Source organism: Felis catus, chromosome E2 (assembly GCF_018350175.1).
Source record: "Felis catus isolate Fca126 chromosome E2, F.catus_Fca126_mat1.0, whole genome shotgun sequence".
Classification (NCBI taxonomy): Eukaryota; Metazoa; Chordata; class Mammalia; order Carnivora; family Felidae; genus Felis; species Felis catus.
The window spans coordinates 5,739,703-5,861,618 of NC_058382.1; the positions used below are offsets into that span (position 1 = coordinate 5,739,703).

The 121,916-nt window shown below is 40.1% G+C and overlaps 3 protein-coding genes and 6 pseudogenes across 3 annotated transcripts; 5 read left to right on the forward strand and 4 right to left on the reverse strand.

Moving 5' to 3' along the window:
• FELCATV1R-PS48 (vomeronasal 1 receptor felCatV1R-ps48 pseudogene) lies at positions 2,414-3,316 on the reverse strand (annotated as a pseudogene).
• FELCATV1R-PS32 (vomeronasal 1 receptor felCatV1R-ps32 pseudogene) lies at positions 7,596-8,218 on the forward strand (annotated as a pseudogene).
• On the forward strand, positions 10,227-32,776 carry LOC109494583 (zinc finger protein 677-like). Its single transcript, XM_045046205.1, has 4 exons — positions 10,227-10,292; positions 12,742-12,806; positions 22,799-22,952; positions 28,192-32,776. Exons 2-4 carry the CDS (start codon positions 12,792-12,794, stop codon positions 30,243-30,245), a joined length of 2,223 nt encoding a protein of 740 aa, XP_044902140.1. The 5' UTR covers positions 10,227-10,292; positions 12,742-12,791; the 3' UTR covers positions 30,246-32,776.
• LOC102900382 (zinc finger protein 677-like) lies at positions 22,824-68,933 on the forward strand. The gene is made up of 5 exons (XM_045046190.1): positions 22,824-22,952; positions 50,760-50,824; positions 60,321-60,447; positions 64,483-64,551; positions 65,415-68,933. Exons 2-5 carry the CDS (start codon positions 50,810-50,812, stop codon positions 67,709-67,711), a joined length of 2,508 nt encoding a protein of 835 aa, XP_044902125.1. The 5' UTR covers positions 22,824-22,952; positions 50,760-50,809; the 3' UTR covers positions 67,712-68,933.
• On the reverse strand, positions 40,813-41,479 carry FELCATV1R-PS35 (vomeronasal 1 receptor felCatV1R-ps35 pseudogene; annotated as a pseudogene).
• An 8,654-nt stretch (positions 68,934-77,587) lies between the features above and the next one.
• LOC101089973 lies at positions 77,588-87,133 on the reverse strand (annotated as a pseudogene).
• On the forward strand, positions 85,681-86,041 carry FELCATV1R-PS3 (vomeronasal 1 receptor felCatV1R-ps3 pseudogene; annotated as a pseudogene).
• LOC105261231 (zinc finger protein 677-like) lies at positions 87,115-107,646 on the forward strand. Its single transcript, XM_045046221.1, has 5 exons — positions 87,115-87,563; positions 90,068-90,173; positions 94,908-94,972; positions 101,100-101,253; positions 105,745-107,646. The coding sequence occupies exons 3-5, from the start codon at positions 94,958-94,960 to the stop codon at positions 107,436-107,438; spliced, it is 1,863 nt and encodes a 620-aa protein (XP_044902156.1). The 5' UTR covers positions 87,115-87,563; positions 90,068-90,173; positions 94,908-94,957; the 3' UTR covers positions 107,439-107,646.
• Positions 119,133-120,048, reverse strand: FELCATV1R-PS64 (vomeronasal 1 receptor felCatV1R-ps64 pseudogene; annotated as a pseudogene).

Here is a 121,916-nt window from a genome sequence, read left to right on the forward strand (position 1 = left end):
AAAATGGGGACATATCAAAGGGCCATAATAGCCAAACCTGAAAGAGCTCCTGCCTCCTGTTGCCAAATCTCTGATACCAACTGGGTGTCCTGCGATTCAGTGTAATTCTGACTTTATCTGGTGTTAGTAGAGACCCCATAAGTTAAGGGCAAAGTCCTTTCCAGGACTGCCCCCACTTCAGACACCAGTTACAAGTCAGGCATTCCCAAACCTCCTGTGCATCTCCAGCCAACTACAAATTTAAGGCTTCCTCTGAGCCCTGGTCTTCAATATTTGCTGGAAAGACTCACAGAACTCGGAAATTGCTATATGTATGATAATCCTTGATAAAGTTAACTCATATTGGGACCCACAAAAATGGAGGCCAACCCAGTGGCCCCACTCACATCACAAATCTAAACCTAAGTCAGCCTGCTCTTATGTGACACATCCAGCAAGGGAGCCAATCACAGTCCTCCAACTCAGTTTCAGGTAGCTGACTATGCCCTAGAAAACACCTGCTAGTCTTCCTTCTAAGGAAATCCCTGACCTCCCAGCCAGTCATGCACTGTTTCTGCACTGCCTCTTCTAAAACTCAATCTTGCCCCAAATCCCTCAGGAAGAGCACTCCACTCACTGCATGTGAAGCTCTGTCCTCCCCTCAATCAAGGGTTGTCTTCCCTGGAATAAAAGACAGCAAACTCATTACTAAATTGTTTTAGTTTTGTCATTTCTCATTTTATTGTAAAGGATAGCAGTAAAGATCCAGATGAAGGCATCCATAGAGCACGGTTTGGGAGGATTCCCCATACAGTAGCTTTTGTCCCCCACCAATAAACTCCCAGCATCTTCTCCAGGTGTTTAATCCAAGCGTCACTACCTAGGCATGAATGATTAAATCATTGGCCATGTGACTGAACTCAATCTCCAGACTCCTAACTCTCCCCAGAGGCTGTGCTGCTGAGTGATTCCATCTGATCATGTAGGTGGCTTTCACAGGTGTCCAGTCCCCTTTTTGAAGTTCTGTGGGAGAACTCACGAATGGTGAGTTCATGACCCATGCCAAAGTCAGATCCCCAATGGACTGAGCCACCTAGGTACCCCTAAAATATTTCATTTAAGAAATGTTCTATTTTTAAGTAATGTCTACACCCAATATGGAGCTCAAAGTCACAATCCAGAGATTAAGGGATGCATGCTATACTGACTGAGCCAGTCAGGCCCTCCTTAAATAGTTCTAGGTTGCAGTTTTCTCTTCTTTTTCCCCTTTCAATGGTGTCTACATTGCCTTGGTGGTGTTTTTTTTTTAATTCTTTTTTTTTTTTCAACGTTTATTTATTTTTGGGACAGAGAGAGACAGAGCATGAACGGGGGAGGGGCAGAGAGAGAGGGAGACACAGAATCGGAAACAGGCTCCAGGCTCTGAGCCATCAGCCCAGAGCCTGACGCGGGGCTCGAACTCACGGCCCGCGAGATCGTGACCTGGCTGAAGTCGAACGCTTAACCGACTGCGCCACCCAGGCGCCCCGCCTTGGTGGTGTTTTGAAAAGCAATACTACCCTTGTTAAACAAAATACGTTCATATACTCCACCTTCAAATTGCTACTCGTCTCCTGCACCAAGCTTGATGAAATGGTCCTCTGTAACATCTTGTATCGTCAGGTTGGAAAAGCAGAAGTCCATCTTGAAATCTCTTCCTAGCCAACACATCCAACTGCCATCAAGATTTAACACAGAACAGTCTACCTTCTAAACATCTCAACAGTCCATTCAGTCTTTTCCCACATACCCAATCTGTTTACTGGCTGCCTCACACCTGCACTTCTTGGAAAATTTAGCTGACAACTCTTCCTATGTTCTTCTTTGTCCACTGCAGTTTACTCTTCAAATGTTGAGCAGAAAATATTTTCATACCCTCATCTTGCTCCATAAACATTATCATATTGAAACATCTCCAATTTCTCTTAGATATGAGGCATATTATTCACAACATAGCCTCCAAAGCCAACAATAAGTAAAACCTAGTTTTCCCTCCACCTTCACCCCAGGCCATTTGCATCACAAATCAGGATTTACAATTCCTGGATAATTGGAATTTAATGTCTTGGAAAATTTAATATCTTAATTTGAAAGTTACACATTCAAACATATTTACAGTATGTTCACAGTATTTCAGGACTCTTATGGAATCTTAACTTAGGCACTATTACCAATAATAAAATACAATTATAAAAGTACACACATATTGATTACAGAAGATTTCACGTACCATACTCTTTACTACTTCATATTAGGCTAGTGTCAATGTGTTCTGTTCACCCCTCTCTCTGCAATGAAGATGGCACATGTTTGTTTTTAACATTCTTTGAGGTCTCAATGCATCCACGACTGAACAGGTGGAAGAAGATTCATAATTCCCTGATGAGATAGGGAATTAAGTATTTCCTCCACAGAAGACAAGATACAGCCTGAATATAGTGGGGTCATGGTTCATGAGAACAAAGAGCTAGTATTGAAAAACACGCAGTGATTAGTACAGCGATATTCACCAGCCACCAACTAGAATTATCCAAGAGAGCCAAGTAAACAAATGATGGACAAAACAGCATAAAACCGTACAAAGGTGGTCACCAAAACAAGGATGCTTTGGGTAGCTCTGGTCTCACGGTATCGCTGGAGGGTCTCGGGGAGAGATTATTCCTAATCATACCCTGGACCCTCTGTTTGTGCCTGTGAAGGAGAAAAACCATGGAGTTTCTGGGCAGGGTCATGTGTCCCAAACACAAAATGTCATGGAAAGATGTCATTGCTGCATCTAATGAGCCTGTGATCTTGTCTCTACGCTGTGAAGCAGAATATACCAAACCACTTCTTTTGGTAATAGTTTTGTTGTTCCATTTACCAGTCATATAAATAGAAAAAAACATGTTTATGAACATGCGGAACACCCTACACAGGATAGTGGAGGGGCCAATGTATTTTGGAGCTTTCACTTTAAGCTCTGTCTGCCTTGAGTTCCCAGGGCTGATCATGATGGCCTGAAAGACACAAATGGACATACCTCTGGCCACTCTGTGAACACATAAGAGAACATAGCATCCATAATGATTGGTGAAATGTTTCAGCCCTAGAGGTGCCATGGTCTCTGGGATTCCTCTAGAGAGAATGTGCAAGGAGTTGGCTACAGTCAAGTGCCTGAGAATCATATTCATGGGTTTGCCTTGCATCCTCTGAAGCAAAGGGACATCTAATGATAGAAGAAGGAGAAATTGCCCAGGATTCTAATGACAATGTGGGATAGGAATATCACTGCTATATACAAATGCACTGAGGCCATTCTATCATTATTTAGAACACAGTATTCAAATTCACAGGCAGCTAGTTCTGCCTGAAAAGGTGTTTCAGACTTCATGGAAAATAAAATGTCCACTTACCTTTCCTTCCCCTTCAGAATGAACATCTAAACTATATTATCTTTCGTTAAGAGATGTCCAAAGTTACATGTGTGTCTTTTTATAGCACTTACAATGTGTGGGTCACTGTTATTATTGCTTTCCCTATTGTAACTTATATAATATTCACAACCCTATGAGTTAGGAACTAACATTACTCTCATTCTATAGACAAGGAGAATTTAACCATGGGAAGTTAAGTGACTCATGTAACTACCAGTAGAATCAGGATTTGAACCTGGGTAGCCTAGTTGCAATTACACGAATGCTTCCTACTGTACTATAGTCTGCCAGGAACCTCGTTATGGGCATAAACACACATACAGATGCCTTCTCATATTTTAAATTTATTTTACTTAATAAACCTGGTTTGATCATTTCCCACTTTTGTTTAAGTATCCTTTATAACGAATATAACTAAGGAGTGAAGATTCAAAGGTCTTAATAAATTATACTTGCACTGAATAGTTTTATATGAGCCAGTCAGATTTCTTTAATGTAGACAACTGTTAGGACAGTAGCTGAACTCATTTCATTTTTTTCCTGGACCAAAAGGACAATGGCATCCATAACAAATTATTGTGCTGAACTGCACTGTGTGCTAACATATAGGACATGAAATACCACATAGTGATAAAGCATGTTAGGGCATAAAATAAGTTAATCCTATTTAAAGATCACATCCCTGTATGTTTCTTGTTTTAGAGTAAACAAATGGAAACTCAAGTCGATATTTGATTTGGAAAAGCTATTAAAATAAGTAAATAAAACAAATCTGCAATATGGAATTTGAAGACTTGGACTCATGGGGATCTAATGAATTGAAAAGCAAGATAGGTGAGTGGTGAGCTGGGAATACTATTGAAGTGATTTTCACCAGAAGAAACATGGCTTAAAATTGCTTTTTTTTTCTTGATGAGATTATATTTTTAATTAATTTATTATTTTAAAATGAAATTAAAATGTAAAAATAAAGTACTTAATACTTTGCTCTTTAAAACCCTCTATAGTGATGTTATCTTTTTCTTAAAGGATCTTTCCTAATTTTAGGAAAGAAGATTCTCTCACATATCAAGAGTCCACAGAGATTTTCAGTAGAGACACATTTACTGTCTCCATTAAGCACATGAAACTCAAGTTACAGAAGAGTAAATTTCAGCAATTCGCATTGAGTCACGCTGTTTCTGCTGTGAATCAGGTATTTCAGTTAGTTCCATCATATTTATTGTAACATGCACATGCCTTCCCAGGGCTCCCAGTATTGCTCCTGAAATGTCTCTGTGACTCTTGCTCATGGCATTGAATAGCAGACAAATTCTGAAAGTATGATTTTTTTTTTTTAAGTAGACTGTCCCTGCCCAGTGAGGGGTTGGAACTCATGACCCTGAGATCAAGAACTGAGCTGAGGTCGAGAGTTGGATGTGTAAATGACTGAGCCACCCCAGTGCTCCCTGAAATTATAATCTTGAAGCAGCATAAAATTCAGCCTCTGACAGCACTTGGATCAAACACAAAGCACCCCTTCAATGAGGATTTTGGTGAATTACATCATCAGCAGTCATGCACTGATTGAGCAGTCTCTCTCAAGCTCAGCCTGTGCCGGAAGATTCTTTCCCAGACATGCTCATCTACCCAGATTCCTGCCGCATCTCCCAAACTTAGAGACTGTGCTCTCACACTAAACTAGAAGATTTTCACAGACTCCTTCCTGCTGCCAGGACTGGAAGCTGGGTGTAAAGTGGCAGGCAAAGCATGTGTGGGAGGGAGGGAGCCAAACCCTGAGATAGAGGTTAGTGATTCTGTGACCTCACCTCCCCAAAGAATTGCTGTCATCATGTCAGCTGTAGTGACAATGATAGTTCAACACTTGGGGAACTGAGAACGGTTCTGAAAAACTCTTTACTTACCACGATCTATTAGAAGTTTCTAGTGAACATATCCAAAGTGACTGTTGGAGTGTTTGAGAGAGACTCTTCCTTTTCCGTTATTTCTGGAAGCAGACAGGGTCTCACATGGAAGAGGAAATGCTGAGGTCTGAGCCATTAAAGACCAGCCTCATTGGATTCTGTGCCTCCCTGAGAATTTCTTTTACTCCTGTCTAATTCTTTGTTAGTCTTCAGACCCAAGTACCACCACCATTTAACTTATGGGTAGAGAGAAAGAATCCTCCAAATGACTCAAGAAGGATTTTCTATGCTTAAAATTTTCAATATCTGCAATTCATTTTAAATTTTCAATAAATGGAAATAAAGGACATGAGGTCAGTAAGTGAGATTAAAAATAACTTGTTCCACTTCCCCAACCCAAAACAAATTAACTAGAAAGCGTACATAAAATGGACATTTACTAGGAAAATACATTTTGCCAAAATTGACTTCAGTAGGAGGGAATTTAAACAGATCAAAATCCATAGAGAAGAGGAAGACGTTTATCAGAGTCCCTTATGAATAAAAGCACCTGGATCAGATTAGCTGCCAGATTCTTCCATTCTTTTAAATACCAGGTAAGCTAATGCTACTTACTCAATTCAAGAACATCAAAGAGGAAGTAACATTTCCAAATTATCTTTATACATCACATAAAATTCTGAAACTAAAGCATCCTAAAGTTTGTACCAAAAAGAATACCACAGAAAGATGTCACCTTTTCCTACAGATGGTACCATGTAAAATAATGTAGCCCCAAACCCCTGAGAAATACAACAAAAATATGATGAGCAAAGAAATTTGTGTCTCCAATTCAAGAATGATTCACTATTAGGAAGTTCATTAGTATGCTTCATCATATTTATGAAGAGAAATCAAGAAATCTTACAGTTACAAAAACATTTTTTGGAAGAATTCATCATGTAAGAATGTTAAAACACTAGGAAATTCTTTAGAATCTTTCCAAACTTGAGAAAACAAAGTCTTCATCCTGCTCATAGGAAATCACTAGAGATATTCCACTAAGGCCAGAAAACCACAGTAAAAAAAAAGTACGTGATCACCCGTTCTATTTATTTATCACTGTGTTGCAGGGTTAGCCAGGGCCATTTAAAATGGCAGAGGAATTCGAAAGAAAGACCTAGAATTATGTTTTCATATGATACAAGTATACCTCTGGAAACATAAAGGAACATATAGAAAATCCACTTGGAAAAACAATTCAGTATGGTAATGGGTTATACTGCTGATATACAAAAACAATAGGCTTTTGTACATAGGGTATTATTTTAAAGATTATATTTTTAAGTAATCACTACAACCAAGATGGGTCATGATCCTGAGGTCAAGAGTGGCAGGCCCTACCAAGTAAGCCACCCAGGTTCCCCTGTACATAGCATATGTTTCTACAATAGCCTATGTACAACAAAGAATCATTTATGAGTTTTAGCAGGAGTGTCTCCAATTACAAAAGTGTAATATAAAATGAAAGAGGGGAATAGGGGACTCGGTCAGTTAAGAATATGACTTTTAGGGGCGCCTGGGTGGCTCAGTCGGTTAAGTGGCCGACTTCGGCCCAGGTCATGATCTCGCGGTCCGTGAGTTCGAGCCCCGCGTCGGGCTCTGTGCTGACAGCTCAGAGCCTGGAGCCTGTTTCAGATTCTGTGCCTCCCTCTCTCTGACCCTCCCCCGTTCATGCTTTGTCTCTCTCTGTCTCAAAAATAAATAAACGCTAAAAACAAAAAAAATTAAAAAAAAAAAAAGAATATGACTTTTAATTTCAGCTCAGGTTGTGATCCCAGGGTCATGGGATTGAGCCCTGTGTCTTGTGCTGAGCATCGAGCTTGCTTGGGATTCTCTCTCTCCCCCCTTTCTCTCTCTCTGTCTCTCAAATAAATGAACAAACATACAAACAAATATTGTTGTAACAAAATAAAATGAAATAAAGTAACCAGGAATGAATCTAACAAAAATGTGTAAAGCCTATATGGGGAAAAAAATTCCTGAAATATAGGAAAGGAGAAATAAATGAATGGAAATTTACATCATGTTCTTGGGTGGAAACACTCAATATTATAGAAAGGTCAATTCTCCTTTAGCTAATTTATAAATTTAGTTTGATCCTGATATAGGTACGATCGGTTTCTTCAAACTATCAATGTGACTGTAAAAATCTTACAGAATACTGAAGAATAGGCACAAAAACATCCTCATTGAGTTTTGCTGCAACTTGTTTTGTATGTTCCGAGTGGCCAGTGGTGTATCCATTGGCAGCACCTGCTTCTTGAGTGTCTTGCAGGACATCACGATTGGCCCCAGGAACTCCAAGATGATAGAACTTAAAATAGAGGCTCTGCGTGCCTCTCTAACAGCTGCCCAATCGTAACTTGGTGGTAAATACCACTTTCAATCTTCCTGTGACTGACTGAACCGTGAAAACATCACATAGAAACATAACTGGAGGTGCTGAATACCAAGATCACACAATCACCACTTTTAACCTTCCCTCCTGTCAGACGTTTGGGATTCATGCCCTGGGGCAGTATCTCCCTAGTTTTCAAGCTTTTAAGATACAAGCAGTGGGTCCAGCACATTTACAGGAACAACATCTCCAGAATTTCCCCAGAGGTGAGGTCTACCCAAGGCATCCTTGTCTTGGTAAGCACCTTTGTGTCTTTTTAAGCTCCCTCTTCCACCTTTTCATGTCATTTGGCTCTTTCTGAAAATCCCAGTTGGTGGGAGCTGAACCCCTGTGCTCTAATCACTCCATGTTTTGTTTTGTTTTGTTTTTTCTTAACAGTCAGCCCTTTTGTTCTCTGGAGCCCTGACCTTATTGTGTCTAGGATCGTCTCTGCACGCTGCAGAATGAATACACAACAGGAATACACAACTGTCTAAAATGACAAGATACCTATAAACTATTGTAAACTGTTAGACAACGTGTAGTTACTTTTTAATTCACTCCTCGCAGAGATTTAAGCCCTGGAAGGGGCAGTCACATAATAGAGAGGATGTGAAAAGCAAATGCAGCCAGCACCACCTTCAGAATTTCCACAGGAAACAGAAGAGGAGCTATTAACTGGCACATTTCCTATTAAAAATTATTAAGAGTGTATATGACGCTGCTGAAAACGTGAAACACTAGTGGTAGAGTTTGCTTGCACCATTTACGTACAGAACAGAAATCCTTATCACATGTTTGTGGAAATACTTCAAAACCAGAATTTCATCAGTACTAGGAAAAGTTAATCTCTCTGAAGGAGTACACCTTTTATTTTTTTTTAATTTTTTTTAACGTTTATTTATTTTTGAGACAGAGACAGAGCTTGAACGGGGCAGGGGCAGAGAGAGAGGGAGACACAGAATCTGAAACAGGTTCCAGGCTCTGAGCCATCAGCCCAGAGCCCGATGCGGGGCTCGAACTCACGGAGTGTGAGATTGTGACCTGAGCTGAAGTCGGACGCTTAACCGACTGAACCACCCAGGCGCCCCAGGAGTCCACCTTTTAGAAGCTTCCTTATCTGCCCTTGACACCAAGCAATCAGAAACAGGAAACAAAAGGATCAGTTAAAATATCTAATTTTCTGGGTACCTGGGTGTCTCAGTTGGCTGAGCCAGGGACTTCTTCCTTTCGGCTGAGGTCATATCTCAGGGTTTGCGATATCCAGTCCAGACATGGGTGAGGGGCGGCGTACAGAGGGCTCTGCTCAGAGCCTGCTGGGGATTCTAGATCTAGCTCTCTGCCCCTTCCCGCTTGCATTCCCTCCCGTGCTCTCTCTCAAAATAAATAAAATTTTAAAACTCTAATTTTCAAGAAAAAAATAGACTTCTAAAATACCTGAGAACAAACACTTTGTTTAATTAAAATTGCAATGACATTTGGCAGTTAAGGGCTTAAGCACATACAGGTCCCACTGGTAGGTCTCAAAGACATTTGGATATGTAATTCATCTGGAGAGGTGTGGAGTTGAATATCAAATTTAAGAGAGAGACCTTAATCAACACCCATTGACGCAGAAACTTTTATTCCTTTAAAGCAACGTGCCAGCGCTCCGTCCCACAGCCCAAGGCCCGGCGGGGAAAGCCTGGAGTGCAGTCCAAGGGATGGCAACAAGTGACAGTTGAGTGAAAAGTCTGATGACGAGTTAATACCGAACAGCACAATTCCCACAGGACAGTGTTTATTTCTTTTAATGTTTATTTTAGTTTTGAAAGAGAGAGAGTGCGAGCGAGGTAGGGGCAGAGACAGGAGACAGAATCCAAAGCAGGCTCCAAGCTCTGAGGTGTCAGCACAGAGCCCGATGGGAGGCTCCAACCCACCATAGGGAGATCAGGACCAGAACCAAAGTCAGGCTTAACCTACTGAGCCACACAGGCGCCCCCCGCCCCCCAGAACAGTTGTGCGTGTCGCATTCTAGCGTCCATCACCGACACTGACCACCCCGGCTTTTACTTCATTAAACAAGGAGCTGTCACTATCCGGGTCTCAGTCGAACCACGAGGACCCCCGGGCGCCAGGTCCCCACACTGCTCCGCCTCCCCCCTAGAGCGCATGTCCACCGCTCTCTAAAGACTTTTCTTTCACCCCCCCCCACCCCAACCCGCCCCCCACCCCCCAAAAATTGCTTCCCCTGGCACCGGGCTCAACTTGTGAAATACCGCCGCTCCCAATAGAAGCGGCCCACCCTTCCCTGAGGTTGCACCCAGCCTGGCTCGAAACGACACCAGCGGGATCGGACGGAATCCAAAAGCGGAACCCGAAACCGCGCGGCCGGAAGAGAAAACAGACCCGCAGACGCCAGGAGGAGAGTGGTGCGCTGGACCCGCCCCACCGGATGTGTCCTGGACACGCCCCGGCACCGCCCCGCGACGCACGCGCGTGCGCCATTTTCTGCAGCCCCGGAAGCTGATCCAGCAGGGCAACGTGCGCTGTGGGGTGAGTGAGTCTCCATTTTTCTGGTTCGCACCAGCGGTTGCGCGCTCAGTGCCTGGGGCTCCACCCCAGGTTCCGGGGTCGCCTGGTAAGGTAAAATTCTTGAACCGTCTTCTCCCTTTCATCTCTCGCGGCCTGGCTCTAAGACGTTCCGAGTCCTCTCTCTCGGGGCGGGTCCCGGGGGTCTGTGGTCGTTTTCGGTTAAAATCGCTCCGAGGCAGGTTCGGGCCAAGCCGTTCTGCCTGTGGCCCTTGCAGACCCCGATATCCTTGCCGGTCACTTTCCTGCTCAGAACCTTTCTCTGACTGCCGAGTGTCCCCCGTGCCCCCGACCCCATACTGCGTCGGGCACAGTCGTCACTAGGGAGGTGGGTGCAGGCCGTTGGCCGCAGGGTGGCCGTCCGTCAGGGTGTGGACGGAGCTGGCGGGGAAGGACGCGGAAATCTGCGGAGTTAGAGGGTCATCAGAAAGTGTGGGGAGAAAAACCGGCGGGGATTGAAACAGGCTGCCGCAGAATAGGGTGAAACTGTCTGTTGGAGGAGGAATAGCGACGGAGGGAGACGGAAATGGACAAAAGCACTGAAGAGAAACAAGGACACAGACTTATACAGAGAAGAAAACGCGTAGGGGTCACAGACAAGGCACAGGACCCAAACCCTGGTGAAGAACCGAGGATATTAAGTTGTGAAGTACCGACTTGAAGTTTTATGACCTCGTTAATCCAACATTTGGTGAATTGTTTCAGTTGTGGAGAAGAGATCGAGAGTTGTGAAACCTGGTGTTGGAAGCATTTGCACTTTCTAAGCATTGCATCGGAAGATAATGCCATTGGCAACCCCTACTCATCCAGGGGGATTAGAACTGTCAGTTAAAGGGGACTTTCTGTAACCACATGGTGCTTTTACGATGGCCATTATTAACAATACTGTTTGTCTCTCCCCCTTTTTTCGTGGCTCATGGCATTCTTTTCTGAATTTGATGTATCCTCACACTTGTTGTGACTTTAATCTCAGATTCCACTGGAGAGCTTTTCAATTTCCAAATTATTTTCTCTTGTAATTTTATTGTTGAGAGTATGAGTTTTCTATGCTTTCTACTCTACCTTATGTTGCAAGGATTCTTTGATGTCTCTTAAAGAACTTTATGGTATTTCATTACACATCCGTTAAGGATGTTGGTAACCTTTTAACACTCAAAACCTAGTTTAGTGTGCTAATTTAATAATTCAACAGTTCTCTTCTTGCGTTAAGGCAGTTTATAAATTATCAAGCTTTGAGGTGAGTTCTCCAGCTAACTAGGTGATCGCCTCAGGTCCCCTCTGTCTTCTCTGTACAGATGTTGAAGGGTGGTCTTGATTGATGTGGAACTTGGTTCCAGCAGAGCTCATCCATTCATAATACAGAGAGTGTTCAGACCTCGTGCCCACAGGTGACCCTTTTTCATGTTTTCCAGGACCAGTAACTATTTGTAATTTCATATAGCTTTTCTGGAAAAGAGGAATTAAATGCTTGGGCTTGCTTAAACCCATAAAAGAGAAGCTTCTCTCCTTCAGCAACATGAAAGGTAATCTGGAATTAGGACAAGCCCTTTCTACTTCATCCTGTCCAGGCCACCTTTTCAGAGATTTCTTACACCCAGTTCTGCTCATTCAACTGAGACTTCTTCAGGGTAACTTGGCAAATTCACTCCCCCTGTAACCCCCGATGGACCCACCTATAACAGGAGACAATAGACCAAGAATTCTGAACCTGAGTTAATAAGATGCGTGAAATGATTTTCAAAACTAGGTGCGTCTTTGGTGATGTTCTGGGAGAGAGTGTGCAGTTACAATGGGAGTTCACAATGTGACCCAGTTCCAAAACTATCGAAAGCCACTGGGAAAGAAGCAGGAGCATAGCTCAGAGACAGGGACGTGCCTCTGTCACCTCCACCCTCTCTGTGTATCCTGGCTAAATCTTAAAAATTTGATTGTGTCATCTTTTGACATTAAACCCTCTTACAGGCTTCCCGTCAGCATCAGGACAAAGATCTAAACTTTTCAGTACAGCTTCCAGGGAGCTCTGGAGCTGGGTGGCCCTTAAGAGTTGGTCCATATTGATGGCATGGACAGGTTTCTGTGTCCCGCATCATCCATTCCTTGGATACGGGCTACCTAGGGAGGAGCCAAGAACTTGAAGGAGCCCATTCCCTTTGGCCAAGTGCCAGGTAGACAAGACAATGCAGTTGCAGTGGAGTGTGTAAGTTTGAGCGGTAGGGGAGGCCTTCGTGAAGAAGTGGGTAAAAAATGCACTTGTGGGCCTCCACATAGGACCTTACTGTCTCTGCATCCCTCCTGTTGCAGTGGGCAGCAAAGGTCTTTTTCCCATGGCAAGTTTCTCCCCATATGTATATTGTGGCAGAGGATGGGGTTATGTTGATTCTGAAAATTAAACAACATCCTTTTTGTCACACAGTATAACCTTACTTGAGAAAGAAGACCAGAAGAAGGGGGAAAAAAGAAGGAATGGCTCTTTTCCAGGTAAAATCCCATTTTTTGTTGATTTTTCTTCCTAAAATGTCACTTTGGACTTGTTAATCTTGTCTGTGAGGTGTCCTGCCTGAGTTGTTTACTCACACCCAGGGCTTTCTCCCAATCTCCCCTCCTCTCCGTGCATATTTCATCTTAACTGTGACCAAGTGACGGGGAACTTAGGAAGAGGCACCTGTTAGGTGGTCATCCTGGGAATGTTGTTCTACACAGGCTAGGACTGGAGATAGGGAGTTAGCTCTTTGTCTCTTCAGGAAGGATTCTTCAGAGATCCTTCCTGGATCCTTTTTCAGCTCATATAAACCAGGATTAAAGAGATTATGTATGTAAGTCATGTATTAACGTGCAAAAGTACCTGAGGAACCCTGGAAAATAAGAGTGATGGAAATTTACTTCATCCGGTTTTACAAATGCATTTTGATGTTAAACCAGGGACTCATTGTGCTTCTGACTCCACGATATTAATACTTTGGGATAGAATAGAAAGGTGAAAGTAGGAATGAGAAGTAGAGAGGGTGTCTTGGTTTATTAACACAATTGGTTTTCAAATGTAGAACCAACTTACATGTCATACAGTGTCACAGACAATGAGACTGGAGTTCTCTCTTGTCCAGAGGAAAGCAGATGCAGAATGGAATACGAGAAAGGGTGACGCATGCGATGAGACAGGGGCCCCCAACAGGGGTTTTGTCTCAGTGTTTATTGAGCTCATGAGATATTACACATGTGGTACACATGAAGAAAACAAGATCTTACACACATGAAAGTGGAGAAACCATCAGACAGGAATCATTAACTTGTGTGTGTAGGAAGCAGAGGGTCTGGAGGCAAGTGGAGTGTGTGACCAAAGTACATTAGTAGATTGGCGTCAGATGGAAAGGAATTTCCTGCAGGTGCTGTAAGAAGTTACTCGTGATCCCATTACAATATCTTGCTAGCTAACTTCGGGCACGTTTGCCCCATGGTGGGAGATTTTCGCCCTAAGCTTTTCTCTAGCTAATGACTTTACCTTGGGTGCTTTTGTCCCGTGGTGGCAGCTTTCTGCCCTAAGCTTTCTAACCTGTTTGTGGAAGTCTAAGGGATTCTTGAACCTATTTCCCCCTGGCTCCCCATTTTGGTTTTTTTTTCATCTTAAGTTTGTGTATGAGGACTGTCATAATGGCTACCTGATCCATATTGTGCTGTTGGAGGTTTGAAGAGTGATTCTGCAATGGCATAAAAGGAGACATCGTACAAGTATTCCGCTTCACAGAGTTATAGTGGAGGTTTAGCACCTATTGTCTTTTTCCTATAAGTTGGATGGCAGCCATAAGGGCTTTTAGGCGTGCCATTATTTGTTTGTAGAAGTTTGGCTTATTAGCTCTTTGATAGTGTTGACCATAACTGGGTAAGTACATGTGCAGTTTCATAGTGCGCTGAAGACTAATTCAAGCAATGGTAGCAGAGGCTATAACGCTTACTGTGGCTTGGATCCCCATGATTAAGAGGCCTATGAAACGCCTTTGCCTGCTTAATACCAGTGGTGGAGATCATTGCCATCAGATGCAGATCAGGTGTGTAGGCAATACCACTGCGTTGTAAGAGGAAGTGGGCCTGGTTTGACAGGCGTTTAGGCTTCCCTCATGTTATATGAGGAGCTAGGAATTGCATTTGTGGAGCGACTTCAGGATGAGGAACAGTGAAGTGGTTTCTTCCATCCTGAAAATGGAGCGGTGGTCGTTCATTCTGAGTCATTCTCTGGAAGTCCCGGTTGATGGGAAGGTGTTCTGGGGGGTCTCCCCCATGCTATAATATGGCTTCACCAACCAAGAGGGAATCCCCAGAGGTCCAGAATCTGAAAGAATACAAGCATATTCTCAGACCCAAGTGAGAAGTTTGAACTGGCACCATAGGTGAGAGGGTTTATGGAATTTAGGAAAATGGAGCTTAGCTGCGTTAGTCCTTGAGGGTCAAGATTTGAAAACGTAAGAGTGATCCTAGTGTGATCGAGGAGAAAGTTGAGCTTGTAATGTAGATAACCATGGGTAATTCTGCCTTTTTGTTGTTTTTAACATTTTTTTTTTAATTTTTTCAACGTTTTTTATTTATTTTTGGGACAGAGAGAGACAGAGCATGAACGGGGGAGGGGCAGAGAGAGTGGGAGACACAGAATCGGAAACAGGCTCCAGGCTCTGAGCCATCAGCCCAGAGCCTGATGCGGGGCTCGAACTCACGGACCGCAAGATCGTGACCTGGCTGAAGTCGGATGCTTAACCGACTGCGCCACCCAGGCGCCCCTATTTTTAGCATATTTTTTAATGTGCTCATTCTACAACTGCTTGTCCTTGTGGATTGTAGGGAATTTTAATTTTATCTGCCATTTCCTTCTTCCTTTGTTCCACATTGTTCCCTGTGAAAGTTTTGACTCTTAAAATCTTGAAGGTTGCTGAGGGTGGATGGTCTTCTCCTGTGTAACTTCTTCTTGTTGAATAGGGCCATAGAGAGTCCATCCCCAGGGGCAACATTGGTAAGTTGTGGTAGGTATAGCAGAGTTAGGAAAAGGAAAGACAGTGCAGGGGAAACAGCCTCCTTGAGTATAAAGGATCATCTGTCTACTGGGAGTGATAGCGGTGAAGAAGTCTTCCAACAGGAGTCGCAAAACTATGACAAAAAAGACACAAAAATGGACATGATTAAAAGATCTAATGCAGGTGAGAAGGAAATTCAGTTACTTCTGTGGCACATAACACTTCAATTATCAGAATATCAAGTGATGACCTTATGCCAAAAAATATTAAAGCTAGGAATTGCATATAATCTCTGTAATAGGTGTAGCATTACTCAAATGTAACCTAAGGATTATTATTTGTTTCACGTTTCCAGAGTAACTTAACATACTAAAGAAGTCTAATTGGTCAAAAAGACTTCATTTACAATTTAAATTTTGGAAAATTTGTTAGAAAAAAACTCAAAGTTGTATACCACCAAGTGTGTTTACCATTAGACCCCGATATCCTCACTTTCCCTGCAATAAGAGGCTGAAAGCAGATGAGCCTTACTTAGTAATCAGTGATTTAGCATGCCATCCTATTTAGAAAAGGCCTAGATGTCCCAACAAATTCAATCCCAATTTATCATGCACGGAAAACTTTTCGAGTTACTAAAGCCTTTGAAAGCTAGTGTAGCAATGACTCATGAAACCTGTGAGACCAAGTTTCCAATTACTTTAAGTTGTAACATGAGCTTATTTGACCTTTGATTAACAGGTCTATTTCAAACCAACAAACTTACATTCGGGTCCCCCTAAGACAGTTTGTTCCCCATGGTTAATTTTTACCTGAAACACTGCTGAGGAAGTCTGAAGTGGATGATCTTGGCTCGTTGACATCTCAGACAATTTTAAGGTTGGGAAAAGGTTTCTATAGGTCATGATATGGCTTGCAGTTATGAATATTAGGTAGACCCTGGTTCAGTTTATGATATGTGTTCCCATTTTTTTCCAATTTTCCAAAGGCATGAAGTCTTGTGAGTTTTCTTGAGGTGTCTGTAAACACCATAAGGGCATTCTTAGTAGGTTGTTGCATCGGAGTGAGGATGTCTTCTGAAGGAATCTTTTGTTCCTTTAACAGGTTAGATTTTTCCCATTGACAAAGCGGGGAGTTGGCATTCTCAGGGTGTAGGGTTGCTGAAGGGGCTGGCTGACAATAAGGAGGTTTAGGTTCCGTGGCAAAAGTTTTTATTTACTCTCAGCGGGTCTAATCTTCATAAACATCTTCTGCGCTCAGGGGGAAAATGGCCATAGGGACAGTAGACTCTATAAGAATAACTCAGGCAGAACATTGGCGCCTTCCATATGTCATTCCTTTAGTGTGTCTTACCTGTTCGTTCCCAAATGTCTAAGTCGAAGGTTCCTTGCTCAGGAGACCAAGGACAGTGTTGCTGGATAACCATTAGTAATTTAAGAAGTGCTGTATGAATTTGTTGTTTTTTGCTCTAGGGATAGGGAGTCTCCCATAATAATTCTCTCAAAAGTTCCACGGCAGTGAATCCTAATACAGTTTTGCTTTTCTCTTACCTCATCAGGAGAGATTGTAGACCCATGCACTTTTTCTGTTTGTAGAGTTCTAGTCGTTCTGTGGCTTTCTGCAGTCCCTGAGTTACATTCGCTTCTTAGCCACGTTGGCCTCTAGCTACATTGTGTTCTACCACATTGTCTTCTTAGACACGTCCCCTGCTTCACGTCGACTTCTTAGTCACGATGGCTTTTCTTCTAATCATGTTGACTTCACGTCACCTTCTATCACATGGACTTTGGTCACCTCGGTTTTTATCATGTCAATTTCTATCCCATCGGGATCACCATCTGGCAAAGATTATGAGCCTTGAGTTCTCTCTTGCCCAGGAAGAGAACAGACCTAGAATGGAATACGAGAGAGGCTAATGTCCGGGAGGAGACAGGAGGCCCCAACAGGGGTTCATCTCTGTATTTATTGAGCTCCCAAGATACTACACACATGGTGAATGTGAAGAAAATAAGATCTTACACGTGTTAATGTGGACAAAACTATCAGACAGGAATCATTAAATTGTGTGGGTAAGAAGCAAAGGGTCTGGGGTGTAAGTGCAGTTTGTGATTAAAGTACATTAGTAGATTGGTGTCAGATGGAAAGTAATTTTCTGCAGATCATATACAAAGTTGCTCAGTATCCCATTACAATATCTAGCTAACTAACCTCGGGTGATTTTGCTCAATTGTGGCTTCTTTCTGTCCTAAGCATTTCTCTATTTAATGACTTAACCCTGGGCGCTTTAGCTCTGTGATGGCATCTTTCTGCCCTAAGCTTTCTTAACCCATTTAGGTAAGTATAAGTGATTCTAGAACCTATTTCTCCACATAATAGTAAATGTATAAATTATTGATAGCACATCCATCTCTTAAAGACCATGGTTTCTTTTAGGAACTCTTATACGTTGTACATTTTTTAGAGAAAAATGTGTATAATTTAGCCAGACATAGCAGAACTTTCTGTCATCACAGAGGATGGTGCTCAATTTTAATTTTACATATTATTATTAAATTTCATTATTATTTTTGTATGTATGTATTAAACTTCAGTTGTATAGATTTTTGCAGTTCATTTTCACACACTAATGCATTTTTGAAACTAAGAAGTAAAACATCCTCTTCCCTGTCATGTCTTCCACCATCACAGATTTTCTTCATCAAGAACTGATGTTCTCTTTCGTGCATATTTTCCAAACGTGCATTTTTGTATTGTAGTATGATTTTAGAATATATTTTACTGTAAATATTTAATCCTGTTTTATTCTGCAAATTGGTATCTTTACATGCCATATGACTTGAAGTCGTTTTCATGAAAGTCAACAAGAAATAACTGCTTTTTTAGATCCTCATGGGAGCATTCTCTAAATGAAGATACATGAGTCTTTTACAACTCCTTACTGTTTCAAAGAATGCCACGGTGGTGCTTCTGAGCAGGCCAACTTCACTACAGACTTCTAAGGATGTTTTAAGATTGTACATCTTTTAAGCATGATTACCAGGTTGATGATGGTCTTTCTGAGGAGGCACAGACATTCCACTTAGTAAATAAAGATTTTAAATCAACCATCTTGACCATCCTCAGCTAAAGGAAAACGTGGAAGAGAACTAAGAAGTAGAACAATGTTTCGACAAATAGAAAATATCAATAAAGAGATAGAAATTATAGCAAAAGGATGGAATAGAAATGCTGGAGTTAAAGTATACACACCAGAATTGAAAATTCACTAGAGGGTTCATCAGCAGATGGACAAAAAGAGTAAAGAATCAGTGAACTTAAACAGAGGTTAACTGAAATTGTCAAGTGTGAGGAGGAGAGAGGGGAATAAAGCTGAATAAAAGGGAATAAAAGAAGAAAAATGGCCAGAGGCCAAGAAACCTTTGGGACACTATAACTAATACTCCTATAAACGTAATAGGAGTTCTAGAAGGAAGGGCAGAAAGAATATTTGAAGAAAGAAGAGCTGAAAACTTCTCAAATTTATCAAAGAGAACCTACACGCCCAAAAAACTCAATGAACTTCAACTAAGTCCAATGCATGGAGATCCCTGGCAGTCACATAATCAGTCAAGTTTTATAAAACAAAGAATGTGGAATGTAGCAAGACAGAAACGACTTGTACAGGGATTCTGAATAAAATTAATGGTCTTTCTCATTAGAAACTGTTGGGGCGCCTGGGTGGCGCAGTCGGTTAAGCGTCCGACTTCAGCCAGGTCACGATCTCGCGGTCCGTGAGTTCGAGCTCCGCGTCAGGCTCTGGGCTGATGGCTCAGAGCCTGGAGCCTGTTTCCGATTCTGTGTCTCCCTCTCTCTCTGCCCCTCCCCCATTCATGCTCTGTCTCTCTCTGTCCCAAAAATAAATAAATGTTGGAAAAAAAAAAAAAAACTGTGGAGGTCAGGAATCTGTCTCCTTTGGTATTAAAAGATTGAAAAATTAAAAAAAAAAAGAAAAAGCCATATCAGGAATTCCTTACGAGGCAAACTATACTTCAAAATTGATAGTGGAGTTGAGATTCCTAGATGAACAAATGCTGAGGGGGTTCACACTTACAGACTTAGACTATAGGCAATGCCACGTGGAGTTCTTCAGGCTGAAATGGATAGAAACTAGCAGTACCTCAAAGCCATAGGAACAAGTAAACAACGCTAGTAAAGGTAATTACATAAGTAAATATAAAAGCTAATTATTGTCTTTTTGTTTTGTAACTCATTTTGTCCTACATGTCTTAAGAGACAGTAAAACAATCAGAAAAATCTGCTCTTGAGTGTGTGCAACATCTGTTCATATCTTTTATGAAGTAGTTTTTGACAACAACGTAAAGGGAGAATGTATAACAGCACTTGTTTGTATGGCATTAAAGCTAAGTTAGCATCAACTGAAATTCAAATATTAGTGGTTTAATATGTAAGCTATAACCCCCAGGATAACCACTCAGAAAATAACTTGAAAACGTACAGAAAAATAAATAGACCATCAAAATGGTATGCACGCACAGACACCCGAAGAAGGAAGGAATTATGTAACAAAATGTTAGCCATACAAACAGCAGATGTTACAATAATTCTTACCAGTAGCAATTTAAAATGTACCTAAATTAAACTCTTCAATAAAAGAGAAAGAAATTTTACAAATCGTTCCACTGTATGTCTGCATATGGCTCACTTTATTTTTTCAAAGCATTTTTTGATTGTGAGAGAGTGTGAGTGGAGGAAGGGCAGAGAGAGCGAGGGAGAGAGAAATTCTCTCAAGCAAGCTCTGCACTGTCAGCCCAGAGACCAGTGTTGGGTTGGAACCCACAAACTGTGAGATCATGACCTGAGCTGAAACGGAGAGTAAGACGCTTAAGTGACTAAGCCACCCAGGTGCTCCAAGGCTCACTTTAGATACACAAATAGGTTGACAGCAGGATGGAAAAAGATATTCCATGCAGATAGTAATGAAACCTAGTTGGGGAGCTGTATAGAAATCAGACCAAATAGAGTTTAAGTTGTAAAATAGTCATCAAAGATATTGAAGAACATATATTGAAAAAAGGGCCAATCCATTAGGAAGATAAAACAAGTATAAACAATACTACACAGAAACAAAGCCCCCAAGTTTCTGAAGCAAACACTGAGAAGCTTGTTCTACTATAGTGGTTGGAGATCACAATGCTCCGTATTTAATAATGGATAGAACAACCAGATATCAATTACAAAGCAGTGAGCAGCACTGTAAACCAGCTAGGCTCCACAGACACATACAAAACACTGCGTCCAACAAAAAGTCAAAAATTAGGAGTAGAAGGGAACTGGCTCAGTCTGAAAAAGCGTTATTAAAATCCCGTGGCTAACCATATACTCAATGGTGAACTCCTGAAAACTTCCCCCTAATACCAGGAAGAAAACAAGCATGCTCCATGTTGCCTCCACTAGTCAACACTCTCCTGGTAGTTCTAACCAGAGAAATTACAGAAGAAAAATAAATAAAATATGTCAAAATGAGATAAGAAACTATCTCCATTCATAGATTACATGATCACCTATTTAGAAATAAAGAATCCTCAGACTTAGAATGAATTCATTGAAGTTACAAAATACAATATCAACACTCAAAATTCAGTTACATATCTGTAAAGTAGCAATCAACAAATGGAAAGTAAACAATTCCATTTACAAAAACAAGAAAGTAAATGGGAATAATATTAATCGGGGAAATGGAAGATTCATACAGAGTGAAAACTACAAATGTTGCTGAGGAAAATGAAAGAAAACCTAAGTAAATGTCAAGATATCTTGTGATTCTGGCTTGGAAGACCATAAAACAGAGGGATCCCCAGAGCGATATAAAGAGTAATGCAGTCCTCAGCAAAATCCCAACATGTTTTGCCCAAATGGGAATCGTGATTCTAAAACTCATTGAATTGGTAAGGATGCCACATAACCAAAATAAACATGAGAAAGAACAAAATTGGAGGACCTATAATTCCCGACATCAAACCTTCTACAATAACTTGGAATAATCAAAAGTATAATTGCATCAGAGGCTAGAAATATTGATCAAAGATACAGAACTAAGCATCCACAAATAAACCCGTACATCTATAATCCATTCCTTTTTTCCAAGTGTGCGGAAAACAATGGAAAAAAAAAGTTTCTTAAATAGTACTGACATATCTAGATATCTGTGAGAATGAAATTGAAACTACCTTGTACCATATAAGGAAATCAGTTCAGAATTAATCAAAGACTAAATGTAAGAGCCTAAACTATAAAAGTCTTAACTGAAAACATAGGGGTAAATTTTCATGACCTTAGGGTTGACAGTGGATTTTTATACATGATCCTAAAAGCAAAAGTGAAAAAGACAAAGTAGATAAATTGGTCATCATCTCAATTATTCACGTCTGTGCGGTGAAGGACATTATCACCTAAGTGGAACAATCTAGCAAATGGGAGGAAATAATTTGCCAACACATATCTACTAAGCATCTAGAACCTAAAATATATGAAGAACTTACACAAGTGACAACCAACATACCAAGAACCCAATTTGAACAACGGTCAAAGGATTTTAATAGACACTTCTCCATAGCAGATACACAAATGAACCCAGCACATGAAGAGATGTTCAATGAAAGTAGTCATTATTAAAATGTAAAATCAAAACCACACTGAGCTATCGTTTCACATCCACTAGGATGATTATTATGAAACCACAAAAATAAAGAGGTTGAGAAATTCAAATCATGACATGTTGCTTTAAAAACGTAGATACTGTGGAAAAGAGTGTGACAGAGTCTGAAAAAATTAAACCATGTGACCCAGTAATTCCACTCCTAGGTATATAACCAAAAGAATTGAAAACAGGCATCCGAACACTTAACTTCTACTGGAACTTAGTAATATTAGCCAAAGGTAGTAACAAACAAATGCTTTACAGTAGTTGAATGAATATGGTCTACTCCTGCAATGGAATATTCTGCAGCCAGAAGAAAGGAAATGGACCACTGATACATACTATATCGTGGATGAACCCCAAAGATGATTCTCTGTGAAAGAAGGCAGATGCAAAAGGCCACATATTTGATCCTTTTCCTTATATATGAAACGATCCAAGATCGGTGAATCCACAGAGACAAAGCATTAGTGGTTGCCAGGGACTGGGCAATAGGAAGCACCTATTGCTTTACTATGGGTAAAGTCTTTCCTATGGGGCTGATAAAAAAGTTTTGGATCTAGACAGAGGTGATGTTTGTGCAATATTTGAGTGCAATAATTGCCCCCTAATGGTATTTTAAAGTAGCTAATTTTATGTTCACTGTAACTCAAAATTATGTTACACGGATCAGAGAACACTCACTGTAGTCAAATCAGTCTTTACACATCTGTGCTTCTCTTGTCTTTGGTCAAATAAGAACACATTCCCTGTGCACTTGGTGAAATGTGTTTTCCTTTCAGGGACGGTTGACCTTCAGGGATGTGGCCATAGAGTTCTCTCAGGAGGAGTGGGAGTGCCTGGACCCCGCTCAGAGGGCTTTGTACAAGGATGTGATGTTGGAGAACTACAGGAACCTGGTCTCCGTGGGTGAGGATAACTTGCCTCCAGAAGTCGGTAATTACTTTTTATCTGTGTGCTGTGCATTTTCTATTGAGAGCCCCTGTTTTGATCATAAGAGTTCCAATTCCTTGTTCTTAAGGGAGTGATTGCAGCTGTTTTGATTGAGAGTGGAAAGGGTTCATAATGTGGCAAATGGACTCTAACTTCCCTTTCCTTCAGAAGTTCTGCATTCCTGCTTGTTGATGTGGTTGCAGAACTTAGCAGTCAGAAAAGTCTAAGGGAGGGAACTGGTGATGAGGAGCCCTGGTCGTTGTATGTATGTAACTGATGAATCACTAAATTCTACTCCTGAAACCAGTATTACACTCTGTTAAGTAACTAGAATTTAAATAACAATCTGGGAGTCTGGGGAATAGGATATAAAAACGCTTATATTCTTAGCAAAGTCTAATTTTGCTGAAATCTTTAAAGATAAAGCTCAGAGACAATAACGTTATTTAAAGTTGGGGGGAAAAGGAAACCTCGTGGTGAATTTATTTAAATCTCTGATTCTGTGGTCTTACCCTCGTAAGGGTTTTGGTTGAGTAGTTCTTAGAAAAAACCCAGATGTCTGCACACTTAAAATAATCCTTAAGCCCTCAGGCACTCATTTGAGTAATTTTTGAAATACGTGGTTTCTACACCAAACAAAATGAATGTTCTTTCTTGTTTGGTGAACCAAGAGCTGGAAACGTGTTCTGGAAGAGCAGAGATCATGTTCTGTTTTTCTTTATGAATGGAAATCTTTTCTTGAGCTGAATATCATCTCGGTTTTGGAAGAAGAGAAAGAGCCCTGGACTGTGGAACATGAAGTGAGGATAGGGAAACATCCAGACAGGAGATGTGAATGTATTGGAATGTGAGCTCAAGTCCGCTCAGAAGGGCAAAGAGTGAATTGCTCCAGTAAATACTGTTTGGGAAGGATCTATGGGAAAATACAAGTTTATTTCTTAGGAGCTTTCAAAGGAAATCCTCCCCCACCCCACACACACTTCTCATTCTGTTATTCAAACGAGTAAATCAGATGTGTAGAAGTTTAAACTTCCAGTGATAATACCTACAACACTGTTACCTAGCCCCTCCGACCATACTGGTGCTGTGGCTTGAGAGGGACTGAGATGGCTGTCCCTAAGGAGTCTTTTCCCTGATCCCTCTTGGTTCTCATTCCATACAGGTCAGAGGTGAGGCCTCTGTAGTGCAAACCCCAGGACCTATTCACTTTCCATTTCCATTTTGTATTCTGGGGAGAACTTCTTAGGAGACACAAAAATTGTAGCATCTGCCTAATAAAGTGAATAAAAGTCTATGTCTTTCCTCGGCCATCCTGGCTTCTGAAGGTTGCTCCCTTGTGCATTAATTAAGAGAAAGTCATGATGTGGATAATTCCAAAAAGTGAAAATCCAAAAGTAGATGTAGTGTAAATACAGCTCAGCTTGGTGATACCTAGTTAGCTTTTCTGTAGGAAAAACATGTATCATTCCACAGATGGTTATTGCATTCCTGGTATACCAAAAGCACCATATTGATATTTTTTGGTTTTGTTTGTTTGTTTGTTTGTTTGTTTGTTTGTTTTAAGAACTCAAGAGGCAGCAGCAACTTTTGATTTTAAGTAATCTCTGCAACCAGAGTGGGGTTTGAACTCAACTGCAAAGTCAAGGGTTGCATGGTGTACTGACTGAGCCAGCCAGGCAGCCCTCTTTTTTGTTTATTAACCTTTTGATCACCTTCACCCTTTTCTGCTCAGCTACCTGCGTGTAGCAACCACCAATATGTTCTCTGTATCTAATGGGTTTTTGTTTCTTTAAGATTGCACACATAGGAGCAATCATACTGTAGTGGTCTTTGACTCATTCCACATAGCATATTGTCCTCAGGGTCCATCTCTGTTGTCACAAATGGCAAGATAGTATTCTGCTTAGTGGCTAGATAATATTGTGTTGTACATACACATCTTTATCCATTCACCCATCAACGGACACTTAGATTGTGTTCGTATCTCCGCTATTATACATAGTGCTGCAGTGAACATCAGAGCGCTTCTGTCTTTTCGAGTTAGTATTTTTGTTGTCTTCAGATAAATACCCAGTAGAATTGGTGGATCACACAGTAGTTCTCTTGGCTATACCTGATTCTCCACCCTGTTGACAACACGTGTTGTTTCTTGTCTTTTTACTAACTGCCATTCTAATATTAGGTGTGAAGCGATATTGTGGTTTTGATTTGCATTTCCCTGATGATGAATGACGTTGAGCACCTTTTCATGGTCCTGTTGGCCATCTCTAAGTCTTTGGAAAATGTCTATTCAGATCTTGTGCCCATTTCTTAAATCGGGTTATTTGAGCATGTTTTGGCAATGTTTTAGATTACCAGTCCATTATCAGATGCATGATTTGCTAACAGTTTCTCCCATTCAGTAGGATGCCTTTTCATTTTGTTCAAAAACTGTTTCCTTTGCTGTGTAAACACGTTTCAGTTTGATATAACCCCACCTTTTTTACTTTTGTTGTTTTTCCTTTTTGGTGTGGAGAGTTAAAAATAAAATCATTGCCCACACATGTGTCAAGGAGCTCATTACCCCCTAACTTTTCTTTCTTTTTTTTTTTTTTCAATTTTTTTTAATGTTCATTTTTGAGAGACAGAGAGAGGCAGAGTGTTGAGTGGGGAAGGGGCAGAGGGAGAAAGACACAGGATCTGAAGAGGCTCCAGGCTCTGAGCTGTCCGCACAGAGCCCAACATGGGGCTCGAACTCACAAGCCATGATATAATGACCTCATCCAACGTCAGAAGCTTATCCAGCTGAGCCACCCCGGCCCTCCACCCCTAACTTTTCTTAATAGGAGTTTTATGGTTTCAGGTCTTAGGTTTAAGTCTTTAATCCATTCTGAGTTAATTTTTGTGTATGGTGTCAGATAGTGGTCCAGTTTCATGCTTTTGGCTCTGGCTGTCCCGTTTTCCCAAACCATTGATTGAAGAGATTATACTTTCCCCCATTTTATAGTCATGTCTCCTTTGTTGTAAATTAAGTGAGCATGTGTGTGGGTTTATTTCTGGTCTCTATTCTGTTCTGTTGATCTCTGTGTGTATTTTTATGCTAATTCCATACTGTTTTAATGACTATAGCTTTGTAGTCCGGGAGTTTGAAATCAGGGAACATGATGCCTCCAACGTGTACTTCTTTGTCAAGATGCTTTGGCGATTTGGGAATTTAGCAGCTCCATAGAAATTTTAGGATTTTCCCTTTTGCGGATATGTTTTCATGTGGACAGAAATATTCCACTTTTTTTAATGAATACCAAGGAGTGGGAATGCTAGGTCATATTTAAGAGTACATTTAGTTTTGTAAGAAAGTGCAAACTTCTCCAAAGGGGAGTACCGTTTTGCATTTCCACCAGCAATGAATGAGAGTTCTTATAGTTGCACATTCTCACTAGGATTTGGTGTTGGTTTTGTGGGTTTTGGCCATTCTCATAAATGTGCAGTGATATCTAATTGTTACAACACATATTTTCCTTGATTAAAGTTACCACTTTTCTTTAATGTTTATTTATTTTGAGAGAGAGAAAGAGAGGCAGCAAGGGAGCGAGCATGAGCAGTATAGAGGCGGAGAGAGAGACACACAGAATCCAAAGCAGGCTCCAGGCTCTGAGCTTTCAGCACAGAGCGTGTCACAGGCTTTGAAGTCCTAACTCTGTGTTCATGACCTGAGTTGATGACAGACACTTAACCAACTTAGCCCCACAGCTGATCCTATGGCATTCTTTAAATTAAGAATTTGTGATATCTTAGAAACATATTTTTAAAGTTCCTGCTTTAGTCCCGGCAGTATCATTAACCTGATTTGCCATAGCTTTTTCTATAATGATATATTATTTTGGGGCTTGGGTGGCTCAGTCGGTTAAGCATCTGACTCTTTTTTTTGGCCTAGGTCATGAAGTTACAGTTAGTTCAAGTCCCACATTGGGCAGTGCGCTTACAGTGTGGAGACTTCTGGGGAATCTCTCTCTCTCCCTGCCTCTCCCCCATTCACAAGCTTGTTCTCAGTATCTCTCTCTATAAGTAACAACCTTAAAAACATGTCTCCTGGAACATGTATACATTATATAATTGTCTTGAGTATATACCTAGAAGCGAAGTCTTGGTATATTTAGTTTGATAATTTTTAGAGCAAATATTGAATTAGATATAACTGTACAGTTTTCCTATAACCCCCTACTGTTTCCCTGTTGAATGTTTTCCACCTTTGCTTCATGCCCATAGTATGAGTTCTTACAGAATGCATCAGTATTATGCCTTTTGCTGAATGTGTTTTCTTTTTCCCCAAGGTCCTGCATTAAACTTACACCACAATCATATTCCCATAGATGTGCAAACACAAGCACTGTTGCCACATGGTCAGTTACTTCTTATGCTTCACTCTTGCTTTTCTGAATCCAAGTCCTGGCCTTTCCTCAGATGTTTCATTGAGCTAAACAAACCACCCTCGTATATCCTGGTATATTAATTTTGATCAACAAAGCACCTCAGTTTACACAGCACCTGACTCCCCTGCCCTCCGTACTGCAGAAGGAACCCTATTCATACACAGGGGACATGTGTATGAATTGCTCAGGACAGCAGCTTGATCTGGTGGTTAATTATACTGTGTGTTTACTAATGTGTGAGCATATGATGAAAGAAACAAGATATTTTAAGGACTCTGTATGTTACAACCTACATGTTGATTGATCTAGGGGGTTAAGTTAATAAGTAACCATAGTTACACAAACTAGTAGTCTCTGGAATTCTAAAGCAGTTTGTCTTGGAGATGTAAAGACAGGATTTACATTCCATAAGGAACTCCTACTAGAAGGAATGAAAGATTCATTGAGCATCACTGAATTATGAGATATTGGGTTCAGGTAAACACGTTTTTATAAAGATTAAGAATTAAGAGAGACAACTCTATAATTTCATGCACAGTTATAAAATAGCCATTGTATAAATGGGGTCAGTAATCATGAAGTTTCATTTAATTATCCAGTTATGTGTCCAAAAAATATGGATAGTGTAAAATGTGTTTTGAAAAATTACCTCAAAATCAGAGAAATTGTTACTATGGAAAACGTTATAAAAAGAGAACTCAAAAACATTGTGTATGACAGTAGTGTTTGAAGACCATGGTTGGTTAACATCCTTTGTTTATAATAAAGTGTTATTTAGGTATGTAATTATGTAATTTAGTATAAAATATTTATCTTCCAACTCTATTTGATAGGAAGCCTTTCTCCTGGATTTGCACTCAAGGAATTGTCACCAGTAGAGGACATTTATAAAGGAAAATTTTACCACTTAGTGATATTGGAGAGAAATGAAAGCCATGGCATCAAGAATTTTGATCTCAAGGAAGTCTGGGAAAATAGGCATGAGTTTGAAAATCGGTGGGGAGATGATGCAAGAAATTACAAAGAAGTGCCTTTGACTCATAACAAAAATCTCACTTGTAGGAAAGATCAGCCACTTAATCAGCCCTCAGTTACTCTTCCTGAAAAGCAGAGTGTTTCTGTGAGAAAAAATACATACCAGTATGTCATGAATAATGAACCATTCATCAGGACTTTGTTACAACAGGACAGTAACGTAAGTGGTTCTGGAAACCAGTATATAAACTGCTTGGAAAATAGAATTGGATTAAGTTTGCAGGCACACCTGGGTGAACTCCAGAGATTTGACAGTGAGGAGGAAATGTATGAATGTAGTAATCCAACTGAGAAGTCTGTCAGCAATGGTTCCTCAGTCTCACCACTTGAAAGAATTCCTCCCAGGACCCAAAACATTTGGAATAAATCTAGGAAGATTTATCATTTGTTACCTGCCCAAGCCAGGAGAGGATACACCAGAGGAAAATCTTATAAATGTAATGAATGTGGGAAGAATTTTAGCAAGAGCTCAAACCTCATGAATCATGAGGGTATTCTTTCTGCACAGAGACTTTACAAATGTAATGTATGTAGCAAAGCATTTGTTGAGTGTTCAAGCCTTACTCAAGATAAGAAAATCCATACCGGTGAGAAACCTTACAAAGGTAATGAGTGTGCCAAAGCGTTTACCCAATTTGGCAACTTTAGTAGTCATCAGAAAATACATGCTGGGGAGAAACAGCACAAATGTAATGTGTGTAACAAGGCTTTTATCCAAAGGTCAAGACTTAAGGCACATCAGGTAATTCATACAGGAGAAAAACATTATAAATGTACTAAATGTGATAAGGCTTTTATCAAACATTCAGCACGTTTGCGTCATGAGAGAACTCATACCGGTGAGAAACGTTACAAATGTATTGATTGTGGCAAGGCCTTTTTGAGGAGTTCACACCTTACTCAGCATAAGAGAATCCATACTGGAGAGAAACCTTACAAGTGTAATGAATGTGGCAGGGCTTTTAACCAATTTTCACACCTTTGGTGTCATGAGAAAATTCATACTGGCGACAAACCTTACAAATGTAATGAGTGTGGCAAAGCCTTTACCCAGGCTTCAAGACTCACTAAACATCAGAGAGTCCATACAGGACAGAAACCATATAAATGTAATGAATGTGGTAGGGCTTTTATCCAATCTTCACACCTTAGGCGTCATGAGAAAATTCATACTGGTGACAAACCTTACATATGTCATGAGTGTGGCAAAGCCTTTACCCAGCGTTCAAAACTCACTACACATCAGAGAGTCCATACAGGAGAGAAAGTATGTAAGTGTTTCGTAAGTGGCAAATCCTATAGTCAAAATTCAAACCTGGCAAATCATCAGAGAATGCATACTGGAGAGAAACCTTACAAATGTAAAGAGTGTGGCAAATCATTTACACAATTTGGAAATCTCACTATGCATCAGAAAATACACACTGGGGAAAAACCACACAAATGTAATGTGTGTGACAAGGCTTTTATCCAAAGGTCATACCTTGTGGCACATCAGAGAATTCACACAGGAGAAAGACCTTATAGATGTAAGAAATGTAGTAAGGCTTTTGTCAACCATTCAGAACTTTTGCGTCATGAGAGGACTCATACCGGTGAGAAACCTTACAAATGTATTGATTGTGGCAAGGCCTTTTGGAGGAGTTCACATCTTATTCAGCATAAGAGAATCCATACTGGTGAGAAGCCTTACAAGTGTAATGAATGTGGAAGGGCTTTTAACCAATTTTCACACCTTTGGTGTCATAAGAGAATTCATACTGGCGACAAACCTTACAAATGCAATGAGTGTGGCAAAGCTTTTACCCGACTTGGAAAACTTACTAATCATCAGAAAATACACACTGGCTAGCAACCACCCAAATGTGATGTGTAACAAGGCTTTTATCCAAACGTCAGGCCTTTGGCACCTCAGAGAATCCATACAGGAGAAAAACCTTGTAAATGTACTAAATGTGATAAAGCTTTTAGCACACGTTGAGACCTTTGTAGTCATGAGAGTACTTCTACTGGAGAGAAACTTCACAGATGTAGTGAGTGTGGCAGAACCTTTGCTGAGTGCTCACATGTTAACAGAAAAATCCATACTAGAGAGAAACCTTAACAGATGTAATGAGTGTGGCAAAGCGTTTACCCAATTTGGAAACCTTACTGGGCCTCAGAAAATACACACTGGGCAGAGACCACACAAATGTAATGTGTATAACAAGGCTTTTATCCATTGTTCAAGTCTTATGGCACATCAGAGAATTCATACAGCAGAAAAACCTTACAAATGTAATATGTGTGATGAGGCTCTTATCAAACATTCTCACCTTTGGTGTCATGAGAGATCTCAAAATAGAAACTGTACAAATGTATTTAGTGTGGAAAAGCCTTTATGGAGCATTCATATCTTACTCAATGTGAACCTAATATGTGTGGCAGTGCTTTTATTCAAAGCTCAAGCTTTGGGGAGCATCAAAGAATTCATAGGAGAAAAAAACAAATGAGCAAGGGTTCAATACTTGCTCAGCATCAGAGATTCCATCATGGAGAGGAACCATATGGAACTAACATAAGTGGGAAATCTTGTAACCAGGGTTCACAACTCACCTGATAGGAGAATAGAAGCCTTTGAAAGGAAGAACACTGAAGGAATGTATGGCAGGGCTTATCCAAAGCTTATTTTAAGTTGTGGAATGTAATTTCTACTAGAGAGAAAAACCTTACAAATAAAATAGGTGTGATCTGGGTTATAAAAAATGTACAAATTGGGGAGGGGATAAAAATAGGTCAATGGAGTTAGGAGGTACAGACTTCCAGTGATAAGAAAACAAAATGTACAACTTTGTGCTTTGTGGTCTAGAAAGAATTCACATAACACGGAAACCATACAAATGTGTCAATGTCTTTACCTCAGGAAATACTGAAGAATTCATGCTGGACAGGAACATTAACGTATAATGAAGGCGGTAATTTGTTTAGCCAGTTCTTCAATGGACTACAATATAAAACTTCACACTAGGGAGAAGTAGGTCTATTTTGAGGATTAACCAATCTTAGGTGTTAAGTTCCACAGAAAATTAAAATTATTTAAAACTCATGAGATGGTGTGTCAATGGTACAAGTATATCTGTGGAAAGACCTAATCATTTTCTGTTCAAATATTTTATAAAGATTTTATTTTCTTCTGTGCACACAACATGGGGCTCAAACTCACAACCCCCAGAGCAAGAGTCACATGCTCTTTTGGCTTAGCTTGCCAGGTTAACATTTTTTACTCAATATTTGAGGTTTCTGTTTTTAATGTTTTTATTTTTCATAGAGTGAGAGGAAGAGAGATCTAGTGGGAGAGGGGAAGAGAGAGAGAGGGAGGCAATCGGAAGCAGGCTCCAGGCTTTAAACTGACAGCAGAGAGCCAGACTGGAGTGTTGAACTCATGAACCACAAGATGACCTGAGCTGAGGTTGGATGCTTAACCAACTGAGCCATCCAGGCACCCCAATTATTTGAGGTTTCTTGACACTACATTATTATTGATGACTTATAACCTCAAGTTTGGATTCCATTGATATATACTTTCATTATATGTGTTTCATTGGCAACCATAGTGGTGGTCTCAGAGAAAGCATCTGTATGGTGAATGGAACCTCTTCAGTGGGGGTGAGGGGCTTAGTCATACCTATATACCCAGGAAAACTAGTATGGTAAGTTTAAGATAGACTATACTATATACATTTGGGAGCATAGGGAGTGGCAAGGAATAAACCTAAAACTCTTATGTAAATTGTAATGTTTTCTTTGTGGTCACAGCCCCTTCTCTGGATTTGTTGGTACGATTGAGCACCTTTGTTGATTACTACAGGAAAGAATTACTCTATCAGATAGTTCACCATGAAGCAGTAGGTCAGGACATTGAGAGAATATTTTCATGTAACGATGGGTTACTTAGGATCGCATTTGTACTAGAGAAAATGGACAATGAGCAATGGTCTCTCCTTTTGAAAGGTAATAGCTATTATATATCATGGATGAGTAAAAATTCGTCTCAATTTTGGAAACTGAAGAGAAAGTTCTAGAGCACATTTAAATCAAAAGAACCAAAGTAGGATTGCCTGTGTGGCTCAGTATTTGACTCCATTTTGGCTCAGGGTCATGGGATCAATCTTTACGTTGGGGTCTCCACTGAGTGTAGAGCCTCCTTACAATTCTCTTTCTCTCTCTCTGCCACTCTCTGCTACCTGTGCTCTCAAAAAACAAAACAAAAATACACCCAGAAGTAGTATGCTTGTAAAAGACGCAAATTTGGGCACTGAAATTGCATTTTGATTCCATTTTTTTTAGGATACCCTATTTCTCATATCTAAGTAAGTAAAATATAAGCTTTTGTGTAAACCTAAATGAATCCTGTGCCTTATTATCCTGTGTGCATCACACTTCTTTGGGGAATTTCATAATGAACACTAATCATACATCCTTAAGCTCTGTATGTTGAATGTCATCTGTAGTAATTTTCATGTTATATTTAAACCTATAGTTTTGGAAATATATATTCATAAGTTGAATTTGAGAGTTACCCACCCATTGTATATCCCATAGTATTTAGTGGCTCTAAGGGAAATACCATAGCAATGCAATTTCAAACTCTCACCCTCTACAACCAGCCTCCCCATTCATGAGTATACATCATATGATTCTATTTCTTCCTGCCTTTTGTGCTGAAATGAGACCCATGGTTTGCACCTTTACATTAAATGAAATTAGAAAAATAGCAAGCATGTGAAAAGTATTAGGAACTAAAAGAAAAGTTGAGAAGTAAGGATAAAGGTAACAATATTTTGTGCTGGACTGCTCAGGGAATAATTTGAAAAGATAAGTTGTCATGAGTTTACTTTCAAGAATGAAGAACACAATGGGAATCTTGTTTGATAACTAGAAATCTCACATATTTAGCCTCTAAACCATTTTTTGCTCATTTGCACTTGTGCTTACTCCTCGAACAGGATGTTCAGATGTCAGGAATGTTGACTGCATACACTGAAGTGTTAGGAGAATGTTAATTATATACTGATGCTTACTCAGGAGAGCAGGGTAGACTTCTCAAGTTCTGAAAATGGCTGGAGAAAGCAGAGAATGGTGACTACATTGTTATGATGCATCCTGTGTGGGGCCAGGGTGATGATACTCATAGTCACTGTGAACTTGTAACTACTGCCAAGGAAGGGTCCTCTCCGGCTTCATTATTAGCTTTTCTTGCCCAAATGGGCAGAATAGCAAGAGGTTGTAATGCTGCTTCATAGGTATCATCAGTCGGGCATCAAAAGTACAGTCAGACCCAGTAATACAAAACTGAAGTTTACTCCTGACTGACTTGGTTGGGAAAGACCACAATCTTCCTCAGGCTAACTACTACCTCCTTTTTCCTGATGCACACATAGCCCCACCACACCGTTGATTGTGGAAAATGGCTGTGAAATAACTGTTTAGAGCAATTACTGAAGACATTTTTAGACTTGTATGATGTCATGGTTCTTTTTCTATTAAGTTATAGTCTAATATTAAAATATTATTCAAAACCGAGAGAATATTTTCCAACTCCAAGCCTTTTGTAGATCTGTCACTTTAAGGGAGAAAGCAACGAATGGAATCTCAAAATCAGTGCTTCAGTTTTTCTCCCAAGGTACTAGAATCAAGGAATTGCCAGGTCAGCTCAGTCAGTGAGGCTTCCAACTCTTGATTTTGGCTCAGGTCTTGGTCTCACAGTTCACGGATCACGCCCTGTATTGGGCTCCACAGTGAGTGGAAAAATAACTGAACTTTAAAAAACTTTTTAAAAAGGTCCTAGAATCAGAATATCTGTATTGAAACTTTGCAAATTAGTGTTATATTCAGGTAAGTTAAATTAATAAATTTCAAAGGAAAGACATCTGTAACTCAGAAAATAGTAAGGACTAATAAATTTTGACTCATTTGGAACACCTGTGACACTGGTGATGGGTTGCGTGCAATATTCTACATACAGGATAAAGAAAAAGTCTAGTGATTAAATCTGTTATCCTTGACTACTTTTTCATTTAATATTATTGTGGGGTATATTTAAATTTGGTCTCCAAATGTTTTCTTTACCATCTTTTTCTTTTACCTTCTGTTGTTTAGGTGTGAATATGAAATTTGAAAATTCCCCAATATCCTGATATTAATTAATTTATTAAATTTATTTTAGGAAGAGAGTGCACACAAGTGGGGGACAGGGGCAGAGGGAAAGGGAGAGAATCTTAAGCAGGCTACATGCTTGGTGCAGAGTGTACACAGATCTCAATCCCACAACTCTGGGATGTTGGCCAGAGCCACCTGACTGAGCCACCCAACTGCCCCCCTAATACCCTTTTAAAATTGTGTTATTATTTTTTTATGTTTTTATTTATTTTTGAGAGACATATTGCAAGCAGGGGAAGGACAGAGAAGAACGAGACGCAGAATCCAAAGCAGGCTCCAGACTCTGAGCTGTCAGCACAGAGCCTGATGTTGGACTCGAAGTTTTGACCCACTAGATCATGACTTGAGCCAATGTCAGAGGCTTAAGTGATTCAGCCACCCAGGAGCCCTTCATTCATTTTTCTTGGTCATACAGCAGCCATCCTGCTGTAAGGAGAGAGAGTGCTGAGTGCTAAAGGAGGTGGCCCATCCCAACCTGCATCTCTGGGCTTCCTGTTATGTGAAAATGATAAACCACTTTGTTGTTTCAGCCACTGATTCCAGGAGGTCTGTCACTCACAAATAAGAACTGTCTTATGTGACCCATAAGATTAATATTTGTATTGAGAGTAGAATGGAGCATTTGACATTTTATAGTGTAGAAGAGCTACAAGAGGCATCCTCATTCCCAGATGGGTTATAGCTGTTTGGCACGTGCTGTCTAAAACTCAAAATGTTAACCAAACAAAATACAGCTTGAGAATTTATGACAAATGTTCAGAATGCTAGGGTAGAAAGTTGAGCATGTGAACTTAGTCTCTGACCTTATGCACTATAGTAACTTTTTACTTTCCACAGATAAAATGCATTTGCTCATTCTACCAGTCAGGAACTATCCTAATCACTGATATTAGCAGGAAACAAAACTCCCTGTCTTCAAGTAACTTATATTCTATAAAGTTGAGTCTATAAGGATGAAATATGATAGTGGTAAGTACCATAAACATGTGCATGTACAATGATAGATCACAGGGTTTCCTAATTTAAACAATGTTTTCAGGCAATGCCCACATGATGAGGTCATCTTTGAGCAGAACCACTGAAAGTGTATCATGCAAATACCAATGAGGAAGGGCAAGGGGGTGGAGGAAAGAGGCAGAAAATTGCCCACATGGGAACATGTTTATAGTCGATTGGGAAAATCCACAATTGGCGTGTGGCTTGGTGAAATGTGAGGCCAATTTTCTATTTGAGATATTTAAAATTATGGACTCCTTGTAGTTAGAATTTAAAAAATTTTAATAACGAAACTCCCCAGAAGGCTAAAGAGTATATGTGATAGATCCAAACCGTGACCTGTTTGGAGCATACACAGACCTATTTCTTTATGGCAGCCTTACCCCTATCAAGAGAACACAGCCATGTGGTGGAGTAATGAATTAATGGAAAGTTGCTAAATACCGTTTGTGAAAACTGTATAGGGCATTGATCCCAGGAGTTGTTAAGATACATACTTATCCTGTTGTCTACGCTTATACCCAGACAAGGGTATATTGCTTCTTCCACTTACGAATGTGTACCAAGTAATACTAGTTGGGTCTTTTATGCCCCAGTTATATCTTCAATGTCAATATCATCAAAAAAAATTTTTTACATATAATAAATACTGTACTTACAAATTGAACAGTAACAATATCGCATAAAACATATTCATGTTTTCCTCACTAATTCAAGACCTAGTAACTCCCAGTTATTCCTAGTTTTATTCTTCCAGTTGAGACCAATCTTGTCAGCATTGCCTAATATTTTGGCTATAAAATTGACTTCAGTATGTTTCATTTTATACTAAATCAGATGTGATGAGAATGGGATTATGTGCGAGGTCAGCAAATATTTATGTAAGGAATATATAGTAAATATTTTATTCTTTGCAGGGCACACTGTTTCTGTTACCACTCTTCCAGTATGTCCTTACTGAGTCAAAAACACCTAAATGAGTGTGCCTGCATTCCAGTTACACTTCACTTAAAAACAGACAGTAAGTTGCATTTGGCTCATGTTCTGTAGGTGGCAGACCCCTGATCTACCCAAAGGAATTAAGAGTGCTATATAGTAATAGTAACTATATGGTAAATAAAAACAGTCTTCCCTATTTTTAAGCCTCATTAAAGAAACTAACAGTCTAGTGTTTATGTGTATAGCATATGTAAAAGAAACCTATACTAATGGTAGCACAGGGCAGGAGAAATGGAAGTCTTTGTGGAAAGGAAAGGTTGGATGATCTATATGAAGATGTATAGACTCTTTGAAGGTACTGTGGTCAGCTGTATAGGATAACCCCCATTGCAAACAAAAGCAATACTTAGAGCTAACAGTGAGCCAAAGAAAAGGATTTAAATCATCTGTAAAAATCAGTTATTTCAAAGAAGACAGAGGGAATAGAGGAAAGGAGACTTTATAAAAGCAGGAGCAAAACAATTTATCTGTAAAAGGGAATTGTCTAAAGGCCCTATTGAAAAGCAAAAATTGTCACTGGATTTTTTTTCAGTTTTATTTATTTTGAGAGAGAAGGAGAGAGACACTCAAGGAGGCTCTGTGATGTCAGCATAGGCCCAACATGGGGCTCCATTTCAAGAGCCATGAGATTTTGACTTGAAAGAAATGCACAGTCTTATACCAATAACCATGTGTGTCAACTAGCCATCCCTGACCATTGGATTTTTTAAAGACAGACAACACAATATATCCTATGAGAAATTCACTTCACAAATTAAGAACACAAAATCCTGTACAAAAGATAAATGCTATAAAAAATAGAATGGCTATATTAAGATCAAAGTAATTTCAAGAGCAAGTAATATGACAGGATAATGAAATCTATTTCCTAATCATAAAGAGTTACATTCACCAGAATGACATGAGAATCCTAATTAATCCCTTTGGTTTTCACTACACACAAATACATAATCAAATACTCCCCATATCCAAGTCACAGACTAGGACCATGATGTGTGCACAAACACACACACTCATACATAAATATTACATATAGATGCAAACACACATGCATGTGAGCAACATAACACTCAAATGCACAGCTATATGCCCTCACACTCACACACTCCATAGCAAACGCACACTCATGCACTCACTCATGAAATACAAGCACACACGTTTACACACACTTGCCCATACTCCCACATTCCCAGTCCTGTGTATGTAATTACATTCAGTCTGCATGCACATGCATGTCTTGACAATATTCTCACATGATGGAAGAATCTTCTGACCTTGGATGCCTAAAAATGGGGAGCACTTTCCATGTTTTTTACTTCTTCCATCCCTGCAACAACCCCTAACGATATTTGTCACATGCAGTATCTTAAACTACTGTGAGCATTGCCACTGCAAGTCCAGGCGAATGGGGCAGAGTTGATAGGTTTCAGGGTAACCTATCAGAGTGATAGAGCAGGGTCCAAATGAGGCCAGAGGGAGAGGATTATAGTTCGTGTGCAGAGAGCATGGGAGCGTGGAGGAATAGACACAAAACTCTTCAAAGGCATATGTTGCCATAGTGCTTGGTAAATACAGACAGGTACAGAAAAGCAAGGGGAGAAGGCTAAAATGAACTCTGAAGTACAGGATCCGAGTCGGGGGCATCACTATGAGCACAGAAGTAGCTGTAGATAAGTAAATAAAATGGCAAAGAGAAAACTATAGATCTGTGTGAGGACAGGTAATTCCCAGGGCGGTCTACTCAGAGAGTCTAAGAGCAATGACACCCCAGTAGCAAGGAGAACACTCAGCACCCACATCTTGGTCTCTAACAATTCTCTAAGAAAAAGACTCCTTGGAGTTATGGCTGATTCTATGGCAGGAGCAGGCAAAATACAAGAGGAGCCTAGAGGATCTTGAAGTGACAGAATGTTAAGAGTAAGGAAGTAATAAAAAAAAAAAAATGTACATATCAAAGGGACATAATAGCCAAACCTGAAAGAGCTCCTGCAGCCTGTCACCAAATCTCTGGTACCAACTGGGTGTCATGCAATTCAATATAATTCTGACTTTATCTGGTGTTAGTAGAGACCCCACAAGTTAAGATCAAGGTCCTTCCCGGCACTGCCCCCACTTCAGACACCAGTTACAAGTCAGGCATTCCCATACCTGTGCATCTCCAGCCAACTACAAATTTAAGGCTTCCTCCAAGCCTCTCTGCTTCAATATTTGCTGGGAAGACTCACAGAACTTGGAAAGTGCTATCTGTATGGTAATCCTTGATAAAGTTAACTCGTATTTTGGGACCCACAAAAATGGAGGCCATGCCAGTGGCCCACCCACATCACAAATCTAAACCTAAGTCAGCCTGCTCTTATGTGAAACATCAGAAGGAAACCTAACATACACCAATCATAATCCTCCAACTCAGCTTCAGCTAGTGGACCTTATCCTGGAAAACAGCAGGTCTTGTAAGGAAATCCCCAATCTCTTGGCCAGTCATGCCCGGTTTCTGTACTGCCTCTTCTAAAACTCAATCTTGCCCCAAATCCCTCAGGAAGAGCACTACATTCACTGTATGAGAGGCTCTGTCCTCCCCCAAATCAAGGGTTGTCTTCCCTGGAATAAATTACAGCAAACTTGTTACTAAATTGTTTTAGCTTTGACATTTCACATTTTATTGTAAAGGATAGCAGTAAAGAGCCAGATGAAGGCATCCATAGAGTAAGGTTTGGGAGGAGGACTGCCCATACAGTAGCTTTTGTCCCCCACCAAGAAGCTCCCAGGAGCTTCTCCAGGGGTTTAATCAGGGCTTCACTACGTAGACCTGGTTGAGTAAATCATTGGCCATATGACTGAACCCAATCCCCAGCCAGCCTCCTTTCTCTTCCCAGAGGTTGGGCTGCTGAGCATTTCCATCCAATCATGTAGTTGGTCTTTCAGAGGTGTCCAGTACCCCATTTTGAAGTTCTGTGTTGGAACTCACGAACTGCGAGTTCATGACCTAAGCTGAAGCCAGATGCTCAATGGACTGAGCAAGTCAGGCTCCCCTAACATATTTCATTTAAGAAATGTTTATTTTTAAGTAATCTCTATACCCAATATGGGACTCAAAGTCATTATCCGGAGATTGAGACACATGCTCTACTACTGAGCCAACCAGGTCGCCCTAAAATAGTTCTATGTTTGAGTTACATCATTTTTTTTCCTTTCAACGGTGTCTACATTGTCTTTTTGATGATTTCAAAAGTGATACTACCCCTTGTTAGACAAAATTTGTTCATATACTCCACTTGCAAATTGCTACTCGCCTCCTGCACCATGCTTGATGAAAGGGTCCTCTGTAATGTCTTGTATCCTCAAGACAGAAAAGTGGAAGACCATCTTGCAATCTCTTTCTCACCAACACACCCAACTGGTGTCAAGATTTAACACAGAACATTCTACCTTCTAAACATCTCAAAAGTACATTCAGTCTTTTTCCCACATACCCAACGTGTTTACTGGCTGCCACCCATCTGCACCCTTTGTAAAATTCAGCTGACACCTATTCCTGTGTTCCTTTTTGTTCTCTGCAGTTTAGTGTTCAAATGTTGACCAGAAAATATTTTTATTAAAGCACTCATCTTGCTCCACAAACGTGATCATATTTCAAACATCCCCAATATCTCTTAGATACGAGGCATAATATTCACAACATAACCCCCAAAGCCAACAATAAGTAAAACCTGTTATAGAATCTTGATTTCTCCATGATTATCAATAAAAATAAAACTATATAAGTACACACATATTAATTCAAGAAGATTTCATGTACCATGCTCTTTAATATTAGGCTGAGTGTCAGTCTGTCTCATTCAGCCATGTCTCTGCAAGAAACTACTCAATTTTCTTAACGTGTTTTGAGATCTCAGTGCATCCATGTCTGAACACGTGAAGACAATTCATATTTCCCTGATGAGATAAGGTAATTATGTATTTCTTCCACAGCAGACACAGTACAGCCTGAATATGTTGGGGTCGTGGTGCATGAGAGAAAAAGGCCTAATAATTGGAAAACATGCAATGATTAGTACAGTGACATTCACCAGCCACCAACTAGAGTTTGAGAGCCACTTAATCATAAATGATGGACAAAACGGCATAAGACAATACAAAGGTAGTCACCAAGACAAGGATGCTTTGTATGGCTCTGGTCTCATGGTCTCAAGGGAGGGTCTGGGGGAGAGATTGTTCCTATGGATGCCTTAGACCCTCTGCTTGTGACTGTGAAGGAGAAAAACCATGGAATTCCCTCACAGAACTTCAAAATGGGGGACTTGCTGGCTAAGGTCATGAGTCTCAAACACAAAATGCCATGGAAAGATGTCATTGCTGCATATAATGAGACTGTGATCTTGTCAGTACACTATAAGAACAATATCCCAATCTACTTTTTTTGGTAATAGTTTTGTTGTTCCAGCCATATAAATAGGAAAAAAACATACTTATCAACATGTGGAACACCCTGCACAGGATACTGGAGGGACCAGTGTACTTTGGAGCTTTCACTTTAAGCTCTGCCCATCTGGAGTTCCCAGGGCTGATCGTGATGTCCTCGAAGACACACAAGGGGCAGGTGGAACAAATGGAGATATCTCTGAACACTTTGTGAACATATAAGAGAATGTAGCATCCATAATAATTGGTGAAATGTTTCAGCCCTAGAGGTGCTATGGTCTCTGGGATTCCTCTAGAGAGAATGTGCAAGGAGTTGGCTACGATCAGGTGCCTGAGAATGAAATTGGTGGATCTTGGCTTGCATTACCTGAAGCTAAGGGACATCTAATGATAGAAGAGTCAGAAATTGCCCAGGATTCCGATGACAATGTGGGATAGGAAGATCGCTGCTATATTCAAATCCACCGAGGCCATTCTGTTATTGTCCAAAACTCAGTATTCAAATACACAGGCAGAAGGTTCTGCATGAAAATATGAGTTACAGGCTGCATTTTCCTGGAAAATAAAATCACTTACCTTTTCTTTCCCCTGAGAATTGACATGGAACTTCCCTAACCTTATGAGTTAGGAACTAACATTACTCTCATTCTATAGACAAGGAGAATTTAACCATGGGAAGTTAAGTGACTCATGTAACTAGCAGTAGAATCAGGATTTGAACCTTGGTAGCCTAGTTGCCATGACAAGAATGCTTCCTACTGTACTATACACCACCAGGAACCTCATCATGGGTATACACACACACACACACACACACACACACACACACACACACACACACACACACAGACACCTCATATTTTAAATTTATTTTACTTAATTAACATGGTGTGATCATTTCCCATTTTTAAGTATTCTTTGTGAGTAATATAACTAAGGAGCGAAGATTCAAAGGTCTTAATAAATTATACATGCACTGAATAATTTTATATGAGCCAGTCTGATTTATTTAATATAGACAATGTTAGGATGACAGCAGAACTCACTTCATTTTTTTCTTGGACCAAAAGGATAATGGCATCCATAACAGATATTATTGTGTGGAACTGCACTGTGTGCTAACATACGGGACATGAAACATCACATAGTGATAAAACATGTTAGGGCAGAAAATGAATTAATCCTATTTAAAGATCACATAACTGTATATTTGTTATTTTAGAATAAACAAATTGAAAATTAAATTGATATTTGAGTTGGAAAAGCTATTAAAATTCTATATAAACATGCAAAATGGAATTTGGAGACTTGAAATCTTGAGCATTTAATGAATTGAAAAGCAAGAGAGGTGAGTGGTGATCTGGGAATACTATTGAAATGATTTTCACCAGTAGAAACATAGCTTAAAATTGCTTTTTTTCTTGATGAGTTTATATTTTTAAATTAATTTATTATTTTAAAATTAAATTACATTTTTAAAATATAGTCCTTAATATTTTACTCTTTAAAACCTTCTATACTGACGTTTTCATTTCTTTTTTCTTTCTTTTTTTGACGTTAACTTTTTCTTAAAGGACCTTTCCTAATTTTTGGAAAGAAGATTTTCTCACAGATCGAGAGTCCACAGAGATTTTTCAGTAGAGATACATTTACTGTCTCCATGAAGCACATCACACTCAAATTACAGAAGAATAAATTTCAGCAATTCCTGTTAGACACGCTGTTCCTGCTGTGAATCAAGTATTTCAATTAGTTCCATCATTCTCATTATCACATGCACATGCCCTTACAGTGCTCACAGTATTGCTCGTGAAAATGTCTCTGTGACTCTTGCTCACTGTATTGAAAAGCAGATTAAATCTGAAAGTATAATCTTTATGTTTTAAGCAGACTGTCCATGCTCAGTGTGGGGCTTGAACTCGTGACCTTGAGATCAAGACCTGAGGTGAGATCAAGAGTTGGATGCTTAAATGACTTAGCTACCCAGGTACCCCCCGTGAAATTATAATCTTGAAGCGGCTTAAAATTCAGCCTCTGACAGCACTTGGATCAAACACAAAGCACCCCTTCAATGAGGATTTTGGTAAATTACATTAGTAGCAGTCATGCACTGATTGAGCAGTCTCTCTCACAAGCTCAGCCTGTGCCGGAAGATTCTTTCCCAGACATGCTCACCTACCCAGATTCCTGCCACATCTCCCAACCTTAGAGACTGTGCTCTCACACTAAACTAGAAGATTCTCACAGACTCCTTCCTGCTGCCAGGACTGGAAGCTGGGTGTAAAGTAGCAGGCAAAGCATGTGAGGGAGGGAGGGAGCCAAACCTTGAGATAGAGGTTAGTGATTCTGTGACTTCACCTCCCCAAAGAATTGCCATCATTATATCAGCTGTAGTGACAATGATAGTTCAACACTTGGGGAACTGAGAATGGTTCTGAAAAACTCTAATTACCAGGATCTATTAGAAGTTTGTAGTGAGCAGGTCCAAAGGGACCGTTGGAGTGTTTGAGAGCGACTCTTCCTTTTCCATTATTTCTGGAAGCAGACAGGGTCTCACATGCAAGGAGGAAATGCTGAGGTCTGAGCCATTAGAGACCAGCCTCATTGGATTCTGTGCCTCCCTGAGAATTTTTTTTATTCCTGTCTAATTCTTTGTTAGTCTTCAGACCCAAGTACCACCACCATTTAACTTATGGGCAGAGAGAAAGAATCCTCCATATGACCCAAGAAGGATTTTCTAGTTTAAAAATTTTCAATATCTGCAATACATTTTAAATTTTCAATGAAGGGAAATAAAGGACATGAGGTCAATAAGTGACATTAAAAATTACTTGTCCCATTTCCCCAACTCAAAACAAGTTAACCAGAAAGCCTACATAAAATGGACATTTACTAGCAAAATACATTTTGCCAAAATTGACCTCAGTAAGAGGGAATCTAAACAGATCAAAATCCATAGAGAAGAGGAAGACATTTATCAGTATCCCTCATAAATAAAAAGCACCTGGATCAGATTAGCAGCCAGATTCTTGCATTCTTTTAAATAGCATATAAGCTAATGCTGCCTACTCAATTCACGAGCATTAAAGAGGAAGTAAAATCTCCAAATTATCTTTATACATGACATAAAATTCTGATACTGAAACATCCTAAAGTATGTACCAGAAAGAATACCACAGAAAAATGTCACCTCTTCATACAGATGGTACCATGTAAAATAAAATAGCCAAAACTCCTGAAACTATATGAAAATATGATGAGCAAAGCAATTTGTGTCTCAAATTCAAAAATGATTCACCTTTAGGAAGTTCATTAATATACTTCATCATATTTATGAAGAGAAGTCAGGAAATCTTACTCGTAGTTACAAAAACATTATTTGGAAGAATTCATCATATAAGAATGTTAAAACACTCGATATTAGGGAATTCTTTAGGATCTTTCTCAACTTGACAAAACAAAGTCTTCATTTTGGTCATAGGGAAGCGCTAGAGATATTCCACTAAGGCCAGAAAACCCCAGTGGAAAAAGTACATGATCACCTGTTCTATTCATTTGTCATTGTGTTGTAGGTTAATCAGGGCCATTTAAAATGGTAGAGGAATTAGATGTAGAACTATGTTTGGAGACGATACAAACAGAAACAGCCTGGAAACAGAAAGGACCTCATAGAAAATCAACTTTGAAAAATAATTCAGTAGGCTAATAGGTTTTGGTACTGATACTGAGCATAGAAACCACTTGGGATTCATATTCTCTCTCTCTCTCTCTCTCTCTCTCTCTCTCTCTCTCTCTCTTCCCCGCCCCCCCACCATCTCTATCTCTCAAATAAACAAACAAGTAAATAGCTTTAGAAAAGTAAAATGAAAGAAACTACCAGGAATGAATCTAACAAAAATGTGTAAAGCCTATATGGGGAAAAAACTAAAACATTCCTGAAATATGTGAAAGGAGAAATAAATGAATGTAAATTTACATCATGTTCTTGGGTAGAATATCTCAATTTTATAAAATCTCAATAATATAAAATCTCAATATTATAAAAGAAAATCTCAATATTATCAATTCTCCTTTAGCTAATTTATAAATTTAATTTGATCCTGATATAGATATGATCAGTTAGTTTTTCGAACTAATAATGTGATTGCAAAAATGTTACAGAATACTGAACAATAAGAATAGCCCAAAAAGTCTAAACAAAACAAAAAACTCAAAATGAGTATAGTGATCCTTATGAGATGTTATTTATAAACAGACTATTATATCAGTGACGTTAAAAAGTTAAATGTATGCCAAAGTGCATAAGAAAAGTTAATAACCAGCAAAAACTAAAGTGGGGATAATATTAATGCTTGGTATGTGGGAAATGGGAATTCCTATCAAAATGACAATAGGTGTTCTTATTCTTCACATCCTAGAGCGGGATAAAGGTCAAACAAAAGAGAAGTCTATACAGTAAAAAATAATTAAAAATGATTAAATACCTTCCTAAGACCTGCTTCTCAAGCACCTGACTATAGCCAACCTCTGGCTCATCTTCATTAAAGAAGTTGCTCAGCAACACTTTTGGCTTGAAAAACATCTTTGTTGAGTTTTGATACAACTTGTTTTGTATTTTCCGAGTGGCCAGTGGTGTATCCATTGGCAGCACCTGCTTCTTGAGTGTCTTGCAGGACATCACGATTGGCCCCAGGAACTCCAAGATGATAGAACTTAAAATAGAGGCTCTGCGTGCCTCTCTAACAGCTGCCCAGTCGTAACTTGGTGGTAAATACCACTTTCAATCTTCCTGTGACTGACTGAACCGTGAAAACATCACATAGAAACATAACTGGAGGTGCTGAATACCAAGATCACACAATCACCACTTTTAACCTTCCCTCCTGTCAGACGTTTGGGATTCATGCCCTGGGGCAGTATCTCCCTAGTTTTCAAGCTTTTAAGATACAAGCAGTGGGTCCAGCACATTTACAGGAACAACATCTCCAGAATTTCCCCAGAGGTGAGGTCTACCCAAGGCATCCTTGTCTTGGTAAGCACCTTTGTGTCTTTTTAAGCTCCCTCTTCCACCTTTTCATGTCATTTGGCTCTTTCTGAAAATCCCAGTTGGTGGGAGCTGAACCCCTGTGCTCTAATCACTCCATGTTTTGTTTTGTTTTGCTTTTTCTTAACAGTCAGCCCTTTTGTTCTCTGGAGCCCTGACCTTATTGTGTCCAGAATTGTCTCTGCACACTGAAGAAGGAATACACAACAGGAATACACAACTGTCTAAAATGACAAGATACCTATAAACTATTGTAAACTGTTAGACAACGTGTAGTTACTTTTTAATTCACACCTCGCAGAGATTTAAGCCCTGGAAGGGGCAGTCACATAATAGAGAGGATGTGAAAAGCAAATGCAGCCAGCACCACCTTCAGAATTTCCACAGGAAACAGAAGAGGAGCTATTAACTGGCACATTTCCTATTAAAAATTATTAAGAGTGTATATGACGCTGCTGAAAACGTGAAACACTAGTGGTAGAGTTTGCTTGCACCATGTACGTACAGAACAGAAATCCTTGTCACATGTTTGTGGAAATACTTCAAAACCAGAATTTCATCAGTACTAGGAAAAGTTAATCTCTCTGAAGGAGCCCACCTGTTATTTTTTTTTTTTTAACGTTTATTTATTTTTGAGACAGAGACAGAGCTTGAACGGGGCAGGGGCAGAGAGAGAGGGAGACACAGAATCTGAAACAGGTTCCAGGCTCTGAGCCATCAGCCCAGAGCCCGATGCGGGGCTCGAACTCACGGAGTGTGAGATTGTGACCTGAGCTGAAGTCGGACGCTTAACCGACTGAACCACCCAGGCGCCCCAGGAGTCCACCTTTTAGAAGCTTCCTTATCTGCCCTTGACACCAAGCAATCAGAAACAGGAAACAAAAGGATCAGTTAAAATATCTAATTTTCTGGGTACCTGGGTGTCTCAGTTGGCTGAGCCAGGGACTTCTTCCTTTCGGCTGAGGTCATATCTCAGGGTTTGCGATATCCAGTCCAGACATGGGTGAGGGGCGGCGTACAGAGGGCTCTGCTCAGAGCCTGCTGGGGATTCTAGATCTAGCTCTCTGCCCCTTCCCGCTTGCATTCCCTCCCGTGCTCTCTCTCAAAATAAATAAAATTTTAAAACTCTAATTTTCAAGAAAAAAATAGACTTCTAAAATACCTGAGAACAAACACTTTGTTTAATTAAAATTGCAATGACATTTGGCAGTTAAGGGCTTAAGCACATACAGGTCCCACTGGTAGGTCTCAAAGACATTTGGATATGTAATTCATCTGGAGAGGTGTGGAGTTGAATATCAAATTTAAGAGAGAGACCTTAATCAACACCCATTGACGCAGAAACTTTTATTCCTTTAAAGCAACGTGCCAGCGCTCCGTCCCACAGCCCAAGGCCCGGCGGGGAAAGCCTGGAGTGCAGTCCAAGGGATGGCAACAAGTGACAGTTGAGTGAAAAGTCTGATGACGAGTTAATACCGAACAGCACAATTCCCACAGGACAGTGTTTATTTCTTTTAATGTTTATTTTAGTTTTGAAAGAGAGAGAGTGCGAGCGAGGTAGGGGCAGAGACAGGAGACAGAATCCAAAGCAGGCTCCAAGCTCTGAGGTGTCAGCACAGAGCCCGATGGGAGGCTCCAACCCACCATAGGGAGATCAGGACCAGAACCAAAGTCAGGCTTAACCTACTGAGCCACACAGGCGCCCCCCGCCCCCCAGAACAGTTGTGCGTGTCGCATTCTAGCGTCCATCACCGACACTGACCACCCCGGCTTTTACTTCATTAAACAAGGAGCTGTCACTATCCGGGTCTCAGTCGAACCACGAGGACCCCCGGGCGCCAGGTCCCCACACTGCTCCGCCTCCCCCCTAGAGCGCATGTCCACCGCTCTCTAAAGACTTTTCTTTCACCCCCCCCCCACCCCAACCCGCCCCCCACCCCCCAAAAATTGCTTCCCCTGGCACCGGGCTCAACTTGTGAAATACCGCCGCTCCCAATAGAAGCGGCCCACCCTTCCCTGAGGTTGCACCCAGCCTGGCTCGAAACGACACCAGCGGGATCGGACGGAATCCAAAAGCGGAACCCGAAACCGCGCGGCCGGAAGAGAAAACAGACCCGCAGACGCCAGGAGGAGAGTGGTGCGCTGGACCCGCCCCACCGGATGTGTCCTGGACACGCCCCGGCACCGCCCCGCGACGCACGCGCGTGCGCCATTTTCTGCAGCCCCGGAAGCTGATCCAGCAGGGCAACGTGCGCTGTGGGGTGAGTGAGTCTCCATTTTTCTGGTTCGCACCAGCGGTTGCGCGCTCAGTGCCTGGGGCTCCACCCCAGGTTCCGGGGTCGCCTGGTAAGGTAAAATTCTTGAACCGTCTTCTCCCTTTCATCTCTCGCGGCCTGGCTCTAAGACGTTCCGAGTCCTCTCTCTCGGGGCGGGTCCCGGGGGTCTGTGGTCGTTTTCGGTTAAAATCGCTCCGAGGCAGGTTCGGGCCAAGCCGTTCTGCCTGTGGCCCTTGCAGACCCCGATATCCTTGCCGGTCACTTTCCTGCTCAGAACCTTTCTCTGACTGCCGAGTGTCCCCCGTGCCCCCGACCCCATACTGCGTCGGGCACAGTCGTCACTAGGGAGGTGGGTGCAGGCCGTTGGCCGCAGGGTGGCCGTCCGTCAGGGTGTGGACGGAGCTGGCGGGGAAGGACGCGGAAATCTGCGGAGTTAGAGGGTCATCAGAAAGTGTGGGGAGAAAAACCGGCGGGGATTGAAACAGGCTGCCGCAGAATAGGGTGAAACTGTCTGTTGGAGGAGGAATAGCGACGGAGGGAGACGGAAATGGACAAAAGCACTGAAGAGAAACAAGGACACAGACTTATACAGAGAAGAAAACGCGTAGGGGTCACAGACAAGGCACAGGACCCAAACCCTGGTGAAGAACCGAGGATATTAAGTTGTGAAGTACCGACTTGAAGTTTTATGACCTCGTTAATCCAACATTTGGTGAATTGTTTCAGTTGTGGAGAAGAGATCGAGAGTTGTGAAACCTGGTGTTGGAAGCATTTGCACTTTCTAAGCATTGCATCGGAAGATAATGCCATTGGCAACCCCTACTCATCCAGGGGGATTAGAACTGTCAGTTAAAGGGGACTTTCTGTAACCACATGGTGCTTTTACGATGGCCATTATTAACAATACTGTTTGTCTCTCCCCCTTTTTTCGTGGCTCATGGCATTCTTTTCTGAATTTGATGTATCCTCACACTTGTTGTGACTTTAATCTCAGATTCCACTGGAGAGCTTTTCAATTTCCAAATTATTTTCTCTTGTAATTTTATTGTTGAGAGTATGAGTTTTCTATGCTTTCTACTCTACCTTATGTTGCAAGGATTCTTTGATGTCTCTTAAAGAACTTTATGGTATTTCATTACACATCCGTTAAGGATGTTGGTAACCTTTTAACACTCAAAACCTAGTTTAGTGTGCTAATTTAATAATTCAACAGTTCTCTTCTTGCGTTAAGGCAGTTTATAAATTATCAAGCTTTGAGGTGAGTTCTCCAGCTAAGTAGATGATCGCCTCAGGTCCCCTCTGTCTTCTCTGTACAGATGTTGAAGGGTGGTCTTGATTGATGTGGAACTTGGTTCCAGCAGAGCTCATCCATTCATAATACAGAGAGTGTTCAGACCTCGTGCCCACAGGTGACCCTTTTTCATGTTTTCCAGGACCAGTAACTATTTGTAATTTCATATAGCTTTTCTGGAAAAGAGGAATTAAATGCTTGGGCTTGCTTAAACCCATAAAAGAGAAGCTTCTCTCCTTCAGCAACATGAAAGGTAATCTGGAATTAGGACAAGCCCTTTCTACTTCATCCTGTCCAGGCCACCTTTTCAGAGATTTCTTACACCCAGTTCTGCTCATTCAACTGAGACTTCTTCAGGGTAACTTGGCAAATTCACTCCCCCTGTAACCCCCGATGGACCCACCTATAACAGGAGACAATAGACCAAGAATTCTGAACCTGAGTTAATAAGATGCGTGAAATGATTTTCAAAACTAGGTGCGTCTTTGGTGATGTTCTGGGAGAGAGAGTGCAGTTACAATGGGAGTTCACAATGTGACCCAGTTCCAAAACTATCGAAAGCCACTGGGAAAGAAGCAGGAGCATAGCTCAGAGACAGGGACGTGCCTCTGTCACCTCCACCCTCTCTGTGTATCCTGGCTAAATCTTAAAAATTTGATTGTGTCATCTTTTGACATTAAACCCTCTTACAGGCTTCCCGTCAGCATCAGGACAAAGATCTAAACTTTTCAGTACAGCTTCCAGGGAGCTCTGGAGCTGGGTGGCCCTTAAGAGTTGGTCCATATTGATGGCATGGACAGGTTTCTGTGTCCCGCATCATCCATTCCTTGGATACGGGCTACCTAGGGAGGAGCCAAGAACTTGAAGGAGCCCATTCCCTTTGGCCAAGTGCCAGGTAGACAAGACAATGCAGTTGCAGTGGAGTGTGTAAGTTTGAGCGGTAGGGGAGGCCTTCGTGAAGAAGTGGGTAAAAAATGCACTTGTGGGCCTCCACATAGGACCTTACTGTCTCTGCATCCCTCCTGTTGCAGTGGGCAGCAAAGGTCTTTTTCCCATGGCAAGTTTCTCCCCATATGTATATTGTGGCAGAGGATGGGGTTATGTTGATTCTGAAAATTAAACAACATCCTTTTTGTCACACAGTATAACCTTACTTGAGAAAGAAGACCAGAAGAAGGGGGAAAAAAGAAGGAATGGCTCTTTTCCAGGTAAAATCCCATTTTTTGTTGATTTTTCTTCCTAAAATGTCACTTTGGACTTGTTAATCTTGTCTGTTTGTGAGGTGTCCTGCCCGAGTTGTTTACTCACACCCAGGGCTTTCTCCCAATCTCCCCTCCTCTGCATGCATATTTCATCTTACTGTGACTAAGTGACGGGGAACTTAGGAAGAGGCACCTGTTAGGTGGTCATCCTGGGAATGTTGTTCTACACAGGCTAGGACTGGAGATAGGGAGTTAGCTCTTTGTCTCTTCAGGAAGGATTCTTCAGAGATCCCTCCTGGATCCTTTTTCAGCTCATATAAACCAGGATTAAAGAGAATATGTATGTAAGTCATGTATTAACGTGCAAAAGTACCTGAGGAACCCTGGAAAATAAGAGTGATGGAAATTTACTTCATCCGGTTTTACAAATGCATTTTGATGTTAAACCAGGGACTCATTGTGCTTCTGACTCCACGATATTAATACTTTGGAATAGAATAGAAAGGTGAAAGTAGGAATGAGAAGTAGAGAGGGTGTCTTGGTTTATTAACACAATTGGTTTTCAAATGTAGAACCAACTTACATGTCATACAGTGTCACAGACGATGAGACTGGAGTTCTCTCTTGTCCAGAAGAAAGCAGATGCAGAATGGAATACGAGAAAGGGTGATGTCCGCAAGGAGACAGGAGCCCCCAACAGGGGTATTGTCTCAGTATTTATTGACCTGACAAGATATTACGAGGTACACGTGAAGAAAACAAGATCTTACACACATGAACATGGAGAAAACCATCAGACAGGAATCATTAATTTGTGTGTGTAGGAAGCAGAGGGTCTGGGAGGCAAGTGGAGTGTGTAGCCAAAGTACATTTGTAGATAGGGGTCAGATGGAAAGGAATTTCCTGCAGGTGATCTAAGAAGTTACTTGTGATCCCATTACAATATCTTGCTAGCTAACTTCGGGCACGTTCCCCCCATGGTGGGAGATTTTCGCCCTAAGCTTTTCTCTAGCTAATGACTTTACCTTGGGTGCTTTTGTCCTGTGGTGGCAGCTTTCTGCCCTAAGCTTTCTAACCTGTTTGTGGAAGTCTAAGGGATTCTTGAACCTATTTCCCCCTGGCTCCCCGTTTGTTTTTTTTCATCTTAAGTTTGCGTGTGAGGACAGTCATGATGGCTACCTGATCCGTATTTTGCTGTCTGGAGGTTTGGAGAGTGATTCTGCAATGGCATAAAAGGAGACATCGTATAAGTATTCCACTTCACAGAATTACAATAGAGGATTAGCACCTTTTGTCCTTTTCCTATAAGTTGGATGGCAGCCACAAGGGCTTTTAGGCGTGCCATTATTTGTTTGTAGAAGTTTGGCTTATTAGCTCTTCGATAAGGTTGACCATTAACTGGGTTAAGTTACATGTGCAGTTTCATAGTGTGCTGAAGACTAACTCGAGCAATGGTAGCAGAGGCTATAACGCTTACTGTGGCTTGGATCCCCATGATTAAGAGGCCTATGAAACGCCTTTGCCTGCTTAATACCAGTGGTGGAGATCATTGCCATCAGATGCAGATCAGGTGTGTAGGCAATACCACTGCGTTGTAAGAGGAAGTGGGCCTGGTTTGACAGGCGTTAGGCTTCCCTCATGTTATATGAGGAGCTAGGAATTGCATTTGTGGAGCGACTTCAGGATGAGGAACAGTGAAGTGGTTTCTTCCATCCTGAAAATGGAGCGGTGGTCGTTCATTCTGAGTCATTCTCTGGAAGTCCTGGTTGATGGGAAGGTGTTCTGGGGGTCTCCCCCATGCTATAATATGGCTTCACCAACCAAGAGGGAATCCCCAGAGGTCCAGAATCTGAAAGAATACAAGCATATTCTCAGACCCAAGTGAGAAGTTTGAACTGGCACCATAGGTGAGAGGGTTTATGGAATTTAGGAAAATGGAGCTTAGCTGTGTTAGTCCTTGAGGATCAAGATTTGAAAACGTAAGAGTGATCCTAGTGTGATCGAGGAGAAGTTGAGCTTGTAATGTAGATAACCATGGGTAATTCTGCCTTTTTTGGTGTTTTTAGCATATTTTTTAATGTGCTCATTCTACAACTGCTTGTCCTTGTGGATTGTAGACAATTTTAATTTCATTTGCCATTTCCTTCTTCCTTTGTTTCCCACATTGTTCCCCCCTGAAAATTTTGACTTAAAATCTTGAAGGTTGCTGAGGGTGGATGGTCTTCTCTTCTGTAACTTCTTCTTGCTGAATTGGGTCATAGAGAGTCCATCCCCAGGGGCAACATTGGTAAGTTGGGGTAGGTATAGCAGAGTTAGGAAAAGGAAAGACAGTGCAGGGGAAACAGCCTCCTTGAGCATAAAGGATATCTGTCTACTGGAAGTGATAGCGGTGAGGAAGTCTTCCAACAGGAGTGACAAAACTATGACAAAAAAGACACAAAAATGGACATGATTAAAAGATCTAATGCAGGTGAGAAGGAAATTCAGTTACTTCTGTGGCACATAACACTTCAATTATCAGAATATCAAGTGATGACCTTATGCCAAGAAATATTAAAGCTAGGAATTGCATATAATCTCTATAATAGGTGTAGCATGTACTCAAATGTAACCTAAGGATTATTATTTGTTTGACAGTGCTTCCAGAGTAATTTAACTTTCTAAAGAAGCCTAATCAGTCAAAAAGACTTCATTTACAATTTAAATCTTTGAAAATTTGTTAGTAAAATACTCAGAAAGTTGTAATCCACCAAGTGTGTTTACCATCAGACCCCGATATCCTCACTTTCCCTGCAATAAGAGGCTGAAAGCAGATGAGCCTTACTTAGTAATCAGTGATTTAGCATGCCATCCTATTTAGAAAAGGCCTAGATGTCCCAACAAATTCAATCCCAATTTATCATGCACGGAAAACTTTTCGAGTTACTAAAGCCTTTGAAAGCTAGTGTAGCAATGACTCATGAAACCTGTGAGACCAAGTTTCCAATTACTTTAAGTTGTAACATGAGCTTATTTGACCTTTGATTAACAGGTCTATTTCAAACCAACAAACTTACATTCGGGTCCCCCTAAGACAGTTTGTTCCCCATGGTTAATTTTTACCTGAAACACTGCTGAGGAAGTCTGAAGTGGATGATCTTGGCTCGTTGACATATCAGAGACCATGTTTAAAGATTGGGAAAGTTTTCTATAGGTCATAATATGGCTGAATTTTGGGTAGACCCCGGTGTAGTGTATAATATATGCTCCCAGTTTTTTCGAGTTTTCCAAGGGCAAGATGTCTTGTGAGTTTTCCCGTGGTGTTTGTAAACATAGTAAGGGCATTCTTAATAGGTAGTTGCAAAGGAGTGAGGATGTCTTCAGAGGGAATCTTTTGTTCCTTTGACAGGTCAGATATTTCCCATTGACAAATGGTATAGTTGGCATTCTCAGGATGTAGGGATGCTGAAGGGGCTGGCTGACAATAAGGAAGTTTAGGTTCCGTGGATAAAGTTTTTATTTACTTTGAGTGCGTCTATATGTTCATAAACAGCATCTGCACATAAGGGGAGAGTGTCTGTCAGAACAATAGATCATGTAAGAATAACTCAGGCAGAACATTGGTGCCTTCCATATGTCATGCCTTTAGTGTTTTACCTATTCATTCCCAAGGGTCTAAGTGAAAGGTTCCTTGCTTAGGAGACCAAGGACAGTGTTGCTGGATAATCATTAATGATTTAAGGACTGCTATATGAATGTGTTTTTTCTGTTCTAGGGATAGAGAGTCTCCCATAATAATTCTCTCAAAAGTTCAGTGGCAGTGAATCCCCATAGGTCTGGTTTCTCTTACCTCATCAGGAGAGATTGTAGTCCCGTGCATTTTTCTATTTTTGGAGCTCTAGTTGTTACACAGCTTTCCGCATCCTTGAGTAATGTTGGCTTCGTAGCCATGTCGCCTTCCAGTCTCGTCGGCCCTTAGCCACAATGGGTTCTCCCATATTGCCTTCTTAGCCACGTCTCCTGCTGACACATCCACTTCTTAGTCACGCTGGCTTTCCTTCTAATCATGTTGACTTCTCGTCGCCTTCTATCACATGGACGTCTGTCACCTCGGCTTTTATCATGTCGACCTTTATCCTGTCGGGGTCACCATCTGGCGAAGACTAGGAGCCTGGAGTTCTCTCTTGCCCAGCAAGAGAGCAGATGCAGATGGGATACGAGAGAGGGTACTGCCTGGGAGAAGACAACAGCCCCCAACATGGGTTTCATCTTGTATTTATTGAGCTCTCAAGATACTACATACGTTGGGAACATGAAGAAAAGAAGATCTTACACATGTGAACATGGAGAAAGCCATCAGACGGGAATCATTAACTTGTGTGTGTAGGAAGCAGAGGGTATTGGGGGCAAGTGGAGTTTGTGATCAAAGTACATTAGTAGATTGGGGTCAGATGGAAAGTAATTTCCTGCCGGTGATGTAACAAGTTGTTCGGTATCCCTTTACAATATTTCCCTAACGAATCTCGGGTGATTTTGCCCCTTGGTGGCTGCCCTCTGCTGTAAACTTTCGTAACTTATTTAGGTAAGTATAAGTGATTCTAGAACCTATTTCCCCCCATGACAGTAAATGTTTTATAAATTATTGGTAGCACTTCCATCTCGTAAAGACCATGGTGTTCTTTTAGGAACTCTCACACGTTGCACATCTTTTAGAGAAAAGTGTGTATAATTTAGCCAGACATAGGAGCAGAACTTTCATCACAGAGGATGGTGCTCAGTTTTAATTTTACATAATATTATTAAATTCTTTTTATTATTTTTGTGTGTATGTGTTAAACTTCAGTAGTACAGATTTTTGCAGTTCAGTTCTACACACTAATACATTTTTGAAACTAAGAAGTAAAACATGTTCTTCACTGTCATATCTTCCACCATCACTGATTTTCTTCATTAAGAACCGATGTTCTCTTTCGTACATATTTTCCAAGCGTGCGTTTATATATTGTAGCATGAGTTTAGAATATATTCTTCTGTAAGTGTATAATCCTATTTTATTCTGCAAATTGATATCTTTACATGCCATATGACTTGAAGTCGTTTTCATGAAAGTCAGCAAGAGATTACTGCTTTTTTAGATCCTCATGGGAGCATTCTCTAAATGAAGATAACATGGGTCCTTTACAACTCCTTACTGTTTCAAAGAATGCCACGGTGGCTACTTCTGCGCAGGCCGACTTCACTACAGACTTCTAAGGATGTTTTAAGATTGTACATCTTTTAAGCATGATTACCAGGTTGATGATGGTCTTTCTGAGGAGGCACAGACATTCCACTTAGTAAATAAAGATTTTAAATCAACCATCTTGACCATCCTCAGCTAAAGGAAAACGTGGAAGAGAACTAAGAAGTAGGAGAACAATGTTTCAACAAATAGAAAATATCAGTAAAGAGATAGAAATTATAGCAAAAGGATGGAATAGAAATGCTGGAGTTAAAGTATACACACCAGAATTGAAAATTCACTAGAGGGTTCATCAGCAGATGGACAAAAAGAGTGAAGAATCAGTGAACTTAAACAGAGGTTAACTGAAATTGTCAAGTGTGAGGAGGAGAGAGGGGAATAAAGCTGAATAAAAGGGAATAAAAGAAGAAAAATGGCCAGAGGCCAAGAAACCTTTGGGACACTATAACTAATACTCCTATAAATGTAATAGGAGTTCTAGAAGGAAGGGCAGAAAGAATACTTGAAGAAAGAAGAGCTGAAAATTTCCCAAATTTATCAAAGAGAACCTACACGCCCAAAAAACTCAATGAACTTCAACTAAGTCCAATGCATGGAGATCCCTGGCAGTCACATAATCAGTCAAGTTTTATAAGACAGAGTGTGGAACGTAGCAAGAGAGAAACAACTTCTCATGTACAGGGATTCTGAATAAGATTAATGGTCTGTTTCTTGTTAGAAACTGTGGAGGCCAGGAATCCATCTCCTTTGGTATTAAAAGATTGAAAAATTTTAAAAAGAAAAAGCCGTATCAGGAATTCCTTACGAGGCAAACTACTACAAAATTGCTAGTGAAGTTGAGATTCCTAGATGAACAAATGCTGAGGGGTTTCACACTTACAGACTTAGACTATAGGCAATGCCACGTGGAGTTCTTCAGGCTGAAATGGATAGAAACTAGCAGTACCTCAAAGCCATAGGAACAAGTAACACTAGTAAAGGTAATTACATAAGTAAATATAAAAGCTAATTATTGTGTTTGTTTTGTAACCGATTTTTTCCTACATGTCTAAAGAGATAGATAAGTAAAACAATCAGAAAAATCTGCTCTTGAGTGTATGCAACATCTGTTCATATCTTTTATGAAGTAGTTTTTGACAACAGCATAAAGGGAGAATGTGTAACAGCAGTTGTTTGTATGGCATTAAAGCTAAGTTAGCATCAACTGAAATTCAAATATTAGTGGTTTAATATGTAAGCTGTAATCCCCAGGATAACCACTCAGAATATAACCTGAAAACATACAGAAAAATAAATAGACCATCAAAATGGTATGCACGCACAGACACCCGAAGAAGGAAGGAATTATGTAACAAAATGTTAGCCATACAAACAGCAGATGTTAGAAGTAATTCTTATCAGTAACAACTTGAAAAGTACCTAAATTAAACTCTTCAATAAAAGAGAAAGGAATTTTTAAAAATGGTTCCACTCTATGTCTACATACAGCTCACTTTATTTTTCAAAGTATTTATTGATTGTGAGAGTGAGTGGGAGAGGGGCAGAGAGAGAGAGAGAGAGAGGGAGAGAGAAATTCAAGCAGGCTCTGCAGTGTCAGTGCAGAGACCATTGCTGGGTTCGGTCTCACAAACTGTGAGATCATAACCTGAGCTGAAATTGAGAGTCATGCTTACGCGACTGAGCACCCCAGGCACTCCGAGGCTCACTTTAGATATACAAATAGGTTGAAAGTTGAAGGATAGAAAAAGATATTTATGTGGATAGTAATGAACCCTAGCTGGGTAGCTATACAGGTTTCAGACCAAATGGGCTTGAAGGTGTAAAATTGTTACCAAGCATGTTGAGACTCATTATATATTGAAAAAAAAGGCAAATCATTGAGGAAGATAAAACAACTATAAATAATAGGTACATAGCAACAAAGCCCCCAAGCATTTGAAGCAAACATTGGGGAGATTGTTCTACTATACTAGTTGGAGCACTCAATGCTCCCTATTTAATAGTTGATAGAACAACCAGACATCAGTAATAAAGCAGTGAGCAACACTGTAAACCAGGAAGGCTCAGCAGACATATACAGAACAGTGCATCCTGCAAAAACTCAAAAATTAGAGGTAGAAGGGAACTGGCTTAGTCTGAAAAAGCTTATTACTAAATTTCCCTGGCTAACCTCATATTCGCTGGTGAACACCTGAAAACATCCCTTAAAGCTGAGAACAAAACAAGCATGCCCCATGTTGCCGCTCCAACTGAGCACTCTACTGGAAGTTCTAACCAGAGAAATTAACAGAAGAAAAATAAATAAAATGTGTCAAAATGGGAAAAGAAATCAAATTATGTTTACTTATAGTATACATGATCTCCTCTTTAGAAGTAAAGAATACTCATTCCTAGAGTGAATTTACTGAAGTTACAGAATACAATATCAACACTCAAAATTCAGTTGCATTTCTGTACACTAGCAGTCAACAAAGGGAAAGTAAGTCAACACTTCCATTTACAAGAGCAAGACATCAAATGGGAATAAATTTAATTGAGTTTGAAATTGTATACAGAGTGAAAACTACAAATGTTGGTGAGGGAAATTAAAACCTAAGTAAATGTCAAGATATCTTGTGTTTCTGCCTTGGAAGACTGTAAAACGGAGAGCTCCCCAGAGTAACATAAAGAGTAATGCAGTCCTTGGTAAAACCTCAACAGTGTTTCTTGCTATATTGGGAATCGTGATTCTCAAACTCATATTGAATTGGTATGGACACCACATAACCAAAATAAATGTCAGAAGGAACAAAATTGGAGGACCTACATTTCCCAACATCAATACTAATATAGTTACGTGAAGTAATCAAAAGCATAATTGCACCAGAGGCTAGAAATATTGATCAAAACAATAGAACTGAGCATCTACAAGTAAACCCACACATCTTCAGTCCATTCCTTTTTTTACAAGTGTGCTGAAAACAGACACTGGAAAAATAAAAGTCACTTAAATGGTACTGATACATTTAGATATCTGTGTGAGAATGAAATTGAAACTACCTTGTGCCATGTAAGGAAATGAATTCAGATTTAATCAAAAACTAAGTGTAAGAGCCTAAACTATAAAAGTCTCACGTGAAAACATAGGGGGTAAGTCTTCATCACCTTCGGGTTGGCAGTGGATTTTTACACATGCTCCCAAAAGAAAAAGAGAACCAGACAGAGTAGATAAATTGGTCATCATCTCAATTATTCATGTCTATTCACTGGAGGACATTATCACCTAAGTGGAACAATCTAGCAAATGGGAGGAAATAATTTGCCAACACATATCTACTAAGCATCTACAACCCAGAATATGTGAAGAACTTATACAACTCAACAACCAACATACAAAGAACCCAACTTGAACAATGGTCAAAGGATTTTAATAGACATTTCTCCATAGAAGATACACAAATGAACCCAGCACATGAAGAGATGTTCAATGAAAGTAGTCATTATTAAAATGTAAAATCAGAACCACAGTGAGCTATCGTTTCACATCCACTAGGATGACTGTTGTGAAACAAAAATAAAGATGTGGAGAAATTCGAATCATAACACGTTCCTGTAAAAATATAGGTACTGTGGAAAAGAGTGTGACAGAGTCTGAAAAAATTAAACCATGTGCCCCAGTAATTCCACTCCTAGGTATATAACCAAAAGAATTGAAAACAGGCATCCAAACACTTCTACTGGAACTTAGTAATATTAGCCAAAGGTCATAACTACCAAATGCTTTACAGTAGTTGAGTGAATATGGTCTGCTCCTGTAATCGAATATTCTGCAGCCAGAAGAAAGGAAATGGACCACTGATACATACTATATCGTGGATGAGCCCCAAGGATGATTCTGTGTGAAAGAAGGCAGATGCAAAAGGTCACATTTTTGATCCCTTTCCTTTTACACGAAAAGATCCAAGATCGGTGAATCCACAGAGAAAAGCATTAGTGGTTGCCAGGGACCGGGCAATAGGAAGCACCTGTTAATGGGTAAAGTCTTTCCTATGGGGCTGATAAAAAAGTTTTGGATCTAGACAGAGGTGATGTTTGTGCAATATTTGAGTGCAATAATTGCCCCCTCATGGTATTTAAAAGTGGCTAATTTTATGTTCACTGTAACTCACTCAAAATTATCTTACACGGATCAAAGAACACTCACTCCAGTCAAGTCAGTCTTTACACATGTGTGCTTCTCTTGTCTTTGGTCAGATAAGAACATGTTCCCTGTCCATTTGGTGAAATGTGTTTTCCTTTCAGGGACGGTTGACCTTCAGGGATGTGGCCATAGAGTTCTCTCAGGAGGAGTGGGAGTGCCTGGACCCCGCTCAGAGGGCTTTGTACAAGGATGTGATGTTGGAGAACTACAGGAACCTGGTCTCCGTGGGTGAGGATAACTTGCCTCCAGAAGTCGGCAGTTACTTTTTATGTCTGTGCTGTGCATTTTCTAATGAGAGCCCCTGTTTTGATCCTAAGAGTTCCAATTCCTTGTTCTTAAGAGAGTGATTGCAGCTGTTTTGATTGAGAGTGGAAAGGGTTCATAATGTGGCAAGTGGACTCTAACTTCCCTTTCCTTCAGAAGTTCTGCGTTCCTGCTTGTTTAGGTGGTTGCAGAACTTAGCAGTCGGAAAAGCCTAAGGGAGGGAACTGGTGATGAGGAGCCTTGGGTGTTCTGTGTAAGTGAAGAATCTCTAAATTCTACTCCTGAAACCAGCATTACATTCTCTGTTAACTAACTAGAATCTAAGTAACAATCTCGGAGTTGGGGAATAGGATCTAAAACCCTTATATTCTTAGCAAAGTCCAAATTTGCTGACATCTTGAAAGATAAGGCTCAGAGAAAAAAAAAGTATTTAAAGTAGGAGGGAAAAAAGGAAACCTCGTGGTGAATTTATTTAAATCTCTGATTTTGTGGTCTTACCCTTGTGCCTTTGGTTAAGTGGTTCTTGGAAAAAAACCCAGATGTCTGCACACCTAAAATAATCCTTAAGCACACAGGCACTCATTTGAGTAATTTTTGAAATATGTTTCTACACCACTTAAAATGAATATCCTTTCTTGTTTGCTGAACCAAGAGCAGGGAATTTGTTCTGGAAGAGCCAAGCGGATCGTGTTCTGTTTTTCTTGATAAATGAAAATCTCTTCTTGAGCTGAATATCATCTCCGTTTTGGAAAAAGAGAAAGAGACTTGGATAGTGGAAAGTGAAATGAAGACAGGGGAACATCCACATAGTGGGCAATGTATTGGGGTGTGAGCACAAGTGAGAGCTCAGATGAGCAGAGAGGAAGCTGCTCCAGTAAATATCGTTTGGGAAGAATCTGAGAAAATACAAGTTTATTTCTTAGGAACTTTCAAAGGAAATCCGCCTCCACCCCCCAAACATTTCTCAATCTGTTAAATGTGTAGAAATTTAAACTTCCACTATTATACCTACAACCCTGTTGCCTAGCCCCTCCGACCATACTGGTGCCATGGTTTGGGAGGGACTGGGATTGCTGTCCCTACGGAGTCTTTTCCCTGATCCCTCTTGGTTCTCATTCCATACAGGTCAGAGGTGAGGCCTTTGTAGTGCAGACCCCAGGATGTATTCACTTTGCATTTCCATTTTGTATCCTTGGAGAACTTCTCAGGAGACCCAAAAATTGTAGCATATGTCTAATAAAGTAGATAAAAGTCTGTGTCTTTCCTCGGCCATCCTGGCTTCTGAAGATCACTCTCTTGTGCATAAATTGGGCATAAGTCACGATGTGGATAATTCCAAAAGTGAAAAATCCAAAAGTAGATGTAGTGTAAATACAGCTCAGCTTGGTGATATCTCTAGTTCGTTTTTCTGTAGGAAAAACATGTATCATTCTACAGATGTTTATTGCATTCCTGGTGTACTGTAACTACCATATTGATTTTTTTGGTTTTGTTTGTTTTAAGAACTCAAGAGGCAGCAGCAATTTTTGATTTAAAGTAATTTTTACAACCAGAGTGGGGTTTGAACTCAACTGCAAAGTCAAGGGTTGCATGGTGTACTGACTGAGCCAGCCAGGCAGCCCTCTTTTTTATTAACCTTTTGATCACCTTCACCCATTTCTGCTCAGCTACCTGCGTGTAGCAACCACCAATATGTTCTCTGTATCTAATGAGTTTTTGTTTCTTTAAGATTGCACACATAGGAGCAATCATACTGTAGTGGTCTTTGACTCATTCCACATAGCATATTGTCCTCAAGGTCCATCTCTGTTGTCACAAATGGCAAGATTGTATTCTGCTTAGTGGCTAGATAATATTATGTTGTATATACACATCTTTATTCACCCATCAACGGACACTTAGATTGTGTTCGTATCTCAGCTGTTATAAATAGTGCTGCAGTGAACATCAGAACGCTTCTATCTTTTCGAGTTAGTGTTTTTGTTGTCTTCAGATAAATACCCAGTAGAATTGGTGGATCACACAGTAGTTCTCTTGGCTATACCTGATTCTCCACCCTGTTGACAACACGTGTTGTTTCTTGTCTTTTTACTAACTGCCATTCTAATATTAGGTGTGAAGCGATATTGTGGTTTTGATTTGCATTTCCCTGATGATGAATAATGTTGAGCATCTTTCATGGTCCTGTTGGCCATCTCTAAGTCTTTGGAAAATGTCTGTTCAGATCTTGTGCCCATTTCTAAAATTGGGTTATTTGAGCATGTTTTGGGGATGGTTTAGATTACTAGTCCATTGTCAGATACATGATCTGCTAATAGTTTCTCCCGTTTAGTGGGCTGCCTTTTCATTTTGTTGAAAAAGTGTTCCTTTGCTGTGTAGACATGTTTCAGTTTGATATAATTCCAAACGTTTTTGCTTTTGTTGTTTTTTCTTTTGGTGTTGAGAGTCAAAAAACAAAAGCAAAAGTCATTGCCTAGACATGTTTCAAGAAGCTCATTACCCCCTAACTTTTCTTAATAGGAGTTTTATGATGTCAGGTCTTAGGTTTAAGTCTTTAATCCATTCTTAGTTAACTTTTGTGTATGGTGTCAGATAGTGGTACAGTTTCATGCCTTTGTCTCTGGCTGTCCCGTTTTCCCAAACCATCAATTGAAGAGATTGTGCTTTCCCCCTTTGTATAGTCATGTCTCCTTTGTTGTAAATTAAGTGACCATGTGTGTGGGTTTATTTCTGGGCTGTATTCTGTTCTGTTGATCTATTTGTGTATTTTTATGCTAATACCATACTGTTTTAATTACCACAGCTTTGTAGTCAGGGGGTTTGAAATCAGGCAATGTGATGCCTCCAGCTTTGTACTTTGTTGTCAGGATGCTTTGGCCATTCAGGATCTTTAGTGGCTCCATAGAAATTTTAGGATTTTTCACTTTTGTGGGTATGTTTTCATGTGGACAGAAATTTTCCACTTATTTGTATGAATACCAAAGAGTGGGACTGCTAGGTTGTATTTAAGGGTACGTTTAGTTTTGTAAGAAAGTGCAAACTGTTCCAAAGAGGAGTACCATTTTGCATTCCCCCAGCAATGAATGAGAGTTCTTATGGCTCCACATTCTCACTAGTATTTGGTGTTAGTGTTGTGGATTTTGGCCATTCTCATAAATGTGCAGTGATATCTAATTGTTACAACAGATATTTTCCTCGATTAAAGTTATGACTTTTCTTTAATGTTTGTTTACTTTTGAGAGAGAGAGAGGAGGGAGGGAGGGAGCATGAGTGGGGTAGGGGCAGAGAGAGAGACACAGAATCCGAAACAGGCTTCAGGCTCTGAGCTATCAGCACAGAGCGTGTTGCGGGCTTTTGAAGTCCTAAACCTGCAATCATGACCTGAGTTGATGTCAGACACTTAACTGACTGAGCCCCCCAACTGATGCTATGGTATTCTTTAAGAATTTGTGGTATCTTGAAAACATATTTTTTAAGTTCCTGTTTAGTCCCAGAAATATCATTAACCTGATTTGCCATAGGTTATTCCGTAATGATACATTATGTTGGGGTGCTTGGGTGGCTCAGACAGTTAAGGATCTGACTCTTGATATTGACTCAGGTCATGAAGTCACAGTATGTGAGTTTGAGCCCCGCATTGCACAATGCGCTTACAAGCTGGACACCTCAGGGGAATTTCCCCCTCCCCCCCCTCCCCACCCCTCCCCCTTTTGCAAGCTCGCTCCCTCTAAGCAACAACCTTAAAAAGCATTCTAGTACATGTCTCCTGGAACATGTATACATTATGTAATTCTCTTGAGTATATACCTAGAAGTGGAATTCATGGGATAGTTTGATAATTTTTAGAGCAAATACTGAAACAGATACAACTGTACAGTCTTCCTATAACCCTGTCTCCCTGTTGAATGTTTTCCACCTTTGCTTCATGCCCATAGTTGCGTTCCTACAGAATGTGTCAGTATTATACCTTTTGCTGAATGTGTTTTCTTTTTCCCCAAGGTCCTGCATTAAACTTACACCACAATCATATTCCCATAGATGTGCAGGCACCAGCCCTGTCCCCACATGGTCAGTTACTTCTTATGCTTCACTCTTGCTTTTCTGAATCCAAGTCCTGGCCTTTCCTCAGATGTTTCATTGAGCTAAACAAACCACCCTCGTATATCCTGGTATATTAATTTTGATCAACAAAGCACCTCAGTTTACACAGCACCTGACTCCCCTGTCCCCTGTACTGCAGAAGGATCCCTATTCATACAGGGGAACATGCGTATGAATTGCTCAGGACAGCAGCTTGATCTGGTGGTTAATTATACTGTGTGTTTAATAATGTGTGAACATATGTTGAGAGAAACAGGATATTTTAAAGACTCTGTATGTTACAACCTACATATTGATAGATCTAGGAGGTTAAATTAATAAGTAACCATAGTTACACAAACTAGTAGTCCCTGGGATTCTAAAGCAGTCTTTCTTGGAGACATAAAAACAGGATTTACATTCCATAAGGAACACATACTAGGAGGAATGAAAGATTCGTTGAGCATCACTGAAATATGAGATATTGGGTTCAGGTAAACACATTTTTATAAAGACTAAGATTTAAGGAAGATAGACATCTCTATGATTTTCATGCACAGTTATAAAATAACCAGTGTGTAGATAGGCTCTGTAATCATGAAGTGTCATTTAATTATCCAGTTATGTGTCCAAAAAATATGGATAGTGTAAAATGTGTTTCGAAAAATTACCTTAAAATCAGAGAAATTGTTAATATGGAAAACGTTATAAAAAGAGAACTCAAAAACATTGTATATGACAAAAGTGTTTGAAGACCATTGTTGACTAACTTCCTTTATTTACTGTAATTATTTAGGTGTGTAATTATTGAATTTAGTATAAAATATTTACCTTCCGACTCTATTTGATAGGAAGCCTTTCTGCTGGATTTGCACTCATGGAATTGTCACCAGGGGAGGACATTTATAAAGAAGTATTTTACCACTTAGTGATATTGGAGAGAAACGAAAGCCATGGCATCAAGGATTTTGGTCTCAAGGAAGTCTGGGAAAATAGGCATGAGTTTGAAAATTGGTGGGGAGATGATGCAAGAAATTACAAAAAAGTGCCTTTGACCCATAACAAAAATCTCACTTGTAGGAAAGATCAGCCACTTAATCAGCCCTCAGTTACTCTTCCTGAAAAGCAGAGTGTTTCTGTGAGAAAAAATACATACCAGTATGTCATGAATAATGAACCATTCATCAGGACTTTGTTACAACAGGACAGTAATGTAAGTGGTTCTGGAAACCAGTACATAAAATGCTTGGAAAATAGAATTGGATTAAGTTTGCAGGCACACCTGGATGAGCTCCAGAGGTTTCACAGTGAGGAGAAAATGTATGAATGTAATCCAACTGAGAAGTCTGTCAGCAGTGGTTCCTCAGTCTCACCGCTTGAAAGAATTCCCAGGGCCCAAAACATTTGGAATAAATCTAGGAAGATTTTTCATTTGTTACCTGCACAGGCCAGGAGAGCATGCACTAGACAAAAATCTTATCAATGTACTGACTGTGGGAAGGATTTTAACAAAACCTCAAACCTCATGAGTGATGAGGGTATTCTTTCTGGACAGAGACCTTACAGATGTAATGCATGCAGCAAAGCCTTTGCTGAGCGTTCAAGCCTTACTCAAGATAAAATCCATAGTGAAGAGAAACCTTACAAATGTAGTGAGCATGGCAAAGGTTTTAAGCAGTGCTCACACCTCTTTAGACATCAGAGTACACATCCTGGAGAAAAACCACACATATGTGATGTGTGTGGCAAGGCTTTTATCAGAAGCTGTAGGCTTAATCAACATCGGAAGATTCATACAGGAGAAAAACCTTATTCATGTAGTAAATGTGGTAAGGCTTTTCGCACGCGTTCTCACCTCTCGGGTCATGAGAGAACTCATACTGGAGAGAAACCTTACAAGTGTAGTGAGTGTGGCAAAGCCTTTACCGATGGTTCACATCTTAGTCAACATAGAAAAATCCATACTGGAGAGAAACCGTACAAATGTAATGAGTGTGCCAAAGCATTTACCCAATCTGGAAACCTTACTAGGCATCAGAAAATACACACTGGTGAGAAACCACACAAATGTAATGTGTGTGACAAGGCTTTTATCCAAAGTTCAAGCCTTATAGCACATCAGAGAATTCATACAAGACAAAGACCTTATAAATGTAATAAATGTGATAAGGCTTTTATCAAACATTCACAGCTTTGCGGACATGAGAGAACTCATACTGGAGAGAAACCTTACAAATGTAATGAGTGTGGTAAAGAGTTTACCCAGTCTTCACGCCTCTCTACTCATCAGAGAGTCCATACAGGAGAGAAACTATATAAATGTAACATATGTGGCAAGGTCCATAGTCAAAATTCAAACCTTGCAAATCATCAGGATATGTATACTGGAGAGAAACCTTACAAAGTCAGTGAGTGTGCCAAAGCATTTTCCCAATTTGGAAACCTTACTAGGCATCAGAAAATACACACTGGGGAGAAACCACACAAATGTAATATGTGTGACAAGGCTTTTATCCAAAGTTCAAGACTTATGGCACATCAGAGAATTCATACAGGAGAAAAGCTTCATAAATGTACTAAATGTGATAAGGCTTTTATCAAACATTCAGAACTTTTGCGTCATGAGAGAACTCATACTGGAGAGAAACCTTACAAATGTATTGATTGTGGCAAGGCCTTCTCATGTAGTTCACATCTTACTCAGCATAAGAAAATCCATACTGGAGAGAAACCGTACAAATGTATTGATTGTGGCAAAGCCTTTGCGATGCGTACACGTCTGACACAGCATAAGCGAATCCATACAGGAGAGAAACCTTACAAATGTAATGAATGTGGTAAGGCTTTTACCCAACGTTCACACCTTTGGAGTCATGAGAAAATTCATACTGGTGACAAACCTCACAAATGTAATCAGTGTGGCAAAGCCTTTACCCAGCCTTCAAAACTCACTAGACATCAGAAAGCCCATACCGGAAAGAAAACATGTAAATGTAACATATGTGGCAAGTTGTATACTACAAATTCAAACTTTGCAAATCATCAGAGAATCCATACTGTTGAGAAACCTTATAAATGTAATGAGTGTGACAAAGCATTTACCCAACTTCAAAGCCTTACTAATCAACAGAAAATACACACTGGCTAGAAATCACACAAACAATATGTGTGTAACAAGGCTTTTATCCAAATGTCAAGCCTTTTGGCATTTCAGAGAATCCATACAGGTGAAAATCCTTGTAAATGTACTAAATGTTGTAAAGCTTTTAGCACAAGTTCAAACGTTTTTGGTCATGAGAGTACTCATACTGGAGAGAAACCTTACAAATGTAGTGAGTGTCGCAAAACCTTACTGAGTGCTCAGATCTTACTCAACATAAAAAAAATCAGTACTGGGGAGAAACTTTACTAATGTAATGAGTGTGTCAAAGCGTTTACCCCATTGGGCAACCTTGCTAAGCATCAGAAAATATACACTGGTATAAACCACACAAATGTAATGTGTGTAACAAGGCTTTTATCCAGTGTTCAAGCATTACAGAAGATCAGAGAATTCATTCAGGAGGAAAACCTTTTAAATGTAATAAATGTGGTGAGGCTTTTATCAAATGTTCTCACCTTTGGAGTCATGATGGAACTCATACTGGATAGAAACTGTACAAATGTATTGAGTGTGGAAAAGCTTTTATGGAGCATTCACATCTTACTCAATGTGAACCTAATATGTGTGGCAGTGCTTTTATTCAAAGCTCAAGCTTTGGGAAGCATCAAAGAACTCGTAGGAGAAAGAAACATGAGCAAGTGTTCAAGACTTCCTCAGTATCAGATTTCACCATGGAGAGGAACCATATGAAACTAACATAAGTGGGAAAGCTTGTAACCAGGGTTCATACCTCACCTGATAGAATAGAAGCCTCTGAAAGAAAGCACACTAGGAATATATGACAAGGCTTATCTAGAGCTTATACTTTGGGGAATGTAATTTTTTCTAGAGAGAACCCTTACAAATAAAATGAGTGTCATCTGGGTTATAAAAGTGTACAAGTTGGGGATGGGTTAAAACAGGTGAATGGAGTTAAGAGGTACAGACTTCCATTGATAAAAAAACAAAATATACAACTTTGTGCTTTGTGGTCTAGAAAGAATTCACATAACATGGAAACCATGTAAATGTGTCAAAGTCTTTACGTCAGCATACACCAAAGAATTCTTACTGGACAGGAACATTAAAGAGTAATGAAGGCGATAACTTTGCCAATTCTTCAATGGACTACAATTTAAAACTTCATGCCAGGGGGGCCTCGGTTTGCTTTGATAATTAACCAATCTTAGGTGTTAAATTCCAGAAAATAAAAAGTATTTAAAACTCATGAGATGATGTGTGTCAATGGAATAAGTATATATGTGGAAAGACCTAATCATATTCCGTTGAAATCTTTTTATAAAGATTTTATTGTCAGGGCGCCTGGATGGCTCAGTTGGTTAAGCAACTGACTTCGGCTCAGGTCATGGTCTCACAGTTTGTGTTCAAGCCCCACGTCGGGCTCTGTGCTGACAGCTCAGAGCCTGGAGCCTACTTCAGATTCTGTGTCTCCCCGTCTCTCTACCCCTGCCCTGCTCACCCTCTGTGACTCTCTGTCTCTCAATAATAAGTAATGTTAAAAAAAAATTTTTTTTTAAGATTTTATTTTCCTCTGTACATCCAACATGGGGCTCATACTCAGAACCCCAAGAACAAGAGTAACATGTTCTTTTGACTGAGCTAGCCAGGTACCCCTATAACTTTTTTTACTCAATTATTTCAGGTTTCTTGACACTGAATTATCATTGATGACTTGTAACCTCAAGTTTGGACTCCACGATGTTATACTTTAATTTTATGCATTTCATTTGTCAAGCGTAGTGGTGGTCTGAGAGAAAGCATTGGTAAGGTGAAAGGAACCTCTTTCATTGGGGGCACTTAGCCATACGTATATACCCTGGAAAAGCTAGGATTCTAAGCTTAAGATAAAGTGTACTATACATTTGGAAGCATAGGGAGTGGCAAGGAATAAACCTAACACTGATATGTAAATTGTCATGTTTTCTGAGGTCACGGCCCCTTCTCTGGATTTGATGGTATGATTGAGTTCCTTTGTTGATTATTATAGGAGAGAATTACTCTGTCAGATAGATGATCATGAAATAGTAGGTTGGGACATGAAGGAAGAGATTTTCTTTTTTTTTTTAATTTTTTTTAACATTTATTTATTTTTGAGACAGCATGAACAGGGGAGGGTCAGAGAGAGAGGGAGACACAGAATCTGAAACAGGCTCCAGGCTCTGAGCTGTCAACACAGAGCCCGACGCGGGGCTCAAACCCACAGACCGCGAGATCATGACCTGAGCCGAAGTCGGACGCCTAACTGACTGAGCCACCCAGGTGCCCCGAGAAAGAGATTTTCATGTGAGAACTATGGGTTACTTGGGATAGCATTTGTACTAGAGAAAATAGAGGGGGGATGATGGTCTGTCCATGTTTTGAAAGGTAATGGCTGTTGTATATCACAGATGAGTAAAAACTAGTCTTAATTTTGGAAACTGAAGAGAAAATTTTAGAGCATTTAAAAGAACCAAAGTAGGTGTGCTTGGGTGGCTCACTCTGTTGGGTGACTGACTCAATTTCGGCTGAGGGCCATGAGGTTGACCTCTGTACTGGGCTCTCCACTGAGTGTAGAGCCTGCTTGCTGTTCTCATTCTTTCTCTGTCTCTGTCTCTCTGTCCCTCTCGCCTACTTGTGCTCTAAAAAGAAAAAGAAAAACTAAACTCAAATGTAATATGCTTGAGAAAGACTCAATTTTGGCCACTTAAACTGCATTTTGATACCATTTTGTTTGGGATACCCTATTTCTCATTTTTGGGTCATTTCATAATGAACACTAATAATACATCCTTAGGCTCTGTGGTTGAATGTCATCTATAACAATATCATTTCATGTTAGATTCCAATATACAGTTTTGGAAGTATATATTCATAAGTTGTATTTGAGAGTTACCTACCCCACGTATATCCCATAGTATTTTTGTGGCTCTAATGAAAATACTATTGCAATGCAATTTCAAACTCTCACCCTCTACCACCGGCCTCCCCATTCATGAATGTACACCATATGATTCTGTTTCTCCCTGTCTTTTGTGCTGAAATGTGACCCATGGTTTGCACCTTTACATTAAATGAAATTAGAAAAATGGCAAGCATATGAAAAGTATTAGGAACTAAGAGAAAATGTGAGAAGGAGAAAAGTAACACAATCTTTATTTTGTGCTATAGTGCTCAGAGAATAATTTGAAAAGATAAATTGTCATGACTTTACCCTCAAGAATGAACATTAAACAATGGGAATCTTATTTGAAAACTAGAAATCTCCTATTTACCCTCTAAAACATTTTTTGCTCGTTTGCATTTGTGCTTACTCCACTGGAACAGGATGTTCACATGTCAAGAATGATGGCTGCATGCAGCTAAGTGTTAGGAGGAAGTTGAGTATCTGATGATGCTTTCTTGGGAGCCCAGGATAGATTTCTCAAGTTCTGAAAATGGCTAGGGAGAACAGGGAATAGTGAACTACTTTGTTATGATGCATAATGTGCAGCGTCAGGTTGATGATACTCATTGACACTCTGAACTTATAACTACTGCCAAAGGAAAGGCTTGTCTGCCTTCATTATTAGCTTTTCCTGCCCAGATGGGCAGAATAGTAAGAGGTTGTAATGAAGCTTCACAGGTATCATTAGTCGGGTATCAAAAGTACAGTCAGATCCTGTAATACAAAACTGAAGTTTACTCCTTACTGACTTGCTTGGGAAAGACCACAATCTTCCTCGTGCTAACTAATACCTTCTTCTTTCTGATGCATTCATAGCCCCACCACACCGTATGACTGTGGAAAATGGTTGTGAAATACTGTTTATTTCAATTACTGAAGATATTTTTAGACTTGTGATGTCACGATTCTTCTATAAAGTTTTGGTCTAATATTAAATACATTCAGACATGATAGAATATTCTCGACTACAAACCTTCTGTAGATGTTTCACTTTAAAGGAGAATGGAAAGAATGGAATCTCAAAATCATTCCTTCCATTTTGCTACCAAGACACTAGACGCAGGGACTGCCTGGTGGCTGTCGGTTAAGCATCCAACTCTTGATTTTGGCTCAGGTTGTGATCTCATGGATCATGGGATTGAGCCCTGGGTCAGTTTCAACACTGAGCGTGGAAAAATAAAATTTAAGAAGCTTTTTAAAAAAGGTACTAGCATCGGAAGCTCTGTATTGAAACTTGGCAAATTAGTGTCAAATTCAGGTAAATAAAATTAACTTAAAATTAATAAATTTCAAAGGAAATAAATGTGTAAGTTAGAAGACACTAAGGACTAATAACTTTTCACTCATTTGGAATACCTACAATACTGGTCATGGGTTGCATGTGATACTATACACTCAGGATAAAGAAAATCTGTGATGAAATCGGTCTTATCCACAGTTATCCTTCACTACCTTTTCAGTATTATTGAGTACGTGTTTTTTGTTTTAATTTTTTAACATTCATTTTTTTTTTTTAATTTTTTTTTTCAATGTTTTTTATTTATTTTGGGACAGAGAGAGACAGAGCATGAACGGAGGAGGGGCAGAGAGAGAGGGAGACACAGAATCGGAAACAGGCTCCAGGCTCCGAGCCATCAGCCCAGAGCCTGACGCGGGGCTCGAACTCACAGACCGTGAGATCGTGACCTGGCTGAAGTCGGACGCTTAACCGACTGCGCCACCCAGGCGCCCCAACATTCATTTATTTTTGAGAGAGCACAAGTGGGAGAGGAGCAGAGAGAGAAGGAGACACAGAATCCTAAGCAGACTCCAGACTCTGAGCTGTCAGTGTGGAGCCCAACATGGGGCTCGAACTCACAAACTGTGAGACATGACTGGAGCCAAAGTCAGATGCTTAACCGAATGAGCCACCCAGATCCCCCAGTTATGGGGTATATTTAAATTTGGTCTGCAAAATATTTTCTTTATGATCTTTTACTTTCTGTTGTTTAGTCATGAATATGAAATTTGAAAAATCCCCAATACTCTTATTTTAATGTATTCATTTATTTATTTTACAGTGTGGGTGCACACTAGTAGGGGACAGGGACAGAGGGAGAGAATCTTATGCAGGCTCCACAATCAGTGCAGAGCCTACCCAGGTCTCCATCCCACAACCCTGGGATGTTGGCCTGAGCCCAAATCAAGAGGCAGATGCTCAACTGACTGAGCCACCCAGTCATCCCCCTAAGACCCTTATCAAAATTGAATTACAATGTATAGCTGATTGGGATGAACCTCCTGGGATTATTTCCATGTAAATGAGACAAAACCTAATAAAGAAAAAGCCTTTGCCCCTTACCATTCATCTTTCTTGGTCCTACAGCAGCCATCCTGCTGTAAGGAGAGAGAGTGCTGAGTGCTAAGGTAGGTGGAGCAGGCAGAGGACTGCCCAGGACCCATCCCATCCCAACCTGCATCTGTGGGCTTCCTGTTATGTGAGAATGGTAAACCACCTAGTTGTTTCAGCCACTTATTTCCAGGAGATCTGTCCCTCACAAATGAACACTGTCCGACCTGACCAATAAGATTAGTATTTGTATTGAGAGTAGAATGGAGCAAGAGGGAATATTGAATTTAACATTTTGTAGCTGAGAAGATCTACAAAAGGCATCCTTCACAGATGGGTTAGAGCTGTTTGGCGTGTGCTGCCTAAAACTCACAAGATGGACCAAACAAAATACAGCTTGAGAATTTATGAGGAATGTGCAGAATGCTGGGATAGAAAGTTACAGGAGTAAGGAATTTGGTGGCACAAATGAAATTACATGTTTACTGGAGCATGTGAACTATTAGTCTCTTAGCTTTTATGCAATACAGTAACTTTCTACTTTGTAGCAGGAAACAAAAATCCATGTCTTCAAGTAACTTAGATTCTCTAAACGGAAGTGTATAAGATAAAATATGATAGTGGTAAGTACCATGAACGTGTTGGTGTGTAATGATCGACTGACAGGGTTTCCTAATTTAAACAGTGTTTTCAGGCAATGCCCACATGCTGAGGTCATCTTTGTGCAGAACCACTGAAAATGTATCATGCAAATACAAATGGGGAAGGGCAAGTGGGTGGAGTAAAGAGGCCGAAAATTGCCCAAATGGGAACATACTAAAAACTGGTTGAGGAATATCCACAATTGTTGTTTGTCTTGGTGAAATGTGATACTACATTTCCACTATAGACATTTGAAATTTGGGACTCCTCGTAGTTAGAATTTTTATTTTTTATTTATATACTTTTGAAGTTTTTTTAATGTGTATTTATTTTTTAAGAGATGGAGAGATGGTGTGAGTGGGGAAGGAGCAGAGAGAGAGTTACAGAATCCAAAACAGGCTTCAGGCTGAGGTGTCAGCACAGAGCCTGATGCGGGGCTCAAACCCTCCAGCCATGAGATTATGACCTGAGCTGAAGTGGGGCGCTCACCCAACCGAGCCACCCAGGTGCCCAGTAGTTAGAATTTTTGAAATTTTAATGACAAAACTCCCCCGAGGGCTTAAGATTATATGTGATAGATCCAAAACCATGACCTGTTTAGAGAATGCACAGACCTATTTCTTTACATCAGACTTAACACTACCAAGAACACAGTGGTGGGGTAGGGTAATGAATTAATGGACAGATAGTAAATCTCATTTGTCAAAACTGTCTAGGGATTTGATCCCAGGACTTGTTAAGATACATACTTTTCCTATTGTCTACCCTTATACCCAGCCACGGGTATGTTGCTTCTTCCACTTACAAAAGTGTATCAAGCAATATTGGGTGTGTCTTTTACACCTCAGTTATATCTTCAATGTCCATATCATCAAAAAAATTTTTAAGATATAAGAAGATATTGTACTTGCAAATTGAAGAGGAACAAAATCGCATTATTTCATGTTTTCCTAATTTAAGACCTAGTAACTCCCAGTTCCTAGTTTTATTCTTACAGTTGAGAGCAATCTTGTGTTACCATTGCCTAATATTTGGACTATAAGATTGACCTTTCAGTATGTTTTATGTCCCAATTTTATACTGACTGAGATGTGATGAGAATGGGACTCTATGTGCAAGGTCGGCAAATTTTTATGTAAGGAACATATAGTAGATATTTTATTCTTTGTAGGCCATGCTGTTTCTGTTATCGCTCTTCCAGTATGTCCTCATTGGGTCAAAAGTACCTAAATATGAGTGTGGCTGCATTCCAGTTACACTTCACATAAAAACAGACGGTAAGCTGTACTTGGCTCATGTTCTATAGGTGGCAGTGTCCTGATCTACACAAAGGAATTAAGAGCACTAGATGTAGTAATTATATGAGTAAATAAAACCTGTCTTTCCTATTTTTAAGCCTCTTTAAAATATAGTGGACTGTGTAAGCACTAACAGCCTAGCATATATGTGTATAGCGTTTGGAAAAGAAACCTACACTAATGGTTACACAGGGCAGGAATTTAGAGATGGAAGTCCATGTGGAAAGGAAGGGTCAGATGCTCTATATGAAGAAAGTATAGACTCACGTGAAGGTAGACTGGTAAGCTGTACAGGATAACCCTTAAAGCAAACAAAAAACAATAGTTACAGCTAACACCTGTGAACCAAAGAAATGGATTTAAAATAAAATCATTTGTAAAAATTCAGTCATTTCAAAGAAGACAGGGAACAGAGGAAAGGAGACATTATAAAAGCAAGAGGAAAATAATTTACATCTATATATATGTAAAAGGAAATCGTCTAAAGGCTCCATTGACAAGCAAACATTGTCACTGGATTTTTTTTCTTTTTGTTTTTTTGTTTATTTCTTTTGAGAGTGAGGGAGCGTGATAATCTCAAGCAGGTTCTGTGCTGTCAGTGTAGGTCCATCGTGGGGCTCCATTTCAAGAGCCATGAGATCGTGACCTGAATGAAATGCAGTCTTACACCAATAACCATGTGAGCCAACCAGGCGCCCCTGACAATTGGACTTTTTAAAGACCGGCAACACAATGTATCCTAAGAGAAATTCACTTCATAAATTAAAAACACAAAATAAAATCCTAGACCAAAGATAAATGGAGACGCTATAATGAATATAGTGGCTATGTTAAGATTAAAGTAATCTCAAGAACAAATAATATGACCAGGGATAATGAGAACTATTTCAATATCATAAAGAGGTACATTCACCAGAATAACATGAAAATCCTAATTAATCCCTTGTTTTCACTACAAACAAATATGTAATCAAATACTCCCTGTTTCTAAGTCAGACACTAGGACCATGATGGTGGACATCCCCTAGTTCACAAACACACATACAAACATTACACATAGATGCAAATACATGTATACAACATAATCTTAAATGCACAGCCATATACCCTCACACTCTCAACATACACTCCATACCAACTCACACTCATGCACATACTCGTGAAATACAAGCACATATGTTTACACACACCCGTACTCCCACATTCCCAGTTCCTTGTATGTAATTACATTCAAAGAGTCTGCATGCACATGTGTATCTCAACAATGTGCTCATATGTTGGAAGAATACAGGCATCTCCTGACCTTGGATGCCTGAAAATGGGGGGCACTTGCCACCTTTTTTTACTTCTTCCATCCTTTCAACAACCCCCAAGGATGATATTTGTCACATGCAATATCTTAAACTGCTGTGGGCATTGCCACCTCAGGTCCAGGTGAATGGGGCAGAGTTGGAAGGTTATAGACGAGTGATCCAGCAGGGTCCAAATGAGGCCAGAGGGAGGGGGTTATAGGCAGTGTGCAGAGAGCATGGGAGCATGGAGGAATAGATGGAAAACTCTTCAAAGGCATATGATGCCATAGTACTTGATAAATAAAGATAGGGACAAAGAACCTAGGGGAAAGATGAAAATGAATCCTGAAGTATGGGATCTGAGTCATCTACATCAGTATGAGCACAGAGTTAGCTGTGGATAAGTAAATAAAATGGCAAAGAGAAAACTATAGATCTGTGTGAGGACAGGTAATTCCCAGGTTGGTCTACTCAGAGAACCTAAGAGCAATGACACTCCAGTAGCAAGGAGAACACCCAGCACCCACATCTTGGTTTCTAACACTATTCTCTAAAAAAAAAAAAAAAAAATGCTCCTTGTAATTATGGCTGATTCTATGGCAGGAGCAGGGAAAATACAAGATGAGCCTGGGGAATCTTATAGTGACAATGTTAAGAGTAAGGAAATAATGTTTTTTTAAAAAATGGGGACATATCTAGGGGACATAATGGCCAAACCTGAACAGAACTCCTGCAGCCTGTCACCAAATCTCTGATACCAACTCAGTGTCCGGTGATGCAATGTAATTGTGACTTTATTTGGTCTTAGTACAGACCCCACAAGTTAAGGGCAAAGTTGTTCCCGGGACTGCCCCCACTTCAGACACCAGTCATGAGTCAAGCATTCCCAAACCTCCCATGCATCTCCAGCCAGCTAAAAATTTAAGGTTTCCTCCAAGGTTCCCTCTGCTTCAATATTTGCTGGGATGACTCACAGAACTCAGAAAGTGCTATATGTATGATAATCGTTGATAATTAATTAATTTCTATATTGGGACCTAAAAAATTGTAGGCCACATTAGTGGCCTGGCCCACATCACAAATCTAAACCTAAATCAGCCTGCTCTTATGTGAAACATCCAGCAAAGAAACCAAACATACACCAATCACAGTCCTCCAATGAAGCTTCAGGTAGCCAATCTTACCCTGTATTCAGCACCTCCTGGTCTTCCAAGGAAATTCCTGACCTCCTAGCCAATCATGCCCTGTTTCTGCACTGCCCCTTCTAAAACTCAATCTTGCCCCAAATCCATCAGGAAGAGCATTCCACTCCCTGCATGGGAGACTCTGTCCTCCCCAAATCAAGGGTTGTCTTCCCTGGAATAAAAGACAGCAAACTCGTTACTAAATTGTTTTAGTTTTGTCATTTCACATTTTATTGTAAAGGATAGCAGTAAAGAGCCAGATGAAGTCATCCATAGGGTAAGGTTTGGGAGGACTGCCCATACAGTAGCTTTTGTCCCCCACCACGAAGCTCCCAGGAGCTTCTCCAGGAGTTTAATCAGGGCTTCACTTAAGTCATTGGCCATATGACTGAACTCAATCTCCAGGCAGACTCGTTCCTCTCCCCAGAGGCTGGGGTGCTGAGTGTTTCCATCCAATCATGTAGTTGGTCTTTCAAAGGTGTCCAGTCCCCCATTTTGAAGTTCTGTGGGGGAACTCAACAAACCGCGAGTTAATGACCCAACATGAAGTCAGAAGTCCAAGCAACTGAGCCACCCAGGTGCCCCTAAAGTATTTCTTTTTTAAAATGTTCTATTTTTAAGCAGTCTTGATACCCAATATGGGACTCAAAATCACTATCCAGAGATTAAGAGACACATGCTCTACTGACTGAGCCAGCCAGGGCCCCGCAAAAGTCGTTCTATGTTTCAGTTATATCTTTTGTTTTCCTTTCAATGGTGTCCATGTTGCCTTAGGGGTGATTTCAAAAGCAGTACTACCCCATGTTAAAATACGTTCCTATACTCCTGTCACGGAACTTGGTCTGGATCACCCAGTGAAGAATCAAGCGGCACTTGAAGAAATTGGAAGGCAGGAGGTTTATTTCACACTGGCGGGCTCAGAGGAGATCACTCCCCAGAGATCTGAGCCCCGAGCATAAGGATGGGGAAAAATTTATAGTCTATTACTTCTGCATTAGTAGTAATTTGGTGCGCGGCAAGCAGGGTAGGAAAAAGAACCCAGAAGGGGAGTCTTCGGGCAGCGACTGAAATTCTCCTACCAGTCCATCTTCTAACATAATTTTTTCCTATCACTCCCGCTTCAAATTGCTAGTTCTCTCTGGCACCAAGCTTGATGAAAGGGTCCTCCATAACCTCTTGTATCCTCAAGTTGGAAAAGCACAAATCCGTCTTGAAATCTCTTTATCGCCAACACATCCAACTGCCATCAAGATTTAACACAGTACAATCTACCTTCTAAACATCTCAAAAGTCCATTTAGTCTTTTCCCACATACCAATCTGTTCACTGGCTCCTTCCCACCTGCTCCTTTTGTAAAATTCAGCTGACACTTCCCCCTTGTTCCTCTTTGTCCCCTGCAGTTTACTCTTCAGATGTTGACCAGAAAATATTTTCATGCACTCCTCTTGCTCCTTATGCGTTACCGCATTTTCAAACATCCCCAATTTCTCTTAGATATGAGACATAATATTCATAGCATAGCCTCCAAAGCCAGCAATAAATAAAACCTGCCCCCCTTCTCCCGCTACCTTCACCCACGCAAAGGCCATTTGCATGACAAATCAGGCTTTACAATTGCATTCTCAAGTACATCTTGGGAAAGTTTAATATCTCAATTTTAAAGTTACACATTGAAAGATAATTCCAGTATGTTCACAGTATTTCAGGACTGTTTTATGGAATCTATCCTTCTGTGACCAATAATAATACAACTATAGAAGTACATCGATATTAATTACAGATGATTTCATGTACCATGCTCTTTACCATTTCATATTAGGTTAGTGTCAGTGTGTCTCATTTACCCCTGTCTATGCAATGAAATTGGCTCATTGTTCTTAACATTCTTTGAGGTCTCAGTGCATCTATGACTGAACAGGTAGGTGGAAGACAATTCATATTTCCCTGATGGGATGAGGGAATTCTAGATTTCTTCCACAGCAGACATGGTACAGCCTGAATATGCTTGGGTCATGATTCATGAGAACAAAACGGCTAATAGTTGAAAAATATGTAGTGATTAGTCCAGTGACATTCACCAGCTACCAACTAGAATTATCAAGGAGATCCAAGTAAACTTGAATGATGGACAAAACGGCATAAAATGATACAATGGTGGTCACCAAAATAAGGGTGCTTTTGGTGGCTCTGGTTTCATGGTCTCACAGATGGGTCTGGGAGAGAGAGTGTTCCTATGGATGCATTGGACCGTCTGCTTGTACCTGTGAGGGAGAAAAACCATGGAGCTGGTGGCCAAGGTCATGAATCCCAAACACAAAATGTCAAAGAAAGATGTCATTGCTGCATATAATGAGCCTGTGATCTTGTCACTACACTGTGAAGCAGAACAATGTCCCAAACCACTTTTTTTGGTAGTAGTTTTGTTGTTGCATTTAACAGCCATATAAATAGGAAAAAACAAGTTTATGAACATGCAGAACACCCCACACAGGATACTGGAGGGGCCGATGTATTTCGGAGTTTTTACTTTAAGCTCTATCCACCTAGAGTTCCCAGGGTTGATTGGGATAGCTTGGAAGACCCTCAAGGGGCAGGTGGAACAAATGGACATACCTCTGGTCACTCTGTGAACATACAAAAGAACATAGCATCCATAATAATTAGAGAAATGTTTCAGTCCTAAAGCTATCATGGTCTCTGGGATTCCTCTGGAAAGAATGACCAAGGAGTTGGCTACACAGACAGGTTCCTAAGAATCAAATTCATGGATCTCGGCTTGCATCCCTTGAAGCAAAAGGACGTCTAATGATAGAAGAGTCAGAAATTGCCCAGAATTCCAATGACTCCCAGGATAGGAAGATCATTGCTATATTCACACCCACCGAGGCCATTCTGTCATTGTCTAGAATTCAATATTCAAAATCACAGGCAGCGAGTTCTGCATGAAAACATGAGTATCGGCCTACATTTTCCTGGAAAACAAAATCTGCACTTACATTTCATTTCCCCTGAGAATGAACATCTAAACTATATTGTCTTTTGTTAAGAGATTTCCCAAGGTACATGTGTGTCTTTTTATAGCACTTACAATGTATGAGTCTGTTATTAATGCTTTCCCTATTGTAACTTATATAATATTCACAACTCTATGAGTTAGGAATTAACATTACCCTCATTCTATAGATGAGGAGAATTTAACTGCAGGAAGTTAAGTGACTCATGTAAATAGCAGTAGAATCAGGATTTGAACCTTGGTGGCCTAGTTGCCATGACACAAATGCTTTCTACTGCTCTATACTCTGCCAGGAACCTCGTCATGGGTACGTACACACACACACACACACACACACACACACACACACACACACACCTCATATTTTAAATTTATTTTACTTTCTAAACCTGGTTTGGTCATTTCCCAGTTTTAAGTATTCTTTATAACTAATATAACTAAGGAATGAAGATTGAAAGCTTTAATAAATTTTACATGCACTGAATAATTTTATATGAGCCAGTCTGATTTATTTAATGTAGACAACTGTTAGGATGACAGCAGAAGTCATTTCATTTTTTGCCTGGACCAAAAGGACAATGGCATCCATAACAGAAATTATTGTGCGGAACTGCACTGTGTGCTAACGTATGGGACATGAAACATCACATAGTGATAAAGCTTATTAGGGCAGAAAATAAATTAATCATACTTAAAGATCACATCACTGTATATTTGTTATTTTAGAATACACAAATTGAAACTCGAATTGATATTTGATTTAGAAAAGCTATTCAAATACAATACAAACCTGCAAAATGGATTTGTAGACTTAGAGTCTTGGGCATTTAATGAGTTGAAAAGCAAGAGAGGTGAGTAGTGAGCTGGGAATACTGTTGAAATCATTTTAAACCAGAAGAAATGTAGCTTAAAATTGTCTTTTTTTCTTGATGTGATTATATTTTTAAATTAATTTATTATTTTAAAATTAAAATATAAATTAAAGTCCTTCATTTTCCCCCCTTGAATCGCTCTATAGTTAATAACCTTATCTTAAAGGACCTTTCCTAATTTCAGGAAAGAAGATTGTCTCACAGATCAATATTGTACAGAAGTTTTCAGTAGAGACACATTTACTGTCTCCATTAAGCACATCACACTCAAATTACAAAAGAATAAATTTCAGCAGTTCCCATTAGACACACTGTTTCTGCTGTGAATCAGGTTTTTCAGTTAGTTCCATCATACACCTTATCAAATGCACATGCCTTTACGGTGCTCACAATATTGCTTCAAAAAATGTCTCTCTGACTCTTCCTCATGGTATTGAATAGCTGCTTAATTCTGAAAGTATAATTTTTTTTCTAAATAGACTGTCCATGCCCAGTACGGAGTTAGAACTCACATCCCTGAGATAAAGACCTGAGTTGAGGTCGAGAGTGGATGCTTAAACGACTGAGCCACCCCGGTGCTCCCTGAAATTACCATCTTGACGTATCTTAAATTCAGACTCTGATGGCACTTGGATCAAACACCAAGAACCCCGTTAATGGGGATTTTATTAAATTTCGTTAGCAGCACTCATGCACTGATTGAGCAGTCTTTCTCACAAGCTCAGCCTGTGCCGGAAGATTCTTTTCCCAGACATGCTCACCTACCCAGATTCCTGCTGCATCTCCCAACCTGAGAGACTGTGGTCTCACACTAAGCTAGAAGATACTCACAGACTCCTTGTTGCCAGGACTGGAAGCTGGGTGTAAAGTAGCAGGCAAAGCAGGTGTGGGAGGGAGGAAGCCAAACCCTGAGATAGATGTTAGTGATTTTGTGACCTCACCTCTCCAAAGAATTGCCATCATCATGTCCGCTCTAGTGGCAATGACAGTTCAACACTTGGGGAACTGAGAACGGTTCTGAAAAACTCTTTAATTACCAGGATCTATTAGAAGTTTGTAGTGAGCAGGTCCAAAGGGACCGTTGGAGTGTTTTAGAGAGATTCTTCCATTATTCCTGGAAGCAGACAGGGTGTCACATGGCAGGAGGAAATGTCAAGGGATGAGCCCTGAAAGACCAGACGAGAAGCACATGAGCCTCATTGGATTCTGTGCTTCCCTGAGGATTTCTCTGACCCCAGTCTAATTCTTTGTTACTCCCCAGACCCGAGGACCACCACCATTTAACTTATGGGTAGAGAGAAAGAATCCTCCAAATGACCCAAGAAGGATTTTCTGTTTTTAAAATTTTCAATAAATGCAAATAAAGAGCTTGGTGAACAAATGAGATTAAAAATCATTTGTCCACCTCTGCGATTCAAAAATAACTAGAAAGCCTATATAAAGTGGACATTTTCTCAGAAAATACATTTTACCAAAATTGACGTAAGATAGGGAGTCCAAACAGACCAATATTCATAGAGAAGAGGAAGTCGTCTTTTTTTCATTTATCAGTCCCTGACAAAAAAAAAAAAAAAAAAAGCATCACGATCAGATAAGCCACCAGATTCTTCCATTTTTTAAATAGAAGATGTGCTAATGCTGCTTACTGAATTCAAGAGCATTAGAGTGGAAGTAAAATTTCCAAATTATCATTATACTTCAAATGACATTCTGAGACTAAAACATCCTAAAGTTTGTACTAAAAAGAATACTATAGAAAGATGTCATCTCTCCCTACAGATGGTACCATGGACAATAAACAGCCAAAACCCCTGAAGAGGAATAAAGAATTATAATGAGCCAAGAAATTTGTGTCTCCGATTCATGAATGAGTCACTGTTAGGAAATTAATATACTTCATATTTTTGAAGAGAAATCAGAAATCTTACTCATAGTTACAAAAACATTTGGAAGAATACAACATCTAAGGATGTTAAGTCAAAACACTTGAAATTAGGAATTTCTTTCGGATCTTTCCCAACTTAGCAAAACAAAATCTTCTTCTTGTTCATAGGGAAGTGCTAGAGATACTCCACTAAGGCCAGAAAACCACACTAAAAAAAGTACATGATCACCTGTTGTATTCCTTTCTCATTGTGTTGGAGGTTAGCCAGGGCAATGTAAAATGGCATAGAAATTAGAAACAAAGACATAGAAGTATTTTTTTCAGATGATAAAAGTTTATGTCTGGAAACACAAAGGAACTGTTAGAAAATCTACGACAAAAAATAATTCCATAAGCTAACAAGACAGGATACTGACATTCAAAAACAATAACATCTTTTTGCATAGGGTATTTTTTTTTATTTTTAAATGTTTATTTTTGAGAGACAGAGTGTGAGAGGGGGAGCGGCAGAGAGAGAGGGAGAGAGAATCCAAAGCAGACTATAGGCTCCAAGCTATCAGCACAGAGCCCGACATAGGCCTCGAACTCACCAACCGCGAGAGCACGACTGAGCCAAAGTTGGACGCCCACCCGACTGAGCCACCCAGGTGCCCCAATAGGGTAGTATTTTTAAGATTTCATTTTTAGAAATCTCTACACCTAACATGGGGCTCAGGTCATGATCTTGAGGTCAAGAGTGGCAGGCTCCACCAACTGAGTCACCCAGGTGCCCCTGTACATAGGATATGTTTGTACAGTAGCCTATGTATAACAGTCGTTTATGACTTATAGTAGGAGGGTCATGCAGTTACAAAATTGTAACATAAAATGAAATAGGGGCACATGTGGTGCTCAGTTGGTTAAGCGTCCAACTCTTGATTTCAGCTCAGGTTGTGATCCCAGGGTCAAGGGATTTAGCCTTGTGCCTTGTTCTGTGCTGAGCCTGGAGCCTGATGGGATTCTCTCTCTCCCTCCCTCTGCCCTTCTCCCTCACTCTTTCTCTAAAACAAACAAACAAATAACTTTAAAATCATAAAATGAAATAATCTAACCAGGAATGAATGTAACAAAAATTTGTAAAGCCTATAGGGAAAAAAAACATTCCTGAAATATATGAAGGTAGAAATGAATGTAAATTACAGCACGTTCCTGGGTAGAAAAACTCAATATTATAAAAAGGTCAATTCTCCTTTAGCTAATTTATTAACTTAATTTGATCCTGATAAGAGATACCATCAGTTTTTCAAACTAGCAATGTTGCTGCAAAAATCTCAGAGAATAGTAAGAATAGCCACAAAAAGCTCTAAAAAAGAAAAAAAAAGGAAAACCCAAAATGACTACAGTTATCCTTCTGAGATGTTTATTTTTGAACAGACTATTAGATCAGTGAAGGTAAAAAGTCAAAAGTATGCCGAAGTGCGTAAGAAGAGTTAATAACCAGCAAAAACTAAAGTGGGGATAACATCATAAACACTTGGTATTTGGGGAATGGGAATTCCTTTCAAAATGACAATAAATGGTCTTATTCTTCACATCCTACAGTGAGACAAAGGTCAAACAAAGAGAAGTCTATATGGTAAATAATAATTAAAATGGTTAAATTCCTTCCTAAGACCTGCTTCTCAAGCACCTGACTGTAGCCAACCTCTGGCTCATCATCTTTAAAGAAGTCATTCAGCGATAGCTTTGTGTGTGAAACGTCCTCATTGAGTTTTTATGCTAACTTGTTTTTTTAATGCTTTTATTCATTTTGGAGAGAGATGCGAATGGGGGAAGGGCAGAGAAAGAGGAGGAGACACAAATTCCAAAGCAGGGTTCAGGCTCTGAGCTGTCAGCACAGTGCCTGACGTGGGGCTGGAACTCACGAACTGCGAGATCGTGACCAGAAGAGAAGTCAGATGCTCAAACCATGGAGCCACCCTGGTGCCCCATATGCAAACTTGTTTTGTATGTTCACAGTGGCCAGTGATGTATCCATTGGCATCACCTGCTTCTTGAGTGTCTTCAGGACATCAAGATTGGCCCCAGGAACTCCAAGATGATAGAACTTAAAAGCTCTGCATGCATCTCTAACAACCAGCTGCTTGATCCTAAGTGTGATGGTAAATACCACTTTGTCTCTTCCTGGGACTGACTAGGAACAGTGAAAACATCACAAAGAACTTTGACTGGAGGGGCGCCTGGGTGGCTCAGTCAGTTAAGCCTCTGACTTCAGCCTAGGTCATGATCTCACAGTTCGTGAGTTCGAGCCCCGCGTCAGGCTCTGTGCTGACAGCTTCAGATTCTGTCATTCTCTCTCTCTCTCTCTCTCTGCCCCTCCCCAGCTCATGCTTACACCCTGTGTCTGTCAAAAATAAATAAACTTAAAAAAATAATTTAAAAAAGTTTTTTAAGAAGTTTGGGGATTCTGAATAACAGTATCTCACAATCACCACTTGCCCTACTTTTAACCTTCCCTCCTGTTGATATTGGAATTCATGATCTGAACCAGGAACTGCATAATTTTCAAGCTCTTAAGATATAAGCAGTGGGTCCAGCACATTCAGAGGAACAACATATCCAGATTTTTTCTGGAGGTGAGGTCTACCCAAGGCATCCTTGTCTTGGTAAACGCCTTTGTATCGTTTTAGGCTCTCTCTTCCACCTTTTCATGTCATTTGGCTCTTTCTAAAAACCTCAGTTGGTGGGTGCTGAATCCCTGTGCTCTAATCACTCCATTTTTTTTTTTTTTTAATAATCAGCCCTTTTGTTCTCTGGAGCCCTGACCTTATTGTGTCCAGGGTCGTCTCTGCATGCTACAGAAGGAATACTCAACCCTCTAAAATGACAAGATACCTAGAAATTATTGTAAACTGTTGAACAATGTGTAGTCATGTGTTCATTCACTCCTTGCAGAGATTTAAGCACTGGAGGGGACAGTCAGATAATAGGATGTGAAAAGCAAATCCAGCCATCAACTCCTTCAGAATTTCCACAGGAAACAGAAGAGGAGCTACTAACTTGCATATTTCCTGTTAAAAATTATTAAGAGTGGATATGATGCTACTGGAAATGTGAAAAACTAGTTTTACAATTTGCTTATATTATTCACATAAAGAACAGACATCCTTATTACGTGTCTCTGGAAATATTTCAAAACCAGTATTTCATCAGTACTAGGAAAAGTTAAATATCTCTGAAAGAGTACACCTTTAGGAAGCTTCATCATCTGCAGTGGGCACCAAGCATTCAGAAACAGAAAACGAAAAGATCAGTTGAAATATCTAATATTCGGGGTGCCTGGGTGACTCAGCTGGCTAAGCCTCAGACTCTTGGTTGTGGCTCAGGATCTCAGGTTTTGTGATATCCAGCCCAGAGTTGGGGGGGGGGGGCGGGGACAGAGGGCTCTGCTCAGAGCCTCCTTAGGATTGTAGATCTAGCTCTCTGCTTCTCCCCGCTTGCACTCCCTCCTGTGCTTTCTCTCAAGATAAATACACTTTTAAGAATCTAATTTTCAAGGAAAAAATAGCCTTCCAAATAACTGAGAAGAAAGATTATTAAAAATGCAATTGCAATGATATTTAGCAATAAGGGCTTAAGCAAATACATGTGCCATCTGGTAGGTCTCAAAGGCGTTTGGATTTATACTTCCTCTCGAGAGGTGTGGATTCGAATATCAAATTTAAAAACAGAGATTAAATTAATGAACTCCCATAGAGGCAGAAATGTTTGTTCCTTTAAAGGAACATGCCAGCCTTCATCCCCCACCGTCCGGGGCCCAGAGGGGAAGGTCAGGGAACACAGTCCAGCTAATTAGAAGTGACAATTCAGGGAAAAGCTTTGATGGGAGCTAATACCAAACTGCACATTCCCCAGAGAAGAGTTTTTGCATTTAGCGTCCATCACCGACACTGACCACCCCGGCTTTTGCTTCATTAAAGGAGCTGTCATGTCCGGGTCTCAATCGTCCCATGAGGACCCCCGACCCCAGGTTCCCGCACTGCTCCGCCTGCCGCTGGACGTGCGTCTCCACTGCTCGCTACAGACGTTTCCCCGGGCACCGGGCTCAGCTTGTCAAATACCGCCGCTCCCAACACAAGCGGCCTACCGTTCCCTGAGGTTGTACCCAGCCTGGCTCCAAAGGACACCAGCGGGTCTGGAAGGGATCCAAAAGCAGAACCAGAAAACGCCAGACAGGAAGGACAAACAGACTGGCCGACGTTACCAGGCGATTGGCAAACGGGGTAGAACCCTGCGCGCCCAGGCCCCGCCCCCAACCAACACGTCCTTTACCTGCCTTGGCACCGCCTCGCCACGAATGCGCCTGCGCGATTTTCTGCAGCCCCGGAAGCTGATCCAGCAGGGCAACGTGCGCTCTCGGGTGAGTGAGTCTCCATTTTTCTGGTTCACACCAGCGGTCGCGCTCTTTAGTGCCCGCCTCCACCCCAGGTTTCGGGGTCGGCTGGTAAGGTAAAGTTCTTGAACCGTCTCCTGCCTCTCCCCTCTTGCGGCGTGGCTGTAAGACGTTCCGAGTCCTTTTGCTCGGGGCGGGTTCCGGGGGTCTGCCGTCGTTTCCGGCGTAAATCGCTCCGAGGCGGATTCGGGCCCAGCCTTTCTGCCCGTGGTTTTGCAGACCCCGATATCCCTGCCGGTTACGTTCCTGCTCAGAACCTCTCTGTGATTCCCGAGTCTCCCCCCGACCCCATCCCCCAACTGTGTCGGGCCCAGTCGTCACTAGTGAGGGGGATGCAGGCCGTTCGCCCCGCCACAGGGAGGGCAAAGAGGGGACACACACGGCGGGGAAAGACGCAGAAATCTGCGGAGTTAGAGGGTCATCAGAAGGTGTGGGGAGAAAGAACGGCGGGGATTGAAACAGAGGCTGCAGCAGAGTGGGGTCACACGGTTGGAGGAGGAATAGCGAGGGAGGGAAACGGAAATGGACCAAAGGACAGAAGAAAAACCAGGACACAGAGAGACTTATACAGAGAACAAAACACGTAGTGGTCTGGGCCAAAGCACAGGACCCAAACTCTGGTGAGTACTGAATTGATTGGGTATGGGAGGTTACGTTGTGACGTACTGATTTGTGGCCCTATGACCTCATTACTCTAAAATGTGGTGAATTGTTCCAGTTATGCAGGAGAGATTGCGAGTTGTGACACCTGGTGTTTGAGGCATTTGCCCTTTCTAAGTATTGCATCAGAAGATAATGCCATTTGCAACCCTACTCATCTAGAGGGCAGAGGTGTAGCTCGGTCAGTCAATGGGGGAAGACTTTCTGTAATCACATGGTGCTTTTTATAGTGGCCATCATTAACAGTACTGTTTCTCTCCCCCTTTTTTTATGGCTCATGGCATTCTTTTCTAAATTTGATGTATCCTCTTTATCTTTAATATCATAATCCATTGGATAGCTTTTTAATTTCCAGATTATTTTACCTCTTAATTTTATCGTTAAGATTATGAGTTTTACATGCTTCTACTCTATCATATATTCGAAGTATTCTTGGATGTCTGGCAAATAACTTTATAGTATTTCATTACACATCCGTTAAGGATGTTGATAATCTTTTAACACTACCTTAAACCTACTTTAGTGTGCTAATTTAATATTCAGCAGTTCTCTTCTTCCCTTAAGTCAGTTTTTAAATTACCGAGCAGTGAGCTGATATCTCCAAATAAGTAGATGATACCCCTCAAGGCCCCTTTATCTTTTCTGTAAAGAAGTTGATGGGTGGGCTGGATTGATGTGGAACTTTGTTCTAACACTGCCCATCCTTTCATGATTGCTCAGAGCTCATCCCCACAGGTGACCATTTTTCATGTTTTCCAGGACTAGTAACTATTTGTAATGTCATACAGTTTTTCTGGGAAAGAGGAATTAAATGCTTGACTTTGATTAAACCCATAAAAGAGAAGCTTCTCTTGTTTATGAGTATGAAAGGTAATCTGGAATTAGGACAAGCCCTTTCTACTTCAACCTGTCCAGGCCACCATTTCAGAATTTACTTACATCCAGTTCTGCTCACTCAACTCAGACTTCTTTCTTTTTTCACAAACAAGTTGGATTTATTTTAGGAATAAAAGAATGGTTTAACATTTCAAAGGCAATAATGTAATCCATTACATTAACAGGAAAGAAGACTATATGATCATCAGAATAGAGGCAGAAAAACATCTTTGATAAAATTCAACACTTACTCGTGTGAAAAAATCTTGGAAAACTAGGATTTGAAGGAAAGTTTCTTAATTAGATAAAGGGTTTTAAAACATTCCCAACACAAGGCATGTTAATAGTGAAATATTGGAAGCTTTCCCTCTGAGATGACAAATGAGACCTGGTTGTCTGTGTTACCATTTCTAATCACACTTGAACTGGGTGTTTTAGAAGATAAACTAAGAAAGAAAAACAGATCAGGGTGCCTGGGTGGCTCTGTCGGTTAAGTGTCAGACTCTTCAGTTTTGGCTCAGGTCGTGATCCCACAGTTTTCTGAGTTGGAGCCCCACATCAGGCTCTGTGCCAACAGTGCCGGACCTGCTTGGGATTTTCTCTCTCTCCCTCTCTCTCTGCCCCTCCCCCGCTCATGCCATCTCCATCTCTCTCAAAATAAATAAATAAACTTAAAAACAATTAAGAAAGAGAACCGGATCTTACAAAGATTGAAAAGGAAGAAATAAGTGTTTCATTACTTACAGATGACATGGCTGTGTGTGTGGAAATTCTAAAAGTATTTGCAGAAACAACTTACGAGAATTAATAAATAAGTTTAGCAAGTTTGCCAGATAGAAGGTCACCAATAGGATATATTTAGGAAAGGAGGTATTATGAGCAATTGCTTTACACAATTAGGGAGGTTGTGAAGTTCCTCAATTTGCCATCTGCAGGCTGGAGATCCAGGAGAGCCAGTGGTGTAACTCAGTCAGTCTGAAGGCCTGCAAATGAGGATCCAGGCCAGCAGGAGAAGATTGATACCCCAGCTCAAGCAGTTAGGTAAGAAGGGCTCAATTCTTCCTTTGCCTTTTTTTTAAATTTCATTTTTTTAAGTTTACATCCAAATTAGTTATCATATAGTGGCAACAATGATTTCAGGAGTACATTCCTTAGTGCCCCTTACCCTTTTAGCCCATCCCCCCCTCCCACAATGCCTCCAGTAACCTCAGTTTGTTCTCCATATTTATGAGTCTCTTATGTTTTGTCCCCCTCCCTGTTTTTATAGTATTTTTGTTTCCCTTCCCTTATGTTCATCTGTTTTGTCTCTTAAAGTTCTCATATGAGTGAAGTCATATGATTTTTGTCTTTTTCTGACTAATTTCACTTAGCATAATACCCTCCACTTCCATCCACATAGTTGCAAATGGGAAGATTTCATTCTTTTTGATTGCCGAGTAATACTCCATTGTGTGTGTGTATATATATATATATATATATATATATATGTATATATATATGTATACCACATCTTCTTTATCCATTCATCCATCAATGGACATTTGGGCTCTTTCCATACTTGGCTATTGTTGATAGTGCTGCTGTAAACATGGGGGTGCATGTGTCCCTTTGAAACAGCACACCTGTATCCCGTGCATAAATGCCTAGTAATGCAATTGCTGGGTCATAGGGTAGTTCTATTTTTAATTTTTTGAAGAACCTCCATACTGTTTTCCAGAATGGCTGCACCAGCTTGCATTGCCACCAACAATGCAAAAGAGATCCTCTTTCTCCGCATCCTCGCCAACATCTGTTGTTGCTTGAGTTGTTAATGTTAGCCATTCTGACAGGTGTAAGGTGGTATCTCATGGTGGGTTTGATTTATATTTCCCTGATGATGAGCACTTTTTCATGTGTTGGTTGGCCATCTGGATGTCTTCCTTGGAGAAGTGTCTATTCATGTCTTTTGCCCATTTCTTCACTGGATTATTTGTTTTTTGAGTGTGGAGTTTAATAAGTTCTTTATAGACTTTGGATACTAACCCTTTATCTGATATGTCGTTTGCAAATATCTTCTCCCATTCTGTCAGTTGCCTTTTAGTTTTGCTGATTGTTACCTTCGCTGTGCAGAAGCTTTTAATTTTGACGAGGTCCCAACAGTTCATTTATGTTTTTGTTTCTCTTGCCTCCGGAGACGTGTTGAGTAAGAAGTTGCTGTGGCCAAGATCAAAGTGGTTTTTGCCTGCTTTCTTCCCAAGGATTTTGATGGCTTCCTGTCTTACATTGAGGTCTTTCATCCATTTTGAGTTTCTTTTTGTGTATGGTGTAAGAAAGTGGTCCAGGTTCATTCTTCTGCATGTCGCTGTCCAGTGTTCCCAGCACCATTTGCTGAAGAGACTGTCTTTATTCCATTGGATGTTGTTTCCTGCTTTTGTCAGAGATTAGTTCGCCATACATTTGTGGGTCCATTTCTGGGTTCTCTGTTCTGTTCCATTGATCTGAGTGTCTGTTCTTGTGCCAGTACCATACTGTCTTGATGATTACAGCTCTGTAGTATAGCTTGAAGTCTGGGATTGTGATGCCTCCTGCTTTGGTTTTCTTTTTCAAGATTGCTTTGGCTATTCGGGGTCTTTTCCGGTTCCATGCAAATTTTAGGATTATTTGTTCTACCTCTGCGAAGAATGCTGGTGTTATTTTGGTAGGGATTGTATTGAATATGTAGATTCCTTTGGTTAGTATCAACATTTTAACAATATTTGTTTTTCCTATCCAGGAGCATGGAATCTTTTTCGTTTTTTTTGTGTCTTCTTCAATTCTTTCATCAGTTTTCTGTAGTTTTCAGTGTATACATTTTTCATCTCTTTGGTTGGATTTATTCCTAGGTATTTTATGGGTTTTGGTGCAATTGTAAATGGGATCGATTCCTTGATTTCTTTCTGTTGCTTCATTGTTGGTGAATTGGAATGCAACCGATTTCTGTGCATTGATTTTATATCCTGCAACTTTGCTGAATTCATGAATCAGTTCTAGCAGTTTTTTTGGTGGAATCTTTAGGGTTTTCCATATAGAGTGTCATGTCATCTGCAAAGAGTGAAAGTTTGACCTCCTCCTGGCCGATTTGGATGCCTTTTATTTCTTTGTGTTGTCTGATTGCAGAGGCTAAGACTTCCAGTACTATGTTGAATAACAGTGGCGAGAGTGGACATCCCTGTCTTGTTCCTGACCTTTGGGGGAAAGCTCTCAGTTTTTCCCCATTGAGGATGATATTAGCGTTGGGTCATTCATATATGGCTTTTATGATCTTGAGGTATGATCCTTCTATCCCTACTTCCTTGAGGGTTTTTATCAAGAAAGGATGCTGTATTTTGTCAAGTGCTTTCTCTGCATCTATTGAGAGGATCGTATGGTTCTTGTCCTTTCTTTTATCGATGTGATGAATCACGTTAATTGTTTTGCGGATATTGAACCAGCCCTGCCTCCCAGGTATAAATCCCACTTGGTCGTGGTGAATAATTTTTTTAATGTATTGTTGGATCCGGTTGGCTACTATCTTGTTGAAAATTTCTGCATCCATGTTCATCAGGGAAATTGGTCTGTAGTTCTCCTTTTTAGTGGGGTCTCCGTCTGGTTTTGGAATCAAGGTAATGCTGGCTTCTTAGAATGAGTTTGGAAGTTTTCCTTCCATTTCTATTTTTGTAACAGCTTCAAGAGAATAGGTGTTAACTCGTCCTTAAATGTTTGGTAGAATTCCTCTGAAAAGCCATCTGGCCCTGGACTCGTTTTTTGGGAGATTTTTAATGACTAATTCAATTTCCTTACTGGTTATGGGTCTGTTCAGATTTTCTGTTTCTTCCTGATTCAGGTTTGGTAGTGTATATGTTTCTAGGAATTTGTCCATTTCTTCCACATTGCCCATTTTATGGCATATGGCTTCTGATTTCATTGATCTGTTCTACTGGGTTTTTTGGTTTTGATAGCATTAATTTCTGCTCCAGTCTTATGCTGGTTTTGGGTTTTATTTGCTGATCTTTTTCTAGCTCTTTAAGGTATAAGGTTAGGTTGTGTATCTGAGATCTTTCTTCCTTCTTCAGGGAGGCCTGGATTGCTATATACTTTCCTCTTATGTCCTCCTTTGCTGCATCCCAGAGGGTTTGGGTTGTGGTGTTATCATTTTCATTGGCTTCCATATACTTTGTAATTTCCTCTTTAACTTCTTGGTTAGCCCTTTCATTCTTTTTTTTTTATAATTTTTTTTTTCAACGTTTATTTATTTTTGGGACAGAGAGAGACAGAGCATGAACGGGGGAGGGGCAGAGAGAGAGGGAGACACAGAATCTGAAGCAGGCTCCAGGCTCTGAGCCATCAGCCCAGAGCCTGACGCGGGGCTCGAACTCACGGACCGCAAGATCGTGACCTGGCCGAAGTCGGACGCTTAACCGACTGCGCCACCCAGGCGCCCCTGCCCTTTCATTCTTTAGTAGGATGTTCTTCAGTCTTCAAGTATTTGTTACGTTTCCAAATTTTTTCTTGTGGTTGATTTCGAGTTTCATAGTGTTGTGGTCTGAAAATATGCACAGTATGATCTCAATCTTTTTGTACTTGCTGAGGGCTGATTTGTGTCCCATTATGTGGTCTATTCTGGAGAACGTTCCATGTGCACTGGAGAAGAATGTATATTCTGCTTTAGGATGAAATGTTCTGAATATATCTGTTCATTCCATCTGGTCCAGTGTGTCATTCAAAGCCATTGTTTCCTTGTTGACTTTTAGATCAGATAATCTGTCCATTGCTGTGACTCGGGGGCCTTTTTGATTTGTTCAGGCTCTCCAGAGATTGGATGATACCAATTCACCCTGTGGGTGTGTTTGTTTTTGGCAGCTTTCTGGGAGAGGGTGTGCAGTTATAATTGGAGTTCACAATGTGACCAGTTCCAAAAATATTGAAAACCACTAAGAGGCAGGAACATAGCCTCAGAGACAGGGACATGCCTCTGTCAGCTCCACCCTCTCTGTTTATCCTGGCTAAATCTTAAACATTTGATTGTGTCAACCTTTGACATTAAACCCTCTTACAGGCTTCCCATCACCATCAGGACAAAGATCTAAACTTCTCAGTATTGCCACCAGGGAACTCTGGAGCTGGGGTGGCCCTTAAGGGCTGGTCCATATTGATGGAATGTACTGGCTTCTGTGTACTGCATCAACCATTCCTTGGATGCTGGCTGCCTAGAGAGGAGCCAAGATCTTGAAAGAGGCCATTCCGTTTGGCCAAGTGCCAGGCAGACAAGACAGTGCAGTTGCAGTGGAGTGTAAATTTGAGCAGTAGGGGAGACCTTCGTGAAGAAGTGGGTAAAAAATGCACTTGTTGGCCACCACATAGGACATTATTGTCCCTGCATCCTCCTGTTGCAGTGGGCAGGAAAGGACTTTTTCCAACAATAAGTTTCTCTTCTTATGTATATTGTGGCAGAGGAAGGGGTTATGTTGATTCTTTTTTTTTTATTATTATTATTTTTTTTCTTTTTTTTTTTTTTTTTAAATTTTTTTTTCAACATTTATTTTTGGGACAGAGAGAGACAGAGCATGAACGGGGGAGGGGCAGAGAGAGAGGGAGACACAGAATCGGAAACAGGCTCCAGGCTCCGAGCCATCAGCCCAGAGCCTGACGCGGGGCTCGAACTCACGGACCGCGAGATCGTGATCTGGCTGAAGTCGGATGCTTAACTGACTGCGCCACCCAGGCGCCCCGGGGTTATGTTGATTCTAAACATTAAACAACATACCTTTTGTCACACAGTATAACCTTACCTGAGAAAGAAGACTAGAAGAAGAGGGAAAAAAGAAGGAATGGCTCTTTTCCAGGTAAAATTCTTTTTTTCATTGATTGTTCCTTTTCCTAATGTGTCATGCTTTGGACTTGTTAATCTTCTCTGTCTCCAAGATGTTCTGCCTAAATTGTTTACTCACACCCAGGGCCTTCTCCCAGTCTCCTCTCATCTCCGTGCAGATTCCATCTCACTGTGACCCAGTGACGTGGAACTTGGGAAGATGTTCCTTTTAGGTGGTCATCCTGTGAAGGATTTTCTTCACAGGCAAGAACTAGAGATGGGGAGTAGGCTCTGTGGTGTCTGTGAGGTTGGGCAGTAAGAATTCTTCAGAGGTCCCTTCTGAGTGCCCTTTCAGGTCATATAAACCAGGATTAAAGAGATTACATATGTAAGTAATGTATTAATGTACACAAGTACATGATAAGCCCTGGAAAATACGTTTGACGGAAATTTGTTTCGTCTGTTTTTACAAACGCCTTTTGACGGTAAAGATGGGTCATTGTGCTTCTGACTGCGCAATATTAATACTTTGGAATAGAATGGGAAGTTCAAAGTAGAAATAAGAAATATAGAGGGTGTTTTATTAACATAATTCGTTTTCAACTGTAGAATCAACCTGCTGCTCTAACAGTGTCACAGTGTATGAGTCTGGAGTTCTGTCTTGTCCAACCAGAGACAGACGCAGAATGGAACACGAGAGAGGCTAATGTCCAGGAGGAGACAAGATCCCCAAACAGGGGATCTCTGTATTTATTGAGCTCACAAGATATTACACACATGGTAAACGTGATGGAAACAAGATCTTACAGACGTGAATGTGTAGAAAACAATCAGTAATCATTGTGTGTGTAAGAAGCAAAGGGTCTGGGTCAGGAGGTGGAGTTTGTCATCAAAGTACATTAGTATATTGACGTCAGATGGAATGTAATTTCCTGCAGGTGATGTAGTAAGTTATTCCTGATCCCATTACAGTATTTCCCTAGCTAACCTCGGGAAGTGTTCTTTAAATTATTTATAGCACATCCATCACATAAAGACCATGGTGTTCTTTTAGGAACTCTTACACGCTGCACATCTTTTAGATAAAACTGTTTATAATTTAGCCAGACATAGGAGCAGAACTTTGTATCATTGGAGAGGCTGGTGCTCAATTGTCATTTTGCAAATTATTGTTAAATTTTATTATTATTTTTGCACTAACCCACTCTAGTATATATTTTTCTGGTTCAGTTCCACGCAGTGATGCAATTTAGAAACTAAGAAGTAAAATGTCGCCTTCCGTGTCATATCTTCCAGCATCACTGATTGTCTTCATCAGGAACCTGTTTTTTAGTGCAAATCTTCTAAAAAATCATTTAAATATTGTGATGTGATATTAGAATATATTCTTCAATAAATGTTTAATCATATTTTATTCTGCAAATTGAAATATTTACATACCATATAAATGGAAGTTGTTTTCATCTTAGTAAACATGGAGATAACTGCTATTTTAGATCCTCATTGGAGCATTCTCTAAATGAAGATACTTGGGTCCTTTAAGGAATGTTTTAAAGAATGCCATGATGGCTCTTTCTGAGTAGGCTGACCTCACTACAGACATCTAAGAATATCTTAAGATTGTACATCTGTTAAGGAAGAATAGCAGGTTAATGATGGTCTTTCTGAGGAGGCAGAGACATTCCGCTTATTAAGTAAAGATTTTAAATCAACTGTCTTGAACATCTTCAGCTAAAGGAAAACATGGAAGAGAACTGAGAAGTAGGAGAACAATGTTTCAACAGATAGAAAATGTCATTAAAGACAAAGAAATAATAGTACAGGGATGGAATAGAAATTCTGGAGTTAAGAAAGTTTAAACACCAAAGTTGAAAACCACTAGAGGGTTCATCAGCAGATGGTCAAAAAGAATAAGAATCCGTAAACCTAAACATAGATTAATTGAAATTATCAAATGTGAGGAGAAGAAAGGGGAAAAAAGCTGAATAAAAGGGAAGAAAGGAAAAAGAATGGCCAGAGACCAAGCAACCTTTGGGACACTATAACAAATACTGATACAAACGTAATAGGGGTTCTAGAAGGAAAGGCAGAAAGAATATTTGAAGAAAGAGCTGAAAACCTCCCATGTTTATCAAATACAACCTTCGCGTCCAAAAAAACGCAGTGAACTTGAACTAGGTCAAATGCGTGGAGATCTCTGGCAGTCACATAATCATTCAACTTTTACAAGACAAAAAGAGAATGTGGAACGTAGCAAGACGGAAATTCTTAGGTACCGGGATTCTGAATAAGTTTAACGGCGTGTTTCTCTTTAGAAACTGTGGAGGCCAGGAAGCATTCTCATGATATAAAGTTTGAAAGATTAAAACAAAATCTACCAGAAATTCATTATCAGGCAAACTATACTTCAAAATTGATAGTGAAATTAAGAGACTCCTAAGTGAACAAAGGCTGAGGGAGTTCACACTTACAGATTTAACCTACATCAAATGCCAAATGGGTTCTTCAGGCTGAAATGGGTGGAAATTAGTGGTACCTCAAAGCCATAGGAACAAATAAAGAACACTAGTAAAGGTAACTACATAAGTGAATATAAAAGCCAGTATTAATTTATTTTTGTTTTCTAACTCAGCTTTTCCTGTGTGTCTTAAGAGACAAATGTGTAGGGGTGCCTGCGTGGCTCAGTCGTTAAGCGTCCGACTTCGGCTCAGGTCATAATCTCGCGGTTTGTGGGTTCGACCCCCGTGTTGGGCTCTGTGCTGACAGCTCAGAGCCTGGAGCCTGCTTTGGATTCTGCGTCTCCCTCTCCGCCCCTCCCTTCTCATGCTCTGTCTCTCTCTGTCTCAAAAATAAATAAAAACATTAAAAAATTTTAGAAAAAAGACAAATGTGTAAAACAATAATAAAAATCTGCTCTTGAGTGTATGAAACATCTTCATATCTTTTATGAAGAAGTAGTTTTTGACAAGAAGATAAAGGTTGTATAACAGGCTTGTTAGTATGCTATTAAAGCTAAGTTAGTATCAACTGAAATTCAAATATTAGTAGCCTAATATGTAAAAACTGCAATCCCCAGGATAACCACTCAGAAAATAACTGGGAAATATACAGAAAAATCAATACAAAGGCAGTCAAAATGGTATGCGCACACAAATACAGACATCCAATGAAGGGAGGAATTATGAAAGAAAATAGTAGACATACAAGCAGCAGATGTTAGAAGTAATTTTTTTTTTAATTTTTTTTTTTAACATTTATTTATTTTTGAGACAGAGAGAGACAGAGCATGAACGGGGGGAGGGCCAGAGAGAGAGGGAGACACAGAATCTGAAGCAGGCTCCAGGCTCTGAGCTGTCAGCACAGAGCCTGATGCGGGGCTCGAACTCACGGACCGTGAGATCGTGACCTGAGCGAAGTCGGACGCTCAACCGACTGAGCCACCCAGGCGCCCCTAGAAGTAATTCTTAACTAGTAGTAACTTGAAATGTGCATGAATTCAACTCTTCAATAAAACACAAAGGAATTATATAAAATTATTCCATTCTGTGTTTACAATGGCTCACATTTTTTTTAGGTTTTTATTTATTTATTTTGAGAGAGAGTGTGAGTGAGGGAGGGGCAGAGAGAGAGAGAGAGAGAGAGAGAGAGAGAATCTCAACCAGGTTCCGCAGTATCACCGCAGAGCCTGATGCAGCGTTCAAACTCATAAACTGTGACATCATGACCTTAGCTGAAATCCAGAGTCAGACACCATCCAACAAAAACTCAAACATTAGGAGTGGAAAGGAACTTGCTCAGTCTGAAAAAGGTCATTATGAAAATTCCGTGGCTAACACACTCAGTGGTGAACAACTGGAAACTTCCCCCTCTTACCAACAACAAAACAGGTGTGCCCCATTTTGCCACCACAAATCAACACTCTACTGGAGGTTGTAACCAGAGAAAATACAGAGGAAAAATAAATAAAATGTGTCAAGATTGGGAAAGAAATCAAACTAGCTTTATTCATAGCATACATGATCTTATATTTAGAAATAAAGAATCCTCAAACTTAGAGACAATGTATTGATGGAAGTTACAAAATACAATGCCAACACTCAAAATTCAGTTGCATTTCCATGCAGTTACAACCAATGGAAAGTAAACAGTTCCATTTACAAGAGCAAGAAAACAAATGGAGATAGATTTAACCATGAGAATGGAAGATTGATACACAGTGAAAGCCAAAAAGTTACTGAGGAAGATTAAAGAAAACCTAAATAAATGTCAAGATATCCTGTGTTTGTGGATTGGAAGACCGTAAAGTGGGAGTCCTCTCCAGAGTGATACAAAGAGTAATGCAGTCCTCAGCAAAATCCCAACAGCGTGTTTTATACAAATGGGAATCCTGATTCTAAAACTCATATTGAATTGGTAAGGATGCCAAATAACCAAAATAAATGTGAGAAAGAACAAAATTGGAGTGCCTACAATTCCCAACATAAATCTCACTACAGTAACTTGGAGTAATCAAAACTGTAATTTCATCAAAGGCTAGAAATGTAGATCAAAGTGATAGAACTGAGCATCACAAATAAACCCTTACATCTGCAATCCATTCCTTTTTCACAAGTGTGCCAAAAACAGACAGTAGGAAAACAATAGTCTCTTAAATGGTACTGGCGCAACTAGATATCTATGTGAGAATGAAATTGAAACTACCTTGCACCATATAAGGAAATCAATTCAGAATTAATCAAAGACTAAATGTAAGAGCTAAAACTATAAAAGTCTTAAGTGAAAAGTTAGGGTTGAGTCTTTATGACTTTAGGGTTGGCACTGGATTTTTATCCATGACCCCAAAAGCAAAAGAGGAAAAGACAAAGAAAATAAATTGGTCATCATCAGAATTAATCATGTCTGTGCACTGCAGGACATTATCACATTAAGTGAAACAATCTACCAAATGGGAGGAAATAATCTGCCAATCACATATCTATGAAGGGTCTAGACCTAGAATAAAGGAAGAACTTGTACAACTCCACAACCAAAATACAAAGAACCCAACTTAAAAAATGGTCAAAAGATTTTAATAGACATTTCTCCATAGAAGGTACACAAATGAAACCAGCACATGAAGAGATGTTCCATGAAAGTAGTAAGATGCAAAATTAAAACCACAATGAGCTATCCTTTCACACCCACTAGGATGACTATTGTAAAACAACAACTACAAAAATAGAGAAATTCGAATCATGACACGTTGCTGTAAAAACATAGCTGCTGTGAAAAAGCTTGTGGAAGATTCTGAAAAAAATTAAAACCATGTGACCTGGTAATTCCACAGCTAGGTACAAACGAAAAGAATTGAAAACAGGTATCCAAACACTTAACTTGTACTAGAAAGTTCATAGCAACTTACTAACATCAGCAAAGGTAATAACAACAAAATGCCCATCAGTAGTTGAGTGAAAATGGTCTAGTCCTGCAATGGAATACTCTGCAGGCAGAAGAAAGGAAATGGACCACTGATGCATACTATATCATGGATGAACCCCAAACACGATTCTATGTGAAAGAAGGCAGATGCCAAATGTCACATTTTTGATACCTTTCCTTTACATGAAAAGATCCAAAATTGGCAAATCCATAGAGACAAAGCACTAGTGGTTGCCAGGGACTGGGGACTAGGAAGTACCTGCTTAGTGGGTAAAGGCTTTCCTTTGGGGATGAGACGTGATGTTTGTGCAACATTGTGAATGCACTAAATGTCACTGAATGGTACTTTAAAATGGCTAATTTTATGTTATCTGCTCTTTAAATTATCTTACATGGGTAAAAGAACACCAGCCAAGTATAATTTTGCTTCTCTCGTTTGTGTCAAAATAAGAACAGTTTCTGGGGCGCCTGGGTGGCGCAGTCGGTTAAGCGTCCGACTTCAGCCAGGTCACGATCTCACGGTCCGTGAGTTCGAGCCCCGCGTCGGGCTCTGGGCTGATGGCTCAGAGTCTGGAGCCTGTTTCTGATTCTGTGTCTCCCTCTCTCTCTGCCTCTCCCCCGTTCATGCTCTGTCTCTCTCTGTCCCAAAAATAAATAAACGTTGAAAAAATTTAAAAAAAAAAAAAAAAAAAAAAATAAGAACAGTTTCTGTGTTCACTTGGTGAAGTGTGTTTTCATTTCAGGGATGGCTGACATTCAGGGATGTGGCCATAGAATTCTCTCAGGAGGAGTGGGAGTGCCTGGACCCCGCTCAGAGGGCCTTGTACAGGGACGTGATGTTGGAGAACTACAGGAACCTGGTCTCCGTGGGTGAGGATGACTTCCCTCCAGAAGTCGGTAGTTAATTTTATGTGACTTTGCAGTTTCTTGAGAGGCCCCGACTTGATCATAGGAGTTTCACATCCCTATTCTTGAAAGGACTGATTGCAGCCATTTTGATTGAGAATGGAAAGGCTTCATAATGTGGCAAATGGACTCTTAACTTCCCTTTGCTTCGGAAGTTCTGCATTCCTGCTTGTTTAGGTGGTTGCAGAACTTAGCAGTCAGAGAAGCTAAAGGGAGGGAACTGGTGATGGGTGTTCTATGTAAGTGATGAATCACTAAATTCTACTCCTGAAACCAGTACTACACTCTGCTAACTAACTAGAATCTAAGTAAAAATCTCGGAGTCTGGGGAATAGGACCTAAAACCCTTGAATTCTTAGCAAAGTCCAATTTCTCTGACCTCTTTAAAGACAAGGCTCAGAGAGAATAATGTTATTTAAAATTGGGGGGAAAAGGAAGCATTATGGTGAATTTATTTAAATCTCTGATTCTGTGGTCTTACCCTTGTGCCCTTGTGCTTTTTATTCAGTAGTTCTTAGAAAAGAACCAGATCTCTGCATACTTAAAATACCCCTTAAGCATTCAGGCAGTCAGTTAATTAATTTTCACCCACATATAATGAATGTCCTTTCTTCTTTTCTTTGCTGAACAAAGTGCTGGGCATGTGTTCTGGAAGAGTAAAGCAGATCATGTTCCGTTTTTCTTTTAACTGGAAATCTCTTCCTGAGCTGAATATCATCCCCATCACCTGTTTCCAGGGAGAAGAGCCCTGGACTGTGGAAAGTGAAGTGAATATAGGGGAACATTCAGGGAATGTATGGGGATGTGAGCACAAGTCAGAGCTCAGATGAGCAGAGAGTAAGCTGCTCCAGTAAATATTGTTTGGGAACAATTTGTGGGAAAATACAAGTTTATTCTTAGGAGCTGTCAGAGGAAATCTTTCCCCACCCACACACACTTCTCATTCTGGTATTCAAATGAGTAAGTCACATGTGTAGAAGTTTAAACTCCCACTGATAGGACCTGCAACTGATAGCACCTGGCCCCTCTGACCATACTGGTGCCTTGGTTTGAGGAGGACTGAGCTGAGGCCTCTGTAGTGCAGACCCCAGGACCTATTCACTTTCCGTTTCCATTTTGTATCCCTGGGAGAACTTCTCAGGAGACAAACAAAACGTAGTATCTGTCTAATAAAGTAGACCTAAAGTTTATCTCTTTCTTTCCTGGGCCATCCTGGCTTCTTGAGGTTGAATGCTTGTGCATTAATTAGGAAGAAGTCATGATTTGGATAATTCCAAAAAGTGAAAATCCAAAATTAGATATAGTGTAAGTACAGCACAGCTTACTGATATCTCTAGCGAGCTTTTCTGTGGGAAGAACTTGTATCCTTCCATAGATGTGTATTGTATTGTATTCCTGGTATACAGAAAGTACCATATGGATATTTTGGGGGGCTTGGTTTTGTTTTGTTTTCTTTTTATTGTTTTAGGAACTCAAGCGGCAGTAGCAATTTTTGTTTTGTTTTTAAGTGAACTCTGCACCCATCGTGGAGTTTGAACTCACAACCCCAGGATCAAGGGTTGCATGCTCTACTCACTGAGCCAGCCAGGCATCCCTCATTTTTTTTTTTTAAACATTTTAATCATCTTCACCCTTTTCTGCCACCGTCCCCTCAATACCTGCCTGTAATAACCACCAGTATGTTCTCTGTATCTAAGAGGGGTTGTTTTGTTTTTTTAAGATTCCACACATAAGAGAAATCATAATGTATTGGTCTTTGACTCATTCCTCTTAACATAATGTCCTCAAGGGTCCATCCATGTTGTCACAAATGGCAAGATTCTGTTCTTTTTTTATGGCTGGATCATATTGTGTTACATATACACAACTTTACCCATTCACCCATCAGTGGACACTTAGATTGTGTCTGTATCTCAGCTACTGTAAATGATGCTGCAGTGAACATCCGAACGCTTCTATCTTTTCGAGTTAGTAGTTTTGTTTTCTTCAGATACATACTCAGGTAAAATTGGTGGATCACACAGTAGTTCTCTTGGCTACACCAATTTTGGCTCCACTAACAGTGCACAAATTCTCCACCCCATCAGCAATACTTGTTATTTCTGGTCTTTTTGAGAACTGCCATTCCAATAGGTGTCAGGTGATATTGTGGTTTGGGTTTGCATTTCGCTGATGATGAATGGACGTTAAGTCTCTTTTCATGGTCCTTTAGGCCATCTCTAGGTCTTCAAAAATATCTATTCAGATCTTCTGCCCATTTCTCTAGTTGGATTATTTGAGCGATTTTTGTCTATGTTTTGGATTATTAGGCCCTTATCAGATACTTACTTTGCTAATATTTTCTCCTATTTATTAAGGATGCCTTTTCATTTTGTTGAAAAAGTGTTTGCTGTGCACTTTTTAGTTTGATGTAGTCCCACTTACTTCTGCATTTGTTGTTTTTTCTTTTGCTGTCAACAGTCAAAAACAACAAGAAAAAAAAAACCACATCATTCCCTAGACCTCTATCAAGGAACTCATTACCCCCTATCTTATAGGAATTTTTTGGTTTCAGGTCTTAGATTTAAGTCTTTAATCCATTGTGAGTTACTTTTTGTGTATGGCGTTAGACAGTGGTCGAGTTTCAGTCTTTTGCCTGTGGCTGTCCAGTTTTCCCAAACCATCTACTAAAGAGATTGTTCTTTCTGCATTGTATAGTCATGTCTCCTTTGTTGTAAATTAATTGACTGTGTGTGGGTTTATTTCTGAGCTCTTTTCTGGTGATCTGTGTGTCGATTTTTATGCTAATACCCTGCTGATTTAAAAAAAAATTTTTAATGTTTATTTATTTTTGAGACAGAGAGAGACAGAGCATTAATGGGGGAGGGTCAGAGAGAGGGAGACACAGAATCTGCAGCAAGCTCCAGGCTCCAAGCTGTCAGCACAGAGCCCAACGTGGGGCTTGAACTCAGACTGTGAGATCATGATCTGAGCCGAAGTTGGATGCTTAACCGACTGAGCCACCTAGGTGCCCCTAATACCCTGCTGACTTAATTACCGCAGCTTTGTAATTAAGGAGTTTGAAATCAGGGCATGTGATGCCTCCAGGTTTGGTTTTTTTCTCAAGATGCTCTGGGCTTTCACAGTCTTCTGTGGTTCCATACACATTTTAGGATTCCTCTATTTCATGTGTAGATTTTTATGGGGACATAAATTTTCAACTCATTTGTGTAAATACCAAGGAGTGTGATTGCTAGATCATATTTAAGAGTACACTTAGTTTTCTAAGAAAGGGCAAACTGTCTTCCAAAGTGGCATACCATTTTGCATTCCCATCAGCAATGAATGAGAGTTCTTACTGTTCCACATTGACACTAGTATTTGGTGTTAGCATTCTGGATTTTCACCATTCTCACGTGTAGTGATATCTCATTGTTACAATACATATTTACCTCAATTAAATTTATCTCTTTTTTATTAATGTTTATTTTTGAGAGGGAGCGAGCATGAACAGGGTACGGGTGAGAGAGAGAGAGAGAGAGAGAGAGAGAGAGAGAGAGAGACACACACACACACACACACACAGTGTCTGAAGCAGGATCCAGGCTCCAAGCTGTCAGCACAGAGCCTGAAGCAGGGTTTGAACCTATAAACAGTACGATCATGACCATAGTCAAAGTCGGGCACTCAACAGACTGAGCCTCCCAGACGCCCCTGTGGCATTCTTTAACCTGAGTATTTTTTATATTTTGAAAGCATACTTTTTTTTTTAAGTTACTGCTTTAGTCACAGACATATCATTAACTTGATTTGCCATAGCTTTTGTATATAATGATACATTATTTTGGTGAACTTGGGTGGCTCAGACTGTTAAGTGTCTAACTCTGGATTTTGGCTGAGGTCACAATCTCATAGTTCCTGAGTTTGAGCCCCGCATTGTACATTGCACTTACAGTGTGAGGACTTCTTGGGATTCTCTTTCTCTCCCTGTCCGTCCCCCATTCACAAGCTCAGTCTTTAAATAAACTTCAAAAAAAAATTCTTGTATGTGTTTCCTGGAACATGTATATATTAATTAATTCCTTGGAGTATATACCTAAAAATGGACATGGGATACTTAGTTTGATAATTTTTAGAGCAAATACTGAAACAGATGTAAGCCTACAATCTTCCTACAACACTATACTGTCTCCCCGTTGAATGTTTTTCACTTGTCCTTCATATCCATAGTATAAGTTCTTACAGGATGAGTCAGTATTATGTCTCTTGCTACATCAGGTGCTGTTTGTAAGGTCAGGCTTTTAACTTAATAACACAATCATATTCCTATAGATGTGTAAGTATAAGCACTATCCCCACATTTATAAAAAGAAACTTAAAAACATTGTATTTAGCAATAGTGTTTGAAGACCATGTTTGAGAAACTTCCTGTGTTCAGTGTAAAGTATTTTGGTGTGTAATCATGTAATTTACTATAAAATATTTACTTTCCAACTCTGATAGGAAGTACTTCTGCTGGATTTGCAATCAAGGAATTATCACCAAAAGAGGACATTAATAAAGGCAGATTTTATCACTTAGTGTTATTGGAGAGAAATGAAAGTCATGGCATCAAGGATTTTGATCTCCAGGAAGTCTGGGAAGATATGCATGAGTTTGAAAGTCAGTGGCAATGTGATGCAAGAAATTACAAAGTAGTGCCTTTGACCCATGACAAAAATCTCACTTGGAGAAAAGATCAGCAACTTAATCAGTCCTCAGTTACTCTTCCTGAAAAGCAGGGTGTTTCTGTGAGAAACAATACGTACCAGCATTTCATGCATGATGAGCCATTTATAAGGAATTTATTAAAAATGGACAATAACAGAAGTGGTGCTGGAAACCAGTACATAAACTGCTTGGAAAATAGAATTGGATTAATTTCTCAGGCACATCTGCCCAAACTGCAGACATTTCATAGTGAGGAGAAAATGTATGAATGTAATCCAACTAAGAAGTCTGTCAGCAATGGTTCCTCAGTCTCACCACTTGAAAGAATTCCTCCCAGTACCAGAAACATTTGGAATAAATCTAGGAAGATTTCTAAATATCCTTTGTTACCTGCACAAGCCAGGAGAGCATACACTAGAGGAAAATCTTACAAATGTAATGAATGTGGGAAGGCTTTTAGCAAAAGCTCAAACCTCATGAGTCATGAGATCATTCATTCTGGACAGAGACCTTATAAATGTAATGACTGTGGCAAAGCCTTTTCTGAGCGCTCACGTCTTATTCGACATATGAAAATCCATACTGGAGAGAAACCTTACAGATGTAATGAATGTGTCAAATCCTTTAACAGGGTTTCGAGTCTCACCAGACATCAGAGAGTCCATACAGGAGAGAAACCATATAAATGTAACATATGTGGCAAGGTCTGTAGTCAAAATTCAAACCTTGCAAATCATCAGAAAGTGCATACTGGAGAGAAACCTTACAAATGTAATGAATGTGGAAAGGCATTTATCCATCGTTCACAACTTTGGAGTCATGAGAGAGTGCATACTGGTGAGAAACCTTACAAATGTAATGAATGCAGCAAAGCCTTTTCTGAGCGTTCAAATCTTACTCAACACAAGAAAATCCATACTGGAGAGAAACCTTACAAATGTAATGAGTGTGGCAAAGCTTTTAAACAGTGCTCACATCTCATTAGACATCAGAATACACATCGTGGAGAGAAACCACACAAATGTGATGTATGTGGCAAGGCTTTTATCCAAAGTTCTAGCCTTATAGAACATCAGAGGATTCATACAGGAGAAAAACCGTATAAATGTAGTGAATGTGATAAGGCTTTTATCAGACGTTCACACCTCTTGGGTCATGAGAGAACTCATACTGGAGAGAAACCTTACAAATGTAGTGAGTGTGGCAAAGCCTTTGCTGAGCGCTCAAATCTTACTCAACATAAAAAAATCCATACTGGAGAGAAACCTTACAAATGTAATGAGTGTGGCAAAGCTTTTACCCAATTTGCAAAGCTTAGTAGGCATCGGAAAATGCACACTGGAGAGAAGCCACACAAATGTAATGTGTGTGACAAGGCTTTTACCCGAAATTCAAGCCTTGTGGAACATCAGCGAATTCATACAGGAGAAAAACCTTGTAAACGTAATAAATATGCTAAGGTTTTCACCAAACGTTCAGACCTTTAGAGTCATGAGAGAAGTTATACTGGAGAGAAACCATACAAATGTATTGAGTGGCAAAGCCTTTAGAGAGCATTCACATCTTATTCAGCATAAGAAAATCCATATTGGAGAGAAACCTTATAAATGTAATGAGTGTGGCAAAGCTTTTACTCGATTTGCAAAACTTACTAGGCATCAGAAAATACACTGTGAAAATAAAGTATAAACCTAATATGTGTGGCAGTGCTTTTATTAAAGCTCAAGCTTTGCAGATCATCAAAGAACTCATAATAGAAAGAAACCTTACAAATAAAATGAGCAAGTGTTCAAGCCTTACTCAACATCAGAGATTCCATCAGGGAGAGGAACCATGTGGAACTAATGTATGAGGGAAAGCTGATAACCAGGGTTCACACCTCACCTGATATCTGAAACAAATCTCTGAAAAAAGCACACAAAATGGATGTATGGCAAGGCTTATCCAAAGCTTATTATACCTTATGGAACATAATTACTATTAGAGGGAAGCCTTACAGATGTAATGAGTGTGATCAGGTTTATTAAAAATGTAGAAATTGGGGAGGGGGATAAACAAGGTTAATGGGATTAAGAGATACAGACTTCGAGTGATTAAAAAGACAGTAAACAATGATTTAAAAACATTGATTAAAAAAATGTACAACTTTGTGCTTTGTGGTCTTGAAGAAATTCACATAACATGGGAACCATACATATGTGTCAAGTTCTGTACTTCAGGAAACACCAAAGACTTCATACTGGACAGAAACATTACACATTTGTAATGAAGGTAATTTTTTTTTTGAATGATTATTTTTGAAAGAGAAACACAGTGTGAGTGGGGGAGGGGCAGAGAGAGAGAGAGAGAGAGAGAGAGAGAGAGAGAGAATCTGAAGTAGGCTCCAGGCTCTGAGCTGTCAGCACAGAGTCTGACATGGGGCTCGAACCCACCAATTGTGAGATCATGACCTGAGCTGAAGTTGGACACTTAACTGCCTGAACCACCCAGGTGAAGGTCATCATTTCTTTAGACAATTCTGTCAATATAAAAATTCATACTAGGGGGAACTAGGTCTGTGTTGTGAATTAACCAATCATCAGTGTTAAATTCCACAGAAAATTAAAATTATTTAAAACTCATGAGATGAAGTGTGTCAATGGAACAAGTGTATCTGTGGAAAGACCTACTAATCATCTTCTGTTTAAATCTTCTTTAAAAATTTTATTTTTCTCTCTACATCTAACCGTGGGGCTCATTCACAACCCTGAGATCATTAGTCACATGCTATTCTGGATGAGCCAGCCAGGCACCCCTATAACTTTTTTTACTCAATTATTTGAGGTTTCCTTTTTCTTTTTTTTATTAATTTTTTTAATTATTATTTGTTTTTTAATTTACATCCAAGTTAGCATGTGGTGCAACAATGATTTCAGGAATAGATTCCTTAATGCCCCTTACCCATTTAGCCCATCCTCCCTCCCACAACCTCTCCAGCAACCCTCTGTTTGTTTTATATTTAAGAGTTGATTATTTGAGGATTTGTGAGGCTACATTGTTATTGATGACTTACAACTTCAAGTTTGCAATCCACTGATGTTCTACTTTACACGTGTTTTATTTATCAACCATGGTTTTCACAGAGAAAGGATTGGTTACGTGAAAGGAACGTGGGGCTTAGTCATACCTGTATATCCTGGAAAGGCTAGGATGCTAATTTTAAGATACAGTGTAGTATAAATTTGAGATCATGAGTAGTGACAGGGAATAGATGGTAAAAGTATTATCTATATTGCCATGTTTTCTGTGGTCACAGCCTTTCCTCTAGATTGGTTAGTATGATTGAGAGTCTTTGTTGATTAGTACAGGAAACAATTCCTCTATCAGATGATCATGAAACATTGTAGGTGGGGACACTGAGAGAATGTGATTTTCATGTGAGTGATGGGTTACTAGGGGTGGCATATGTGGTAGAGAAAATGGAGGGGGAATGATGGTCTCTCCCTCTTTTGAAAGGTAATGTATAAAATTACTCTTCTTTTTGAAAACTCAAGGTTATAGAGGACGTTTTAATCAGAACCAAGGTAGGGGTTCTTGGGTGCCTCAGTATGTTGAGTGTCTGACTTGATATCAGTTCAGGGTTGTGTCGTTGGGCTCTCTGCTGAGCGTGGAGCCTGCGTAAGATTCTCTCTGCCCCTCTCACCTACTTGTGCTGTCTGAAAAAACAAACAAACAAAATGCAAAACTAGTACGCTTGTGAGGATTGAAACTTGGATTTTGATACATTTTGATTTATTGTACCCAATTTCTCAGATAATATCTAAGTACGTAAAATATAGGCTTTTGTGTAACCCTAAATGAATGATGTTTTATTAGCCCATGTGCATCCCACCTCATTGGGCCATTTCATAATGAACACTAATAATACATCCTTGTCCTCTCTAGGTTGAGTGTCACCCATAACATTTTTTTTCCGTGTTAGATTCAAACCTGCAGTTGTAGAAATATATATTCATAAGTTCAGTTTGAGAGTTACACACTCCATAGTATATCCCAGATTATTTTTGTGGCTATAATGAAAATAACATAGCAATGCAATTTCAACTCTCACCCTTGACAGCCTGCCTTCCCATTCAGAAATATACACCTTATGATTATATTTCAGCATGTCTTTTGTACTGAAATAAGACACGTGTTGCACGTTACATTAAGAGAATAGAAAAGTCGGAGAATGAAAACTATTAGGAACGTAACAATGTATACTTTGTGCTGGAGTGCTCAGGGAATAATTTGAAAAGAGAAATCTTCATGAGTTTACTCTCAAGAATGAACATACTCAATGGGGATCTTTTTTGATAACTAGAAATCTCATTTACCTTCTAAAACATTTTTTTGCTCATTTGCACTTGTGCTTACTCCACTGGAACAGATGGCAGATGTCAAGAATGATGACTCCATTGTCTGAATTGTAAGGAGAATGTTTATTACATAATGATGCTTTCTCGGGAGAGCAGGGTAGGGTTCTCAAGTTCTGAAGATGGGTAGAGAAAGCAGGAAATGGTGACTACATTGTTATGATGCATCCTGTGTGGGGCTGGGGAGATGGTACTCATTGCACTGTGAACTTATAACTATTGCCAAGGGAATGGCCTCTTGGGCGTCATTATTAGCTTGCCCTGCCCAGATAACAATGGTTTCAGGCAATACCCACATGAGGTCATCTTTGACCAGAACCACTGAAAGTGTATCATGCAAATACCAGTGAGGAAGGGCAAGTGGGTGGAGGAAAGCAGCAGAAAATTGCCCGAATGGGAACATATTTACAGTGGATCCGGAATATCCACAATTGGTGTGTGGCTTGGTGAAATGTGATATTAAGTTTCTACTGGAGACATTTAAATTTTGGGACTCCTTGTACTTAGAATTTTTAAAATTTTAACAATAGAACTCCCCAGAGGGCTTAAGAGCATATGTGATAGATCCAAAACCATGACCTGTTTGGAGAATGCACAGACCTATTTCTTTATGGCAGCCTTACCACTATTGAGAGAACACAGCAGTGAGGTGGGGTAATGAATTAATGGAAAGATGGTAAATACCATTTGTGAAAACTGTCTAGGGAGTTGATCCCAGGACTTGTTAAGATACATACTTTTCCTGTTGTCTACCCTTATACCCAGCCAAGGGTTTATTGCTTCTTCCACTTACTAATGTGTACCAAGTAGTGCCTGGTGGGTCTTTTACGCTTCAGTTATATCTTCAATGTTAACATCATCAAAAAGTTTTTAACCTGTAATAAGATACTGTACTTGCAAATTGAAAAGTAACAATTGCATATTCCATGTTCTCTTCATGAGTACAAGACCTACTCCCAATTATTCTTAGTTTTCCAATTGAGACCAATCTTGTGTCACCATTGCCGTTTCATTATGTTTCATATCCCAAATTTTATACTAATTCAGATGTGATGAGAATGTGACTCTGTGTGCTAAGTTGGCAAACTTTTATGTAAGGAACATACAGTAAATATTTTATTCTTCGTAGGCCATACTGTTTCTGTTACCACTCTTCCATTATATCCTCACTGGGTCAAAAGTACCTAAATATAAGTGTGGCTGCATTCCAGTTACACTTCACGTAAAAACAGACGGTAGGCTGTACTTGGCTCATGTTCTGTAGGTGGCAGACTCCTGATCTACACAAAGGAATTATGAGCACTAGAGTAGTGGGGTGCCTGGGTGGCTCAGTCGATTAAGCATCCAACTTCGGCTCAGGTCATGATCTCACAGTTTGTGAGTTCAAGCCCCGCATTTGGCTTTGTGCTGACAGCTTAGAGCCTGGAGCCTGCTTCCAGTTCTGTGTCTCCCTCTCTGCTCTTCCCCCACTCATGCTCTGTCTCTCTCTCTCTCTCTCTCTCTCTCTCTCTCTCCTAAAATAAAAACATTTTTAAAAAATTTAAAAAAGCACTAGAAGTAGTAGCTATATGGGTAAATAAAAACTGTCTTTCCTATTTTTAAGCCTCTTTATAGTGGACGGTTTAAGAAACTAACAGTCTAGGGGCACCTGGGTGGCTCAGTTGGTTGAGCATCCAACTTAGATGCAGGTCATGATTTCAAAGCTCGTGAGTTTGAGCCCTGCATCGGGATCTGTGCTGACAGCTTGGAGCCTGGAGCTTGCTTCAGATTCTGTCTCCCTCTCTCTCTGCCCTTCCTCTGCTCACTCTCTCTCAAAAATAAATAAATGTTAAAAAAGAAAAAAAAGAAACTAACAGTCTAGTATATATGTGTATAGTATATGTAAAAGTAATCTATACTAATGGTAGCACGGGGCAGGAGTGGAGAAATGGAAGTCTTTGTGGAAAGGAAAGGTCGGGTGCTCCATATGAAGAAGTATAAACTCATATGAAGGTATAATGTGGTCAGCTGTATAGGATAACTCCTAAAGCAAACACACAAAAATAGTTATCGCTAACACCAGTAAACAAAGAAACAAACAAAAAGTATTTAAAGCAAAATTATCTATAAAAATTCAGTTATTTCATGGGCACCTGGGTGGCTCAGCCCATTAAGGATCTGACTTCGTTCAGGTGATGATCTCACGGTTAATGAGTTTTAGGCCCTGCATCTACCTCTCTGCTGACAGCTCAGAGCCTGGAGCTTGCTTCAGATTCTGTCTCTGTCTCTCTGCCCTTCCCTCACTCAAGCACAGTATTTCTCTCTCTCTCTCTCCCTCTCTCTCTCTCTCTCTCTCTCTCTCTCTCTCTCTCTCTCTCTCTCTCTCTCTCTCTCTAAAAGAAACATTAACAAAAATTCAAAAATAATCATATATTTCAAAGAAGACAGAAAAAGAACAAAGGAGACGTTACAAAAGCAATAGCAAGATAATTTATATATTAATATCTGTAAAACAGACTTAAGGCCCTGTTGTAAAGCAAACATTGCCACTGATTTTTTTTAGTTTCATTTATTTTAAGACAGAGAGAGAGGGAATCTGAAGCAGGCTGTATGCTGTCAGTGTAGGCCCAACATGGGGCTGAATCTCAAGAGCCATGAGATCATCACCTGAGCTGAAATCAAGAGTCTTGCACCTAACCATGTGAGCCAACCAGTTGACCCCATGAATTGAATTTTTAAAAGACAGGCAGCAAAATATTTCTTACAAGAAATTCACTTCAAAAATTAAGGACACAAAGTAAATCATGGAAAAAAGATAAACATAAATGGTATTAACAATAGAGTAGCTATATCAGATTAAAGTTAATTAAAGAGCAAATTCTATGACCAGGGATAATGAAATCTATTTCATAGTCATAAAGGGATACATTCCCCAGAATGACATGAGAATCCTAAACCATACATGTGGCAACAGAACTTCAAAACCCCTGAGAAAATGGACAGGAACGCAATGACAGACCAATCAACAATGACAGTCAGAGATCTCCATGTCCCTTCTCTCCATAATAGAACAAGTAGACAAAATCACTACCTCGGCGACTGTAACAGGACTATCAAGGAAACTGCCCCAAATGACATTTACAGAGCTGTGAGATAAAAGAAAAATTATGTATTGTTCTCTGCCCCTGGCTCCTGCACAGAACTCCTAATGTCCTTGTATTTCCTAAGTGATGAGGGTAACAGCAGCATCTTTTGTTATAATGAGGCCTCTCCTGTGTGGGCTCTTTGGGTGGGGCTGCTCACCGGAAGGATGGTGATTTTGAACCTTATCCCCTCATCCTCCAGAGAGAGGACAGGGGCTGGAAATGGAGTTAATGACTGGTCATGCATATATGAGGAAGTCTCCTCAAAAGCCCAATGGCTGGAGATTCAGAGAGATTTCAGGCTGGCGAACACCACCCCTCCAGGAGGTGACACACCCCAACTCCATGGGGACAGAAGCTTCTGCACTGAGGACCTTCCCAGACCTCATCCCGTGTGTCTCTTCATCTGACTGTCCATCCGTATCCTGTATCATAGCCTGTAATAAACTGGTAAATGTGTTTCGCCGAGTTCTGTGAGGGGCTCTAGCAGGCTAGTCAAAGACAATGAGGGGGTTGTTGGCACCTCTGATCTAGACCAGTTTGCAGAAGCATGTGAGTCAGCCTGGACTTGCGGGAACGGCTGGAGTGTGTGGAGGAGCATCCAGGGAGAGGGTGTCGCAGTTGAGGTGAATGGTAGGAAACCAGCTGGTGTCGGAGACTGCTTGTTGGTGGGGGGAACCCTCCACGTATTTGTGACCAGAAGTGTCAGAAGTGAAGTCTTCTGTGTGAGTAGTGAGGGAGACAGGATAGAAGCACACACTAGGGGAAAAAACAGACTTCTTCCTTACACAGGAGAAATACTGATTGTTTTCATTCATAAGAACGCTCCACCTAACCAGGGAATTAAACACAATCTTTAAAAGTGCACACAGTACTTTACCAAGAGAAACCATATTCTGGCCCATCAAACTAGTCTCGGTAAATTTTAAAAGAATTCACATCACACAAAATATGTGTATGACCACCATGGAATTATGATAGAAATCACTAATAGAAAAGCCTCTGGAAAATCCACAAATACTTGGAAAACAATGACCTCCTTGTGACTAACCCTGGGACAAAGAAGACGTAAAGAAATGAGAATGTAGCCTGAAGTGAATGAAAATGAAAGCAGAACATTCATAATTTGCCACCACAGCGGGAGAAACTGAAGACCACGTCCTTGGAAAAGGGCTAGCCACAGAACACCTAAGCCAAAGACTCTTCCTTTTTGTTTGTTTGTTTGTTTGCTTGCTTTGGGTGTTTGACCAAGGAGTATGAACTTCTCCTAAGTGATCTTATGCAGTTCTGAGGCTTAGGTGAAGCAGGACAGTGAAGAAGGCAAGGTTCTTGAGGTTATTTATAAATATTTGATTATGATAAACCAGTTGAAAATGTTGTAACTGAGAACACATAGTCCACTGAGGGTAGTTGGATTGTAAAGGGCAATATATTTCTAGATGCATTAAAATGAATGGGGGCACCTGGGTGGCAGAGTCGGTTGAACAGAGCGTGGAGCTCCCTTAAATTTCTCTCTCCCTCTCTCTGTCTCTGCCCCTACCCCACGCGTGCATGAGCTCTCTCATGAAATAAATAAAGTTACAAAATTGAAACAATAAAATTAAAAATAAATGGATATTTTAATGGAAGTAGAGAATATAAAATGGCAGATATGAGGGTAGTAATATAGGGAGGGAGTAAGTGAAAACATGATTTCAAAGGTGGTACAATTATTGGAGACAATGACTTTGGGTAGTTAAGATGGGTAAGGAGGAAAGAAAAGGTCATAAAGTACCAGTCAGCTTTCTAGAAGGGTTTTCTTTGGTAACAAATATCCCTGAATTCTCTTGGGTTCATCAGAACAAACATTTATTTCTTCCTCATATCACTTCTATCATTAGTCACCTCTTGCTTGGTTCTATCATTTGAGTCTGGGATTCAGGACAGAACTTCAGTCTATGTGGTTATAACTATTCTTGCGCCAGAGAGAAGAGAAGGAGCAAACAAAGCTTTGAAAGCTTCTGTTTACACTTAAAATATGCCATTCTACTCACACTGCATTAGTCAAGGTGGCTATAAACTGGGAAGGACGTGCAGTCCCCTCAAAAAGAAGAAGGGTTGCCTAAGTCATGTGGCCAAGCTTGATATCAAAGAGCAGAGACATATATCTCACAAAAGGGTGATAATTAATTGGAAATATTACAATGTACGATAGTACAACTTCTATCAGAAATCATTTATCCCTTCTTTGTATTTCACACAAAATACACTTAGGTTTGTCCCGAAAGAAAAAATTTCTACCCAAACATGACTACAGTCACATGGGAGGGTCTTGCAACAGTCTCGTGAGATTCCTCTTGGTTGAGAGCCTGACGTGGAGTCCTCACTCCTAACACATTATGGTGGAACAGAAAAAAACTCAATAAACCCTCCCATTCTGAAAAGAAAAGGAAAGGAGGGACCCAGCAGTCTCTGGTCCACAGCAAACAGGGAGGGGCAGGAATGAGGAAGGATCTTTTCTTAGGTTCCTGCTTTTCCCCTGAGAATAGCTTTCCAGTCCTTTGTGTTTCACCGTTCTTGACTTCATGTAGTTACATCTGCTAAAGTGTCAGAAACCCTGTCTTCCTTGCACAACCAGCCATTTTCCCCAGTGACCTCCTTGCCATCATAATGTACATCACCAAACATTACTGCATGATCACAGTTTCCTTCTGGTGCAAACTTGGCGCATCGTGGACAGCACAATATTTTTAAATAGCACTTTATGTGATACCAAACAGCTACATCTATTAGCTACATCCACCATATTTAGCTAGACATGCCATGCTCTTCATATTTATTTCAGGGTCATTGAGCCTCTTGGGCCCCTCTAATAGAGCCACACCTGTGCTTTCTGTTCACTAAGCCATGCTGTCCAAGAGAAGCAATCCTGCAGGACCTACTGTAGTCAACGGCAGGTAACTTCATAGGGCATTAATTAGGGCCATGTCTTTCATGTAGACTTTGCCATGATTTTGAATTTTAACTTGCCCTTGACCTCAAAGGATTTATTAATGGTCAATTTTACCCACTAGAGATGAGGCACAGTTACGTCCTTAAATCCTACTTGCAAATCAGGTCATTCACTTCTGACATCAGGTCTTTCTTGGAATACTGTGTTAAATGCAGCTGAGAACAAAGTGGCATGGTAGTATCTTTTGCTTTCCTGATCTCTATATTGGTAGAATTGATATACAGGGGGGATAACCATCCCCCATCTCGGGAGCATTTGCAAAGTTCTGGGGCCTTTTTTAATGTCATCATTGCGGTGGTTCTACTGGTATCTAGTGGGTACAGGCCAGCGAGGCTGCTAAATATCCCACAATGCACAATACAGCTTCATACATGAAAGAGTTATCTGAGCCCCAATATCTACAGAATAGTATAACTTATACCATGTCAACCTCAATCAATAGAAAGCAGGAATGTCTATATTAATACCAGATAGAACAAATTTCAGAGAAAACAAAATTACTGAGGATAGAGGGGGAAATTACATGATTGACGGGTCAAACAAGTTGACTTTGCAATGCTGAGTGTATATCCACCAAAGAATAGCTGCAAAATATGTTAACCATCAAATGATAGAACTGAAAGGAGAAACAGACAAATTGACAATTACAGCTCGAGACTTCTCTCAATAATTGATAGAATAATGACAGAAAGTCAGCAGGACACTGGTGAACACTACAACACCATCAAGTCACACGATCTCATCAACATTTTTATAACACCACCCAAACACAGGAGATTACACATTTTTTTTCCCCTGAAGAACATATATCAAGACAGTTCTTCTGCTAGGTCCTAAGGTACCCTTCAACAAATTCAAAAGAACAGAATCCTAGAGTGTGTTCACTGCCCACAATGGAATCCAAATCCAAAAAGAAAACAAAACAAAAAAATTAACTGGAAAATCTCCAAACATTTGGAAACTAAACAAAATACTTTCAAATACCCCACAGTTCAAAGTGGAAGACTCAAGTGAAATATACAGGCTGAAAGAAAATGAAAATACAACCTGCCATTTCTGTGAGGTTCAACTAAAGCAGTATTGAGAAGGAAACTGATAGGACTCAATGTACTAGAAAAGGGGGAAAATATCCAAGAATAATCTTAGTTGCAGTAAGAAATCAGAAGGAAAAAAAAAGAAACACAACCTAAGCAGAAAGAAGGAAATAATAAAGGCAAGAGCAAAAATAAGTAAAACTGAACACAGGAAAACAGTAGAGACAATAAAGCAAAGAGATGGTTCACTGAAAAAAATAATGTTCATGATTCACTAGCAAAACTACCAAATGATATAAGAGAAAACACAAATTCCTCCTAACAAATTAAAAAGGGAATATTACTCCAGAACCTGGAGACATCAAAAGGGTAGTAAGGGATTAATACAAAACTCTACACAGATATACTTGAAAATTTAGGTGAAATAGATCAATTCCTCTAAAGGTACACCTTACCACAAGTCACCCATGTGAAAGAAATGATAGGAATGCTTTGAATTGCAGAATAAGGTTGTAATCTTGAAATTCCCTCCCAAAAAAGAAACCTGCAGATACATAGAGTGAGTGTTGAGAGTTTAGCTAATACTGGTGCCTCAGGATCCATTCTGTGTGGCCAGGTGGTCTTTAGGGACCTTGAACTGATACTACCCTTTCCCTTGAGCACATACCCTAATAAGAGCCCACGAAGTCAGAAGCAAACTACCTTTTCTTTCAAAGGTGTCCATATTGCCTTGGTGGTGATTTCAAAAGCAATACTACTCCTTTTGAAACAAACTACATCGTGTACTCCAGCTTCAAATTGCTACTCATCTCCTGCACCAAGCTTGATGAAAGGGCCCTCCATAACCTCTTGTATCCTCAAGTTTGAAAAGCAGAAGTCCATCTTGAAATCTCTTTCTCCCCAACCATGCCAACTACCATCAAGATTTAATACAGAATAGTCTGCCTTCTAAACATCTCAAAAGTACATTCAGTCTTTTCCCACATACCCAGTGTTTACTGACTGCCTCTCACCTGCACCCTTTCTAAAATTCACCTGACACCTCTTCCTATGTTCCTCTTTGTCCCCCACAGTTTACTCTTCAAATGTTGAGCAGAAAACATTTTCATGCACTCATCTTGCTCCATAAACATTACCATATTTCAAATGTCCCCAGTTTCCCTTAGGATATAAAGCACAATATTCATGACATAGCTTCCAAAGCCAGCAGTAAGTAAACCTGGTTTTCCCTCCGCCTTCACACCAGGCCATTTGTATCACAAATCAGGATTCACAATTCCAATCTTGTGAATCTTGGTACATCTTGGGAAATTTTATTATCTCAATTTGAAAGTTACACATTCAAAGATATATCCAGTATGTTCACATTATTTCAGGACTGTTTTGTAGAATCTTAACTTCTCCACTGTTACCATTAATAAAAATAGAAACTATATAACTACACACATATTAATTACAGATTATTTCATGTATCATGATCTTTACTATTTCCTATTAGGCTGGTGTCCGTGTGTCTCGTTCACCCCTCTCCCTGCAATGAAACTGGTTCATTATTGTTCTTCACATTCTTTGAGGTTTCAGTGCATCCCTGGCTGAACAGGTGGAAGACAATTCATATATCCCTGATGAGATGAGGGAATTATGTATTTCTTCCACAGGAGACACAATACAGCCTGAATATGCTGGGGTCATGGTTCATGAGAACAAAAGAGCTAATACTTGGAAAACATGCAATGATTAGTACAGCGACATTCACCAGCCACCAACTAGAATTATCAAAGAGAGGCAAGTAAACATAAATAATGGAAGAAATGGTATTAAACGATACAATGGTGGTCACCAAAACAAGGATGCTTTAGGTGGCTCTGGTCTCAGGGGAGGTCTGGGGGAGAGATTGTTCCTATGGATGCATTGGACCCTCTGCTTGTGACTGTGAAAGAGAAAAACCATGGAGCTGCTGGCCAACGTCATGTGTCCCAAACACAAAATGTCAAGGAAAGATGTCATTGCTGCCTATGATGAGCCTGTGATCTTGTCTCTACATTGTGAAGCACAACAATATCCCAAACACTTTTTTTGGTAATAGTTTTGTTGTTTCATTTACAGTCATATAAATGGGAAAAAACTTATTTGCTAGCATGTGGAACACCCTGCACAGGATACTTTGGGGCCAATGTACTTTGGAGCTTTCACTTTAAGCTCTGCCCACCTGGAGTTCCCAGGGCTGATCGTGATGGCCTGGAAGACACTCAAGGGCAGGTGGAACAAAGGGACATACCTCTGGCCACTCCGTGAACATATAAAAGAACGTAGCGTCCATAATAAATGGTGAAATGTTTCAGCCCTAGTGCTGCCATCATCTCTGGGATTCCTCTAGAGAGAATGGGCAAGGAGTTGGCTACACTCAGGTGCCTGAGAACCAACTTTGTGGATCTCGGCTTGCATCCCCTGAAGCAAAGGGACGTCTAATGATAGAAGAGTGAGAAACTGCCCAGGATTCCAATGACTATGTGGAATAGGAAGATCACTACTATATTCAAATCCACCAAGGCCATTCTGTCATTTTCCAGAACTCACACATAGAGGGTTCTGCATGAAAATAATGAGTTTTGGGCTACACTTTCGTGGAAAATAAAATCTTTACCTACCTCTCCCTTTCCCTGAGAATGAACATCTAAACTCTATTGTCTTTTGTTAAGAGATGTCCAAAGTTACATGTGTGTCTTTTTATAGCACTTACAATGTGTGGGTCACTGTTATTACTGCTTTCCCTATTGCAACTTATATAATATTCACAACCCTATGAGTTAGGAACTAACATTACTCTCATTCTATAGACGAGGAGAATTTAGCCATGGGAAGTTAAGTGACTCATGTAAATAGCAGAGGAATCACAATTTGAACCTTGGTTGCCTAGTTGCAGTGATATGAATGTTTGCTACGGTACTATACTATGCCAGGAACCTCGTTACGGATACACACACACACACACACACACACACACACACCTTCTCATATTTTAAATTTATTTTACTTACTAAACCTGGTTTGATCATTTCCCACTTTCGTTTAAGTATTCTTTATAACCAATATAGCTATGGAATGAAGATTCAAAGGTATTAATAAATTATTCATGCACTGAGTAATTTTATTGAGCCAATCTGATTTATTTAATGTAGACAACTGTTAGGATGGCAGCTGAACTCATTTCATTTTTTGCCTGGACCAAAAGGACAATGGCATCCGTAACAGAAATTATTGGGCAGAACTGCACTGTGTGCTAACAATGGGACATGAAACATCACATAGTGATAAAGCATATTAGGGCAGAAAATAAATTAATCCTATTTAAAGATCTATCACTGCATGTTTGCTATTTTAGAACAAACTGAATCTGGAGCCAATATTTGATTTGGAAAAGCTATTAAAATACAATGCAAACATGCAAAATGGAATTTGAAGACTTCAACTCTTGGGATCTTGAAAAGCAAGAGAGGTGAGTTAGTGAATTGGAAATACTGTGGAAATGATTTTAAACCAGAAGAAATAGAGCTTAAAATTGTCTTTTTTTCTTGATGAGATATTTTTAAATAAATTTATTATTTAAATATTAAAATATAAAAACAAAGTCCTTAATTTTTTGCTCTTTAAATCCCTCTGTGGTGACATTAGCTTTTTCTTAAAGTATCTTTCCTAATTTCAGGAAAGAAAATTGTCTTGCAGATCAATAATCCACAGAGATTTTCAGGAGAGACACACTGTCTCCATTAAGCACACAAAACTCAAGTTATAGAAGAATAATTTTCAGCACTTCCCATTCAGTCACACTGTTTCTGCTGAGAATCAGGTATTTCAATTAGTTCCATCATATTCATTATCACATGCACATGCCTTCAAAGGGCTCACAATATTGCTCCTGAAAATATCTGTGACTCTTGCTCATGGGATTGAATAGCAGATAAGTTCCTAAAGTATAATCTTTTTTTTTTTTTTTTTTTTTTTAAGTAGACTGTTCATGCCCAGTGCGGGGCTTGAACTCATGACCCTGAGATCTAGACCTGAGCTGGGATCGAGAGTTGGAAGCTTGACTGAGCCACCCAGGCGCCCCCTGAAATTATAATCTTGAAGTATCTTAAAATTCAGACTCTGAGCGCACTTGGATCAAACATGAAGAACCCTGTCAATGAAGATTTTGTTAAATTATGTTAGCAGCAGTCATGCACTGATTGAGCAGTCTGTCTCACAAGCTCAGCCTGTGCCGGATGATTCTTTTCCCAGACATGCTCACCTACCCAGATTCCTGCTGCATCTCCCAACCTTAGAGACTGTGCTCTCACACTAAACTAGAAGATTCTCACAGACTCCTTCCTGCTGCCAGGACTGGAGGCTGGGTGTAAAGTGGCAGGCAAAGTATGTGTGGGAG

Bases quoted from the DNA above. Each gene is read 5' to 3' on its own strand.
- LOC109494583 (XM_045046205.1), top strand. The intron at 22,953-28,191 runs GTAATTACTTTT...TCTATTTGATAG, and splicing joins TAACTTGCCTCCAGAAGTCG to GAAGCCTTTCTCCTGGATTT.
- LOC102900382 (XM_045046190.1), top strand. The intron at 60,448-64,482 runs GTGAGGATAACT...TTTTTCCCCAAG, and splicing joins CAGGAACCTGGTCTCCGTGG to GTCCTGCATTAAACTTACAC. The intron at 64,552-65,414 runs GTCAGTTACTTC...TCTATTTGATAG, and splicing joins ACCAGCCCTGTCCCCACATG to GAAGCCTTTCTGCTGGATTT.
- LOC105261231 (XM_045046221.1), top strand. The intron at 101,254-105,744 runs GTAGTTAATTTT...CAACTCTGATAG, and splicing joins TGACTTCCCTCCAGAAGTCG to GAAGTACTTCTGCTGGATTT.